This window comes from Mesoplodon densirostris, chromosome 16 (genome assembly GCF_025265405.1).
Source record: "Mesoplodon densirostris isolate mMesDen1 chromosome 16, mMesDen1 primary haplotype, whole genome shotgun sequence".
Taxonomy (NCBI): domain Eukaryota; kingdom Metazoa; phylum Chordata; class Mammalia; order Artiodactyla; family Ziphiidae; genus Mesoplodon; species Mesoplodon densirostris.
This window is the reverse complement of record NC_082676.1, coordinates 25,733,650-25,838,796: the sequence shown is the minus strand read 5'-3', so window position 1 is coordinate 25,838,796 and position 105,147 is coordinate 25,733,650. Positions and strand designations below refer to the sequence as shown.

Sequence of the window (105,147 nt, the reverse complement as noted above, 5' to 3'; positions counted from 1 at the left end):
AGTTGTGGCTCATGGGCTCTAGAGTGCACGCTCAGTAGTTGTGGGGCACGGGCTTAGTTGCTCCGTGGCATGTGGGATCTTCCCGGTCCAGGGCTCGAACCCGTGTCCCCTGCATTGGCAGGCAGATTCTTAACCACTGCACCACCAGGGAACTCCCTCCTTTCATTTTTATTGAAATATAGTCAACATACAGCTCTGTATAAGTTTAAGGTGTACCGCATAATGTAATGACTTGATATAGTGCTGCTCGTTTTCAGTCTCCTTTTTAGTTTCTTCTTATCTTGTGTGATCCCCCAAATTAGAGTACTTAAAGATCAGTCCTTGAACCTCTACTCTATACTCACTTCCTCTAATATATCCAGTTTCAAGCTTTAAATAGCATCTATGTATCATTAGTTGACAACTTTCCTACCACAGGCCTCATCTTCAGACTTTTATATCCAGCTGCCTATGCAGCATCCCCATTTTGAATATCTACTAGGCATTTCAAACTAGTCCTGCTCAAACTATACCCCCCACCCCCCATCTTTCTTTCACATTTTCCCCCATCTCAGTAAATAGCAACGCCATCCTTCCAGTTGCTCAGGCTAAAAACCTCAGAATGATTCCTTGAGCTCTATCCTCAGCAGTAGGATACCTTGTAGATATTCAACTATTTTCAAATGAATGAATGAGAGAATACTAAAATTTGGTTCAGGAAAAGCTGCTCAACCTCCTTAAGCTAAGTATTTTTTTTTCATCCCTTCCCACCTTCACTATTATAGGGCTGAATTATGTCCCCTAAAAATGTATATGTTGAAGTCCTACCCCTCAGTACTTCAGAATGTGAATGAATTTGGAGGCAGGGTCTTTAAGGATGTAATCAAGTTCAAATGAGGTCAGTAGGGTTGGCCCTAATCCAATATGACTGATGTTCTTATACAAAGAGAATGTGAAGACCATGTGAAGACACAGGGAGAAGAAAGCTACTTACAATTCAACAAGAAAGGCTCCAGAAGAAACCAACCCTGACAACACCTCGGACTTCTAGCTTCCAGAATTGTGAGAAAATAAATCTCTGTTATTTAAGCCACCTAGTGTATGATACTTCGTTAGGACAGCCAAACTAGTATACGAAAAAGAACAGTTCCATAAAAATCAGCTATACTCCTTTTCATATTCCAATGTAGGAAAGTAACACCTTTTCTTGCCATGTTCTTTTTTCTGTCCTCCTTTGTTATCTTACTCACATTTTCCCTGTGAATGGTATTGTCCTAAAAAGGCTTTGATAGATAGAAGGTGGACATGGGTAACTGAGCCTGGCTCTCCAGAACTGGGAGCTGAAAACATCAGCAGAGAAATGCAGCGCAGAATGTTCTGTGAAAACAGTATGGACAAATTGCAGAGCATGGGAAATAGTGAGGGTGAGGAGCTTGTAAATATGTTATAAATCTTTGACTTTATGACTAATCCAAAGAAACCGATTAGTAGCTTGAAGAAGAGGATCTGAATAAACTATCAAAGTATGAACAAATATTTAGTGTATAAATAGTCACTATCCTTTTTTTTAAAAGAAATATATATTGAGCTCAGTTGTTAGGTTTTGTTTGTTTAAATATTTATTTATTTATTTGGCTGCCTCAGGTCTTAGTAGCGGCATGCTGGCTCTTCACTGCAGCACGCAGGCTTCTCTCTAGTTGTGGCATGTGGGCGCAGGCTCAGTAGTTGCGGCATGTGGGCTTAGTTGCCCCACAGAGTGTGGGATCGTAGTTCCCCGACCAGGGATCGAACCCGTGTCCCCTGCATTGGAAGGCGGATTCCTAACCAGTGGACCACCAGGGAAGTCCTGTCACTATCCTTTTTTAAATTTATTTTTTATTGAAGTATAGTTGAATTACAATGTGTTAGTTTCTGGTGTACAGCAAAGTGATTCAGTTATACATATATATTTTTTCATATTCTTTTCCATTATGGTTTATTACAGGATACTGAATATAGTTCCCTGTGCTGTACAGTAGGACCTTGTTGTTTATCTGTTCTCTGTATAATAGTTTGCACCTGCTAATCCCAAACTCCCAATCCATCCCTCCCCCTCATCCCTTCCCCCTTGGCAACCACAAATCTGTTCTCTATATCTGTGAGTCTGTTTCTGTTTTGTAAATAAGTTCATTTGTGTCATAGTTTAGATTCCACATATAAGTGCTATCATATGATATTTGTCTAATCAATCAACAAGTCCTATTTATTGTAACTCTAATTATTTTTGAAATTTATCCCTATTTCTCCATTCCTATTGCTACTCCTATCCCAGGCCACAATCATCTCCCACTATAATAACCTTGTAAGTAGTCTCTTACTGCATTATGATCTCACCATTTTCCCCATCGCAGCTAGTGATCTTTCTTTTCTTAGGAACTATTTCAAGTTTACAAAGTAAGAAAAAAGCACAATATAACAAACACTCATATACCCACCATTAGCTTTGTCAAATTTTAATGTTTTGTCTTATAATTTGCTTCATATCTCTTAATGAAGTGAAATGTTAGAACTACACTTTGTGACCCTGCCTGATTCCATTCCTTTCCTTCCCTTTGCATTAGTCAGTATCCTGAATTTGATGTTTATTATTCCCTTGCTTTTGAAAAGTATTTTACTACATATATGTATGTAAATGTATCATGTAAATCAATCCCTGGTCATATATAAATTTTAAAATGGTTTTTATGGAAGTATCATACTATGCATATTTTTCCTGCAACATACTCTTTTTACCAACTATTTTTACATTGTTTTGGGATTTATCTTTTCGATACATAGAGCTCTGGTTCTCTTATTTTAACAGTATTGACTGTTTCATTTCTGAATTAGCCGCAGTCGTCTATTCTCTCTTGCTGGACATTTAACATGTTTCTCTTATATGTACATTTTAGTAATTGCTCATCAGGTTACACCAAAAGTCTTGCTGGCATGTAATAAGAATTGCATTGAATTTATACATTAAAATGAAGAGAAAATATTAGTGACAGTAAGTCTTCCCATCCATGTGCACAATAGATCTTTCCAACTATTTGTCTCCTTTTATGTCTTTCAGTCTACTTATGTTCTTTATAAAGGTTTTATATATCTTGTGTTAGGTTTATTCCTAGGTGGTTTATACTTTTTGCTGTATATTCATATCTTTTTGAAATGACTGTTTATTTTCTGGTGTATAGGAATGTAATTAATTTTTAAAATATTGGACTTTTTATCTAGCAACCTTGCTGAACCTGCATGTGAATTCTAATATTGGGTGGTAGAGTCTCTTGGTTCTATAAAGAAAGTCATCTTGTGTGTACAAAAGGATAATTTTCTTTCTTTCTTTCAAATCCTTATACCCATTACGGTTGGTTAACTGTCCTGCTGCTATGGCTTGACTCTTGAGTAAATATTGAATAGAAGCATTGATACGAGACATCTTTATCTTTTGGAGTTGAAAGGCATTGCTTACAATATTTCACCAATAAGTATATGGGCTTTTAGAGGAGACCCTTTATCAAGTTAAGGAATTGATCTTCTATTTCTAGTTTTATTCATGCTCATGAGTGGAATTGGGTTTTAGTGAATGCTTTTCTGTAATTATAGAGGTGATTTTAAGGTGGGTTTTTGGGGGGAGGATTTTTCAAAATTAATTTTTATTGGAGTATAGTTGATTTACAATATTATGTTAGTTTCTGATGTACAGCAAAGTAAATCTGTTATACATATATATCCACTCTTTTTTAGCTTCTTTTCTCGTACAGGTAATTACAGAGTATTAAGTAGAGTCCCCTGTGCTATACAGTAGGTTCTTATTAGTTATCTGCTTTATATATAGTAGTGTGTATACATCCATCCCAGTCTCCCAATTTATCCCTCCCCCCACCCCATAACCTTAAGTTTGTTTTCTACATCTGTGACTGTATTTCTGTTTTGTAAATAAGATCATTTGTACCATTTTTTTAGATTCCACATATAAACAATATCATATGATATTTCTCTTTCTTTGTCTAGCTTACTTCACTTAGTATGACAATCTCCATTTCCATCCATGTCGCTGTAAATGACATTATTTCATTCTTTTCAAGGTGTTTTTAAAAATCTGTTAATGTGATGACTAATTAGATTTTCTAATATTATATTATCCTTACATTCTTAAATAAACTCAGCTTGATTGTGATTTAAAAAAATACACTGATGGATTTGGTTTGCTAATTTTCTCAGCTTTATTGTGATATAATTTATATATAATAAAATTCACGCATGTAATACATACAGTTTAAGTTTTAGCTATTGCATGTAGTTGTGTTAGCACCATTATAATCAAGATATGGAATATTTCCATCACCATAAAAAGATTTATCATGCCCCCTAATATGCCCCTTTGTAGTCAGTTTCTTCCCATCAGTACCAGGGACTGATCTGCTTTTTGTCACTAATTTTGTCTTGTCTAAAGTTTCAAGTAAATAGGATAATACAGTATGTAGTTTTGTTGTGTGCCTGGCATCTTTCACTTAGCCTAATGCTTCTGGTATTCACCCATGGTGTTGGATGGTAGTGTGTTCTTTTTTTGTTGTCGTTAAAGATTTACTTATTTTGGTGGTACTGGGTCTTATTTGCGGCATGCGGGATCTTTTAGTTGCGGCATGCAAACTCTTAATTGTGGCATGCATGTGGGTTGTAGTTCTGATCCGGAATAGATTCCGGGCCCCCTGCATTGGGAGCGCAGAATCTTAGTCACTGGACCGCCAGGGAAGTCCTGGTATTGTGTTCCTTTTTGTTGATGTGTTACAATTTGTGTTTCTTTGATGACTAGCATGTTGAGCATCTTTTTATGTCCTTACCAATCATTTGTATATCTTTTGGGAATTGTCCCTTTAAATCTTTCTGTGCATTCTTAAAATTGGGTTGTTTGTTATTATCAAGTTGTTAGAGTTACTTATATATTCTGGGTTATCTCTGTGTCTGGTGTCAGATGGCACTGGTAGAAGATACAGAAAAGAGAGATGAATAAGGAGGAGATAAGCATAATCATGAAGCCAGTGATCCTTCACAGGTATGCTGGTCATCTTTGAGGTTCTCCTTTTAGGTCTGTCTGATTTTTGGAAGAACATCAGGTAACTAGCCTCCTATTTGCAACTCCATAGCTCTGACTTCATGTTGTTAGTGTTCTGTCTTTAAATAATTTTTTCTGTTTTGAAGTGATTTTCATATGTTATCTTCTTTCAAGGTCAATAAGTAGAAGTCTCTTTATATCCAGTCTTAAGAAAACAAAAACATTATTCAGATAAACCACTTCAGTGGATGTGGGTTAAAAAAAAAAGAAGTTTTATAGGCATAGAAAAAAAGGAAACTAAGAATTAGATGCTTGAATTTTTACAGTTTTTTAATCAACGATGGCAGAGGTTGGTAAACTATGGCCCACTGCCTGTTTTTGCATATAAAGTTTTATTGGAACACAGCCCAGTTCTTTGTGTATTGTCTACTGTACCACCACAGCAGAGTGGAATAGTTGTGACAGGGACTATATGGCCCAAAATGCCAAAAATATTTACTATCTTGCCCTTTGCAGAAAAAGTTTGCTGGTCCCTGAGCTGTAGGAATGTATTAGATAAATTAATTTTCCAATGTAGCTGCCTGAACCAAGATGGCAGAGTAGAAGCACGTGCTCTCACTCCCTCTTGCGAGAACACCAGAATCACAACTAGCTGCTGGACAGTCATCAAGAGGAAGACACTGGAACTCACCAAAAAAGATACCCCACATCCAAAGACAAAGGAGAAGCCACAATGAGATGGTAGGAGGGCGCAACCACAGTAAACTCAAATCCCATAACTGCTGGGTGGGTGACTCACAGACTGGAGAACACTTACACCACAAAGTCCACCCACTGGAGTGAAGGTTCTGAGCCCCACGTCAGGCTTCCCAACCTGGGGGTCTGGCAACAGGAGGAGGAATTCCTAGAGAATCAGACTTTGAAGGTTAGTGGGATTTGATTGCAGGACTTCGACAGGACTGGGGGAAACAGAGACTCCACTCTTGGAGGGCACACACAAAGTAGTGTGCACATCGGGACCCAGGGGAAGGAGCAGTGACCCCGGGGGAGACTGAACCAGACCTACCTGCTAGTGCTGGAGGGTCTCCAGCAGAGGCGGAGGGTGGCTGTGGCTCACCGTGGGGACAAGGACATTGGCAGCAGAAGTTCTGGCAAGTACTCCTTGGTGTGAGCCCTCCCAGAGTCTGCCATTAGCCTCACGAAAGAGCCCAGGTAGGGCTTCCCTGGTGGCGCAGTAGTTGAGGTTCTGCCTGCCAATGCAGGGGACAAGGGTTTGAGCCCTGATCTGGGAAGATCCCACATGCCGCGGAACGGCTGGGTCTGTGGGCCACAATTACTGAGCCGGCGTGTCTGCAGCCTGTGCTCCGCAACAAGAGAGGCCGCGATAGTGAGAGGCCCGCGCACCGCGATGAACAGTGGCCCCCATTTGCCTCAAGTAGAGAAAGCCCTCGCACAAACGAAGACCCAAGATAGCCAAAATTTAAATAAATAAATAAATAAACAATGAAATTAAAAAAAAAAAAGAGACCCGAGGTAGCCTCCAGTGTTGGGTTGCCTCAGGCCAAACAACCAACAAGAAGAAAACCCAACCCCACCCAGCAGCAGTCAAGTGGATTAAAGTTTTACTGAGTCTGCCCACCAGAGCAACAGTCAGCTCTACCCACCACCAGTCCCTCCCATCAGGAAACTTGCACAAGCCTCTTAGATAGCCTCATCCACCAGAGGGCAGACAGCAGAAGCAAGAACTACAGTCCTGCACCCTGTGGAACAAAAACCACATTCACAGAAAGATAGACAAGACGAAAAGGCAGAGGGCTATGTACCAGATGAAGGAACAAGAGAAAACCCCAGAAAAACAACTAAATGAAGTGGAGATGGGCAACCTTCAAGAAAAAGAATTCAGAAAAATGATAGTGAAGATGATCCAGGACCTCAGAAAAAGAATGGAGGCAAAGATCAAGAGGATGCAAGAAATGTTTAACAAAGACCTAGAAGGATTAAAGAACAAACAAACAGAGATGAACAATACAATAACTGAAATGAAAACTACACTAGAAGGAATCAATAGCAGAATAACTGAGGCAGAAGAACGGATAAGCGACCTAGAAGACAGAATGGTGGAATTCACTGCCATGGAACAGAATAAAGAATAAAGAATAAAAAGGGGGCTTCCCTGGTGGCGCAGTGGTTGAGAGTCCGCCTGCTGATGCAGGGGACACAGGTTCGTGCCCTGGTCCGGGAAGATCCCACATGCCGCGGAGCGGCTGGGCCCGTGAGCCATGGCCGCCGAGCCTGCGCGTCCGGAGCCTGTGCTCCGCGACGGGAGAGGCCACAACAGTGAGAGGCCCGCGTACCGCAAAAAAAAAAAAAAAAAAAAAGAATAAAAAGAAATGAAGACAGCCTAAGAGACCTCTGGGACAACATTAAAGGCAACAACATTTGCATTATACAGGTCCCAGAAGGAGAAGAGTGAGAGAAAGGACCAGAGAAAATATTTGAAGAGATTATAGTTGAAAACTTCCCTAACATGGGAAAGGAAATAGCCACCCAAGTCCAGGAAGCGCAGAGAGTACCATACAGGATAAACCCAAGGAGAAACACACCAAGACACATAGTAATCAAATTGACAAAAATTAAAGACAAAGAAAAAGCAGCAAGGGAAAAAGAACAAATAACATACAAGGGAACTCCCATAAGGGTAACAGCTGATTTCTCATCAGAAACTCTACAAGCCAGAAGGGAGTGGCATGATATACTTAAAGTGATGAAAGGGAAGAACCTACAACCAAGAGTACTCTACCCGGCAAGGATCTCATTCAGATTCGATGGAGAAACCAAAAGCTTTACAGACAAGCAAAAGCTAAGAGAATTCAGCACCACCAAACCAGCTCTACAACAAATGCTAAAGGAACTTCTCTAAGTGGGAAACACAAGAGAAGAAAAGGACCTACCAAAACAAACCCAAAACAATTAAGAAAATGGTCATAGAAACATACATATCGATAATTACCTTAAAGGTGAATGCATTAAATGCTCCAACCAAAAGACACAGGCTTGCTGAATGGACACAAACACAAGACCCATATATATGCTATCTACAAGAGACCCACTTCAGACCTAGGGACACATACAGACTGAAAGTGAGGGGATGGAAAAAGATATTCCATGCAAATGGAAATCAAAAGAAATCTGGAGTAGCTATACTCGTATCAGATAAAATAGACTTTAAAATAAAGAATGTTACAAGAGACAAGGAAGGACACTACATAATGATCAAGGGATCAATCCAAGAAGAAGATATAACAATTATAAATATATATGCACCCACATAGGAGCACCTCAATCCATAAGGCAACTGCTAACACCTATAAAAGAGGAAATTGACAGTAACACAGTAATAGTGGGGACTTTAATACTTCCCTTACACCAATAGACAGATCATCCAAAGTGAAAATAAATAAGGAAACAGAAGCTTTAAATGAACAGTAGACCAGATAGATTTAATTGATGTTTATAGGACATTCCATCCAAAAACAGCAGATTACACTTTCTTCTCAAGTGCACACGGAACGTTCTCCAGGATAGATCACATCTTGGCTCACAAATCAAACCTCAGTAAATTTAAGAAAATTGAAATCATATCAAGCATCTTTTCTGACCACAACGCTATGAGATTAGAAATGAATTACAGGGAAAAAAAAAGTAAAAAACACCAACACGCGGAGGCTAAACAATACATTACTAAATACCCAAGAGATCACTGAAGAAATCAAAGAGGAAATCACAAAATAACTAGAGACAAATGACAATGAAAACACGACGATCCAAAACCTATGGGATGCAGCAAAAGCAGTTCTAAGAGGGAAGTTTATAGCTATACAAGCCTACCTCAAGAAACAAGAAAAATCTCAAATAAACCATCTAAGCTTACACCTAAAGAAACTAGAGAAAGAAGAACAAACAAAACCCAAAGTTAGCAGAAGGAAAGAAATCATAAAGATCAGAGCAGAAATAAATGAAGTAGAAACAAAGAAAACAATAGCAAAGATCAATAAAACTAAAAGCTGGTTCTTTGAGAAGATAAACAAAATTGATAAACCATTAGCCTGATGCATCAAGAAAAAGAGGGAGAGGACTAATCAATAAAATTAGAAATGAAAACGGAGCAGTTACTACAGACACCGCAGAAATACGAAGCATCCTAACAGACTACTACAAGCAATTCTATGCCAATAAAATGGACAACCTGGAAGAAATGGACAAATTCTTAGAAAGGTATAACCTTCCAAGGCTGAACCAGGAAGAAACAGAATATATGAACAGACCAATCACAAGTGATGAAATTGAAACTGTGATTAAAAATCTTCCAGCAAACAAAAGTCCAGGACCAGATGGCTTCACAGGTGAATTGTATCAAACATTTAGAGAAGAGCTAACACCCATCCTTCTCAAACTCTTCCAAAAAATTGCAGAGGAAGGAACACTCCCAAACTCATTGTATGAGGCCACCATCACCCTGATACCAAAAGCAGACAAAGATACTACGAAAAAAGAAAATTACAGACCAATATCACTGATGAATATAGATGCAAAAATTCTCAACAAAATACTAGCACACAGAATCCAACAACACATTAAAAGGATCATACACCATGATCAAGTGGGATTTTTCCCAGGTATGCAAGGATTCTTCAATATACGCAAATCAATCAATGTGACACACCATATTAACAAATTGAAGAATAAAACCCATATGATCGGGCTTCCCTGGTGGCGCAGTGGTTGAGAGTCCGCCTGCCGATGCAGGGGACACGGTTTCGTGCCCCGGTCTGGGAAGATCCCACATGGTGCTGAGCAGCTGGGCCCGTGAGCCATGACCGCTGAGCCTGCGCGTCCGGAGCCTGTGCTCCGCAATGGGAGAGGCCACAACAGTGAGAGCCCCGCATACTGCAAAAAAAAAAAAAAAACATATGATCATCTCAATAGATGCAGAAGAAGCTTTTGACAAAATTCAACACCCACTTATGATAAAAACTCTCCAGAAAGTGGGCATAGAGGGAACCTACCTCAACCTAATAAAGGCCATATACAAGAAACACACAGCAAATATCATTCTCAATGGTGAAAAACTGAAAGCATTTCCTCTAAGATCAGGAACCAGAAAGCGATGTCCACTCACCACTATTATTCAACATAGTATTGGAAGTCCTAGCCTCGGCAATCAGAGAAGGAAAAGAAAGGAAAGGAATACAAATTGGAAAAGAAGAAGTAAAACTCTCACTCTTTGCAGATGACATGATACTATACATAGAGAATCCTAAAAATGCCACCAGAAAACTACTAGAGCTAATCAATGAATTTGGTGAAGTTGCAGGATACAAAATTAATGCACAGAAATCTCTTGCATTCCTATACACTGACGAAAAATCTGAAAGAGAAATTATGGAAACACTCCCATTTACCACTGCAACAAAAAGAATAAAATACCTAGGGAGATAAAAGACCTGTATGCAGAAAACTATAAGACACTGATGAAAGAAATTAAAGATGATACCAACAGATGGAGAGATACACCATGTTTTTGGATTAGAAGTATCAATACTGTGAAAATGACTATACTACCCAAAGCAATCTACAGATTCAGTGTAATCCCTATCAAACTACCAATGGCTTTTTTTATGGATCTAGAACAAAAAATCTTAAAATGTGTATGGAGACACAAAAGTCCCCGAATAGCCAAAGCAGTCTTGAGGGAAAAAAACGGAGGTGGAGGAATCAGACTCCCTGGCTTCAGACTATACTACAAAGATACAGTAGTCAAGACAATTTGGTACTGGCACAGAAACATAGATCAATGGAACAAGGTAGAAAGCCCAGAGATAAACCCACGCACCTATGGTCAACTAATCTATAACAAAGGAGGTAAGGATATACAATGGAGAGAAGACAGTCTCTTCAATAAGTGGTGCTGGGAAAACTGGACTGCTACATGTTAAAGAATGAAATTAGAAGACTCCCTAACACCATACACAAAAATAAACTCAAAATGGATTAGAGACCTAAATGTAAGACTAGACACTATAAAACTCTTAGAGGAAAACATAGCAAGAACACTCTGACATAAATCACAGCAAGATCTTTTTTGATCCACCTACTAGAGTAATGGAAATAAAAACAAAAATAAACAAATGGGACCTAATGAAACTTCAAAGCTTTTGCACAGCAAAGGAAACCATAAACAAGACAAAAAGACAATCCTCAGAAGTGGAGAAAATATTTGCAAACGAATCAACAGACAAAGGATTAATCTCCAAAATATATAAACAGCTCATGCAGCTCACTATTAAAAAAACAAACAACCCAATCCAAAAATGGGCAGAAGACCTCAACGTCAATAGATATTTCTCCAAAGAACACATACAGATGGCCAAGAAGCACATGAAAAGCTGCTCAACATCACTAATTATTAGAGAAATGCAAATGTAAACTACAGTGAAGTATCACCTCACACCAGTTACAATGGGCATCATCAGAAAATCTACAAACAGCAAATTCTGGAGAGGGTGTGGAGAAAAGGGAACCCTCTTGCACTGTTGGTGGGAATGTAAATTGATACAGCCACTATGGAGAACAGTATGGACGTTCCTTAGAAAACTAAACATAGAATTACCATATGATCCAGCAATCCCACTACTGGGCATATACCCAGAGAAAACCATAATTCAAAAAGACACATGCACCCCAATGTTCATTGCAGCACTATTTACAATAGCCAGGTCATGGAAGCAACCTAAATGCCCATCGACAGATGAATGGATAAAGAAGTTGTGGTACATATATACAATGGAATATTCCTCAGCCATAAAAAGGAACGAAATTGAGTCATTTGTTGAGACGTGGATGGATCTAGAGGCTGTCATACAGAGTGAAGTAAGTCAGAAAGAGAAAAACAAATATCGTATATTAATGCATATATGTGGAACCTAGAAAAATGGTACAGATGAACCGGTTTGCAGGACAGAAATTGAGACACAGATCTAGAGAAGAAACATACGGACACCAAAGGGGGAAAGCCACGGATGGTGGTGATGGTGTTGTGATGAATTGGGCGATTGGGATTGACATGTACACACTGGTGTGTATAAAATTGATGACAAATAAGAACCTGCTGTATAAAAAAATTTTTTTCCAATGTATTTATGAATGTGGAATGGAAAAGTTTGTTTTTTCAATCCCTATTGTAGTATATGGTAAAGCATTATTTTTGTTTTAGTTGGGCTCTGTCTTCAAGGTCCCTTGTAAAATATTTTCTGTTAATTTCTTTTCTTGAGTCCTTATCCCTCAGTTTTTGTTGAATAATAAATTATCTGTCATTGTAAACAATGATTCCTGGCCATCTCTGCATAGGAAGCCTGGGTGTTGTTAGAAACTTCGATGCGTTGTCAGGTTTGTGGCAGAGGTACAAGGATGGGAAATGCTCATCCTTAAGCATGTCCTATGTCCATAGTCAGTTTAACCAGCCTTATAAGCCTGTAAGTGCAAAACTAATTTTGAGGTTCTTTCCACTATGTTTAACAGATTAAAATAGTCAATTTTGGAAATGCTTCTTATATGACAGTTACACGTTTAGAACATTTACCTATTCTTGGCAGTGTTTAAAGAGAAATTGTGGTCAAGAAAATCTTTTTCCTGATTTTTCCCTTGGTTCTGATCCCAACTTTAGGGGCACCATTCAAACTATACCCTTCATGCTTTTTGTCCTTATGTGCTGCCTGGAAAGCCCATGTAGCCTTCCCAGTAAACTACTTAATGGTCTGTAGAGACATCCCTGGCCTTCATGAGTAAGTCATGCTTCTACTTCTTTATTTTCTTAGTATTTTGTACACATTTAAATGTATCTGTCTTTCCTGTAACTCAGGGCCCTATCTTCTTTATCTCTTTGCCAAAGTCTGGCACAGGTCAGTCAGTAGCATGGGATCTAGAGCACCTCAAAATTCAGGTACAAATGATTGGAAACAATCCAATTCACCAGTAGAGAATTATTTAAATAAACTGTGGTACATCCCCACAATGGACTATCATGCATTTGTTGGGTTTTTTTATTAGTTTTTATTGGAGTATAGTTGATTTACAAGTTGTGTTAGTTTCTGCTGTTCGGCAAAGTGAATCAGTTATACATATACATATATCCACTCTCTTTTAGATTCTTTTCCCATATAGGTCATAACAGAGTACTGAGTAGAGTTCCCTGTGCTATACAGTAAGTTCTTTTTAGTTCTCTATTTTATATATCATTGTGTGTATATGTCAATCCTAATTTCCCAATTTATCCCTTACCTCCATCATGCATTTGTTAAAAAGAAAAAAAAAAAGGTTGTGGAATTAAGAATTTCAGGACATAGTGTAAAATTAGAAAACAAAAGAAACAAAAAACCAAGGAGTAGTATAGTTTGTATGTGGTATGGATCAGTTGCCTGTTGGTCTGTTGCTGTAAGAAACCATGCTAAAACTTAGTGGCCTAAAACAATAATTTTGGGGGTTTTTTGGGTTAATGAATCTATGAGACGGGAATTTCTCCTGCTCTTGCTTTTGCTTATTGATTCATATGTCTGAAAGCAGTTAACTACAGATCAGACTCATTAGGTTAGGATCTTACATGTTTGGGGATCAGCTGGCCTTAGCTGGTATAACTCATCTCTGCTCCATGTGGTCTCATCCTCCAACAGACTAGTCTGGATTTGCTTTCATGGCAGGGTTAGCGTTGCGAGACAGATGTAGAACCAGCACTGTTACACTTCCATCACATTATATTGGCCAGAGCAAGTCAGGGGTCCTGGCCAGATTCAGGGGAGTAAGGGAATAGATCCCATTTCCTGAGGCATTGCAGAAGGCATGGTGCCATTCTTAGGGATGCTCAGTTTAATGTAATTATGCTGTCTTTGTATAAATGGGGGTGGGATAAGAATTTATTTTTGCATTTGCTCATTTGTACAGAGAAAGAGTGGATGGATACACAAGAAACAGATTTAAATGGTTACGTATGAGGTGGAGAATGTAGGTATAGAAGCAGGGAGTATTTCTTTTGATATAATATATTGATTTTTGAACCATATAAATGTATACTTATAATACATACAAAAAGAGAATTATCTACCTAGCCTCTGCCCCCCAAAATAGTTCTCTTTAAACCATCACGATGATTTCTAAGTTAGGAATATGATTTGTTTTAAAGAAATGGTAATGGCTTTCTTGGACACCCTGTTTGGAATGATCAGCATTTCTGTACTGTGCATCTGAAAGATCTATACTAAGCTTATTTTCCTCAGAGATGATAATCAGGAGCACTTGACCATATCTTCTTCTACCCAGAGTTTAGCATAGATAAATATCTCAATGGCCAAATAAAATGATTCCTTCTAGTAGATTGTTCATCTGATTCAGGTAAACATGTAAGAGTGTCTACTGCGTTGCACCAGCCATTATTACGTATATTACATACATATCCCTTCCCAATAACCCTGTGTCGTAAGTATTACCCTCAGAGACAGGTGAAGAAAACCATAGTCACACAGGTAAGTGATAGAGCATCCTTCACATCAAGCTCACCTTCTTTCACCTAAACATCCTTCACACTTGCAGCCCTGGGAGTTCCCCTTCTTTCCAGTTGTTTGTGGGTAGCCCTTCCCCTCAAAAACTGCATTTTTCTTCTCTCCTATTTATACCTCTTCTATTTATTGTTCCTTTGTCAACCTCAAAGTAATTTTTTAAAAACTGTAATGGAAAAGCAGTTCATAATGATTTGTAAATGCCCTCATTTGTGGGCAATTTATCCTACAAGATTCTTCTCAAGTAGTACTTACCTAGGATGTTTCTGTTTGTGTTTAGTATTACTTTCTTTTAAAGCTACAGAAGAATTCTGCTCTTTTTTTTTTTTTTTTCTTTTTGCGGTATATGGGCCTCTCACTGTTGTGGCCTCTCCCGTTGCGGAGCACAGGCTCCGGACGCGCAGGCCCAGCGGCCATGGCTCACGGGCCCAGCCGCTCCGCGGCATATGGGATCCTCCCAGACCGGGGCACGAACCCATATCCCCTGCATCGGCAGGCGGACTCTTAACCACTGCGCCACCAGGGAGGCCCGAATTCTGCTCTTTTGCTTCATGTTTGATTCTTCAAATTCCTGTGTGGGAAGAAAAATCACACTGCCCTCACACAGAACACTGTTTATTATTTTGTTCTCTCTTTCATCAGTTTTCTATTGTTATGACATCCATAGCATCTTGCACACTGAAGGGGTAAAATAATTAACCAGACGTATTTTTCCATGTTTGTCCCTCTTCTTTAGCTCAAGTTGTTTGGCTTTACATTGTTAGCTGTTGAAGCATCAGTGATCCTGCAAATTCATGTGGTTATATTTCTGTATATTTCCAAATATTTAAAATAACCAAAGCACAGTTATAGAGTGACTAAATTATCAGTTACGTTGAAACTTCGAGTCTATGTTTAGGATCAAGTTGAACCTTTCTGATAAAACTAAGGATTAATTTAATTTTCTAAGACTGAATACTTTGTGCCTTTTTTGTTTGTTTGTTTGTTTTGTTTTTGCGGTACGCGGGCTTCTCACTGTTGTGACCTCTCCCGTTGCGGAGCATGGGCTCCGGACGCGCAGGCTCAGCGGCCATGGCTTATGGGCCCAGCCACTCCGCGGCATGTGGGATCTTCCCAGACCGGGGCAGGAACCCGTGTCCCCTGCATCGGCAGGCGAATTCTCAACCACTGCGCCACCAGGGAAGCCCTACTTTGTCTCTTTGATTCAAGCAGTGGTGTTTACGGGCTGAAGTCACACTTAAGAAAAAAAAATTTCTTCTCTTTGAACTTTGTTTCTCTGGAATTGAAAAGAGCTCAAAATTTCGTTGGTTCTTTCAAGGGATCCAGGTAGATGTTTTTATAAAACCTAAGTTGTATAAAAATTCAGAAATGAACTCACTTTAAACGTGATAGCATAAAGGAATGTATTGGCCACCAAGCAGAGGGTTAAAATGCCTGCTTTGGAGTGTACTCCTTATTTACCATCTGAGCAACTGCTGGATTTGTCAGTTTATAAACCAGGATAGAGCTCTCACATCATGAAGTGAATTCTTGCCACCCAGCTTCCAACAAAAATATCATCTTACATTTTCTTGGTACTTTTGTAACTGTTGATTCTTGGATCATTCCATAAGGTATCTCTGAGGACCCATGGATTTTTGAATAGTATACACATTTTCTTTGGGGAACAAATGTTCATGTTAACTTGGACATAGTCATAAAGCTAGTTAAGTGATAAAATCAGGACTTGACACTAGTCTTCATGTTTTCTAATCATCATTCTTCTTTATTGAGTACCTTCTTTATAAACTAGCACTAGCCTAGGCATTATCTCTAATACTTACATCAAAATGAGGCCTGGAAAGGTGAAGTGATTTGATAAAATTCATACAGATTTTATTATTCAGTGATAAAATCGTCATTAGAATGACGCTTCACACCAAACCTCTCAGTCTCTGTACCCATACTTTTCCTACTAGACAACGGTTGTTGCTTGAAACGTGAGGCATGATACTAGTGTTGCAGGTGTGTGAGTAGTGACGTGAATAAGAGATAAGTAGTTTTAACCTAATGTGAGCCGTACTCTGGAGTCTGGGTTTTCCCCAGTTTCTAAGCTTTCAGTTGGTATATAATTCAGTGTTCTGCAGTTGGGCTGCTCTTGAGGTTTTCATTCTGCCAAGTGCTGACTGCTAAAACACATCTCACTGATAAGCCCTCCTCGGGCCTTTGGCACCCTTGCTGTAAAGGCAGGTGGTCTGAAGAAAGACTCCCCCTAGGTTGTTGCACACTATACACAACACATAACAGGGTGAGACAACTGTTAGTTCCTTCCTTCTTTTCTCGCCCCACCCTCCAGAAAGCTGGGCCCCAGATGGAAGAGCTGGAAACGTGTCAACTGTTCTCTGAAGGGCATTGAGAAAACACTGTCAAGAAGAAAAAGGCAAACACAATAGCTAATTAGTTCACTAATCAGATGGGATGACCGTCCATTTTACAAAGAAAGTGTCCTGGACAGAGACGGGAAGGGCTGGCAGAGTGTGCTCACATGGCTCTCAAAGCACTACACATTTTTGTCAGGGGATTTGTAACTTGGGGGCATCGCTGCCCTGATTGACTTTATATATTCATTATATCTCTCCCCAAAATGTGACCACTGCAAACGAAGGCCTAAAAATAATATTTGGGGATGTTTTCCTCTTGAGAAAGTGCCCTTGAAGGTGCCAAGATGCGCCTTGTTGCCAGTGTCATGAATCCTTTTTTATGTATTGTGTTTATCACTATGATCTCAGTGAAGGCAAACTTTGATTGAACATTCTCATTTGAACCTTTGGTCTCCATTTCTTGTACTTTACATTGAATTCAGCAGTTATTGGAGAATAAACACAGGGCACTTAAGGAAAAGCTTGGAATTACTGAGAGGAACATAGCTCAATTTAAAGGTGATTATGGTAGCCCTGGCCCTATTATTAACAAAGTAGGTAACAAGTTCCCTTTAATGGGAAAAAATAACTTTTTGAAGATATTAGAACATTACTCTTCATTATCAAGTCTTCTTCATATTAGCTCAGACCTAGTTCTAACATCACGTTTAATCTACCTAATCTGACTTTCTGGGATTTGTTGCCGTCGAGTGTTACCAAACCGCTGCTTAGTATGAATTGCTCTCGTAGATGAAGTAGCCTAAGTAGCCTGTGCTTAGCTTAGGGTCAACTCTACTTTTCTTTTTTTTGGACAATATACATCATAAATGACATGCCTGGTATCAGAGATGTTGACTCCACTTCATTTTTCTTACTTAGAAGAGTTGATATGTATAAACATGTATTTCATCATTCATAGTAATTTATAATCAACTGACTGATTGTATTTCCATGGCATGCAGTGGATGCTTACTTGTCTGGACAGTCCCACATTAGCTTTTTTTCCCCCCTACTACTTCAGTTAATTTGTAAGAAGTCAAAAAGAATGCGGTTGAGATAAGCTGAATTTATAACCTGGTTTCTTCCTTTCTCAGCCACTATCCTCACTGTTAACTCTCATGTCACGTCATCCCTTGACCTTACTGCCTTGTCTTAGATTCCTAGGGTTGCCATAACAAAGTACTATATACTGTGTGGCTTAAAACAACACTATTCTCTCCCAGTTCAAGAGGCCAGAAATCCAAAATCAAGGTATCAGCGGGGTTGATTCCTTCTTGGCCTCAGAGGAAGAATCTATTCTATACCTGTCGCCTAGCGACAGGTGTTTGCCTTGGCTTGTAGATGGCAACATTCCAATCTCTGCCTCCACTGTCACGTGCGTTCTTTCTGTGGGACTATGTGTGTCTTCACATAGTAGACTTCCCTCTGTGTGAGTGTCTGTCTTTTCTCCTCTTCTTATAAGGACGTCATTCATACTGGATTTAGGAACTACCCAGGTAATCCAGGGTGATCTCCTCCCCTCAGGATCCTTAACTTAATTATATCTTCAAGGACATTTTTTCCAAATAAGGAAACATTCACAGTTCAAGGAATTAAGAGGTAGACATATTTTGGGGGGCCTAATTCAGCCTATTATACTAAGTAAGCATCTTCTTCACTTCTCAGTCCTCTAGGTAAATATGTTGGTATTTCAGATTGTTGTGACTATTTTTCTTTTATAGAAAATTCTGATTTCCATTCCTTTTATTCTCTACAGTTGGTGCTGACAAAAGGGTGCCAGCAATGCCTGGATCGCCTGTGGAAGTGAAGATACAGTCAAGATCCTCACCTCCCACCATGCCACCCCTCCCACCAATAAATCCTGGAGGACCTAGGCCAGTGTCATTCACTCCTACAGCATGTGAGACCTCTGAATTACTTGGGTTTGTGGTTCACATGACATTTGGATCTAAATGAATGCCATTAAGCCTTCTATATTTACTACTCAACATTTTCAAAATGGCCGTTAACACACACACATGTATCTTGGTTGTTTCTTTTCTAAGTGGCTTTTTCCTTCTGAGAATAGTACATAGCTGATTTAGGTATTTGGAAATGTAGTAGTCTAAATATTTTGTTTTCATACTTTTTGGCTTGTATCTATTTTAATTTCTTTGGCTCTAAAATAATGAATTTAAATTATTATATTGATGAATAGGATTCAAAGTAAGTTTCATAAAATGATTGAACTACTCCAAGACTGTCTTAGTAAGGCTTTTTACAAAAAAAATTGCTTATTTTATTAGTTTACTAGGGCTGCTGTAACAAAATACCAAAGACTAGGTGGCTTAAATAACAGAAATTAACTTTTTCACAGTTCTGGAGGTTAGAAGTCCAAGATCCAGATGTCAGCAGGTTTGGTCTCTTCGGAAGCCTCTTTCCTTGTCTTGCAGATAGCTGCCTTCTTGCTGTGTCCTCTCATAGCCTTTCCTTGTGCATGTGCATCCTTGGTGCTTCCTCCTTTTCTTAGAAGTACAACAGTCATATTGGACTAGGACCTAGGCAGATGATCTCATTTAACCTTTAAGGGCCCTATCTCCAAATATAGTCATATTCTGGGGTACTGGGGGTCAGAACTTCAACATAGGAGTCTGGGAGGGGGATACAATTTAGTCCATAACAATTATATTAGACAATAAATAAAAGTTGTTCAGCCTAACGAGTCACCAAGGAAATGCAAACTAAAACCCAATGTAGTACCACATACACCCACAAGAATGTTCAGAATGAAAATGAATATCAAGTTTTGGAGAGTATGTGTGGAGCAACTTGAACAATCATACATTGTTTATGAGAAAAATTTTTGGTAGTATCTACTAAATCTGAATTTCCCCAAACCCTGTAACTCTGCAAATTTAGTCCTAAAACCTCAATTTAAAAAAGAAGGTTTAATTATTTATTGTCCCCAAACATTTGAAATTGAGTAACTGGCAGCTGTGACGATTTCAGCCAAAGTTTATGAAATGAAGTTTGATACCCTTTTTTCTTAAATTGTATTTTTTATCTCAAAGTTAAACAGCCTTAGATAAAGATACTATCTTGAAGTGAAACAAATTTAAACCCAGGCTGTCATTCAAATTTCAAGATATAGACAGTAGGGGGGTGTGTGTGTGTGGTGTCAACCCTTTTGACCCCCATAGTTGCCTATTTAGGGATGAATATGTTTTATTTCAGAAAATGTGATCATACAGTTTTACTGAAGAAATTGTAAAACAGCCCGTGTAAGTGTCAGGGTGGCAAAAAGCATAGTAATGTATTATTTTTATAGGTTGCTTCAAAAGAGGGCAGCTCTCCAATGGCAATGGACCTTTCTGTGAACACTAAGAAATGGTACACCATTGCAGCTGATTTTCTGTATTGCTGAGGTTGAGTGTTGAGCCTTCCTTTCCAGTAGCTCTAGCGTCCTTTATTGGAAGACACAGTAGAGACACCCTCTTTTTCTCAGCCTGTTAACCTTTTATGCAGTGAGCCATACACATACAGCATACACAGTTCATAACAGCTTAGCTAATTATGATATACACAGATGTGTGTTTAATCAAGAAGTAGACAGTCTTTCAAGGCAGTATAAATACAGAAAGAAATAAGTATAATCTGGTAAGTAAAATATTGGAAGCATGTACATGGGCAGCACAGAGCAAAGTTATTAAATCTAGTAGGAGCAGCGGAGTCTGTCAGATAATGCTTCTTCATACAGGTGATATGTTTTTAGACTTAGTTTTACTTTCTTAAATTTTCAAGCCTGGATATGATTAAATGAAAAATCTGTTGACACTTAGGCACTAGGTAATTTTATTTCATTCATCAGGGAAGAAGGAGCTTTGCCTCCAAGAACATAGCTCTAGAGCTGTGTTCCAAATTAAAACTACAAGAAATGACTGTTAAGAACAATGGGCAGGGACTTCCCTGGTGCTGTAGTGGTTAACAATCCACCTGCCAATGCAGGGGACACAGGTTCAATCCCTGGTCCTGGAAGATCCCACATGCCACGGAGCAACTAAGCCCGTTCGCCACAACTACTGAGCCTGCGCACTTAGAGCCCGTGCTCTGCAACAAGAGAAGCCACCTCAATGAGAAGCCTGCACACCACAACAAAGTGTAGCCCCAGCTTGCCGCAACTAGAGAAAGCCCACATGCAGCAACAAAGACCCAACGCAGAGAAAAATCAAAATAAATACATAAATTTTTTAAAAAAGAAAAAAGAACAACAGGCAAATAGGAAAACCGTAATTAATCACATGTATTATAATTTGATCAGAAATATAGAATGGAAGTGTCCCATATGGTATCTAGAGAATGCTATATTGAATGACCAAGAATTTGGCACTGTCAAGGCAGAGAAAAACTGATTTTGATGGACATGAATATTCTGAGTGGTCAAAGAGATACATATCTCATTGCAGGAATAGGTCACTAAACCTATAGCCTAGAAAAAAAACATTTCTCACATTAACACAACTCTCTGCTTTCTGATTATCTTGTTCAAATGCTATATATTTTTAATATAAATTTATTGATTTAATTTATTTTTGGCTGCATTGGGTCTTTGTTGCTGCATGCGGGCTTTCTCTAGTTGTGGTGGGCAGGGGCTACTCTTCATTGCACTGCGCGGGCTTCTCATTGCAGTGGCTTCTCTTATTGTGGAGCATAGGCTCTAGGTGCTCGGGCTTCAGTAGTTGTGGCATGCGGGCTCAGTAGTTGTGGCTCGCGGGCTCTAGAGCACAGGCTCAGTAGTTGTGGCGCACAGGCTTAGTTGCTCTGTGGCATGTGGGATCTTGCCAGACCAGGGCTTAAACTCGTGTCCCCTGCATTGGCAGGCGGATTCTTAACCACTGTGCCACCAGGGAAGCCCCCAGATGCTACATTTAAATTGACTGCTTAGATTCTTTGGGAACCTGAGGTTGAGAAGGAGTTGTCACATAAGAGACGGGCATTAGTGTCCAGTCATTGGAAATCCATATTCTACCAGACTCCTCTCATGCAGCCCATTGCAAGAAGTCCTAAAATCTACCCATCCCTCCCCTTGGCACCTGTAGAATTTAGATGTCCCTTCTCTTTGCTCTTGTAGCACTCATACTCTTCTAACACTTTATGTTATTCTGTTACCATTTTTTACCTGGCAACCTGTCTCACTATAAAGCAACATTGTTGAGGGCTGAAAACGTGTCTTGTGTACTCTTTTAACATGTGATTTACAAAATTCAAATGAATAAATGAAGGCAAATGCAAACAAAGAAGAAATGAACAGAGATCCTTATGTTTTGCACTTAAACCAAGTCTTTCTTTTAGTGAGCAACGGCATCAACCATTCTCCTCCCACCCTGAATGGTGCCCCATCACCACCACAGAGATTCAGCAATGGTCCTGCCTCTTCCACATCATCTGCACTAACAAATCAACAGTTGCCAGCCACTTGTGGTGCCCGGCAGCTCAGCAAGTTGAAACGTTTCCTCACCACTCTGCAACAGTTTGGCAATGACATCTCACCTGAGATTGGGGAGAAGGTGCGGACTCTCGTTCTAGCACTGGTGGTAAGTACATCACTGTCGACCGCTGCTTGAGTATATGGCTCAGAACTGAAGCCAGCAGAGAGGTTGTACATACTTCTCCTCATTCCCTAACTTGTAGCAGTGTGGCCGATTCTACAGTCTAGATTAGTTTAACTTGTATAATAATGTTGAATCATGGATTTCAGTTGTGGATAATGCTTATCAAAGAAACAGAAGCAAAATCTATAACGTTTACCGTATTGTTTCTTATGGTATCAATTGAATTCCGATAAACAACTTGAATTTCTCTTAAAAGTGAGTTTCAACAGGCCCACTGAGGTACAACTAAGTTTTGTTCCTTAATATATTCAGTGCCTGGTGCATTGTTTCCAAACCAGAGAAAAAAGACAAATGGTTTAATTTTCAAGATAATAATTTGTGAAATTACAAGTTTTGTGGTCTAAATAAATAGTATCAAAGGGATTACATTCTTCAGCTCCTCATGCAAATACAATTTCTTGAGGATTTTCAAGGAACAAAGTTTTTTTTCCATACTGAGTGGCGTGATATAAGGTAGTGATCTTACATTGACAGCTGGGAGGGGTTTGACTCTTAGTGTATATAAGGGATGAGCTTCCAGTTCTTAATGTTTGTAAATTGAATTCCTCAAGATGTACCTCAACTAAAAGCACACTGTGCTCCTGCATGTTACTCTCTGTATGTGATAAAGATGAATCACAGTTCTAAACTTTTACCAGGCAGTTGTCAAAGTGTAATTCGGGACCCCTAGGATTTCTCGAGACCCTTTTTGGAAGTCCAGGAGGTCAAAAACATTTTCATAATAATACTAAAATGTTACTTGCCTTTTGACTCTTATTCTCTCATGACTGTATTGTGGAATTTTCTAGAGGCTGCATGACATAGGATGTTGAAACAGGTTAAATGCAGAAGCAGATTAGGAGAATCCAGCTCTCTTTTCTTAAGCTAGATAGCAGAGAGATTTGCAAAACTGTACAAACAGTGCCGTTCTCCTTACTACAATTTTTAACCATTTTTTAAAATTGAAGGATAGTTAATTTACAATGTTGTGTTAGTTTCAGGTGTACCGCAAAGTGATTCAGTTATATTCTTTTTCAGATTCTTTTCCATTATAGGTTATTACAAGGTACTGAATCTAGTTCCCTGTGCTATAGAGCAGGCAGGTCCTTGTTGTGTATCTATTTTATACATAGTAGTGTGTACCTGTTAATCCCAAATTCCTAATTTATTCCTTCCCCACTTTCCCTTTTGGTAACCATAGTTTGTTTTCTATGCCCGTGAGTTATTTCTGTTTTGTAAACCAATTCATTTATATCATTTTTTTAGGGTCAACATTTAAGTGATAATTGGAATTCCCTGGCAGTCCAGTGGTTAGGACTCTGTGCTTTCACTGCTGTGGGCCATGGTTCAATCCCTGGTTGGGGAACTAAGATTCTGCAAGCTGCGCCACACAGCCAAAAAAAGAAAAAAATTTCAGTGATATCATATGCTATTTGTCTTTCTCTGCCTGACTTACTTCACTTAGTATGATAATCTCTTTCTAGATGCATCTATGTTGTTGCAAATGGCATTATTTCATTCTTTTTTATGACTTAGTAATATTCCATTGTGTATATGCTGCATCTTCTTTATCCATTCATCTGTCAATGGACATTTAGGTTGTTTCCATGTCTTGGCTCTTGTAAATACTGCTGCTGTGAACATAGGTGTGCATGTATCTTTTCAAATTATAGCTTTGTCCAGATATATGCTCAGGAGCATATGACAACTCTATTTTTAGCTTTTTGAGCAAACTCCATACTTTTCTCCATAGTGGCTGCACCAATTTACATTCCCACCAACAGTGGGAATGTCAAAGAAAAAGCAGGTTTCCTTTTTCTCCATACCCTCTCCAGCATTTATTATTTGGAGACTTCTTAATGATGGCCATTCTGACCAGCGTGAGATGGTACCTCATTGTAATTTTGATTTGCATTTCTCTAGTAATTATCAGTGTTGAGCATCTTTTCATGTGCCTGTTGGCCATCTTCTTTGGAGAAATGTCTATTTTGTTCTTCTGCCTACTTTTTTTTAATTGGGTTATTTGTTTTTTGATATTCAGCTATATGAGCTGTTTGTATATTTTGGAGATTAATCTCTTGTCAGTTGCATTGTTTGCAAGTGTTTTCTCCCAGCCTGTAGATTGTCTTTTCATTTTGTATATGGATTCCTTTGCTGGGCAAAAGCTTTTAAGTTTAATTAGATCCCATTTGTTGATTTATTTTTTTATTTCCTTACTCTAAGAGATGGATCCAAAAAAATATTGCTGTGATTTACGTCAAAGAGTGTTCTGCCTATGTTTTCCTCTAGGAGTTTTACAGTATCCAGTCTTATATTTAGGTCTTTAATCCATTTTGGGTTTATTTTTCTGTATGGTGTTAGAGAATGTTCTAATTTCATTCTTTTACATATAGCTGTCCAGTTTTCCCAGCACCACTTATTGAAGAGACTGTCTTTTCTGCGTTGTATATTCTTGCCTCCTTTGTTGTAGATTAATTGAGCATAAGTGCATGGGTTTATTTCTGGGCTTTCTATCCTTTTCCATTGATCTGTGTGTCTGTTTCTGTGCGAGTACCATACTTTTTTGATTACTGTAGCTTTGTAGTAGAGTCAAGTTAGGGAGTGTGATTCCTCTAGCAGTGTTTTTTCTCAAGATTCTTTTGGCTATTCGGGATCTTCTGTGTTTCCACACACATTAAAAAGTTTTTTGTTCCACTTCTGTGAAAAATGCCATTGGTGATTTGATAGGGATTGCATTGAATCTGTAGATTTCCTTGGGTAGTATGGTCATTTCAACAATATTCATTCTTCTAATCCAAAACAAGGTATATCTTTGCATCAGTTTGTGTCATCTTCAGTTTCTATCATCAGTGTCTTATAGTTTTGGGGTACAGGTATTTTCCCTCCTTAGGTACATTTATTCCTAGGTATTTTATTCTTTTTGATGCAGTGTTAACTGGGATTGTTTCCTTAATTTCTCTTTCTGATATTTTGTTGTTAGTGTATAGAAATGCAACAGATTTCTGTATATTAATTTTGTATCCTGCAACTTTATTGACTTCATTGATGAGCTCTAGTATTTTTCTGGTAGCATCCTTAGGATTTTCTGTATGTAGCAAAATGTCGTCTGCAAACAGTGATGGTGTTGCTTTTAATTTTCCAGATTGGATTCCTTTCTTTTTTTTTTCTTCTCTGATTGCTGTGGCTGGGACTTCCAAAACTATGTTGAATAAAAATGACAAGAGTGGGAATCCTTGTCTTGTTCCTGATCTTAGAGGAAATGCTTTCAGCTTTTCACCCTTGAGTATGCTGTTAGGTGTCGGTTTGTCATATATGGCCTTTATTATGCTAAGTAGGTTCTCTCTTTGCCCACTTTCTGAAGAGTTTTTTATCATAAATCGGTGTTGAATTTTATCAGAAGCTTTTTCTGCGTCTGTTGAGATGATCATATAGTTTTCATTCTTCAGTTTGTTAATGGGTGTATAACATTGATTAATTTGTGGTGATCATGGTGTATAATCCTTTTAATGTATTGTTGGATTCTGTTTGCTAGTATTTTGTTGAGGATTTTTGCATCTGTGTTCATCAGTGGTATTGGCCTGTAATTTTCTCTTTTTTTTGTAATATCTTTATCAGGGTGATTGTGACCTCATAGAATGAGTTCGGAAGTGTTCCTCCCTCTGCCATTTATTGGAATAGTTTCAGAAGGATAGGTATTAACTCTTCTTTAAATGTTTGGTATAATTCACCTGTGAAGCCATCTGGTCTTGGACTTTTGTTTGTTGGGAGTTTTTAAGTTGCTTATTTAATTTCTTTTTTTTTAATTTTATTTATTTTTGGCTGTGTTGGGTCTTTGTTGCTGCGTGCGGGCTTTCGCTAGTTGTGGCAAGTGGGGGCTACTCTTTGTTGCGGTGTACAGGTTTCTCATCGTGGTGGCTTCCCTTGTTGCAGAGCACGGTCCCTAGAGCATGCGGGCTTCAGTAGTTGTGGCTCACAGGCTCTAGAGCACAAACTCTGTAGTTGTGGCTCACTGGCTTAGTTGCTCTGCGGCATGTGGGATCTTACTGGACCAGGGATCGAGCCCATGTCCCCTGCATTGGCAGGCAGATTTTTAACCACTGCGCCACTGGGGAGATCCCAGGTTGCTTATTTAATTTCATTACTGGTAATTGGCCTGTTCATATTTTCTGTTTCTTCCTGGTTCAGTCTTGGCAGATTGTACATTTCTAAGAATTTGTCCATTTCTTCTAGGTTGTCCATTTTATTGGTATATAGCTGCTCCTAGTAGTCTCTTAACATCCTTTGTGTTTCAGTGGTGCCAGTTGTAACTTCTCCTTTTCTGATTTTATTGATTTGGGCCCTCTCCCTTTTTTTACTTGATGAGGTTTATCAATTCTGGTTATCTTTTCAGAGAACCAGTTTTTAGTTTCATTGATGTTTTCTTTTCTTTTTTTTTTTTTTTTTAGTCTCTACTTCATTTATTTCTGCTGTGATCTTTATGATTTCTTTCCTTCTACTAACTTTGGGTTTTGTTTGTTCTTCTCTAGTTGCTTTAGGTATAAGTTTAGGTGGTTCATTTGAGATTTTTCATGTTTCCTGAGGTAAACTAGTATCACTATAAACTTCCCTCTTAGAACTGCTTTTGCTGTGTCCCATGGGTTTTGGATTGTTGTGTTTTCATTTTCATTTGTCTCTAGGTATTTTTTATTTCCTCTTTGATTCCTTCAGTGATCCATTGGTTGTTCAGTAGCATGTTGTTTAGCCTCCAAGTGTTTGTGTTTTAAAAGATGCTTGATATGATTTCAGTTTTCTTAAATTTACCAATTTCTTGCCCATCATGTGATCTGTCCTGGAGAATGTGCCATTTACATGTGAAAAGAATTTGTATCCTGCTGCTTTCAGATGGAATGCCCTATAAATATCACTTAAGTCCATCTGGTCTAATGTGTCATTTAAGGCCTGTGTTTCCTTACTGATTTTCTGTCTGGATGATCTGTCCATTGATGTAAATGGGGTATTAAAGTTCCCCACTATTATTGTGTTACCATCAGTTTCTCCTTTTATGTCTGTTAACATTTGCCTTATAAATTGAGGTGCTCCTATGTTGTGTGCATATGTATTTACAATTGTTCTATCTTCTTCTTGGATTGATCCTTTGATCATTATGTTTGTTTGTTTGGGTTTTTTTGGCCACGCTCCTTAGCTTGTGGGATTTTAGTTCCTCGACCAAAGATTGAACCCAGGCCCTCGGCAGTGAGAGCACAGAGTCCTAATTACTGGACCACTAGGGAATTCCCAGTCATAGCCTTTTTCGTTCTTTTAAAGAAATTTTTATATATTTATTTGTTTATTTATTTGGTTGCACCAGTTCTTAGTTGCAGCAGGTATGTTCCTTAGTTGCGGCTTGGTGGCTTCTTAGTTGTGGCATGCAAACTCTTCATTGCGGCATGCATGTGGGATCTAGTTCCCTGACGAGGGATCGAACCCAGGCCTCCTGCATTGTGAGCGCGGAGTCTTCCACTGCAACACCAGGGAAGTCCCCACAGTCTTTATTTTAAAGTCTCTCTTGTCTGATATGACTATTGCTACTCCAACTTTCTTTTGATTTCCATTTGCATGGAATACCTCTTCCTATCTCCTCACTTTCAGTCTGTATTTGTCTCGAAATCTGAAGTGAGCCTCTTGTAGGCAGCATGTATATATGGGTCCTGTTTTTGTATCCATTCAGCAGTCTGTCTTTTGGTTGGAGCATTTAGTCCATTTACATTTAGAGTAATTACTGTTATGCATGTACGTATTGCCATTTTGTTAATTGTTTTGGATTTGGTTTTGTAGGTCTATTTTTCACCTTTCTTCTTTTGTTCTCTTCTGTGATTTGATGACTATCTTTAGTGTTGTGTTTGCATTCCTATTTCTTTTTTGTATGTATACTTCTTATAGATTTTGTAGAGCAGCCTGTATATATAGGTTTTTGTAGAGCAGGTTTTTGTATAGCAGCCTATATATATATATACATGCTTGTGTTAAGTTGCTGATCTCTTACTTTCAAATGGGTTTTAGATACCCTGCATTTGTACTCTGTTCCCCTTAAGATTATTGTTTTTGATATTATATTTTACATCTAATTGTTCTGTGTGTTCCTTTTCTTTTTAAAAATTTATTTTATTTATTTATTTTTGGCTGCATTGGCTCTTTGTTACTGCGCGTGGGCTTTCTCCAGTTGTGGTGAGCAGGGCTTACTCGTAGTTACAGTGCACGGTCTCCTCATTGTGGTGGCTTCTCTTGTTGCGGAGCACAGGCTCTAGGCGTGCGGCTTCAGTAGTTGTGGCACACGGCTCAGTAGTTGTCGCTTGCGGGCTCTAGAGCGCAGGCTCAGTAGTTGTGGCGCATGGGTTTAGTTGCTCTGTGGCCTGTGGGATCATCCGGACCAGGGCTTGAACCCATGTTCCCTGCTTTGACAGGCAGATTCTTAACTACTGTGTCACCAGGGAAGTCCATTTTGTATGTTTCTTAACTGCTTATTGTGGATACAGAAATTTTACTACTTTTATCTTTTAACTACCTCCCCAGTAGCTTTGTATATGGATGAGTTCCTACCTTTATTATATATTTGCCTTTACCAGTAAGCTTTTCCATTTCATAATTTTCTTGTTTCTAATTGTGGCCTTTTCTTTTCTGCCTAGAGAAGTTCCCTTAGCATTTGTCATAAAGCTGGTTTAGAGTGCTGAATCCTTTCAGCTTTTGCTTGTCTGTTAAGCTTTTGATTTCTCCACCAAATCTGAATGAGAGCCTTGCTGGGTAGAGTATTCTTGGTTGTAGATTTTTCTCTTTCATCACTTTAATTGTATTGTGCCACTCCCTTCTGGTCTGGAGAGTTTCTGCTGAAACAAATCAGCTGATAGCCTTATTAGGAGTTCCTTTGTGTGTTATTTGTTGCTTTTCCCTTATTGCTTTTAATATTCTCTCCTTATCTTTCATTTTTGTCATTTCGATTACAGTGTGTCTTGGTGTGTTTCTCTGCAGGTTAGTCTTGTATGGCAGGGATCCCCAACCCCTGGGCCATGGACCAGTAGCAGTCCGTGGCCTGTTAGGAGCTGGGCCGCACAGCAGGAGGTGAGTGGCGGGAGAGTGAGCTAAGCTTCATCTGCCACTCCCCATCGCTCGCATTAATGCCTGAACCATCCCATCCTCCACCCCACCCCCTGTGGAAAAATTATCTTCCATGAAACCAGTCCATGGTGCCCAAAAGGTTGGGGACTGCTGCTGTATGGGACTCTGTACCTCCTGGACTTGGGTGACTATTTCCTTTCCCAGGAGAGGGAAGTTAACAGCTATTATCTCTTCACATATTTTCTCGGGCCCTTTCTCTCTTTCTCTACTCCTTCTGGGTCCCCTATAATGCAAACATTAGTGTGCTTGATGTTGTTCCAGAGGTCTCTTACACTGTCTTCATTTCTTTTCATTCTTTTTTCTCTTTGATGGCAGTGATTTCCACTATTCTGTGTTTCAGCTCACTGATCCATAATTCTGCCTCGTTTAGTCTACTGTTGATTCCTTCTAGTGTATTTTTCATTTCCGTCATTATATTCTTCACTTCTGTTTGGTTGTTCTTTATATTTTCTAATTCTTTGTTAAAACTGCTAGTTTATTGCTCTCCATCCATTTTCCTCCCACGTCCTGTGATCATCTTTATGATCATTACTCAACTCTTTCTCGGGTAGATTGCCTATCTCCACATCACTGGTTCTTCTTCTGGGGTTTTATCTTGTTCCTTTGTCTGAAACATTCCTCTGTCACCCCCTTTTTTTTTTTTTTTTTTTTTTTTTTTTTTTGCGGTATGCGGGCCTCTCACTGTTGTGGCCTCCCCCGTTGCGGAGCACAGGCTCCGGACGCGCAGGCTCCGGACGCGCAGGCTCAGCGGCCATGGCTCACGGGCCCAGCCGCTCCGCGGCATATGGGATCCTCCCAGACCGGGGCACGAACCCGTATCCCCTGCATCGGCAGGCGGACTCTCAACCACTTGCGCCACCAGGGAGGCCCACCCCCTTTTTTAAAAATATTTATTTATTTGGCTGCACCAGGTCTTAGTTGCAGCACATGGGATCTTCATTGCCATGTGCGGGATCTTTTACTTGCAGCAAGCATGCAGGATCTTTTTTTTTTTAGTTGCGACATGCGAGGTCTTTAGTTGCGGCATGCGGGGTCTTTAGTTGTGGCATGCAAACTCTCAGTTGCAGCATGTGGGATCTAGTTCTGTGACGAGGGATCGAACACTGGCCCCCTGCATCCAGAGCACCGAGTCTTAGCCACTGGACCACCAGGGAAGTCCCCGCCTCATTTTGTCTAAATTGCTATTTGTATTTTTATGTATGTGATAGGTTACTTATGTTTCTCAGCCTTAGAGAAGTGGTCCTCTGTAGGAAATGTCCTATGTGTCCCAGCAATGCACTCCCCTCTCATCACCCAAGGGCCACAGGCCAGCTGGTCCCAGGGTAGTGTCTCGCCTGCATTTGCAGAGTTGCAGCAAAAATCTGTATCCACCACAAGTGCTTGAAGTTATTGCCTTTTTGAAGAAAAACACACTTCTGGCAGCAAATTGCATCTCTTGTGGAATGTTGCTTAACTTCAGTACTGCAGCCAACACCATGCTGCACCAAGTGTGTATACTACATTTTTGAGATAAGTACAGTTATTTTGAAATGAGTTAATAACAAATATTGTTTAAATTCTCAGCTTTAATTTCAGATATAGTGATTATCAATAGATGTAACCCATATTAATTAGAGGGATTATGAGACTAAAATGCTTATGAACTGCTGCTTTAAAAGATGACTCAGTATTGTACAGAGGAAACCACTTTCATACAAGGCAAAATGCAATAAATGACTTTTTCATCCTTTGAGATTCTATCCCTGTTGTTTTGTATAACTGTAGGTGAGTCATTGTCGTTGCTGTATAATGTTTCATTGTAGGAATATACCACAGTGTGTACTTTCTGATGGACATTTGAGTTGTTTATATGTTGAGGCAGCACCAGGGTTCCCCCAGTACCAGCCCCATGTCTTGAGATTTGCTAGAATTGTCCGGATTTGGCGTATACTTGTGTGCTCACAGCTAAGATTTTTTTTTTTTTTTTGGCTGCATCAGGTCTTAGTTGCGGCCCATAGGATCTTTGTTGAGGCATGCGGGATCTTTCGTTACAGCATGCAGGCTCTTCATTGTGGTGCACAGGCTTCTCTTTAGTTGTGGCACGCAGGTTTTCTCTTCTCTAGTTGTGGTGCGCAGCTTCCAGAGCGCGTGAGCTCTGTAGTTTGTGGCACATGGGCTTTAGATGAGGCGCACGGTCTCAGTAGTGGTGGCACATGCGCTTAGTTGTCCTGCAGCATGTGGGATCTTAGTTCCCTGACAAGAGATCAAACCTGCGTCCCCTGCATTGCAAGGCGGATTCTCTACCACTGGACACCAGGGAAGTCCCTAAGATTTAATACAGAGGCATAATAAGCATACACAGCTGGATCAGAAAGGTGAGAAACACAGTTGGGATCTGGAGGAATCCATATATAGGCTTCCTTTTTCTCCTGTGTGAATGGTCACACAGAGTTCACTCTTCCCCCAGCAGTGAAAATACAGCAACTTATGTGTGATGTTTCTGCCCAGGGAACCACATTAAACCCTCAATGCCCAAGGTTTTTCCTGGGGTCTGGGCACATAAGCACTCTTGGCGTAGCACGTAGGAAACTCCAGACTCATGGAAGGAAGTGTTTAGCATCAATCAGAGTTTGTAAAAACAGTACCCCCATCTGTTAGGGAAACTTTTTGTTTGTTTGTTTAGGGTGGGAGTGGGGTCCCTTTATTGGTCAAATTTGAGAGCATTATGGAAAAGTCTTTCTGGCTCTAGACTAATAAAAGTGGCCTTAAATGTCAAAATGAGTTTGAACATAATTGGAAGCAAAGTAGCCATCAGAATGTTATGCCAATTGCAGCAGCAAATTACTTTAAGTAGAGTCTGCTTAATTTCAAGAGTAAAAGAAAAAAATGACAGTTCAATTGCATGCGTGCATGCGTGCACACACACACACACACACGCAGAGAAAGTGAATTTTTTTCTAGCTATGTAGGAATATGTAGCTGTAGCCAATCATCTCTGTTAAATGGCTGTGCTTGGGGTAATGTTGCTTTTTTTTTCCAAATTTTTGAAATTGTGTCGTCATGACGAGGTGGTAAAATACATATAGCACAAAATTTACCATCTTAACCATTTTTAAGTGTACAATTCAGTGGTATTAAGTATATTCATTGTTGTGCAACTATCACCACCGTCCACCTTCAGAAAACTTTTCATCTTTCAAAACTGTAACTCTGTGCCATTAAACAGTAATTTCCCATTTCCTTCTTTCCCCGGCTTCTGTCAGCCACCATTCTACTTGACTACTCCAGGTACCTCCTATTAGTGAAATCACATAGTATTTGTCTTTTTGTAGCTGACTCATTTCACTTAGCGTAATGTTGGCAAGGTTTATCCATGCTGTAGCATGTGTTACAATTTTTTACCTTGCAAGCAGGCTTTCCTAAGGTTAGCAGTTGTAGACCAGCTGTGTTAACTCTTTTCTGTACAGGGGCCATTACAAATAATGAGCATTTTTATTTATGGTACATGTGTGCAAGCACTGCACTGAACAATGGAATTGTGATTTCATAGGGTATACATGTATATAAATTTAGTAAATAAGGTCAAATGGTTTTCCCAAGTTTTATACCAACTTATAATCTCACATACTGAGATTTTCATTCAGATCAGCGTCTTAGTCCTTTTAGGCTCTTAAAATAGAATACCGGGCTTCCCTGGTGGTACAGTGGTTGAGAGTCCGCCTGCCGATGCAGGGGACGCGGGTTTGTGCCCGGGTCCGGAATGATCCCACATGCCGCGGAGCGGCTAGGCCCGTGAGCCATGGCCGCTGAGCCTGCGTGTCCGGAGCCTGTGCTCCACAACGGGAGAGGCCACAACAGTGAGAAGCCCGCGTACAAAAAAAAAAAAAAAAAAAAAAGAATACCATAGACTAGGTGGTTTATAATATTCATCTCTCATAGTTCTGAAGGTTGGTAAGTCCAAGATCAAGGTGTCAGCAGATTTGGTGTCTCATGAGAGCCCACTTCCTGGTTCATAGATGGCCATCTTCTTACTGTTTCCTCACAGGGCGGAATGCGCAAGAGAGCTCCTTGGTGTCTTTTTTTTAAGGGCACTAATACCGTTCACTAGGGCTCTGTCCTCATGACCTAGCCACCTCCCAAAGGCCTCACTTCCAAATATCAACACATTGGAAATGAGGTTTCAGCATAGGTATTTTGAGGGCTTACAAAAACATATAGTCTAGGACTTCCCTTGTGGCTTAGTGGTTGAGGGTCCGCCTGCCGATGCAGGGGACACGGGTTCGTGACCCGGTCCGGCAGGATCCCACGTGCTGCGGAGCAGCTGGGCCCGTGAGCCATGGCCACTGAGCCTGCGCGTCCGGAGCCTGTTCTCCGCAACAGGAGAGGCCACAGCAGTGAGAGGCCCGTGTACCGCAAAACAAAACAAAAATAAACATATAATCTATAGCAATTGATATTGAAACTGTAAATATTTTCAGAGACACTACAAGGTGAGGAATGTTTGTTAAATTTAATATCGATTCATTCTTCAAAAACAAACAGCAAACCACTTATAGCAGGAACTTCCTTAATCTGATGACAGTTGTATGTATAAACACACTTTAGCAAGCCTATGATAAGTGGTGAAATTTCAAAAGCTTTCCCTCTGCTATTAGGAACCAGATAGGATCTCTTTTCTCTTCACTGTAATCCTGAATATTATAGCCTAGCAAATAAGATATAAGGATTAGAGGTACTTCCCTGGTGGTCCAGTGGATAAGACTCCATGCTTCCAATGCAGGGGGTCCAGGTTCAATCCCTGGTCAGGGAACTAGATTCTGCGTGCATGCAGCAACTAAGAGTTCACATTCTGCAACTAAGAGTCCACATGCCACAACTAAAAAGTCGAATGCCCAACTAAGAAGCCTGCGTGCCTCAGCAAAGATCCCACGTGCCCCAACTAAGACCCAGCACAGCCAAAATAAATAAACAATACATAAATAAATAAAATATTTTTTAAAATATATAAGGATTGGAGAAACATTAATAAAACTGCCATTATTCATAGATAAAATGATTGCCTTATGTGTATTGCATTTGAGCTTACCAATCCGTTATTTTTCCTTTTCTTTCCTTCCTTTTTCTTTTTTCTTAACTTTCCTTTTTCCTTTTTCTTTTTCTCTTTTTTTCTACCATCTTGTTGAAAACATTGTCCAATTTGGAGGAGAATTAACACCTTTAGATTATTATATTTCTGTATCCGTGAAAGCCTTATTTGGTCTTTTTTGTTTTATAGATTTGTTTTTATTTCTTTATTTATTCTGGCTGCTCTGAGTCTTCTTTGCTGTGCACGGACTTTCTCTAGTTGTGGCTAGTGGGGGCTACTCTTCGTTGTGGTGCAAGGGCTTCTCATTGCGATGGCTTCTCTTGTTCGGAGCACAGGCAGTAAGTGCGCAGGCTTCAGTAGTAGTGGCACGCAGGCTTTAGTAGTTGTGGCTCACGGGCTCTAGAGTGCAGGCTCAGTAGTCATGGTGCACAGGCTTAGTTGCTCCGTAGCATGTGGGATCTTCCCGGACCAGGGCTCGAACCCGTGTCCCCTGCATTGGCAGGTGGATTCTTAACCACTGTGCCACCAGGGAAGCCCTTATTTTGTCTTGTATTTATGAAAGGAATCATTAAGATTTTGGCAGGCATATGTAAATGGAACAGTCATTCCATGTGAAGGAGACTTCGTTAGCAAAGTCAGAAAAGGCCACACAGTTAGGTAGCAAGAGTTTTGTTCACCTGTTTGCATTTGGTGTTTCTGGTGTGTAAGAGAAGAGGTAAAGTGCTGGTGGTCCTTAACTGTACCAGGAAGCAAGCGTGACAATTTCCACTTCAAGGTAAAGGTAAATGTTTTGTACTCTGGCTACTTATTTGGAGAATACACATTCTGGAAGGTAGTTTTATACCTTAAACTAGACAGTTCCTTTGACCTACCAGTATCTCTCCTTGACATTCATCCTAAGAAAATAATAAACAATGTGCACTAACATTATTTATAATGTCAAAAAATTTGAACCACCTAAATGTTCTATAAATGCCTGAGTAAATGACAGTACCTCAGTTTAATGGAATATGATGTAGTATATCAAGACTGGTTCAGAGGTATAACAGAAAGGTATACTTCTTCCTATTCCTCCTGACAAATACAGCAAAAAACCAATGGACGTTATGTATAAAACAAAAGTAAGAAGACCCTGAAAGATGGAGAGAAGAAGGCAGATTGGCTAGTGACCTTGAGACTCAAGTACACAGCAGTGAGTTCCCTTGGCTTTGTGCTGTCATCATATATCCTGGACTGTGGTCTGGAGAAGCCAGTATTATGGAAATACTAATGAGCACAGACAAAAAGCAAACAAACCAAAACCCACAAAAAAAAACCCCACCTCATTCTAGCCAAAGGACTAGGAAAGGAGCAACCAAGCAAGATACAAAACTTTTGGACAAAAATCACTCTGTGGCAGTCAAACACCTCAGGAAAAAAACCACAATAATGTACACCCTTCCCCCTCCCGTACAAGGCCTATTGGGGAGCCTGAGCTCCCACCCTTGCCCAGCAGTAGGGAACCCCTCTTTCCTTCTACAAATCAACAGAAGTTGAGTGGGGAGCTTGGGATTATACCCCACCTGACAGCATCAGAGATTCTTCTCTTCCCAATGGCACACTATCAGAGGATGCCTCGAAAATAGAAGATGTAGATAAGATCTGGAGTCTTACAACATAGAACCCAAAACATCCAGGATACAGCAGAAAATCACTTGTCATACCAAGAACTGACCATCTCAAGTGGAATGAGAAAAGGTAACCAACAAACATCAGTTAAGATGACCCAGATGTTTGAAATATGTGACGGGTTTTGAAGCAGCCATCATAAAAATGCTTCAGTGAGCAGTTATCAACACAAATGAAGAAATACAAAGCCTCAGCCAGGAAATAGAAGATATAAAGAAGAACTAAATGGAAAGTTGAGAACTGACAAATATAATAATGAAATTAAAAACTCAGTGATGGGGACTTCCCTGGTGGCACAGTGGATAAGAATCTGTCTGTGGGGCCTCCCTGGTGGCGCAGTGGTTGAGAGTCCGCCTGCCGATGCAGGGGATACGGGTTCGTGCCCCGGTCTGGGAGGATCCCATATGCCGCGGAGCGGCTGGGCCCGTGAGCCATGGCCGCTGGGCCTGCGCGTCCGGAGCCTGTGCTCCGCAACGGGAGAGGCCACAACAGTGAGAGGCCCACATACCGCAAAAAGAAAAAAAAAAAAAAAAAAAAAAAAGAATCTGTCTGTGAATGCAGGAGACACAGGTTCGAGCGCTGGTCCTGGAAGATCCCACATGCCGCGGAGCAACGAAGCCCGTGAGCCACACCTACTGAGCCTGTGCTCTAGAGACAGTGTGCCACAACCACTGAGCTCGCATGCCACAACTGCTGAGCCTGCGTGCCTGAAGCCCATGCTCTCCAACAAGAGAAGCCACCACAAGGAGAAGCCCGCGCACCGCAACGAGGAGCGACCCCCACTCACAATGACTACAGAAAGCCCACACAGCAACAAAGACCCAATGCAGCCAAATAAATAAATAAATTAATAAAAAAAAAAAAAAAAAAAAAAAAACCTCAGTGATGGACTCAACAGTAGACTGTAGAGAACAGAGGAAAGAATCAGTGAACTTGAAGCTGGAATGATAGAAAACTACCCAGTCTATTTATTGGGAAGTCCACTACCCAATCTAAACAACATACAGCAAATAAGTAAAAAAAACATGGACAGAACCTCAGGGATTTAAAAGCGTCTAACAAAAGATCTGAGTCACAGTAGGAGGAGAGAAAGAATGTGGGGCTGAAATAATGCCTGAAAAGTTCCCAAATTTAACAAAAGATCCAAGCCTACAGATTCAAAAAGGCTGAGCAGACCTCAAAGAAGACATCCCATCCCAGGAATTCCCTTGTCGTCCAGTGGTTAGGACTCCGAGTTCTCACTGCTGAGGGCCCAGGTTCAATTCTTGGTCAGGGAACTGGAATCCCACAAGCCCTGTGGTGTGGCCAAAAAAAAAAAAGACAACAAAAAGACATCTCATGCCATCCCCCCAAATCTTGAAAGCAACAGAGAAAGCATCAGTAACCATGGATGCCAGAAGGAAGTGGCATATTTGTCAAGTGCTGGGAGAAAATATTGTCAACCCAGAATCTTGTATCTATCAAAAATATCCTTCTTGAATGAAGGGTAGAAGGATCAAAGTATTTTCACATGAAGTGAAGCTGAGAGAATTTGTCTTCAGCAGACCTACACTAAAATAATGGCTAGAGAATTCCCTGGCGGTCCAGTGCCAGGCTGTCACTGCCGAGAGCCCAGGTTCAATCCCCGGTCAGGAAACTAAGATCCCAGAAGCCGCAGGGCGCGGCCAGAAAAAAAAAAAGGCTAAAAGAGCTTCTTGAAACAGAAAGGAACGATAAAAGAAGGAATCTTGAAATATCAGGATAGGTGAAGGAAAAACGGAAAGAGTAAAAATATAGGTAAATACAACAGACTTTACTTCTCTTGGGTTGTCTAAATTATGTTTGATGGTTGAAGCAAAAATTATAACCTTGTCTGTTATGGTTGTCAGTATATATAAAGGAAATATTTAAGACAATTATTATTATAAACCGGGGAGGCTAAAGGTAGATAAGGTTTCTATACTTCTTGGTCTTGATTTCAGTGGTGATAACGTGAATGTACACATGCCATAAAATGGCATAGAACTATACACACATATTACCATAGTAGTTTCCTACTTTTGATATTGCACTCTAATTATATAAAATATAAACATTGGGGGACCCTTGGTGCAGGATACAGAGGAACCTATCTGCTATTTTTTACAACTTCCTATGATTATCATTATTTCAAAATTTTAAAAGATAAAAAAAAGTTGTCTGGTGGCCTATGTACACCCATTGTCTTGTAAGATCACTATAAATCTTGCCCTAGGATCCAGTGGACTAGATTCCCCTAATACTTTGCATTCTTACATTCTGTCTTCCTCAGAAGCATCTTTCTCAAGGCGGCACTTTCACTTCTTCAGATGCATTATTTGTAGTAGGGAGTGAATAGCATTCTCTTACACTTCATTTTTATTCCCAATTGCAGGTAGAGTTGTTTGCATTGTATACCTGTCATTTACTTAAAACAAGCACTCAGCTAAGGTTTAAAAGAACATTTTTGGTATGAAATGGGGGTAAACTGTACAAACATTTTCATTTAACATGGTTAAATTTGATACACTCTTTTTTCCCAAAGGGAAATATTTTAGTTTTTTCTCAATATTGTATGATACATTTGGAAAATCCAACATAATTTCACATCCAGAAATAACTACTGTTGTAATTGTCCTTCCAGACACTTAAAATACTATATAAATGTATGTGTGTTATTTTCAAAAATAGATTGTTGGAATATACTGATATGTTTTCTGGTTTTTCACTTAGTATATTATAGACACCTTTCTTCAATGCATACAAATCTGCCCCCCACCTTAAGCATTCTGATGTATGATGGTATTACAATTTTTAATGCAGTTTTGTGTTGAGGACCTATATGTTTTCCATTTCTTCTTGTTAAGAAACAATATTTTGCTGATGAATAATTTGTGTAGTACATGTTACATCTTTGAACACCTGATGATTTTATAAAAATAAATCCTAGAAGTCATCATTGTTCTTTCAGGCAAGCAAGAATCCAGATTGATGTTTTATTTTGCTGTGTTTTAGGGAATTGAAGTAAAAGTAAAAGTATTTTGTGAACTTTGAAGAAAATATTTGTATTGGTACATTCCTCTTAGCAAAGAAGCTGAGAATCTTAGTTTAAAGAAAGACCTGAAAAAATACAGGGGAAGTGCTAGTAACTTTCATGGGAATACTAAAATCTAACCAATGGAAATCTGCGCATTTGGAGGTGCTCTGATTTGCAGACAGACCACTGGAAGGTAGAAGCCATCTTTTTTTGTTGTTAACTTCCGATTTAGAAGATTTAGGGAACTGATGGTAGGAGGTAGGCAGAACCAATGAAGAAATGAACTTCTGAAGACGTGAGGCTCTGAGTCATTAAGTTGATATCCTGGACTGATTTGGGAACTGTTCAGCTGAAAACACTGTAAGCTTGGTTACCTGTACCTGAGGTGACTTGTGATGAACGCCTCAATACAAGGAACCTGAGTGCCTCTCTTCACAAGGGGAAGGCAATGCCCTATTCTGCCCACGCTGCTGAGCATAGAGGGGAATTTGTTAGATTTGGGGTAGTAGAGAAGAAAATCAAGGAGGCTGAATTTCTTTCATAAAGGAAACAGAATTTGGTTAACATTTGAGAGGGATTTGAGTTCATAATAGTGCTCTTGGAGTTATTATTTTCCTTATTATTTCAAAGGGTTCAGCACTATCAGATTTATGTTAGAACACTGTCCAGTTTTAGAAGTTGAACAGTGCTATTTATCTTTTCAGAACTCAACAGTAACAACTGAAGAATTCCATTGCAAGCTCCAAGAGGCTACAAACTTTCCTCTTCGTCCTTTTGTTATTCCATTCCTCAAGGTAATTTTTATGAGATAACACTGGAATGTAATTTATCTTCAACATTTCCTCAAGATCTGTTACTGATCCCTGTTCTATGATCTACATCAGGGCAGCTTGCCACATTTTATATCTTTATTTTATTTGGGGCTGCTACAGAAGTGTGAGTGGTTTGCGAATAAGCTTTATGCTTGATGAGATGAGAGTTGCAAAAGCCTTGAGTCGTGCTCTGTATGCAGACACTGTTGGTGACACACAGAGGAGCAGGTGGGGAGGCAGGGAACAGGAGTAGAGTGGGATGGAGGTGCACAAGGCATGAAGGTTGGGCTCTTAGCAGAGGAAGTAACTGGACACAGTCTTTTGGTTGTGGCCAGCGGGTGAAGAGTGTGTGTTATGGGAGGAGGCTCTCAAAACAGAGGCCTTTGTAAGTTAGGACTAACCCTTAGGACAGGAGCATGTGGGAAGGCAGTGTTTACTTCTCTCCTTCCCCCAGTTAGTCTAGTTTCTAATTACATCCTCTGGAATTAATGTCCCCTGGAACATAACTTTGGGGACACTGTTTAAAATTATTATGCATACCTGATAGATGAGCCAGTGTTATATTTATATATAATATGATCCTTTTAAAAAAAAACTTTTTATTTTGAAATAATTTCATGCTCACAAAAAAGTTTCAAGATGGTACAATAAAATTCAGATTCTCCAAATGTTGATATTTTATCACATCTGCATTATTATTCTCTTTTCTTTCCATTTATTTTTTCCTCAGAAATGTTTCAGGGTAAGCTGCAGACATGATACATCTAAATACTGATACTTTAGTATAATTACCAAATCAAGAAATTAACATTGATATTTATAACACTATTATCTATAGACCTTATTCATATTTCACCAGATGTCCCACAAATGTCTTTTTTAACAAAATGTCATTTTTTTGGGGTCCTGTATCTAATTCAGGATCACATGTTGGATTACATTGTCATATCTCTTCAGTCCATTTTAATCTAGAACAGCTTCTCAGTCTTTTATGATTTGGACAGTTTTGAAGAGTACAGGATAGTTATTTTATATCATATGTTTCAATTTGGATTTTTCTGATACTTCTTATGATGAGAATGAGGTTATGCATTTTAGACAGAAATAGCAGGTAGGTGGTATTACTGCATGCTATCAGGAGACATAGATGTTAATTTGTCTCATAATTGGTGATGTGGACTTTGATCAGTTGGTAAAGGTGGTGTCCACCATGCTTTCCCACTGTAAAGTTACTATTTTTCCCATGAAACAATTTTTAAAAACAGGTAACATTATAACTCATACAGATTTTACAAAATGAACCTGTGTCATAGATTTTATTTAATTCATTATTAATGAGGGAATCTGTAAGGTGTTATAACGTGTTCAGGGGAGAAGCCAAAGAACAGACATTATAGGTCAGGATTATTGATAAGAACATGCAAACAAAAGTCAAAATGGCTTCTTCCACAGTGGGCAAGGGAAGTCTCTAGAACCTCTATGCATGTAATTTTATGCATGTTCCTAGACAACAAGTTTTTTGCTTTGCAACCAGTTATGTGTAAGTTGCAGTCCTATAAAATAGGTCAAAGGCAATGAATGACTAGAGTCAGATAACAGTGTATTGTAGACCAGGCATAGTCTGGAAACTTGTGACCCGTATCCAGCCCACCACATTGTTTTGCAAAGCCCTGGAGATGAACATTTGTAATCGATTTGGTAATTTGGAACACTAACTTTGAACCCCAAATAAGCTAAAAATGTTATCCTTAATCCCTCCCTATCCAATGAATTCTATTCTTTTCATTAGTAGTAGACTATACAAAAAAAACTGAGCTCAGTTTTTTTGTATTTTGACTTTTTAAAAAAAATTATTAATTTATTAATTTTTGGCTGCGTTGGGTCTTCGTTGCCACTCACGGGCTTTCTCTGGTTTCAGCGAGTGGGGCCTACTCTTCGTTGCGGTGTGGGGGCTTCTCATTGCGGTGGCTTCTCTTGTTGCGGGGCGCAGGCTTCAATAGTTGTGGCGTGCGTGCTCAGTAGTTGTAGTTTGCGGGCTCAGTAGTTGTAGTTTGCAGGCTCTAGAGCACAGGCTCAGTAGTTGTGGCATTCAGGCTTAGTTGATCCACGGCATGTGGGATCTTCCCGGCCCAGGGCTTGAACCTGTGTCCCCTGTGTTGGCAGGTGGATTCTTAACCACTGTGCCACCAGGGAAGGCCCGGTATTTTGACTTTTGTCAGTACAGTATTTGTAGAAATTTGTTTTCTCTCTTTTATATGAGTACTCACATAATATCTTCAGTTTTGTCCTGACAAAATAAATATGCCCCTTTTACCTTCTTTTACTTTACCTTTATTTCCTAAGAAAATGTAATGCATCACAAAGGTGGGTCATCTTAGCTGAAGTACTGATTCTGGTTTTTTAAAACTTTTAAAATTAGAGCGTTATAGACATGCAGGAAAATGCATAGGTCTCAGTGCCCAGCCTGTGTTGGGCTCTGTTCTGATGGCATTGACACCTTGGCCTCTCAGAGCAGTCTGTGGTGCCTTTTTCAGCCTTGAAACAGCTGTGTGTTCTATCTTGGTCTCTTTTCTGTGTATCAGATCCAGTAGATAATTATTTCCCCCAAGACTCCAGAATCAGAGAGATTTGGGAAATTTGTGTTAATAGGAAATGATTAGCATATTTAAAAATTCATCAGAGGGCACATGTCACAAATGTAAAGATCTGACATGATTTTTTTCTCAATTAGGTTTTTTTTTTTTTTTTCTTTTTTGCGGTACGCAGGCCTCTCACTGTTGTGGCCTCTCCCGGTGCGGAGCACAGGCTCCGGACGCGCAGGCTCAGCGGCCATGGCTCACGGGCCCAGCCGCTCCGTGGCATGTGGGATCTTCCCGGACTGGGGCACGAACCCGTGTCCCCTGCATCGGCAGGCGGACTCTCAACAACTGCGCCACCAGGGAAGCCCCTTCAATTAAGTTTTTACAGTTGATACAAGATTGAGGTTATAGAACAGACTTAAAAGTGTTTTATATCATCAAATTCTCTATTCTTAACTCTTGTTATTTCGGAAAACAGCATGAGGTAGGTTGTTCTGGCAGCTTTTTGGCTAGCATTTGGGTTTTTGTCAATTTATTTCTGCTTTAAAACAGTCACTAATTATGGTGCCTGCTAAATTAACTGTTGGTAAAGGGATGACTACTTGCGTGTATTAAACTCTCCTTTTGCTTTCTCATCTGTTTCCCTTGGGATAAAGACTTATTATGGGCTCAGTCTGAGTAGTTTTTAAATTTGGGGGGAAATGTAATAATTTTTTTAATAAAATAAATATGGGGAAAGTATATTTTAAATATGAAGGACTTAACAGTTAAGTTTAAAGATGCACAGGGTTTTTTGTATGATTTATCCTGTTAGAGGTTTAAGTTTGAGGAGAAAGAAAAATAATCAGTACGTAAATAATTATCCTGTTACAAAATAAGGAAACATGCTTAATGGAGCACCACAATAAGAAATATTAGATTCTGCCCGCGGGTTACCTGTGTACATGCAGATCCTAGACTAGTCTAAGGTTTGTTGCCTTCATTTCCATCACTCCTGTTACTTTCTTCAAAACCCCATGTTCCAACTAAGCCAGAATAGTCACTGTTTCCGGAATTCCATGGCAGCTGTAATAGAGAACAGGAAGGCAAGTTGAGTAGTGCTATCAGAAATGGCTTAGATTCACAAGAGAGAAACCTGGACTTAAAATGATAAAGGAAAGACTGAATTCCTCCTACTCCCACTAATTCGCTAACTAACTGAAGTCTTCAAAAATGTTTAAGTTTTTAAATAATTATGTTCAACAAAGCGTTATTGAGCTTTGACTCTGTACTAGGCCACAAAGGTAATAAAGCACAGTTTCTTTCTTAAGGGGATTTACATCTTGTGGGGACAAGAGACAAGTTAACACAGTAATTCAAGTTCAGTGTAATGGATGTCACTTTATTCAGAAGGGGGCATATGAAAATTAGAATGACAGAGAGTGAAGGGCTTTTGTTTTGTGTCACCTTGTTTGTGAAAGCCTTTTGAGGTGCTGAGCCCTGTGTATAGGGCCCAACACTGGGAAAACTGCCTTCCAGCCCCTGCCTCTTCTTTTCAAGGCGAACCTGCCTCTGCTGCAGCTAGAACTGCTGCACTGTGTTCGAGCCGCCAAGCAGACACCATCCCGATACCTGGCTCAGCATGAGCACCTTCTGCTCAACACAAGTATTGCATCCCCTGCTGACTCTTCTGAACTGCTCATGGAGGTGCATGGAAATGGAAAGAGGCCCAGTCCAGAGAGGTGAGCAGAGAAGAGCTTTGTCGTCCTTGCTTTTCTGGAACCACTCTGAACTTTCCCTTTACTTGTGAAAGAAAAAGAACTTGATTACTGTGGTGATATGTAGGGATGGACTCTTAGTTTTGCTTTGTCCCAACATCAGGCAGCAATATGCTTCTCAACTCTTTAGATGACTCTGTATACCCCTGCTGATAAATTCTGCTTTTGAGCATTCTGTGGGTCCACTGCTCCAGAACCATGAGAAATATAATCTGTTCAAGGCATTTTTTTCTGATACGTGAAGTCTTGTAAAAGTATAACAGTTAACGAATCAGCTTTACTTTGAAGATTGAAATTATATTAATATAATTTATCCTCGAAATTTATGTATGAGTATCTACCTCTATTTTCTATGGTTTGTCAAGGAAGCAACATTTTAATAACAGTGGAAAATGTGTTACAATTGAAGCAAATGACTAAAAACCCTACCAATTCACAAGCATATTAATTATGTGAGCGTTTTTTTCTCCCGTGTAGAGAATTGACTCTTTCCAATACTGACTTCCACAGTAGCAAATTTGACCTTGAAACATTTCTAAATATAGTTGAACCCATAATCCTCCATAGTCCTATCACATAAGAAAATGCTGTCATCTTAGTTTCTCCTTTGCTTCATGAGGTTGAGATGTTTCTGCTTGGTTATGGATAGATTTGACCTCTCTTTTCATGCTGGGATAAATCAGTAATTTCCATTATCTGCCTGGCCCCTGAAGACATTTCAGTTCATGCCTCATCTCAAACCTTTTCTTATCATCTTCCTGTTTGTGAAAGTGCATAGCACAGTACATAGCACAAAGTAGGTGCTCGGGCAATGTTTGCATGAACACTTGTTGACAGGCTCAGACATGTACTTCCCATTCTTCTACAGGTGGGAAGAGAGCAGTTTTGAAAGAGATACAATTCCTCCTGAGCCTGCTGCCAAGAGAGTGTGTACCATTAGCCCTGCTCCCCGGCACAGTCCTGCCCTTACTGTGCCCCTCATGAATCCTGGGGGCCAGTTCTATCCTAGTCCTCCACCTCTTCAGCGCTATACCTTAGAAGATATTGCAACTTCCCACCTATATCGTGAACCCAACAAGATGGTAGAACTTCGAGAAGTTCGTGATAGACACCACAATCTTAGTAAGTGGCATAAGCAGCCTGGTAATGATTTAAATTCAGATTGAATCCATGGGTTTCTTTCCTACTCAGTGATAAAGCAAATTACTATCGCCATTGCTTTTTTCCACTAAGCTAAAACAATATTAGACATAAAAAAGAATGTTAGAGTTATAGTATTCTCATTTGAAATGGATCTCAATTCATACCTTGTTGCTATTATCATTATATGATAGAAGTAGGCTAAACATATTTTCGGAAATACACAATGAAGCATTTAAGAATAAAGGGATATTACTTATTCTGATATGGCTCAGAAGAAAAATAGAAAATGACAAAGCGAAAGAGGTAAAAATATTCACGTTTAGGAAATCTGCGTGAAGGTTGTGTGAGAATTCTTTATTCTTGCAACATTTCTGTAAGTCTGAGTTTATTTCAGAATAAAAAGTTTTTAAAATTAAGCAAGAGAGATGTAAAACATGTGGTCTTAAGAGGTGAAAGTACAGAGACGTTTAGGTCAGAGGTAAGGCATACCTAAATTTAAATCTTGGCTCTGCATTCTAACTAGCTGTGTGATCTTATGCAAGTTGCTTAGGCTCTCTGTGCCTCAGATTACACATATCTAAAATGGAGAAGGACTTCCCTGTTGGCACAGTGGTTGAGAATCCATCTGCCAATGCAGGGGACATGGGTTCAATCCCTGGGCCGGGAGGACCCCACATGCCGCGGAGCACCTAAGCCGTGTGCCACAACTACTGAGCCTGCGCTTTAGAGCCCGCGAGCCACAACTACTGAGCGTGCGTGCCACAGCTACTGAGCCCATGCACCACAACTACTGAAGCCTGTGCACCTAGAGCCCATGCTCCACAACAAGAGAAGCCACCGCGATGAGAAGTGTGTGCGCCACAACAAAGAGTAGCCTCTGCTCACCACTACTAGAGAAAGCCAGCACACAGAAAGGAAGACCCAGTGCAGCCAAAAAAGAACCCCAAAAATTCTTAAAAAATAAAATAAAATGGAGAGAACACCACCTCCTGTGCTGGGTAATTGTCACATTTGGACTGCCTGGCATATGCATCCTCAGCAACCATTAAATTGAAGAAAAAAACAAAAAGGCCCCTAGCAGACCTCACCCGAGATCAATTTTGAACAAGCTCCTTGTCAAAACTCAAAGAAGTTTACTGTAGAAGGTTCTTTGTAGTTTAACTGCTGAGATATGTCAGAGCAGAGAACCAAAGGGCTGCTAGTTTCCAGAATTGGCCCTGCATTTCCATTTGTGGGTTGCCCTGTGGAATAGAAAGTTGCAAAACATTTGCCTGTCCCTGCTTCTGACTTAGACTCACTAGCATCTTTCAGAGGCTCAGACCACAGTAGGGCCCTGGCTTCACGCAGTAGTAGCTGAATGGTGTGGGCCCCAACAGCAGTGGTGCTCTCAGCTGCCAACATTTACTGAGTCTTAAGTACTTAGATTGTGGTATATGTACATTATCTCTTTTAATCCTCACACATAGGATTCCATGGAGTTTATGTCTTTTTATACATGATGACAGAAATATGGCCAGAATCACATAGCTAGAAAGTGGCAGAGACAAGATTCAGACCACAGTTTTCTGATGCCGAGAGCTTGGGTACATTCCCAGTATGCTATGATGGCTCCCTTAGCAGCGGTTCTGTATGGTTCTTATGTTAAAAATTCACCTTCCTATTGATTTCTTCTATATTCATACACATTTTTTGCCAGTTGAATTCATTACCTTCTAAGAGAGAAGTATGCTAAAAACTAGCTAGAACTGCATTTTGGTCAGATTTTCCTTGTATTTCTAACAATTTTAGAAAAAGGTTTTTTTCATCTTGAAGTGTTCTACTTGAAAGACCTTTAATCCTCTACCTTGAAGGTTTATTTTACACTCAATCATTTGTTTTCCAGGCTGGTTATAGATTCCTTAATTTTCCCCAGTCCTCTTTTGAAAATGTATGCCCTAGTACAGTAGTTCTTACCAAATCATTTCCCACCCCCAGCTTTGAAACAAATAAACTGTAACACTCCCCCAGTTTACTCTCCTAAAATGAAATTTATGGATACTATAGCCTACCTTAGTCCCATAATTTTAGGATCAATATTCTAAAGTATAATACATAAGAAAGGATTTTACAATATATTAGTGCTCAGGCATGACTACACAAGAAGATATGATGAAAGAAGCAGATGGTTGCACAAATACAGAATCACTATGAATACAACAGCTATAAATTCAGACTGATAACAGGTGTGTTACCTTGAAAGTTCAGATACTATGAGCAGTGTTGCCACGTGTGACGAGATTTTCAAGGTAGTGGATAATTCAGTGTATCCTTGATTCACACAGTCATTGCATTCATGCAAATTTCAGTAACGTATATCAAAAACCATGCAAAAAATTATACTTTGGTTAATACTAAGTTGTTTCCAAGTGCTTGTACAGCACCAGCTCTGTTTGTGGTGGTTAAGCACTTGCATTGTGCCACAACCTTGCCAACATTTAGTATGATTGACAATTTAATATTTTCCAATATATAGATGTGGAACCATCTTAGTGAGGATTTTATTTACCCTGTGTGACTATGTATAAGTTTGAATGTCTTTTTATATGTTTATGGATCACCTGTACTTTTTTGTCTGGGGCATACCTCTTTATTTATTTCTCTGACCTGTTTTTCTTTTGGGCTATTTGTCTTTCATAATTGATTTGTAGGAGTTTTTAAATACATTCTGAGTAGTGATTTCTTGTTGGTTTTATGTCATTTTGTGGTTTTAGATCATTGTGAGTCATTGGCCTTAAGAGTGTGCTCATAGTTGGTATGAATGTATGTGTATTTACTTGGTAGAATTCTGTTTACTGTATTCTTCCCTCTATCTTCAAATTTAATCTAATTTCTAATAGGTCTAAATGGAGGCTATCAAGATGGGTTGGTAGACCACCGTTTGACAGAAAGGGAATGGGCTGATGAATGGAAACATCTTGATCATGTAAGAATCTTACAGTATATAGTTTTCCTAACTACTTGTTACTTTTAATTCTTACTGTGACTGAGAGTAAGAGTGTGTATGCTTGAAGTGAACTAAGCAGAGCTACAATGTCTTTGCAATAAAAGCTGATTTATCTACTACTGCCCCAGCTAGAGAGCTAAGAGTAACTCCCAAATCTTTGTAGTGGGGTGATCACTTGAGGTCCTAACCAAGTGAAGCCATGTAGTATAATGGTTAAAAACATAGGCTTATGAGTTTTAGGTCCCAGCTTTGCCACTTCTACCTCTGTGATGGGCAGGTTCTTTCACCATTTTTAGCCTTAACTTTTATATCTTAAAAAAGAAATAATGCTATATTATTTGAATTCATGGGGGGTTGTAATGATATGCAAGGTGCTTATCACAGGGCCTGGTATAATAAATGGAGTGTTAAAAAAATGGAGCTTCTCCAAATACAAATGAGAATTACACACTGGCACAGAATGTAAACTCTGCCCCATTGGAAAAGAGAGTTTCCCCTCTCACTAAAAAGGGAAGAGAAGATGTAATACCTGCTTGAAATATACATAGAGTAGCTTTTCCCTCCTGAGTGATGTTGTCTCTGAACGTAATTCTCTGATTGCATTCTTATGTAAATCTCCTGCTTTAGGCAGAGATATAATGTGTTTTCACCATACTCTTTAAAGAACCATATTGTGATGAAACTGGCTGCTTCAACCATGAAGAGTCCAACAAGTATTATTTTGAAATCTTAAAAATTGTGTGTATATATTTAAAGAGAAATAATTAGAAAGGTTTTCAAATATAAACTTGACATTGCTAAATCTGTAAGCTTCTTAAACCTTTATTCTTTATATTTTGTTTACCTGTCCTTGATTTTCAATGTTGATTGTATGAATGTCCTTATCCCATGGCTCTGCCTGACTTCTTGCCTGGCTCAGGCCCTGAACTGCATTATGGAAATGGTAGAGAACACAAGGCGCTCCATGGCAGTCCTGAGGCGCTGTCAGGAATCAGATCGTGAAGAACTCAACTACTGGAAAAGACGATACAATGAAAACACAGAGATGAGGAAAACAGGGAGTGAGTTGGTCTCCAGGCAGCACAGTCCCGGGAACGCAGATTCTCTCAGCAATGGTAAGGGGAGAATCACTTCAGTTGACAAGGGAGGCTTTTGATATATCTTTTTTGTTGTTGTTGTTATTTTTTATTTTTGAGACTTTTTATACTTTACTTTAAAAGGAAGATGGCACTATATTATGGAATTAGAAAAACCTTGGTAATTATAAAAAATATGTCAAGGACTCAGTATTTGACATGTTCAATAAATACTGTCTTCCCCACATAGAATGAGAATGTTTGTCATTTTGTTCTGTTTTCAACTCTATACTGTATATAAGTGCTGAGTGATGATCAAAGAATGTTTGGATGTTAAATTCAGCCTGGCTGAATGTACTTGGGACTCTCATGTACATCACATTCATTCCTCACAGTAGCCCTAAAAAGCTTCACCTCAGCTTCCATGCCCTTTCCCCCATTCCCTATCTAGAAAATGACCATTTATTAACCTCTGCCTGGACAAAAAACTGAAAAGTTTTACTGTAGCAAGCTGGATTGTGCCTTCCTGCCTTGTCCCACCCTGAAGCAGCAGAGATATGAACAATTGTTGAGCTCTCAATCCAGGATACATCCAGGACACCACAGCTATTCCTCCAAAAATGTTCCCTCACATTGACCTAGTAACTGAAAAGGCTCCCTATCCAAAGGCATGGCTAAATGAGGGGCCACCTGTGATCGGACTCTTTCCCCACCCACCCACTTCAAGCTCCCAGTTTTCCCCAGGGAGAATGACTCCTCTTATGGCAAACCTAGCTTGTTCCACAGAAGACAGCCATTAGTCTCAAAAAGAATACCAAAAAAATGGAGGCAAAGACATTGGTAGCTAAGGGATTCCTCTCCCCCACCCTACCCACAGAGGTGACTCTTGAGCCAACCATAGATTAGCAACATTGTGTGGAATATCCAGCACAGCAGGACGTCAAATACTTCTAGTACAATTCTTTTAAAAGGAACCTCAAGCTAATTCTCAGGTATCTCTCACAGTCTGAACCTTCACAAATACTCCCTGTCACAGCTCACAGACACTTACCCTAAGTTCATCCCCCAAATCACACACCTTCCATGGAAGCTCTGCCAGTGAGAGGGTGCAGAGTGCAGAGCGGGGTCCTGAGTCGGCTCTTCTCCAGCCGGGACCACAGGTCTCGCTGCTGTTGTGTAGAAACAGTGCTGTGCATTGAGGGTTTAGCTCGGGTGACTATGGCTATCGTCCTGTCATAACTATTACCAGCACCTCTCTCACTCTCGAAGATGAGGACAATTGGGATGATAAATTATATTGTCACGACAGGTCAAGGATCCTAGGGTTTCCTCCTCTCAGGTTTCTCAGGGCACTATCAATCTGTCTGACTTAAACAGTATCTTTCAGTATCTTTATTTATGCATATTATACATATTTAGTATTGTTATTTCATTGTTTATTTCTCTTTTAGTACGTTTGTTGCATGCATTGTAGAAGGAAATCATAATATCCTAAACAAGTGAGCTACTTAATGTGGACCAAAACCACTCCAAAAACTGCTTGTCGGGCTTCCCTGGTGGCGCAGTGGTTGAGAGTCCGCCTGCCGATGCAGGGGACACAGGTTCATGCCCCGGTCCGGGAAGATCTCACATGCCGTGGAGCGGCTGGGCCCGTGAGCCATGGCCACTGCGCCTGCGTGTCTGGAGCCTGTGCTCTGCACTGGGAGAGGCCACAACAGTGAGAGGCTCACGTACTGCCAAAAAATAAATAAATAAATAAATAAATAATAATAAATAAAACTTAAAACAAAACAAAAACTACTTGTTACTGGTCTGTGATGATACGAGGAGCTTGCACAGGATGGATCAGGCACCGTTTGCTTCACTCTAGGAAGAGACTGCTACACTAAGCAGCTCACTTAGAGACGTAGTTGTTTTGCTTGTATTCTGCATAAGCTCCTTATCTCTCCATGGACTAATAACAGTTTGCAGACCAGCACTTTGAGTAAGCACTGTCTATACTGGGCAGCATTTTGGGGCATAGCACACAAACATACTCACCAGTGACTTTTAAATCGTTAGATAAGTAGTGTTTTAAATGTTTGACGTTATATAGAAACCTCTGGTGGATTGTTATTTAAGTATTTAATATTTGTGTGTTCTGGTGATTTAGAGAGAAGTTGAATTTTCCCCATTTAAAATAATGGTATGTAGGTTTCCTCTGTCTGAAAATTTGTGGTTCACAATATTTTCAGGAACAGATTTTGTTCAGGGATGCATGAAAGGAATGTATTTTGGTATTTTATTTAAGGACACATAAATAAGTATGAAAATGATAAGGAAAAACAAGAAAATGATTATCACAGAATTCCAGAGAATAGTTGCCTCTGGGTGTGTGGCATGGAGGACGTTGATGATGTAGAGTGCACAGTGAGCTCTCATCATCTTTATCAACTATTAGGACAGGATTACAAGTCTGGCTGGCATTATTTAAACATTACTATGGCTTACACTACTCACTTCTTGGGGATTTGGGGTTGCCAAAGGGGTTTTCTTTCTTAATCTGGAGTTTTATGTGTTTTCACTTTATAATTTTTCATTAAATTGTACATTAGTATTTTTATGAACTTGTTAGCATCTAATATTTTGCAATTAAAGTTTTGTTTTTGTTTGTTTTTTACATCTTTATTGGAGTATAATTGCTTTACAATGGTGTGTTAGTTTCTTTTTATTTATTTTTTATTAGTTTCTGCTTTATAACAAAGTGAATCAGTCATACATATACATCTGTTCCCACATACCTTCCGTCATGCATCTCCCTCCCTCCCACCCTCCCCATCCCACCCCTCCAGGTGGTCACAAAGCACCGAGCTGATCTCCCTGTGCTCTGCGGCTGCTTCCCACTATCTACCTTACATTTGGTAGTGTATATATGTCCATGCCTCTCTTTCGCTTTGTCACAGCTTACCCTTCCCCCTCCCCATATCCTCAAGTCCATTTTCAAGTAGGTCTGTGTCTTTATTCCCGTTTTACCCCTAGGTTCTTCATGACATTTTTTTTTAATTCCATATATATGTTTTAGCATACGGTATTTGTCTTTCTCTTTCTGACTTACTTCACTCTGTATGACAGACTCTAGGTCTATCCACCTCATTACAAATAGCTCAGTTTCGTTTCTTTTTATGGCTGAGTAATATTCCATTGTATATATGTGCCACATCTTCTTTATCCATTCATCTGATGATGGACACTTAGGTTGTTTCCAGCTCCGGGCTATTGTGAATAGAGCTGCAATGAACATTTTGGTACATGTCTCTTTTTGAATTATGGTTTTCTCAGGGTATATGCCTAGTAGTGGGATTGCTGGATCATATGGTAGTTCTATTTTTAGTTTTCTAAGGAACCTCCATACTGTTCTCCATAGTGGCTGTACCAATTCACATTCCCACCAGCAATGCAAGAGTGTTCCCTTTTCTCCACACCCTCTCCAGCATTTATTGTTGCTAGATTTCTTGATGATGGCCATTCTGACTGGTGTGAGATGATATCTCATTGTAGTTTTGATTTGCATTTCTCTAATGATTAATGATGTTGAGCATTCTTTCATGTGTTTGTTGGCAGTCTGTATATCTTCTTTGGAGAAATGCCTATTTAAGTCTTCTGCCCATTTTTGGATTGGGTTGTTTGTTTTTTTGCTATTGAGCTGCATGAGCTGTTTATAAATTTTGGAGATTAATCCTTTGTCAGTTGCTTCATTTGCAAATATTTTCTCCCATTCTGAGGGTTGTCTTTTGGTCTTGTTTATGGTTTCCTTTGCTGTGCAAAAGCTTTGAAGTTTCATTAGGTCCCATTTGTTTATCTTTGTTTTTATTTCCATTTCTCTAGGAGGTGGGTCCAAAAGGATCTTGCTGTGATTTATGTCATAGAGTGTTCTGCCTATGTTTTCCTCTAAGAGTTTGATAGTTTCTGGCCTTACATTTAGGTCTTTAATCCATTTTGAGCTTATTTTTGTGTATGGTGTTAGGGAATGATCTAATCTCATACTTTTACATGTCCCTGTCCAGGTTTCCCAGCACCACTTATTGAAGCGGCTGTCCTTTTTCCACTGTACATTCCTGCCTCCTTTATCAAAGATAAGTTGACCATATGTGCGTGGGTTTATCTCTGGGCTTTCTATCCTGTTCCATTGATCTATCTTTCTGTTTTTGTGCCAGTACCACACTGTCTTGATTACTGTAGCTTTGTAGTATAGTCTGAAGTCAGGGAGCCTGATTCCTCCAGCCCCATTTTTCGTTCTCAAGATTGCTTTGGCTATTCGGGGTCTTTTGTTTTTCCAAACAAATTTTGAAATTTTTTGTTCTAGTTCTGTGAAAAATGCCAGTGGTAGTTTGATAGGGATTGCATTGAATCTATAGATTGCTTTGGGTAGTAGAGTCATTTTCACAATATTGATTCTTCCAATCCAGGAACATGGTATATCTCTCCATCTATTTGTATCATCTTTAATTTCTTTCATCAGTGTCTTATAATTTTCCGCATACAGGTCTTTTGTCCCCTTAGGTAGGTTTATTCCTAGATATTTTATTCTTTTTGTTGCAATGGTAAATGGGAGTGTTTTCTTGATTTCACTTTCAGATTTTTCATCATTAGTGTACAGGAATGCCAGAGATTTCTGTGCATTAATTTTGTATTCTGCTACTTTACCTAATTCATTGATTAGCTCTAGTAGTTTTCTGGTACCATCTTTAGGATTCTCTGTATATATGTCTGTATATATGTCCATGCCTCTCTCTCGCTTTCTCACAGCTTACCCTTCCCCCTCCCCATATCCTCAAGTCCATTCTCAAGTAGGTCTGTGTCTTTATTCCTGTTTTACCCCTAGGTTCTTCATGACATTTTTTTAAATTCCATATATATGTGTTAGCATACGGTATTTGTCTTTCTCTTTCTGACTTACTTCACTCTGTATGACAGACTCTAGGTCTATCCACCTCATTACAAATAGCTCAGTTTCGTTTCTTTTTATGGCTGAGTAATATTCCATTGTATATATGTAAAAACAGTGACAGCTTTACTTATTCTTTTCCAATTTGGATTCCTTTTATTTCCTTTTCTTCTCTGATTGCTTTGGCTAAAACTTCCAAAACTAAGTTGAATAAGAGTGGTGAGAGTGGGCAGCCTTGTCTTGTTCCTGATCTTAGTGGAAATGGTTTCATTTTTTCACCATTGAGCACGATGTTGGCTGTGGGTTTGTCATATATGGCCTTTATTATGTTGAGGAAAGTTCCCTCTATGCCTACTTTCTGCAGGGTTTTTATCATAAATGAGTATTGAATTTTGTCAAAAGCTTTCTCTGCATCTATTGAGATGATCGTATGGTTTTGCTCCTTCATTTGTTTATATGGTGTATCACATTGATTGATTTGCATATATTGAAGAATCCTTGCATTCCTGGAATAAACCCCACTTGATCATGGTGTATGATCCTTTTAATGTGCTGTTGGATTCTGTTTGCTAGTGTTTTGTTGAGGATTTTTGCATCTATGTTCATCAGTGATATTGGCCTGTAGTTTTCTTTCTTTGTGACATCCTTGCCTGGTTTTGCTATCAGGGTGATGGTGGCCTCGTAGAATGAGTTTGGGAGTGTTCCTCCCTCTGCTCTATTTTGGAAGAGTTTGAGAAGGATAGGTGTTAGCTCTTCTCTAAATGTTTGATAGAATTCGCCTGTGAAGCCATCTGGTCCTGGGCTTTTGTTTGTTGGAAGATTTTTAATCACAGTTTCAATTTCAGTGCTTGTGATTGGTCTATTCATATTTTCTATTTCTTCCTGAGTCAGTCTTGGCAGGTTGTGCTTTTCTAAGAATTTGTCCATTTCTTCCAGGTTGTCCATTTTATTGGCATAGAGTTGCTTGTAGTAATCTCTCATGATCTTTTGTGTTTCTCCAGTGTCAGTTGTTACTTCTCCTTTTTCATTTTTAATTCTATTGATTTGAGTCTTCTCCCTTTGTTTCTTCATGAGTCTGGCTAATGGTCTATCAATTTTGTTTATCTTCTCAAAGAACCAGCTTTTAGTTTTATTGATCTTTGCTATCATTCCCTTGATTTCTTTTTCATTTATTTCTGATCTGATCTTTATGATTTCTTTCCTTCTGCTAACCTTGGGGTATTTTTGTTCTTCATTCTCTAATTGCTTTAGGTGCAGGGTCAGGTTGTTTACTCGAGATGTTTCCTGTTTCTTAAGGTGGGATTGTATTGCTATAAACTTCCCCCTTAGAACTGCTTTTGCTGTGTCCCATAGGTTATGGGTCCTCGTGTCTCCATTGTCATTTGTTTCTAGGTATATTTTTATTTCCTCTTTGATTTCTTCAGTGATCACTTCGTTATTGAGTAGTGTATTGTTTAACCTCCATGTGGTTTTTTTTTTTTTTTTTTTTTTTTTTTTTTGCGGTACGCGGGCCTCTCACTGCTGTGGCCTCTCCAGCTGTGGAGCACAGGCTCTGGACGTGCAGGCTCAGCGGCCATGGCTCACGGGCCCAGCTGCTCCGTGGCATGTGGGATCCCCCCGGACCGGGGCACGAACCCGTGTCCCCTGCATCAGCAGGCGGACTCTCAACCACTGCGCCACCAGGGAAGCCCCATGTGTTTGTATTTTTTACAGATCTTTTCCTGTAATTGATCCAAGCGTGGTTTTTGAAGGGGGATGATGAATGTGAAACCACCCACGGGATGCGGTAGAGTCGGTTTTTCTGTGCTTTGTCATTCTACTCTGATAGGAACTTTTGTTACTTAACTCTGTGCATAACTTATTTAATGTACTGCATAAATGAACCAAAACTGTTCAATATGTATTTAGTTTGTTCTACTTAAAGTAGTCAATCAAAAGGCTATATTCCTTTTCTGACTCAAGCTGGAATGGGACTAGGAGGGAAGGTGGTGCGTGTAGTTCTGTAAGACGTCCTGCCGTCAGGCTTCTACGTCCCCTCTGCCTTGTTCCTCGATCTTCAGAGATGGGCTGGGGCTCCACTGGTTCTTGCTATGGCTTGAGAGCACCCGGGGAATGAACGCAGGAGGCACTGCTAAGAAGGCGGTTCCAGCTTCTGGACCTCTGGGAAGCCAGATGCCAACAACAGCTACAGATAACTCCCAACTCCTTGTTAGCTCTTCACCATTAAGCGATCTTTTAATGAGGAAAATACAACCACAGAAAGTCTGAAAAATAGGGTAGTGGATCCGTAGGTACTTTTTTCTAATAACTCTTATTTCCTTAAACGTTTTTAACATAGCTGGACTTGGGAATATTCATTCATTTCCTTTTTATACTGAGGCTAAATCATAAGTTCACTGTTGCCTTCGCATTTATTTGCTTAATGGTTGTATGATTTAATCAAGGCCATAATTTTCTGTTGTTTGTTTGTTTTGCTGTGCCATGCGGCTTGTGGGATCTTAGTTCCCCAACCAGGGATTGAACCCGGGCCCTCGGCAGTGAAAGCCCGGAGTCCTAAGCACTGGACGGCCAGGGAATTCCCTCAAGGCCATAATTTAACTCTTCACCTCCTGTTGGGCAGTTGGATTGCTTTCAAATTTTCCCTAACATACTGAAGTGAACATCTTCCTTAGCATGATTGATTTCTTTGGGATAATTTTCCAGAGTGGGATTTCTAGTACTGAACTTTTTTTGGGTGCTTGAAGCCTGTGTTCAAACTGCTTTCCCTGAAAGCCCACCAGCTTGCTGTTCCTCCGACAGGACCCAAGTAGTACTTGCATGGCTCTGAGGTGGTCTGACCAGCTGTGACATGACACAGGTTGCTGCAGGCACACCTGTGTGTACCTGTACATATGAAGTCTTGGGCTGTCAGTCCAGTTTCCTAACCAGTGACCTGAGGCCTTACTTCCCAAGGACCTGGCCCCAGCCTCAATCCTGTCACCCGCATACCCATCTCTGGCCTCGGCCCTAGAACTACTTCTGAGCAGCCTTGCGCAAGAGGCTTGTTGGCACCATCCACTTCACAGGCCCCCACAATGCAAGGGGAAGGGTTGGTTACTAGATCTCATGGTAGGGAGGAGGATGACCTTGGCCTTGCCGCTAGAAGGCAAGATGTGGGTTTAGCTGTTTCGTGGAGATGGTGCCAACTGCCAGTTTTTCTCAACAGCCGCCCGGCGCTGCAGTCCACCACTCAGCAATTACAGGATCTCAAGCCTCGTGACTGTCAGTCTAGCACAAAAGCATATTTGGTAGACAAGTCAACCATCCACAGTCTGCCTTAGCCCTGGAAAAATGATCCCAGGGACTTGGGATAATATAGTAAAATACCATGTTAAATTTGCTATCTAAATAGGCTGAAAATGTTGCCATTATCATAAAACACCTGGATGCCAGATAAATTCTAATGAATTGACTTTTTTTGCTGAGGTCACAGATGAGAAAGTTTAGGAAATCCCCAAGGGACAGAAAAAAAGAGTAAGCTGAAACCACAAAGGTAGTTGGGTACAGTAGAGGAAAACTGCTGCTTGGGGGCAAAAGAAATTCCAAGAAGTCAAGAATTGGAGGGATTACCTCTAGGGGGACTGTGGCACTAAGCTTTGAGCCTGTACAAACTAGAGAAACAAAACGGGGACCTCTCCCTAAAGCCAGGGCGCTGGCTTTGGCCTCATTGAAAAGGCAAGCAGGGAAAATTGACCTGTCTGCAAAGGGAACTGAGCAGAGAACATCTCTCTGGTTCTGCTGGAAGAAAGAGAAAAACTGACCAGAGACTACTCTTATGTCTGCTCTCTCCTGGAGCTGAGGTTCAGATTCTCATTACTCCAGAGGTCAAAGAATCCCTGGACTGAGAAATGAAGATGATTCCAGGCTTGTATCTCCTGGTATCTGGCAGAAGCAAAAATGCAAATCCTCCAGAGAAAAATCATATGATTACATATCAACCAAGTATAAATTGTCCAAGATAGTTACTAACGTTCATGTCCAAGCAAATGAGCCACTATGAGCAACAGTCAGCAGGAACAAAAAATTAACTCAGCTCTCATCAACTCAGGTTTGACCCACAGCTGCCCAGGAGAAGAGGCTGCCCCAGCAGTGCCCAGGCTCTCCCGGCAGGTGCGATGCTTCAGTACATCTGTGCTCAGGCCATTCATCAAGCCTGTGAGGCCACCATCAAGCCTGTGTTCAGATACATGGTATCAAAGGTCGCTATGCCACTGCTCTTTATTCTGCTGCATCTAAACAGAATAACTGGAGCAAGTAGGAAAAGAATCGTTGAGTAGCACAAATCTTGAAGGAACCTGAAATGGCTGCTCCTATTATGAATCCCTATGTAAAGTGTTACATTGAGATGAAAAGCCTAAATGACATGATAGCAAAAGAGAGGTTTTCTCAGGACTTCCCTGGCGGTTCAGTGGTTAAAACTCCACGCTTTCGCTGCCAGGGGACTGGGTTCGATCCCTGGTCGGGAACTAAGATCTCCCAAGCCATGCGCCAAAAAAAAAAAAAGGTTCTCTCCCCTCACATCCGGTTGGATCAATTTGCTTGCTGAAAATGGTCGCTTGAACAATACCCCTGGAGCCATAGTTCTGACTTTTCTACTATGATGAGTGTCCAGAGTGGAGAAGTACCTTGCAGTTACCACTTTACCTCCTTTAGATGAAGCCACTCTTGCTGCATTAAAAACGGTCCTGAAGAGCTTTCTAAGTAAAGGCCAAGTGTTGAAACTGGAAGTTAATATTGAGCCATCAATCACGGGTGGAATGATTGTCCGTACTGGAGAGAAATATGTCTTCAAAAACCAAGATTCAGAAGCTGAGCAAAGCAATGCAGATTTTCTAAGTGTTGGTTTTCTGTCAGTGAAAATTCTTAAACCTGGAACAACAATAAAATGCTTCCTGAACAGGAAAAAAAAAATTGCTTTAGAACCCTGGGACTTCAGTACTGTTATTATCAGACACAGAATATAAAATAACTATGAAACCTCTAAAGACAGTGCTGGAAAAAAATTAGCAAAAAGTAAGAGACTAAGGCAGATTTGAAGATAGAATTCTGAAAATTACAATCATTGAAATAAATAGTGCACTACTGAATGGCAGATTAGATGAATGAAAATGAGTGAAGCATTACTGTATGAGAAGGAGATGGAAAAAAAGGAACGAGTTGTTCCTTTTGGAAGGCAGGTTTCGAGGGAAGAGCCCTTTCAAATTTTACGAAGGAGGCAGTCAAGAAACTTACTCAGTATAAAGGGAAAAAATTGGCCTGAGATGATACACTCTCAGAATGAGCAAACATGCATCGACCTGAACTCACCCTGCCCGTCTGTGCTTGTTTCTGGTGCTGGAATTTCAAGGCAGTGAGTTGGATGTATCCCGTCCTCCACATCCTCTCTCCCAAGACCATCGGGGAACCAGCAACAAACCACCCCCCATTCTCCAGGGCGGCTTCATTGCCTGGTGCCAGGCGCCCTCTTGTGGACAGAATCAGACCTGCTACCTCTGCTGCCTCCATGCACAAGCCAGATTCCCATCCGGAGTGCACACTCCAGCACCTTTTGCCTTCCCCTTTGCACCAACCTTTTCTGAGGCTGCCTATCTGCCCCATGAACTCAACTGACTTCCTCTGGGTGCCTCCTAGGGAGCTGCAGAAATGATGAGTAGGGCTTCCCTGGTGGCGCAGTGGTTGAGAGTCCGCCTGCCGATGCAGGGGACACGGGTTCGTGCCCCGATCCCGGAAGATCCCACATGCCGCGGATCGGCTGGGCCGGCGAGCCATGGCCGCGGAGCCTGTGTGTCCGGAGCCTGTGCTCCGCAACGGGAGAGGCCACAGCAGTGAGAGGCCCGCGTACAGCAAAAAAAAAAAAAAAAAAAAGAAATGATGAGTACTCAGCACCCACACCACCTACCTTCCAAGGGCTAAGCTCTGAAAAGCCCACATCAGATCCACCCTCCACCTCGTGCTGTGCTTCCATGGCTCTTCTTGCTGCCCCGTCTGCCATCCTGCAGCCCCAGGGCTTGGCCTCACTCCCTCCTTTGTTAAAGCTGCCACCGTCCTCCAGCGTTTCCATTACCAGAGGATGCCTGAAATTTTGCTCAGCGATGTTCACGTTTGACGGCAAGTAGCTCTTGGTACCAGAGAGTAGATCCAGTTGTGTGATTCAGAGCAAGCACTTGCTTGCTGAGCTTCTGGTTCTTCATGTGTAAATTGGGGATGCTAATGGTGCCTACACCACTGGGCTGTTCTGAGGTGAAATGTGATTATATGGGAGTCACCCTTAGCATAGGGCTTAGCACCCAGGAAGCCCCTGTAAACAGAGGCTGCCATCACAACCTGCTTTTCTTTCTCTCTGCCAGTATGTGATGTCCTTGAGGAGTCACCTTTGTCCCAGCATCCCGCTGGGAACCTGATGTCTTCCTCAAGTCGTATTTGTTTTGAGAATAACTTTTTTTTTTGGCCGCACCTTGTGGTATGAGGGATCTTAGCTCCTCGACCAGGGACCGAACCCATGCTCCCTGCAGTGGGAGTGCAGAGTCTTAACCACCAGACCGCCAGGGAATCCCTGAGAATTCCTTTCTTCTCGAAAGCCTTTTGTTTCGACCCATCAGGGTCTGTGTCAAGGGGATTTGGTGCATTTTTCTCTCTGACAGCAGGAGGGCAGTGGCAGCCACCTAGACTGTTGCTGTCTCTCCAGCACCTGGCCTGGCACTGACCCAGCGCCTAGGACAGGTTTTGATGTATGCAGGTGAGTCACCAGCACAGGTGGGAGGAAGGTGAGGAGGCAGGTGCAGGGAGTGGGTGACCTCCCAGCTCCGGTACTCTGCCTGGCCTTGACCTGGGTGCTGTCACCAGCCCTGGACATTTTGCCATCCCCAGCACCTGCCACAAAGCAGGTGCCCAGTGGTGGGGGTTTTTTTATTTTTTATTTATTATTTATTTATTTTTGGCTGCGTCAGATCTTCGTTGCTGCATGTGGGCTTCCTCTAGTTGCGGTGAGCGGGGGCTACTCTTCGTTGCAGTGCGCAGGATTCTCATTGCGGTGGCTTCTCTTGTTGCGGAGCATGGGCTCTAGGGGCATGGTCAGTAGTTGTGGCTCACAGGTTCTAGAGCGCAGGCTCAGTAGTTATGGCGCACGGGCTTAGTTGCCCCGCGGCACGTGGGATCTTCCCTGACCAGGGCTCGAACCCGTGTCCCCAGCATTGGCAGGCAGACTCTTAACCACTGCGCCACCAGGGAAGTCCTAAGGAGGCAATTCTAGAGTGGATGGGGTAGAGGATGCGAGGGAACACAGTTCTAAAGGGGAGTTGCAAACCTAGGGACTGAGGTTGCAAATAGCCCAGCTCAGCTGGAGAGTTTTAGGGGGATGAGGCTGCACATAATGCGAGTGGGTATTGATTGCTAAGGGCCTTGAATGCCAAGTCAAGAAATCAAACTTGATCTTGGTGCTAAAGGTAGGGGGGTGCCATTGAAGGGTCTTAGCCAGAGGAGTATGGTCACCACGGTGATGTTTTGAAAACCCCTTCTTTCTGTTCCTGTATGGGGAGTGGACTGTTGCGGGGTGGAGTAGAGAAGGGAAGCCCAGTGAAGAAGCTGCCATAGTCTTTCAGGCCACAGATGATGGTGGCCAAGACCTGGGGCCCTGGGGGGATGGCAGCATGGAAATGAATGTGGGCTTGCGAGAGATAGATACACACACCTAAATGCCTGGGTCCCTCAGTACCCCCATAGCCCCAGCTCAGAACTTTGTTCTCCCTGTAGCTGTAACTCCAGGCTCCTGTCTGCAGTCCAGCTCCACACCCGCCCACAGCACTCCCCTGTCTGGCAACCCCCCGCCTCCCCGTTACCTGCAAGACATCATTCAAACTCCCTCTGGCCTGGCCTCCCCACTCACCTCCAATCCCTTACACTCTGCAGTTCCTCCTTCTGCTCCCTTTGTCGGCAACATTCTCCCTGCTTGTCTGCCCCTCACATCTGTCTGGAGACTGCTACACTATTCTTTCACAGCTCAAACCCAACATCACCATCTCCAAGAGGCCTTCCCCAACCCTGTAGGACTGACACTCTCCCCTGCACGTGCAGGACCCTTCCTGGCACTTCCAAGCCTTCAGCAAGGAAGGGAAGATGCAGCCCATCTTTAAAAAAAAAAAAGTGTTAACTTTCAGAACTCCATTGCAGGGTGAGATGAGACAGGCAAAGGGTGGCACCCACTTAAGAGGTGTCAGCTTGGGCTTCCCTGGTGGCACAGTGGTTGAGAGTCCGCCTGCCGATGCAGGGGACACGGGTTCGTGCCCCGGTCCGGGAAGATCCCACATGCTGCGGAGCAGCTGGGCCCGTGAGCCATGGCCGCTAAGCCTGCACGTCCGGAGCCTGTGCTCCACAACGGGAGAGGCCACAACAGTGAGAGGCCCGTGTACCGCAGAAAAAGAACAAAAAAGATGTGTCAGCTTGAGCTTAAGAATTTCAGCATCTTTGTTCAAAGAAGGCAATGGGAAGTTTTTTAGTTTTGAGGGTTTGCTGTTGGTACTGTGTTCGTAAAGGAAACGGAATGGAAGGAATTAGAACACAGGACAGAAAGCAGGATTATGTCCCCCTGGATGGCCTTCTTCTCTAGCAAAGACATACTGACGCCTCCTCCAGCCACCCAGACCTGAGAGACTCAGGTGCTGGCAGCACTTTCTAGGAACTGCCAAGAGTCTAGGAAGTGGGGTGGCATGGTGCAGCCTGGTGTAGTGCTGGCCAAGGAGCCCCCAGGGACGCCCGTGCTGGTTCTCTGGCCTGGGTGGCCAGGCCAGTGGGAGCAGCTCTGTCTGTCCCTGCCAAGTCTGAACTCCTACAGGGGTCACTGGGGAGAAACCTCCCAAACTAGGACATCGACCCTGAGGTGCCTTCCTGGCCATGCCTCAGGGCCCAGCCCCGACCTGGCACCACCAGGGCAGCCAAGCGCATTGGTGACATGTCCCTCAGCCCACTGGCCGGTCACCCCTTCACACCGACCACAGCTTCCTCAGGACGAAGGGCCTGTGCGGCCCTGCCGCCTCCCCGCCGTGGCCTCAGCCCGCCTCTGGGCTTCCTTCAGGTCTGAGGCGAGCTTTCCTCCCCCTCAGAGCCTGAACCTATGCATTTCTTCTGCCTAAAATCTCCTGACCCCAACACCCTCCAGACGAGGTCAGAGGCCAGCCTCTGCTCTTGTGGTGCCATGTGCCTCCCCTTTAGAGCCCGCATCCTGTGCAGCCACCTCTCACCTCCCTCCGTGTTGGTCACCTCCCTCCACGGCCCAAGTCCCTTCCCCCAGGATGGCTCCCAGGAGGCTCCACCAGTAGCTGGCAGGACGACTCAGCCGTTGTTCTCCTGGAACTGCCCTATGGCTCTGTCAGGTGGTAGGGGTGGTGACAAATCCAGCCTGGAAGGGCGGGGGAGGTTCTGTCTGGGGACAGGGCTTCTCACAGGGATCGGCCATGCTATTTGGGACCCTGAGAGGGCTCTGTGGCCTGTCCCCAGCTCCATGCCACACCCTGTTGGCAAAGGAAGCGGGGGTGAAGCTAGAACCCCCAGGATTTGGGGCGGATTAAGGCAGAGCCCATGTCCATTCTCCTTTCCCAGGAACGACCCTAGAACCAGGGTTTGTGGGGTGAGAGGGTCCTGAATTGATGAAACCTGGATTGGCTGTGATTAAGTTCCCACTATCAGCAGGAATGGGGGCCTGGCCTTCTTGCCAAGGGAGAGAGAGGACACGATGCCAGAGGTGACTATTGCCTTTATTGCCTCTGTGCTGGGGTCCTGGGCTGGGGTTCAGAGGTATCTGGGGGCAGCAGGTGACTCTGGAGCCAAATTATTGCTACTTAGCAAGGTCACCTTGGGGCTTCCCATAGTGCCCTTAGTATGGGTGGGCATGAGCATGCAAATGATATGCAAATGACATGCAAACCAACCCAGGATCCTGCAGAGGGCTCTGGTGCAGCCGCAGGTGCTGAAAGAGTCAGGAGCCTGCCAGCCCAGGAGGGTGATGGGGACACCCAGGTCCTTGCAGACTGCAGACTGATCCAGCCCAGCCTCGGGGGTCAAGTTCGGGGGTATGGACAGTCCCTGAGCATCAGCCCTGGTTCTGCTGCTGGTTGGGGAAAAGCAGAAGGCTGGCCCCAAGATAGCAAGAAGAAAGCAGGCACCCACTAGGTAGCCAGACAGCCCAAGGCCCACTCAGAGAAGGAAGGGACCTGCCCTGGGTCACACAGCAAGGCAGGGGCAGAGGGGACCAGGATCCAGGCCTCCTGAGCTAGACAGATGCCAGAGTGCCTCAGAGGCCAAAGCTGTGAGCAATAAAATACACTGTTAAAGAAAGAAATACAAAGCAAGCAGCCCAGTCTCTGATCCCTGGGCTGAGAGATTCTCCGCCAGCTGGCTCTGGGAGGGGAGGCCTCTGAGAGCCAGGCCCCAGGTATAGGAGGTGGCAGCGTTCTTGGTCTTGAGCTGAGCTGACCAGTCCAGAAGCTCCAGAAGGACGCAGGCAGGGCTCCAGGGTCCTTGGCTTATGCAGGTGAGGCTCAGTTATTATTCATAATCCACCAGGATGCTGAGGGTCAGAGGTGGGGAGTCAGAGGCCATCAGGTGCCCACCACCCTCCCCCCCAGTTCCCAGGGCTGTGGAGAGGGTTGGGAGCTGAAGCCCACCTGGGAAGAACACAGTGGTGAGGGTGTCTGGAGCCTGCAGGTGGTCAATGAGGATGCGCTGGAAGGCCTTACTGCAGGCGGACTGCTGGTGCCTGGGGAGGGCCGCAGAGTGGACCAAGGCTGGAGCTGGTCCCCAACGATCGGGACCACATGGTTAAAATCTCCCCACTCCCACCCAGTCCTGCTGCCTGGTTTCAGATCTGAGTCCTTCCTCATAGTGGCTCTGAGCCTCAGTTTTCTCCTCTGTGAAATGGGGACAATAGTGTCCACTTCACTGGGATACTGGGAGGATTACATGAAATAACACACAAGGCATGTGGCATAGGCCCTGTGCCATAGGGTGTGGCACAGTGGTAAAGGTGTGTATTCATTGTGCACCTACCTTGTACCTGGCACTGTGTTCAGTTCTTTACATGTCATCTCATTTGGGTGATAAGAGGATGGAACTATGATCACTCCCATTTTGAAAAGGAGGCCACTGGGGCTCAGAGGAGTAACTCTCCTGAGGTCACACAGCCAGTGAATAGGAGAGGATGATTTGAACCCAGGCTTGACTCACTCCAGGGCACATACTCAATAAACATTAGCTGTTAGACCACCACTCATACCTTCTCCAGGAGGCCTCATCCTGCCAGAACTCGTACAGGGTGAAGGAGGCATTGTCCAGCATCTTCTGGGCAGACACACTGCAGGGCCAAAGAGACGGCCAGGCCAGGCCTGGGCTGCCACCACCTCTGCCCACCTAGCCAGGGGTGTCTAACGAGAGCCCTGGCCCAGGACGCTCAGTCCCAGCATTCCTCGTGCTCACCCCCCACCCCGACCTTGGCCGGCCCACCACCCGGCTGAGGACTCACTGCAGGCAATGGCTCTGGGCCCCTGTGAAGTCCACGTAGCAGCACAGGGCATGGTGGAAGTCCTGCAGGGCTTCCTCTGCCACCTGCACCTGCCTTTGGGCCACGAGGATGTGCTGGCAAGAGAGGCAGCCTGGTCAGCTGGGATGGGGTAGGGCAGGGCATGGGGTGAGGGACTGCTGTGGCCTCCAGGACGACCCCGCCCTTCTTGTCCTGCACCACACCCAGCCAACCCTGAGGTCGGGCTCCTGCCCCAGCCTGGCCCCCAGCTTCCCTGACTCCATCCTCCTCTTCCCATCACCAAGGTTGCTGCCTTGATCCAGCCACTGTCCCACTCTCCTGCAGCATGGCACCACTTCCTCCTGCCCCCTTTAGCCTCTGTCCACACTGCTCCAGACCCAGCTTTCAGAACTGTAGACAAGGGACACTGATGCCCATGGAAGAACAGAGTTCTGCAGGGTCACAGAGCAAGGGCCAGAACCCAGCACCTGCCTGCCAGGCCCAGGGGACAAGGGCTGGGTCAAGCCTGGAGAAGGGGGCATATGTACAAGACAGAGGCTGAGGGCAGCTGGCCCCATGAACCTCCTCACTTCATCATCTCCTCCCGGACTCCCACACCCAGCCGCCTGCCCCTCTCACACACTCACCGAGTTGGGCCCCTTGGTAAACTCCTCTTCGTGCAGGGGTTCCAGCCGGGGGGCCTGTGAGGGATGCAGAGCGTGGGCCAGGTCCCTGGCGTGTGCCTGGCTTGGGTGGATTCCCAAAAGGTCCACAGACACGGGGTACTGGCCACACGGCCACTCACCTTGCACTCCAGCTGGTCGATGAGCTCCTGGAGACGGTTGATCTGGAGTCGCCAGTGCATCTCAGCCTCTGAGCTCTGCCCTGGGGGTCAGGCACGGGCCCCCTCAGGCTGGGGGCTTCTTGGGATGAATTGAGGGAAAGTGGAGGAGCAAACACTGGGGCCCTGGGGGATGCCGTGCCCGCCCATCCCACCGCAGGCACACCCACCTGTGTCAGAGGAGCCAGGAGACCAGGTGAGTGACCGACTGACACTCCGCAGGGCCCTGCGCCCTGCCCGCCGGCTGCCTCGGGGCCTGCTCTGCACCTCCACCCTCTCTTCATCTGACCTGAGGGGAGTGGAGGGTCAGCCCACTGCTCCCAGACTCACGGGGCCAAGCACTGGGGCCCCAGCACGGGCCTGGGTGGGTAAGACAGGCTTCCTGGGACACTGAGGCCCAGCCTCAAAGCCAGCCACCCCTGCTCACCCCTCTTGGCCTCCCTGCCTAAGAACAAGAATGTGGGCTCCAGGATGCTAGAACATGGAACATGGTAAAAGCTGAGGGCCTTGACACATGGAGATAAGGGGCATTCATGAACCGGACCCGCAGGTGGGCAGAGCTCCTCACACACCGTGGGCCATGGGCCTGGGCCTCCAGGGTATCTGACGCCCCCTCCAGCGAGCTCTGCAGGGCTTGGAGCTGGCTCACCGTCTCCCGCAATAGGAAGCGTGTCACAAACTGGTCCACCTTGGAGGCCCGCTCATACTCCTGGGGGCAGAGGGGGCATGGTCAGCATCTCCTGGCTCCAAGCATACATTTCTGAATGGGGAGCTGCCCCCTGCACCCCACCCCCTGCTCATCAGAGCAACAGTGGCAGCCTAAAGAGCAGAGGACATGCAGACCTGGCATAAGCAGAAAGGCACTGGGACTCAGTGGGGAGCACACCCCGGACCCCCTCCTTGTCTGGGCCTGGCCTCTCTTACTGGGAGGTATGAGGCCAGCTCACAGAGAAGCATCTGCCATTCTCTGGCCCTCAAGGCCCTTTCCCTGTTGGGGCTCCCACCTTCAGCCAGTGAGGCCGCCGGCACAGCTAGACTGGGCTGGGTGGGGTGGGGCAGGGCAATTTTGACCCACGAGGCAAAATGACAGTGTGATATGGCGCCATACTCACCAGCTGGCCCCAAACTCACAGGCTTAGGATTCATTCATTCATCCATTCATTCATTCACTCATCCATGCAACACACATTGACTGAGCACCTCTTTTTTTTTTTTTTTTTTTTTTTTTGCAGTACGCGGGCCTCTCACTGTTGTGGCCTCTCCCATTGCGGAGCACAGGCTCCGGACGCACAGGCTCAGCGGCCATGGCTCAAGGGCCCAGCCGCTCCGCGGCATGTGGGATCTTCCCAGACGGACCAGGGCACGAACCCGTGTCCCCTGCATCGACAGGCAGACTCTAACCACTGCACCACGAGGGAAGCCCTACTGAGCACCTCTTACTAGGAGCTGCAGATACAAGACAGCAGGTCGCTGGCCTCACACACACATCCCAGCACTGATCCCCATCTACACCGCCATTTTCCCCCAGCCCTTGCCAAGGCAGGCAGAGACAGGGAGGACCACCATGTGCCAGGCCCTGTGCTGCCCACCTGGAACGCTCAGAGACTCCCCAGCTACCTTCATCTCCTTGGGCCTCAGTTTCCTCACCTATAAAACAGGGATGGTAATAGCCATCTCGCTGAGCTGTTGAGAGGCTCCAGTGAGTTATCTCCTACATAGGGCTCAGCCTAGTACCTGGCACATAAGTTCTCAATAAAGAACTGCCATTGTTTTCATGGTCAAACAGAATTCTAACAAGAAACCTGCCCACTCCACCTACACACACAGTACAGGGTGGGAGTCCTGGGGAGCTGCGGTGCCCCCCTCCACAAGGGGCTCCAGAGGCACCTACATCAAGGGCTTCATCTTCTCCCCATAACCTGCCTCAATTCAGCCATCATGGGCCGGGACAGAAGGGGGTTGGGGACCTCTCATTCCCAGACAGGCCAGTGGCTTCTCCAGGCCTCATCTCTAGACTTCCTGGCCGTCCTCTGAGCTTCCTGAAATCCTCCCAATCAATTCCCTTGCTGGTGCTTAAGATGACTGATCAGTTTCTGTTGTTTACAACCAAAGAACCTGGCTGACACAAGCACCCATTCTGCATCAGGCCCTGTTTCGAAGCAGAGTTTAATCCTCCTAATCATTTACAGGAAACATAATTGACCCCGTTTTGCATATGAAAAGGCTGAGGCCTATAGAAGTTGATTACCTTGGCCAAGGTCACACAACTAGTTAGCGGCAGAGTCAGAATTCAAACCCAGGTCCCAGAAACTCCTCTCCTCACCACTAAGCACCTTACAAGCATCGCCTCACTTATCATCATTAGCCCAGTTTTACAGCTGAGAAACCAAGGCCAGAAGTCACAGACAGAGTAAATGGAGCCGAGATTGGCCCGTGTGTACTGGGAGGAGCAGCTCGGAGCCTGGAGCTGGTAAGGTCGACCCATGAGGTCACAATGTGGCCTCCCTGGGACAAAGCCGGGGCAGGGCAGAGGCAGCGTGGGCCAGGCCCCCCAGTGCTGACCAGCCCTGCCATGGGAAACAACAGTTCCCACAAGAGGACCAAAGTGCCCAAGCAGGCCCGCAAGGAGAGGCCACCTGACATGGACAAGGCCTGGCGGAAACAGCAGTTCTTCAACCACCTCAAGTGGAACAAGCCGAGTGTGAGTCCCAGGGGGGAAAGGGGCAGATGGAGTTCAGGGGACCTGGACAGGTGGACAGGAGGGGATGCTGGGACGAGGAGGGGGAGCACGAGGGGATTCTCCCAACGGTGGACAGATGGGTGGAGGGCCTGGCATGGCGAATCAGCCCTAGCTGGTGCCACTGGGGCTCTGGGCACAGGGAGTTCCCTTATGCCCCCTTTCCATTCCCCCTCCTCAAGTGGGCAGAGGCCCTGGACCGGGGCCGGGGTGGGTGAGGGTCTCAGCATCGAGGCTGGGAGGGCAGGCAGCGGATTTCATAAACATAACCGGAGTGAGGTCTCAGGAGGTCAGCCTGGTGGGGGCGGGGGTGAGGGTTTCCAGAGGGGAGGCAGGATCCTGGGCGAGGAGGACAGGGTGCCTGCCTCCCCCAGCTCCCCCTGCCCAGGCTGGGAGGATGGCAGGAGTCCCGGAAACGTAGAGGGGGCAGGGTCCTGGGAGATAGAACCCGGGTGGGTGAGAGTCCCCGATAGGAAGGTGGGGCGCGCTCTTTCCCCTCACGCCCCTGCCCCACCCCCACCCCCAGACCAAGATCGTGCTGCTTTTCCTCCTGGACGAGCGGCAGCAGCTAGCCGAGGCGACGGCGGGCCCGGGCGCGCGGCCCGGGCGGCCCGGTGAGGACGCGGCGAGCGCCCCCGTGGGCTGCCAGGTGGCGGCGCCCACGTTGCAAGGTGCGGGCGACGGCGCTGAGAGGCGCGAGGACGCGCGTGGGCACGTAATGAAGACGATCCTAGTCAAGCTGCTGCTGCTGGACGCAAGGCTGCAGGAGGAGGGGCGCCGCGTGGCGGGTGGGCCCGGGGGCGGGCCCGGCGCGGGGGGCGGGGCCAAGGACGCGCTTGGCTGGCAGTGGCTCAACGCCCGTCTGCTGACCGAGAGCAAGGCGGGCGGCTATGCCGAACCTGCCTAGGAGCAGCCGAGCAAGCGGCGCCGCTGCCCTCGCCCACGGCACTAAGTGCGTGGCCCAGACCTCCGGACCCCAACCCATACCAATAAAGAGCGCATAGCAACCCTGGCTTCTGTAGCCCTCCCTGTCTGAGGTATCGGGGCGTAGAGCTGGGGTGGGGAAACTGAGACCCTGAGCGAGACAGGGGAGAACAGGCGTATTGAAGGCAGAGCCACAGCTATGGCCTGGAGCCAAGGCTGTTTTTGCTTCCTCCTTGTGACCCAAGAGTCAGAACCCCTCTTCCGGGCTGGCGGGGGGTGGGGGGCACCCTGCCACAGTGGAGGGAGGCCGCTCCTCTCCCCTCCAGCTCCAGGCCCGGGTCAGATCCTGACGGCTCTGCAGGCCCAATGGAAGAGAGCTTGGGTAAACGCAGGCTTGGCCACGCTAGGAGGAGGGGCCTGCTTCCAGCAGAGGCCAGGCAGCTCCAAGAGTCTCCAGCACTCACAGGTCCTTCTTAAGCTGAGGGAAGGTCCCAGGCAAAAAGCCACCACCTTGGGGAAGAAGTGTGAAGGTGTCATGGTCAGCATAGTTTGAGGCTTAGACTCACGTTCTGCCTGTGAGAGCACCCAGGAGGAGAGGCTGGGGTCCCTGGTCTTCTGACCCCTCACTCCTAACCCACTCTGCTTGGTAACCCTCAAGGCACCTCAGTCACTTGTCTCCCATATGACCCTGTCCCATCCTCTTGCCCACATTGCAACCAAAGGCTTCTTCCAAACCACTGATCTGTAGGGCAGTTCACGCTCCCGCTCATAAGCTCACACTGGTTCTCCGCTGCGCACAGGGAAACGCCCAAACTTATTACTGGGATGTACAGGTCCAGACCCCCAGCCTCAGTCTTCGCCTCTAGGGCTTCTTAGTGACTTCCACCCTCACCCCTGCTCTGGCCATATTGCCACTTGTGGTCTTCAATTCGAGGTTCACCTCCCTAATTCACCCACAAGAGGCCCTGCACGCTTTCTGTGGGCAGGACCCAGCTGCTTCTCTCTCTCCTGGGTCCCAAAGCCAGCTCCGGACCCTACCCCCTCCAGCCCTGCCAAAGCTGCAGCCTGCATTCCACTGGAGACCAACATCAGAATGCCCCCTTTGGGGGCAGATGCATCAGGGGTGAAGGTCCCAGTTCACTAAAACCACAGGCACAGCTTCTGCTGAAGATATACTTTTGTCAGTGTCAACACCACATCACCTGCATGAGGCTGGAGGCTGTACTACCCATAGCATCTCCCCTGCTGCTTTGTGAGAACTGACCCTTTCCTACCATCCACATGGTTACAATCAGGGTAACCACGTTCCTCAATGTGGCCACACCTCCTGGCATAAGCAATTGGCCCAAGCTGGTCCTATCAGCCCCTTCCCTGGGTCTGTCATTTAGGAGCTGTAGGAGACTATGTTTCCTATAGGAATGTGCACAGGCTGAAGCCAGTCTAGAGAAGAATATAACCAGAACGCAGAGCCAGTGAACATCTTGGATCCCCCACAGGCCGGCAGTCAGGCCCTGATTCCAGTCTTTTCCTGAAACCTGATTTCACCCTTGCCTTGGTATCCATAAGACATACAAGATCCTTGTGATAAAAGTCCGTATTTTAGCTTAAGCTCACCGGAATGGGTCTTCAACTTGCAAGCAGAATGGTCCTAAAGAGAATAAAGAGACCCTGCAGAGACAAGACGTGGACTATTTCCTTTGTGTGAGGACGACCGCCTTTCGGAGGAAGTAACTGAGCCCAGAGAGAGATTAGGACTTGCTCAGTGCACAGTGAGTCAGCCTCAGAACTGAGTCACCAACTCAGGTCCACGTTTGTAAGCCCCTGAAGGTAGGATCCCTTTGTGGGCTACCTGGGCCCTTGAAGGCTAAGCACACAGAGGTCTTCAGGGTGTCTGGAGATCCATGATTAAGAGCTTTCTCTTCAGCGTTGAGAGGGAAGGGGCCGCACATTTGGCCAGAGCACATGAGATAATCCGAAGTGGTTTGGGGAAGGAATCAAACTGGTTGGGCTAAGTGGCTGAGGCCAGACCCCTGGATGTCAAAATCACTGCCCTTGACCCTGTCCCAGGAGAGAGGATGGGTCTGGGGCGCTTTCATCAGGGTAGAGGCTGCGAAAGCACAGCAGGTGTTGAGAACTGAGGTCACAATGAGTCCAAGTGCTTTTCCTTCCTTCTCTGACCACCCCCTCCCAACTACACGACCAGGAACTACAATACTTCGGTCAAGCCCAGTTGAGAAGTGCCGGGAGAAAGCCAGGGTCTCAAGGGCCGGGCTGGACTCCTGGGTCCCCAAGGGGGTTATATGTCTAGAAAACATTGCCACAAGGCCCCTTCATTCTCAGAGCTGCTCCTGGAGGCTTCTCAATCTCTTAAAGCGGCCCTCTCATCATCCACCTCAGCAAGGGCTTACTTACGGGGCGGAGCCACACCACCCAGGCGAGTCTTCAGAGAGGGGGTGGGGCCTTGAGCCAGAGGAGGACCAAGAGGGACTGAGCCAGAGCCCAGTTAGGGCGGAGACTGACACTTGAACCAAAGGTCGGGCCTCAGGCCCAGGGGCGGAGCCCAGAGCTGAAAAGAGACCTCCACTCCGGCCAGAAGAGTGGGACTTCAGGACCAGAGGGCAGAGCCCAAGGAATGAGAGTGATAGTTCTCTAGCTCAGAAACGCGGGGACGTAGGCCCGTGAAGCAGAGCCAAGAGCTGAAAGGCGGGCCACCATCAAATCCAGCTGAGGCGGGGTTCTCACGCCGGGGGCGGAGCTTTGGGCTGAAGGGCGTGGCCGGCCCGAAGGTGGCGTCGCTGTCCGGGAGTCGCCGGGTCCGCCGGCTGCCCTCGCTGGGCCGCGTCGCGGTGGTGGTGGACCAGGGCTCGGGCTTCACCAAGGCGGACTTCGCGGGCGAGGAGCAGCCGCGCCTGGTACTGAAGAGCTCCAGCCTGATGCCCAGCTGGGACCGGCCCGTGCTGCCCGGGGCGCCCGGCTGCGAGCTGGCGGGCGGCGTGGTGCGGGCTCACCCCATCAAGCACGGCGTGGTGGTGGACTGGGAGGCGCTGGAGGGGCTGTGGGAGCGCCTGCTGGTTGGCGGCCTGCGGGTGTGCCCAGAGCAGTGGCCGGTGCTGGTGAGCAATTCGCCGTCGGCTCCGCCCGCGGGCCGCGAAGAGGGTGGCCCAAATGCTGTTCGAGGCCCTGGCAGTGCCCGCGTGCCACATGGCCAGCACCGCGTTGCTGGCGCTCTGCTCTGTCGGCGCGTTCAGCGGGCTGGCCTTGGAGGCGGGCGCGGCTGTGTGCCACGCCACACGCATCTATGCGGGCCACTCGTGGCACGAGGCCACCTTCCGGCTGGACGTGGCAGGCAGTACTCTGTCACGCTACCTGCGGGACCTGCTGGTGGCAGCCTGCCCCGATCAACGACTGCATGCCCTGCCCCGCAAGGTCATCACACAGCTCAAGAAGCGCTGCTGCTATGTGTCGCTGGACTTCGAGGGTGACCTCCGTAACCCTGCCCGCCACCATCCTGTCAGTTTCTACTTAGGCAATGGGTGCTCTGTCTGCCTCAGCAGCGAGCGCTTCCGCTGCCCGGAACCTATCTTCCAGCCGGGTCTGCTAGGCCACGCTGGGACTGCCCACCCTGGCCTTCCAGGCACTGCAGAGGATGCCCGCAACACTACGGACACGGCTGGCCAACACCGTGGTGCTGGCCGGTGGCTCCACGCTTTTCCCTGGCTTCACTGAGCGCCTGGAGATGTAGCTGGAAGCTCAGTGCTGGTGGCATGGTTATGGGGCACTGCAGCCTCGCCTGGTGGCCAAGCCCGGGCGTGGCACAGCAGTGTGGACAGGTGGCTCCATGATGGCCTCACTGCATTCCTTCCAATGCTACTGGATGACCTGGGCCATGTACCAGGAATGTGGCTCCAGGCTGGTGCATGAAGTGTTCAACTGACTCATGTTGGACTGGAGGGGGTGGTGCCACGATGGGGGGGGTGCAGAGGCAGACACCTGGCAGGCTGAGCTGCAGCTCTATCAGAGGCATTGAGTGCCGGATAAAAGGCTCAGTGATTGGAGCTGGCAGAGTCATGTGGTGATGGGTCACCCTCTACCCCTTTCTGGGCCAGGAGGAGGTGGTCAGGACCCCTGGGGCCCTTACTTTGACCTGCAGTTTGAATCCCCACTAACCAGTGCCAGTTCAGAGAATGCCAGTCTAGGGGCCCACCCCCAGGGCCCTGTTTCCATGGCAACAAGGAAGGCAATGCCCCCACCTGTGTCCAGGCCACAGATATGGAAGTCATCATAACATACCAACCCCTCATCATATACCATTTGGATTCCCATCCCATGCCAGGCCCCAAGGGATGACCCTTTGAAAAACTACTAAATCCCATGTGAAAGCAACCAGAAGGGGAAGCCCTGTCCTCAGATGATCATCAACTTGCTGAGAGCCTCAAAGTGAGGTCAGGCACGATCCCAGGCCTGCTCACTGTTCCCTCCTCACCCCCTCAGGCGGAGACATTGCTTAAAAAGAACACAAAGGGAGGGGTGCCTTTCGGTGTTTTTAAAATACCATCCAAGGGCCTGGAGCCCGGGCCGTGAGCACTGTTTATGCTTGTGCACACATGTCCATACACAGACACAAACACATGGATGCACACATGCCTGCCTACTCACGCATGTCCTTAGGCTGCCCCCCAACCAAGCTCCACACACCAGTACGAGCCTCTGGATGTGTGTGAGCGTGCCCTCCCCCACAGCCCATCCCTGCTGGGAGCTGGCCTTCATACCCCACAACAGTTAGGTCTGGTCGATAATAAAAGCAGTAGCAGCAGCAGCTCCAGGTGTGACGTGGCTACTGCGTGCCAGGCAGAGGTCTCGGTGCTGGGAATAGAGTAGAGAACGAGACGGACAAAAATCCCTGCCTTCATTCTCGTTTAATTGTCACAACAAATGTCTGGAGGTAGGTTCTATTATAATGCCCAGTTTACAGATGAAGAAACTGAGGCCCAGAGAGGTAAGATGCACAGCCAGAAAGTGGGAGCTGGGATTAGAACCCAGGCGTCTAGCTCCACAGCCCTGAGCCCAGTGGTGGAGGCTGCCACAGCACAGCAGACACCCCCTGCCCTCATTTTGGGCCCCCCACCATCAGCCCCTCCACTCACCAGCTTGGTGGTGTCCATGGCAGTGAGCACTGCACAGTTCAGCGACTCCAGTGCAGCCAGCACAGGCCGATAGACGCCCAGGTGTTCAGAGAAGTAGTCTGAGGGCAGAGGAGGTGCTCAAAGGTTCCCGGACCCCCACCCCCCCTTTTACAAGCTGGAATTCCCCAGCAGCCAACCAGGCCTCATACCCTGAGCCCAGCCGATCCTGTTCCATGGGACACCAGCAACAGCCTCTCATCACACCCACCTGCCCAGGAGTCCCGGGAGACAAGAGCTCCCATGGGCCTACTCACCACACAGTTTCTCCGTTTCCAAATTGCTACAGGGAAAAGAGAAGGCACCCTTCAGACCCGCTGACTTGGGCCTGGTAAACTGGGACTTTGAAGCCAATGTTCCTCTCCTCTTCCTGCCCAGCTCAGGCTGACAAGGAGGCAACTTCTGACTCCACCCCAGGTTAAGTTGCTCAGTGGACAGACAGGGGGAGCACGGGTACTATCAGCCCACCAAACACTCTCTGAGGGCAGAACTTCAGTCCCACTCTCTGCCTCCAAGGGGGTTTCAGCCCGGGGAGGCAGATATGAACACAGGCCAGAGAGGAGTGGTTAGAGCTGGGAAGGGGGAGCCAGGTCCCAGGTCTGCGGAAATGCAGAGAAGGCATGGAGTATTACTTGGTAGGTCAGGGAGGGCTTCCTGGAGGAGGGGCTGCCTAAGTTAGGCCTTGAAGGAGAAGAAATCTGACTGCAGTATCTGGTGGTGGTTAGGTGGTAGCACTGCAGACAAAGGGTCCAGCCCAAGCCTGAGAACATGGGAGGACACGGGAGCCTAGGATTTATTCTAAGGAGATGGGGGAAAGGGAAGTGAGAGGGAGGGATAGCTGTGCATGTGTGTGCACCCATATGAGGAAGCAGGAGAGAAGGCAAGCAAACTCGCACTAAGGCCTGTAGATGTGGAAGCACCTGCATCCATGGGTGGAAGCAGGCGGGGGCCAGCTGTCCCCAGGCATCCTCTGGTCCCTGCAGGAAGCGGGAGTTGGAAGAGGGGGCACCTGTGGGCTGAACCATAGGTGGTGACTCAGGCCTGGCTATTTTGGGGTCCCAGCTGGAAGCAGTGTGATGAGCAAGGCTGGAGCCAGGGAGGGGGTAGGTGGGTGGGTAAAGTTGGCACCGAGCCCTGGCACCCCTCTCCCTCTGCCCCCCTCATCCTCCATAAGGAACCAAAGCAGCAGGAGACACAGTGGGGTTGGGACAGCCTGGCCTCACATCTACATGCGGCGCACACATCCCCCTTGAGTACTCACTCAGAGGGATGCCCGTCAATACTGCTGAACAGCTCTCGCAGCTCCCCGGGGCTGAGAACCCCATCGGCAAAGTAATTCTGGAATTCTTCAAATGAGAGCTTACCATCATCTGGGCGGGGTGGGTGGACAAAGAGCAGAGTCAGTATCCCTGACCCTGGCTGTACCCCTGCCACAAGATCCAGGCCCACTGAAGGCTTTGCAGCATCTCACAACCACCCAGCCAAGTGGAATGGGATTCTGAGCTTGATGGGAGGCCTGGCCATTGGGGACAAAAGGGCTGGGGCCCCCAGAGGTGCCCACTTAAGGCAACAGGGCCCACTTTGCAGGCACCCAAGGGACAGGGCAGTACACAAGTAGCACTGGGTACGGACTCAATGTTTGCCAAGTGAAGAAACAAATGAACAACAGCCTGGGTCACAGTCAGATCATGGCAGGGCCAGATGTCACTTGGAGGACTCGGGGCTGGGTCTCTGCCCCACATGCTGGCCAGTGTGGCTCCAGGGTGGAGGGGACCTCCGTGCTCTGGACCCAGGCCCTTCACAGAGAAGCCACAGGGAGTCAGATAAGATCTTCCTAAGAGTGGAGCCCCTGTAAGTAGCAGGAGGCTGGCTCAGGAGGGAAAGACCTCCCCATCACAGGGGGCATGTAGCAGAGGCCAAGAGCATTACCCGTGAGGTCTCTAAGCAGATGGGGTGGGGAGAGTGGAGCTGGGGGAGGGTCTGAACTTCCCCAGACAAGATGCTGTGATCCAAATGAGACCATGTGCCCTGATCAACCGGTTGGAACAAATGGTCTCCACCAATTTGAAGAGACCCAGGGAGAAGGGGCAAGGGGTGGGGACACAATCCTCTCTCAAGGAGGCCGAAACATAAACAGGTCTGAAGCCCCCAGCTGAAAGTGAGGTCAAGGCTGACGGGCTGTCTCAGCTCAGACCCTCCACTGGCCAATCAAGGCACCGTGGGCTGCTCTGAGTCATCTATGCGCAGCAACCTGCCTGCAGGGTCCCCTAATGGCTCCTGCTTTAGCTTTCAAGGTTTTGCCAGACCAGAGTCCGAGACTGCCCAGCACCCAGGGCAGGAGGAGCTGATTCCCTGGACCTAGCTTCATCCTGCCCAAGCCCTCCCTGTGTCCAGGTGGTTGGTAATGTGGAAAGTGACTGAGCACTCTAAAAATCTAAGATAAAATCCCCCAAAGGGCCTCATCTCCATGACCGCACCCTTCCAAGCCCCTCACACAGGGAGCCTGGGACCAAGCATCACATTAGACCTGGGTTCAAGGCCCACCACCTCAGGCAGCCTGCTTTACCTCTCTGGGCCCCTGCTCCTTTGTCTGTGAAATGGGGTAAAGAATTCTCATCTAGCTTGCAGTGTGAGGACAACATAAGGTCATATACGAGAAGTACCCCCCAGTGTGCCAGGGCACTGCATGAAAATAAGCCCCCACCTCCAGCCTCTGGCTAAGTTACATTTCCTCCACTCTCCATCCTGCCAAACTTGATTCAAAACAACACTTCCTCCAAGAAGGACACCTGGGTTCATTCTCCTGATTTGGGTCCTCTCAAGATTTTTCTCCATTCTAGACTGTGTCCCCAAACCCCCAACCCTCCCCTGGGCCTCCCTGATGTCCGTCACCCATGCCCCCACTGTGGGACCCAGGGGAAACCACACTCACCATTCTTGTCTGCTCTGCGGAAAACCTAAAGGACAAAAGGGCATGGATGGGAGCTGTGAGCTGGGAGGCAAGAGGCTCCCACCCAACTCAACAGAGCCCCAGCTGGCTGGCCTGCCCCCTGCGTCTCCCTTCCTCCTGCCCAGCATGGTCCCAGCTCCCTGCCCAGCTCGGCCCTGCAGGAGCTTTTCCAGCAAGGTGAACCCAGGAAGAGCACACAGCGGGCCCCACTGCTTGCTCACTTCTCCTGCGGGCCTGGCCTGTGGGGGTGCTCCAAGCCAGCTCTCTGCACCCTCACCTCCCACACCCAGAGTCAGTCCCAAGTTCTGTCTGATGCATCAGCCCTCGAACGGTCCCAGCTTGAGGAAGGTAGGGAAATGGGCCAAGATGCGGCCTGAGTATCCTGGGCACCCATCCCAGACCTGAACCCCAACTCTGCTGTGTGGCTATGGTCTGTCCCAGACTCTGCCCACTCCGGGTTGTGTCTCTGTGAGCTTGTTGAAGACCCTGACATGCAGGTAGTGGCTAGTCCTTTCTTTGTGGGTACCTGTTTTCCCACTAGCACACAGGGGAGCAGCCCAGGGTTAACCCTTCCAGGGCTGGGGCTTCCTATGAGGCCGACTCAGTATGAGGGTCTTGGGCAGGCCTGTGTGCGTGTGTGTGCGTGTGTGTGTGTGTACGTGCAAGGGTGGACAGACTGTATTCATGGAGAAGCAGACAGGAAGGGCAACAGAAGCAGCAAGAGCGGAGTAGAGTCAAGACTTGGTCCCTGTCTCCCCTAGGGACCAGAGACTCCCAGGTCACCCAAAGCAGCCCAGCAAATAGGAGACCAGCAGGCCTGGCAAGGAGGGGCAGGCCAAAGCCTGGACAGAGAGCCCCTATCAGCTCCAGGTCCTGAATACCTCTTCCCTCTGGCTGTTTTCTTGGGTCAGTGAGGCTCAGGGATGAATATAATCCCTAGCCAGAAGCCTGACTCAGAGAAGGTCTGCCACTGGCTCGGGGTCCACACAGCAACCCAGCAGCCTGGAGATACAGGGGGGGTGAGAGTGGGGGAGGGGTACTAAGCTGAGAATGAGGACACCTAGGGCCACACCCTAGTGTGCCCCTGCCTCCATGTGTGATCTCGGACATATCCCTAACCCTTCAGGCCTTGGTTTTTCGATCTGGGAAGTGGGAGGGTCAGGTCCCTTCCAGCCGGGAGGACTGTGGCCAAGTGCTGAGTCACTAGGAACAGTGGGGAGGGGGCAGGAGTACAGCCTTTCCCACTGGCAGGGACCTCTGGGAGTGGGGGCATGAGAGGCACAGGACGGGCTGAGGGCTGGGGTGAAAGGTGGGGAAAGGGTTCAGGGCAGTGACCGAGGTCGGGCCAGGCTGCTCCACGCTGGTGTCCATAGGGGCTGCAGGGCCACCTGCCAGTCAGGAGAGGGTGTACAGACCACAGAGAATGACTGTGGGCAGCCCCGACCAACTGTGGGATCCTTGGGTTGGATCTAAGGGACTCTGGGGTCAGCACCAGGTCAGGAGTCAGAGGACTGCTTCCTCTTCCAGGCCCCCCTGCCTGGGTCAACCCGGACACTTGACTGCTCCTGTGATCAAGGGTCGACAGCCCCCCCCTCCGGCCAGACACATACATGGGGTGGTTCCGGGTTGGGGGGCAGGAGGGACAGTGACACTGAACCAGAGACAAGAAGAGAGAAAGAGAGAAAGAATGAGAGACAGAATGGGACACAAAGGTTGCGAGATAAAGATAAGGGAGACACACGGAAACAGAGAGAGCAGGGTCAGAGAGAGATCGTGAGAGAGGCAGAGACCCAGAGGCAGCGTCAGGGCCCCCAACAGACCTGGAGGAAGAGAGACGGACATGGAGACAGGGAAAAGCAGAGTGAGAGAGCCACAGAGACGGGGGCAGGGAGAGACAGTGAGAGACAGTGTCCAGGGAGTTACAGGGAGAGATACGACAGAGACCTGGAGAGACACCGCGAGAGACACCACCCCCAGGGCCACAGCGCCGGCGCCCCCGGCCCGCTCCCCACTCACGTCTTGGAAGAGCGCGTGTCCTGCGGGCCCGGCGGCCGGCGCGGGCGCGGGGGGTCGCGGGGGCTCCGGCGCAGGCGGCCGGATCAGGCACACGGTGAGCAGCCCCGCGCACGCCATGGCGCCGCCACCCGTTCGGCTCCGGCTCTATGCAGCTGCAGGCTCCGGACGCCACCGCCGCGGACTTCGGGGCACAGGAAGGGGGGACGCCCGCCGATCGGCGCCGGCGCGGAGGCTGAGGGCCCCGCCCCCCGCGGCTCCGCCCCCGCCCCCGCCCGGAGGGCCGCCGAGGCCCCCTCCCAGCCCGGCCCCCGCGCTGGCCAGTCCGAGAGCTCGGCCCTCCGCATCCCCTCTCCAGGCCCTCAGCCTCCCCGTCTGGAAAAGGGGGGCAAACTCCAGCCTTTAGGGCGGCAAGAGCCACGCAATGCAGAATTCCAACAACACTGTTCACCTCCGCGACTCCCCACCTCCCGGAGAGGCGGCCGCTGCAGAGTAAGGAGCCACTCAAGGGGTCATTTGCACCCGGTAAGGGCTGAGCGAATGACGGTCAGCGTGGAGTACTACACAGCCAGGAACAGAACGGGAGGGGCTGCGCGCACCCACCAAGGGCAGGTCCCGCACCGTTATAGGGTCAACAGAGCAAACGGCAGAAGCACAAGCGCGCCACCTGGTGGGCAAAACCCGCAAGTGGCTTCGCCTGTGCGCCTCTGTATCTTCTGCAAAATGGGGGTAAGGGTAGACACATCGTACGATTGTTGTGAGGGCCGACTGACAGTGAAGGGCTTAAAATAGGGGCTGGCTCAGGGAAAGCCCACCTAAGGGTTTGCTAAATAGGTCCGTGTGGACCGTCTCCCAGTCACCCTCCCTTCCACTCTGAAGCTCTACTCGGGCTTCTCTTCCCCCTCGCTCTTCCATTCTGGCCCCCTCTTCAATCCATCCGCCACACAGCAGCCAGAGGGAGCTTTTAAATTATAAAACAGGGTGTGTCACTCCTCTCTCAGACTCACCGGGGTCCTTGTCCCCTGAATAAAGCCCAAGACTGAACGTCTCTCCGCCTTGGCCCTCACCTCAGGATTCCAGCCACACTGGTTTCTCTCAGGTCCTCAGGGCCCTGGGGGCCTTTGCCCATGTGGCCCTCTCCTGCTTGGTGTGGTTCTTCCTCTTCCTCCTCAGTTAATTTCTTCTATCCTACAGCTTTAGGTCAAGCACCACCTTTTCCAGGAAGCCCTCCCTGATCCTCTCATTTGTTTGAGTCTCCTCCAGCAGGTCCTGAGAGCTCCATGAGGGGAGGGAACGTGTGTCCCCAGAACCTGACACGGAATCAGCCTGTTGTAATTATCTGTTGCATGTTTACAAATGTCCAGAAACATCTGGAAGGAGCATAGCAAACTGATCAGAGTGGCTCCTCTGGGGCCGGAAAAAGGAAGGGAGTTCATTTATTACTTTATTGGACCAGTTTTTAAATTAGGGTAAAAAAGGTGATGAAGCCTACCTTTCTTGGGGTGGTGAGGCTCAAATAAAATGAAGCCAGGCAGGGACAGGGAGAGGGAAGTAGAGAATGGGCATTTCCCCAGCAACCTTGACCTCTCCCACCCTCACATTTGCTCCCAGTACATAGTCCCCGAACTGGGCCCAGACATCATCAAAATATTTATTAAAACCAAAGCAGAGGGAACAGAGCTGTTAGGAAGGCAAATCAAAGTGCAGATTGGAGGGTGGGGCAGAGCAAGAAGTGGGGTGGAAGGGGCGCTTCAAATGCCACAGGAGGGGCCCCTGTGGTCTGGGCTGGGGGGGAGGCCCTTCACCCCACCCCTCCCGCCCACCCTGTCAGTGAAGGTCCCCCACTCACCTCTCCCATCTCACATCCATCCTGGGGGCAGCTGGGGCCCTGCAGTGACCCCGTGGGGAGAGACCACCCCCCTCGATCCACCCATGGCTGTCAGTCAGTCAGTCTGTCTCCCTCCCTCACTTTCCCAATAAATAAACCATTCAGGCCTCAGCTCCTTCAGAGTGGGGCAAAGAACAGCTCAGGGACCCCTGCCCTCGCTCAGGGGTAAGAGAGTTGCGGCATCAGCCCCGCATCCCTCCTACCCTTTGCTGATGCCCCAAGCTTGCCAAAAAGGCCTTGATAAATAAATAACGCTCCATTAAAGCTTCGATCAGAAAAACCTTTAAGACGACAGAAGTGCTCTCGCGGTCCTGCAAACGAGCAGGCCAAGGCCTCGCCACCCGGCCCGGTCAGCACGCAGGATTCTGGGGGCAGGTGGCCACCCTGGGCCTCGTGGGGCCCCTGGAGCAAGGAGACCAAAAGTGCAGTTAGAGCCCCCGCCATGCGCACACATGGGCTCATGCACACACACGTGGACACACTGGGGCGTGTTTTCAGTGCACACACAGATGTGTTCACCTTCATTCCCCGGTACATGCACACACACATGCTCACACACCACTCACCCCGTGTACACACGTGTCGGGTGTTGGGTGCATGCACATACACACCACAAACAGAATCCTTCCCTTCCTGGCTTGCTCAGCCTCCTGGCAGTAGCCAGACTCCAGAGCTAGAAGCTTCTGGAGGTAGGGGAGAGGGGTATAAATTAAATGTTTCCAATTGGACTAGGAGGACGGCCAGGGGCAGGGGGCTCCAGGGCTGCAGAGACAGGGTGGGTATCCCAGGAGGCCCTGGTCCCCCTAAGCCCCGTCAGAAATCCAGGGGAGTGAGGTCCCCAAAGTCACAGTCGAAGAGGTCTCTGATGCCCTCGCCCTCCTCAAGGCCGAAGTGGTAGTCGAGGGCCTCGTGCGGGGGGGACAGGCTGATGAACTCCTCGGGGAGGAGGCCGGCGAAGTCCTCCCGCACGTGCTCCAGGAGCGAGTCAGCCGCCACCAGTGGGGACAGGCGGTCCTCGTCCATGGGGGCCCGCAGGCTGCCCATCCGGGAAAGCAGAGGTTCTGGGGAGACGGGGGAGCATCACAGGCCGGGGACGCCCCGGCGGGGAGGGCAGAGGGGCTGTCACGCCTGCCCACCCACCCGGGAGAGGGGGCCCCACCCCGCCCTGCCCACCCACCCTTCACCCACCTTGCTCCAGGCTTAGCAGGGACTGACTGGGATCCGTGGCAGGGGATGAGGGGGGAGATGATGGTGGTGGTGGCACTGTGGTGGCCGGGTCAGCTGCCCTGTCCTCCTCCCCAGAAGCTGCACCCTGGGACGGGGTCTTCCCGGGGCTGATCCCGCCCGCACTCTCCTCAGGGCACAGGAAAACATCGATGGGGCCTTGTTTGCTCTTAAGGGAGATCTGAAAGGTCTGGGTGAAGGTAGCAGGCAGAGTAAACTGAGGCTCAGCTACCTACCAGCCCAGCCCAGCCTGTCCTGGTCCAGTCTAGACCCCCAGGTCTCACCTCTGAGGAGTCCACGGCTTGAAGCTGGGTCTCGGGAGGGGCCTTGATCACCATAACCATCTGTTCTGCAGGGTCCGCAATGCTACGAAGGTCCTGGCAGGTCACATAGGCCAGGGTTGGTGGAGTCAAGGACCACATGACCTTTGGCCTTTGGGGGCCACCCACCCAGACAGCTCATAAGGCAGAGCCCATACCCGCTGAGTCACTCCTGTCCTCTGCATCTCCCACTCCAGGGCCTGGCACATAGCTGGCACTCAATCCTATCTCATGCCCTTGAGCCTCAGTTCCCACATCTGTACAGTGAGACCACTCTCTACCCATCAGATCTCAAGGTAATAATGGCTGCCTGCAATAATTTCATATAAATTACATAAATACAGGTTTGGTACTGAGAATTTACTCTGACCCATGACCTTGGTGTCAATTAGTAGTTATCTCCAAAATGTATAAACATAATTTGGGTATTCACTTAAAAAAAAAAAGCTTATTTTAAAATAAAGTTTCTATTTTTGTAAATAAAAGACAAATAAAAACTTATATCTCTAACCTTGAAGCTACAACCAGGTACCGAATCATTGTATTAAATAAATGTTTGTTATTGGTATCCTAGCTTTTCTTGTTTTAATCTGTGCAACTTTGGAATAGGATTATTTTCCCCTTTTACAGATGAAGCTGAGACTCAGAGAGTAACTTGTCCAGTGTCACACAGTGACTAAATGCTGGGCCAGGACTGGTATCCAAAGCCAGAACCCTCTCCTGAATCCAGGGCCCAGGGTAGCCTCTCTATTCCCACTTGGATGGGGCCACGGTCACCCTCCAGGCAATTCAAGGATATCGCTGGCTGTCAGCATCCTCGGAAAGCAGACGCAGCTGCGTGGTGCAGATGTGGATCAGGTGGTCCAGCTGCCGCTCGCTTTCCTGCAGTTGCTGGAGGTCCTGGGTCAATCCTTCAAGCCGCCCACCGATCCCCACTGCTGCATGGCTGCCTCTGCCGGGAGGCAAAGGGAGGGTTAGCAGCTCCCGGCCCCTCTTCCCGGGAGGCGTGACCCTCAGCAGAACAGTCTGCTGCTGCCTCTGTTCTGTAAGACCCAGGCGAGCCCTGGCTCCTCTTGGCCTGGCTCCTCAGCTGGGAAACAGCAGAGGGCTGAAGCTGGGCTCCAAGGCAGACTGGCTGGGTTCAGCGTCGGGCCTGAATGTCTGTGAACACCCGTGTGTCCCTCATAGGGGGCTGGATACGTAAATGAGGGCAGACATGCCGTGGAATACCATGCAGTCGTGTAAAAGGACAAGAATGCATTAGATGCAGACATGGAAGCATTTCTAAGACATATTAAGTGAAAAGAAAAAAAATGATGTAGAATGGAATATCTACCGAAAACCGAGAACACAAATGTGTCAGAGAGGGGAGTAGGATGACCAGGGAAAGAGGCAAAAAGGGAAAAATAAAATAAGAATTAACAAGAATAAAACAGCTGTGTTAAACAATCTCATCAATGGCAACAGAAGCCAGAACAATGGTCACCTGGTGGTATGAGGCGTGGACTGTGGGGAGGGGCACCAGGGAACTTTCTGGGGTGCTGGAAATGTTCCTTATTCTTATTGAGATGGTGGTTACCCAGGTGAAGAAATATGTAAAGTTGCATTGAGCTACATGTAGGTAAGATTTGTGTTCTTTCCTGCATCTATCACCTCAGGGAAGCCAACTTTCCTCTCTAAACCTCGGTTTTCCCAGCAGTAAGATGGTGATCCGGGCAGCCACAGTGGGTATCGCTATCAGCTCCTCCGGGCTGGCCTGGCCCTGGGCCTCCACCCACCCTCCTGTTTGGCTGGTACCTACAGCCACTGGATGTGGTTCTTGGACTTCTTGGCGATGAGCTGGATGCCCTCAAGGACGTTGGTGATGTCATAGATGCGCCGTTTCTGCACCTTCAGCACCTCAGCTGCCCAGTTCAGGTCGACGACACCATCGGCCGAGCGGCTCAGCAACTCCAGGAAGCGCTTGGTGGTCAGATTCAGCGATGTTTCATAGCGTGACTTCTCCCCTGGGGATTTCACACCTGGGGGCCAGGTAGGGTAGGGTCCCTCAGCACCACGCCCACCCCCCAGCCCCAGCCAGGCTCTGGGGGATGGGGCTGGGGGGGCAGATGGCTCCTTCCCCTTGGTGAGGCCAAGCAGGGAGGCCCTGTGGCAGCCTGCCAACCACAGTATTCCTCTTCCGGCCGGGGAACTCCCCACCCCCCAGGGCTTGGGGAAGCCATGCCAGGCGGCCACTCCAGCTGCCCCTTGGCGCCCCCAGAGGCCTGGCTCAGGCCCAGGCCTAACAGACCAGAGCTTAGTCTGCAAGCATGTTTGTCTGTCCACAACCACCCCCCAACCTGGGTCCAACCAGGAGGTCTGCCCTAGCCCAAGCTCGGGGGGTACCTTTTCCTGGGTGGCGGCCTCTGCCCCGAGCTGGCCCACTGCTCTCAGCCAGGTACTGATGGTCAGTTTCCAAGTCCAGCCTCCGCTTCACCTACGGCAAAAACAACGGGAGGATGCCCAGTAACCAGGAGAGTGGGGCCACAAGAGACCTGGCTGAGGGCCTGGTGCTCCCGGGCCGCCCCCTGCCTCAGTCTCTCTCCCAGGATGCCCAAGTGTGTGAGTGAGGGGGAGGTCCCAGGGGACACAATCCTACCCCATAGGACAGAACATTCAACTGGAAGGCAGAAGCTCCAGCCCCAGTTCCACCACTACCTTCTCGGGGGCATGCGGTAGTTTGCAAATTTTTTTTTTTTTTTTTTTTTTTTGGTACGCGGGCTTCTCACTGTTGTGGACTCTCCCGTTGCGGAGCACAGGCTCCGGACGCACAGGCTCAGCGGCCACGGCTCACAGGCCCAGATGCTCCGCGGCATGTGGGATCTTCCCGGACCGGGGCACGAACCCGTGTCCCCTGCATCGGCAGGCGGACTCTCAACCACTGCGCCACCAGGGAGGCCCTCTCCTTGCTCTCTTTACTGGATCATTCACTCTTGGTGGAAGCCAGCTGCCATGTCACGCAGGCACTCAAGCACCGTAAGGACAGGCCCAAGTGGCAAGGAACTGAAGTCTCCCCCCAACAGCAACACAGGTAAGCTCAGAAGCAAATCCTCCAAACCTAGTCATGCCTTCCAACGACTGCAGCCGGGCCAACATTTTGGCAGCAACCTCAGAAGAGGCCCTGAGCCAGAAGCACCCAGCTAAGTAACCCCTGAATGCCTCACCCCCAGAAACTGTATGATAATAAATGTTTGTTGTTTTAAGCCACTAGGAAACAGGTCCTCTGAGTAAGTCACTGCCTCTCTCTGGTTTCTGACTGTCTGTGAATATGGCAGCACAGTAATGGCCCCATTTTACAGATGAAACAACTGAAACCCAGAGAAGCGCACGGTCATATGGGCAGGAAATGGCAGAACCAGGAGTCCTGCCCAGGTGCCCCCTGATTTAGTTACACCACTCAAGGATGGAGATTGCCCTGGAGGTCTCACAGGCATCTCCAGTGCATCCTGATGTACCCTCCCCTCCCCCACCCACAGGGTTTCCTGAGCTAGAACCTGGTTCAGCCCCACCTGCTGCCCTCATCACATCTAGCTACCAAGAAATCCTGTCACCGCAGCCACCAGCACCTCCCACCTGGACCAGCTGTCTTCCCATTGGTCTCCCTGCCTCCATCTGACCCCCTCCACCTTAGTATCCTCATCTGCCACCAATTCTCCACAAGAACTTCTGCTGAGACATCTTTCTTCACAAACCTGTGTCTCCAAGCCTTAGCTCATGCTGGTCCCCTCCCTGGCTTGCCCTTGCCTCCCTCCCTCCTAATTCACACCAACGCTTCCCCCTCTGTGGGCAGGCACCTTACCCATAAGCTAAGCCTTTCCGATCCCACAAGAGAAACTGAGCCTCTCCTCCCTCAGAACTGCCTCAAACCCAACCTTTCCCGACAAGGTCTCTCGCTACAAATTTCTGCGATGCGTTTGTCTCACTCAGAAGACAGGGAGCCCCTCAGAGGCGGGCACTGGGTCTGAACAGTCTCTGTACACAGGGTCTGGGCATCAACAAACGTTTGCTGAATGAGCCACCCCACATGCTGACGGACCCCGACACTCCCTCTCACGCACACACTCATGGATTCCCTCAGGGATCCGCGGATAGAAGAGCTAACACGCGCTGAGTGCCTCCTGCGTACCGAGCACCACTAGGTAACTGCTTTACCTGCGTGCGGTCATCAAACCCTCCAACCATCTTGCAGCAGGTGCTCTGAGGACTTCCACTTCCTGAGGAGCCTGCACCTCGGAGAGGTCACATAGTGAGAGGTGGAGTCAGGATCTAAACCTTAGTGGGCTGGGCAGAGGCTAGTCCGGAAGCCAGGCCCCCTAAAGCCGAACCAGAACATACCCCCTCTCCAGCCTTGCCCCTAGGGCCTGAACCCTAGTATGCTCCAGCCAACCGCACCCCTTGCCTCCTTCCTGCTCCCCATAGGGGTGCCCACCCTGAAGGCAGATCAATGCCACACTCTAAAACAAGGGCTCAAGCAGATGGATGCCCATTTCTGCTGCTGCTCTCTAGAGATGCAGGCACAGGGACCCAAAAGGCAGGGGTGAAGACAAACAAAACATTGGTGAAAAAATCTGGATGACTCAAACACCCATCCATGGGAGGGGACACAAAAACTGGTTCATCCAGCCTCTGGAATACCACGCTGCTGTCAAGACGGAGTGAGGCAGGCTGATACAGAAGCCTCCCAAGGACACATTGACAAGAAACACATAACGCAGTGCATTTATGTGATCCCTTTTGAGGACAAAGAGCTCATGAAACCATTTTCTCTGGTTCAGTTTCTATTACTATAGAATCCATTTCAGGGGTGACCCCTGTATGGGAGGGAGGACCATGAGGACCATGCTGCCTTATCTCTAAAGTGTGGATGATGTGCTGTTGGAACACAGACATAAAGGAAAAACTTCAATTTCTAAAACTTTAGAAAAATAAAGTTGTCATAACCACCTTAAAAACAAAAGCAGGCTCAGGAGGAAAAAAAAAGGAAAAATGGATGGGGCTGGGATCTTGTCCCCCTCAACTTTCTAGCCTTTTAACTCTTTTTCTGTAGTAAATGTGTATTATATTTAGTTTGTTTTTTAACAGCCATGACAACAGGGTAGAGGTGGACAGGAAGGGCCAGGAGGAATGGCTGAATTGCACAGAGACTTGTATGCAGGAGGAACTCAATGAATGCTCACTCGTGCAGAAGCTGAGCCTGTCACTTGTTTCAAGGACTGCCCCAAACAAATGCTAGAGCAGAGGGTCAGTGGAGGCCACAGCTCAGATGGCCAGTGGCTACCCACAGGTACAATGTTAGGGGGTGTTGGGTGGCAAAAGCTGGGCCTATGTTTCTGGACTTCAGCTCCAAGACCGCACCAGCCCTCACCCCTGCCCACGGCAGAAAACGCCTACTGGCCCTTAAGTACTGTGATGGCAGAGGCCCCTTACTTGCCTGTGCCTAGAACCTCATAGGTGCTCACTAACTGTTGAATGAACAGAATGCTCAGGCCCAATGAGGCTGCCCCTGACACCACTGGGGGTGGAGAGCAGAGGGCAAACGTCCTCAGCCCAGTCCCTGGCTGTCCCTCTGAGCCTGAAGCTCAGTTCCCCAAGGGCAGGACCCACAGCCCTGGGCCTGCTAGGTACCTGTCAATCAGCTAAACTGGAGGCTACTTGTCCAGGCTCCAAGCTGGGACCCACAGGGACAGGTTGCTGGGGTACAGGAGACGAGCCAGGTGGCCCACCCCTGGTACAGCTTCCATCCCTCTCACTCATTTAGGAGGAAGGGACCTTGGGCTTCCTTCAACCTCTATTAGCATCTCCAGTATGCAAGGCATCCCAGCAGTTAACCACTCAGGAAATCTGGATTGGTCCCAGCACTCACTAGCTGACTTACTAGGGAATGTTCTAACATCTCTACGCCTCAGCTTCCCTATCTGTAAAAGGGGAAGGTTGTTGAAAGGGTTAAATGAGTTAATTGGGTAAAGTGCTTGGCACAGGGTCTAATACACAATACAGTCTCAAAACAATGGTGCCTGCTATTGTTATTATTAGCATCTCGGTGATTCCGGAAGGAAGGCCACACTGGGCGAGGGGCCAAGGGGGTTGGGGGAACCTTGCCGGGATGCCTCAGGGACCAGCTGCCACCCAGGCCATGAGCAGTTGGGCGGCTTCCACCTCCTTGCCCTGGGCCCTGCCTCCTCCCACAACCTGCTCCAAGCCCTATGCAGAGACCCCATCCTGCCCATCTGTGCCTCACCTTCACCCACAGGTTGTGCCAGTCAAACTGGTCTCCACGCCCTGTCCTGGAGCACACAGGACCAAGCTCCAGGGCTCCACTCCCTTCTCCCCCTGTAATTCAGCTGCTTCTTTTGGGCCCCCCAGTCTGAACTGTCTTGAGCCTCTTGCTGCTCAGGGAGCACTTTATCAAGGCATCTCCCTGGGGCATTTACTCTCTCCTGGCACCGGGGGCCTCCTCTGCAGCTCCCAGAGGCCCAACCCACCCAGTACTTCCACTGGGGCCCAGGGGTCTGCCTGCCTGATTAATGAGGTTCCATGGCAACCAGGGTCTGGGAGGGTGGAGGATGGCAGATGGAAGGACAGGCAGAGGGAGGGGATCAGCAGCTGGCCCAGCCACCCCGCCCCTGCAGAGAAGGCCTCCCAGCCAGGCGGCCTGTCCCCAGAGGCCCGGAGGGCCAGGCCTGCACCTGGCAGTCCCAGCATCGAGGCAGGAAGGAGGGTCTCCTCAGTGGCTCTTCCAGTCTGGACCCAGGACGCCCCCCTTGACCTCCCTAAGCAGCCATGCGCACCACCCAGCCACACGTTCTGGTCTGAAGCCAGCAGGCCTCAGTTCAAATCTCACTTGCAGCCTTGTGACCAGGGGGCAAGTCACTTCCCCTCTCTGGACACAGTTCAGATGGGCACAGTGACAACACCGAGCTCACAGCATGGATGTGAGTTTTAGCTGCCTTGAAGTCTGCCAGAGACCTGGCATGCAGTCAGCGATAGCTGAATACACGTGGGGCCATTATTATCACTGAGTCTGACCCTCGAGCGTCTCTGGCGAGGAAGCTGAGGCCCAGAGCACAGAGCAGCAAACAAGGACTGGCCCGAGGTCACCCTGCACCCCGGGGCGGGGCCCGGAGGACGAACCCAGGCTCGGCACCGCCCAGCCCGGGCGCGTCAGCCCACCCTCCTCCGCCCCAGCTGCCGCCGGGCCAAACACCGCGCCCCGCCAGGGTCTGCGCGGGGGTCCAGGTAGCGCAATTGGCCCAGTGTCCCTGGTGTCCGTACCGGCGGGCGGCCGAGCGCGGGGCGCGGCGCGCTGGGTGTGGGTCGGGGCGCCTGCGGCGTGGCGAAGAGCAGCAGGTCGGGGTCGCGGGGCCCGGCGGCGGGTGCGGCGGGGCCGGCGGGGGCCGGCGGGGCGCTGGCGTCCTGCGCCGTGGAGATGATGACGATCTGCGAGGAATCGAGCAGCCGCAGCGCGCCGGCCCCAAGGAGGGCCTCCAGCGCCGGCGCGCAAGGGCCGCCCGTGGGGGCCCCGGCCACGGCCATGGCGCTCACGGCCCGCGCGGCCCGGGTGGCAGTCGGCGGCGGCGGCGCGGGCCCATGGCGGCAGGCCGAGGCGAGGACTCGATCCCGCTCCGGATCCCGCTCCGCCCCCGGCAGCCGCTGCCTGCAAAGTCCCGGCCACTTTTACGCGCCAAATCCTTTTTGCCGCGAAAGAGCCACGAGCCGCCGAGCGCTGCCACCATTGGCTATCCGGACTGTGACGCAGGCGACGGCGACAGCGCCTATTGGCTGAAGTGCGCCGGACCTGCGGCGGAGGGCGGGACGGGGCGGCGGCGCGAGGCGGTCTGGCCAATCGCAGGACGGGGCGCGCGCAGGCTTTGTCGGGGCGGTGCCAGGCGCGTTCGCACTCCCCGCCCCGAGAGGGGATGACCCCTGTCCGAGGAGGGGGGCAGCCAACCACTCCCCGACGTACCCCATCCTGCTGATGCCTCTAAGTGGAGCTAGAATGTCCGTTCTGCATATCTCACCGTCAGCTGACCTCACGTGACCCCCAGAACCCCCACCTGTGGCCCCAACACACTCAGGTCAGATCTCTAGAAACTGCCCCTCCTCTTTTCTGGGTTCTCACCTCCAAAACCCCAGCCACATCTCCCTTCCTCAACTTGCCCCACCAATGCCATTCACTTTCAAATTCTGCACCCACCCTATCCCTCTCACCCAGAGTCCAAGCAGAAGATGGGGAGGGATGTCTGACTCAGTGCAGCTTGGGCTTTTCTACAAGCCCTCCTGTAGCTGGAATCTCTTCAACACCCCATGCACAGCTTCTGCTTAAACTGATTCATTCACTCATTCATTCAACAAACGTTTTGAGAGCCTGCTCTGTGCCCCATTCTTGACTCCTGGCCCTAAGGAACTCACAGTTTAGTGAAAAGGGAAGGAGGGAAATAGGTAAAAAATGTTTACAATATGATGTGGAATTTCCACTATTGAAGTAATTCCAGGGGGCTTCCCAGGTGGCGCAGTGTTAAGAATCCGCCTGCCAATGCAGGGCACACAGGTTCGAGCCCTGGTCCGGGAAGATCCCACATGCCGCGGAACAGCTAAGCCTGTGGGCCACAACAACTGAGTCTGTGCTCTAGAGCCCACGAGCCACAACTACTGAGCCCTCCAGCCACAACTACTGAGCCTGCGCACCTAGAGCCCGTGCTCCACAACAGGAGAAGCCACCGCCATGAGAAGCCCGTGCACCGCAATGAAGAGTAGCTCCCGCTCGGGCAACTAGAGAAAGCATGCGTGCAGCAATGAAGACCCAATGCAGCCAAAAATAAAATTAATTAATTAATTAATTTTAAAAAATAATAAATAAATAAATTCCATGTTAGATCTAACAAAGGGAGAAGGTGAGTGTGCTGAGCATGAAAATGCATTTAATCCAGAGGCCCTGGGACCTCTCCATCAGCCGTTTCTCATTGCTCAGTTCACCTGATTTGACCAATATTGTCCTCTCCTCTGTGCCAGGCTTTGTGCCAGCACTGAGGGCAGAGATGTGAAAGGTTTGATGATTTCTATGAACTTGCCTGCCATCTGGTGGGGATGACCCATTAAAAGAAAAAAAAAAAGTAGCTAAGATGCAGTCAAGAATGAGATCCCTAGGCCCGGCATAAAGATCACTTCTTCCAGGGAGCCCTCCACTGTTGGAGCTAGCTCACTTCCTCCATTGCCCAGCCTAGCCTCTGTTCTAGCAATGAGTGTGCAATGGATTTCTCTATCTGCCTCTATCAGACTGGGAGCTGCATTAGGGCCTCTTCCCAGCACTGGCCTGGTCCAGAGCAGGTGCTGAGAAGGGTTATTAAAGAAATAGAGGCTGATGCTAGAGGCTACCTGGAATGCAATGAGAAGGCCCTGGTTCTCCAAGAGTAGCCCTTAGGCCCCCGGTTTCAGAATCACCTGGGTGCTTGTTAACTATGTGCCCACCCCAGCCCTGCCAACTTAGAATCTAAGTGCCTAGGAATCCTCATTTTCACATGCAACCCCCCACCCTCATTCCAGGTAATTTTTATGCACGTTCATATTTGAGAACAAATTGGTATTCCTGTATAACCAAAATGTATGGGGCAGCCTCGAATTACAGCCCCTTGTGGACACTTCTTAGCCTCAGTTTCCTCATCTGTAAAATGGGCTTATTGGGCTTCCCTGGTGGCGCAGTGGTTAAGAATCTGCCTGCCAATGCAGGGGACACGGGTTCGAGCCCTGGTCTGGGAAGATCCTACATGCTGCGGAGCAACGAAGCCCGTGTGCCACAACTACTGATCCTGTGCTCTAGAGCTCGTGAGCCACAACTATTGAACCCACGTGCCACAACTACTGAAGCCCGCGCACCTAGAGCCTGTGCTCCGCAACAAGGGAAGCCACCACAATGAGAAGCCCACGCACGGCAACAAAGAGTAGCCCCCACTGGCCGCAACTAGAGAAAGCCTGCGCACAGCAACGAAGACCCAACACAGCCAAAAATAGATAAATAAATTTATTTTTAAAAAAGGGGGGGGCTTATTGCCCTGGCGCCTTCCAGGGTTGCCATGTGGATGAAAAGTATAGAGTTTCATAAACTATGAGATGGTTTAGGAACGCAGCAGGAGTTTCCTAAGCATTTTGTGAAATTACTCATCGCAAATCCCGGACTATGTCAGCACTAGAGGGGACCAGAGAGACTAAATAAGCCTCTCACTTATGGTACAGAAGGGAAAACTGAGGCCCATTCAGAAGTGAAGCCAGCCAGTGATAGAATCTGGCCAACATGGATTCCCAGCCCTGGGCTTGGCCTGTCCCCCTCCTTTCTCCCTAGTTAGAGAAGCTCCCATAAGAATGGTAGGTCTCATTCTACATAGCCAAGCCAGATCCTGACAAGAGGGTGAGAGAAGCCAGCAACATTCCCACTCCAAAGGGAATTTCCTTCCTTCACACATTCCCAAAGGGTCTCAACAACAGTAACATTCACTCTATAAAGCCCTCTCGTGCCCAACAGTCATTCAACAAACATTTCTTGGGCACCTGTTATGTACCAAGCACTGTACTGGTTGCTGGAGAAGGAAGACAGATACTACTGCCCCATTTTATGATGAGGAAACTTGAGACCTAAAAGGCATGAGCTTACCTAGCGGATGAGAAAGCTATTATTCAGGCTCCGTAAGGCCAAAGCCAGGGGTTTTTCAAAGCCCTGCCCTGCCCAAAGTATTCAAGTACACAACCTCCCAGGTAGAAGCAGGTGCCCTCCTTCCCACAATCCCTCCTGTCCTGCTGCAGCAGAAAGGAGTGAAGAGCAGAATTCCCAATGTGAAATCCAGGAAGAGATACGGGCCTTCTGTATCTATTAATACCCACTTGAAAACAGCAAAGGCCTGATAGATAGAGCCTCTTGGCCCCAAGCCCGACAGATCCTGATAAGGCTGTTCTCAACAGTTCTCAGGCTGGTAGCCTTCCAAAAAATCCATAATTACTGGGCAGCCACTTCCACTGATGATCTCCTTTCAACCTGACACTCTCATAAGTGAAGCCTGTTTATCCACATGGTGTGGGATGGAGGCTCAGAGAGGGGCACTTGCAACTCAAGGTCACACAGCAGAACTGAACAGTCCCCCACTGTAAAACCCAGGGCCTGCCCTTCATACACACCACCCTCTGTAAATACCCCAGAACCAGGCTCAGGGCTGTCAAGATTATAATGTGTGGTTTCCAAAACATATTATGGTGGATAGTGGCTTAATTAATAGGTGCTCACCTCCATCACCACCATCACCAACTCCTTACTCCAGAGGAGTCCAAAGGAGTGGAAGCTCCTGGACCCACAATCCTCCACCTGAACACATCTTTCCAAGAGGCAGGATGGTAGAGGAGTGATAGCATGGGCTTCTAAATCAGGTGGATGTAAACCGGAATCCGAGTCTGTGTGACCTTGGGCAAGTCAATTACTTCCTCTGAGCCTCACTCATTCAATCCACAGATATTTACTGAGCACTTACTATGTGTCAGATATTGTGCCAGGTGCCAGGGAGACAGTTGGAAGCAAAACACTCATCTCTGACACCTGGAGCTCACAGTCCAGTGGGAGAGTCAGAATTATTTCTATGTATCTGCACAATATGCTCATTAAGAAGTTTGACAAGCGACATGAATAGTTCAAAGCTATTTATTCCACATACACCATCTCCCCTAAACGTACATTCATAGCTTAAAAAAAAATCTCCAAACATGAATATCCCATTATGATAAGGAGAAATGATTCTGTCGTGACTTAATTTTATTAAGGGGCACAGAGGCATCCATTGTTGAGTTCTGGCAGAAGGAGGTGGGGAGTTTTATGTCTGCAACGTTACATTCATCTTGAATGATCCCTTGTCACTACACTGAATTGTTTGACTGACGGTTTACTGTCACTGGAGTAAACCGTCACTGTGCCAGTTCTGGCTGTGTCTGTCACTGTGCCAGTTCTGGCTGTGTCTGAACACAGGCCTCTTACCCATTCGGGAAGCCGCCTAACATGGGAGCAAGCCTTGGGAGTCAGGCAGACCCCAACCATGTGGCTTGGCCAGATGGGTAAGTGATTTACCCCACTGAAGACCTTTGCTTGCCTCATCCATAGAACAAGGGGCAAAGGCTCCTTGACAGAATGGGTGCCAGGGTTAAATGAGAAAACAAGACAAGCAGAGTTTTCAAATTTTCAAACTGCAGGTATGATTTAATTTACCCAGATTATTTTTTTCCTGAATTATGAATTAGTCTTAAAATTTTTTTAATTGGGAAATGCTATATAAAAATTAAAATATCTGGCTTTAACAAAAACCCAGTAATATCTGGCAATACCAGGCAGGCCATCAGGGTGCTGAGCAGTTGCTGTCCCCCATTTAGCCAGAGCCTTGACCCTCCAGGCCACGAGCGTCCCTGCCTGGATTGCCTCACTCGGTGACCTTATTTGCCCTGCCATTCTGGGTACCTGGGTTTGCAATCCCTGATGCCTGTGCCTGGAACAGAGTAAGCAGCCAATAAATGTTAACTCTATTAGTGACATCATTACAGCAGCAGCACAGCTCCTCTGCTTTGTGGGTAGCTAAAGAGAAGATATGGACGTGGCAGAGTAGGGAAAGTGGGTGTTCACAGGGCTTAGTGCCAGCCAGCAGCTGCCTGGCTGTGTGGCCTTGGCCAAGTCCTCGGCCATTAGCTGGTCCATATGTTCAGTGGGGTTGGGCCAGAAGGTCCAAGGTCAACGGAAGTGGATAGGCCTCTAGTTGATAGGCGAGCCTCCTTTCCCTCGAGCCCCCGTTATTCCATGAGCTCACGCTCTGGGGAACCCTCTCCTCTCCAAGGCTGGCCCAGTGCCTCTTCCCTTCTCTCCATCACTCCAGCCTCTGCGGAGAGATTATGCTTTTCCAAGGAGAGGGGAGAAAACCAGACACAGTGGCTATGCCTGCCCTGACCAGTGTGGAAGTGAGGAGGTGGGGAGCCCTTAGAGCACAGGGGCTCTGTTTATTCATCTGTAAAATGGGGATGGTAATAATAATGATAACAGTGTTTACCTGATAGGGTTGTTGGGACATTAACTGAGTTATTACAGTGCTTAGGGCAGTAGCTGGCACATAGAGAGCCCTCAATAAATGTCAGCTGTTACTAAGAATGAAAGATGAATCACTGGAGCAGCTTGCCTACATCTCCTCCTGATTTTTCCAAAAGAGAAAAGAAAAAAATTCTTGTTAGGCTGCAGAACAGGAGAGTTTTCAAGCAGCAATCCCTGCACTGCCTCCCAAACTCTATTAGGTTCAAAGATAAGAAGAAAAATACATTTGGAGGGCAATGAAGTGGGTAGATGAGACAATCCCATATTCCACTGATCCTCAGACTTTTTTTTTTAATTAGTTAATTTTTAAATTTTTTTGGCTGCACCATGCAGCATTCAGGAATCTTAGTTCCCTGACCAGGGATCGAACCCGTGCCCCCTGCAATGGAAGCACAGAGTCTTAACCACTGGACCGCCCGGGAAGTCCTCTCTCAGACTTTTTTTTTTCATATTTAACATCTCTGAAGTTGAAGGGCATCACACAATCAGTGGCATGTCCATTTTTAGTTGGCAGCTCTTTTCTTTCTTAGGGGCTCAAGATAACTCTGTGCCTCATCTTGGATGGCGTCTTAGAAGTCAGGAGATAAGGTGAATGAAGAGCGCAGGGCCGGGGCCCCGTCAGAGGCCCTCATTGTTCTCATCACCTCCAGCCTCACCAGCACATTTGAGGCTGGCCATGGTGGAGCGAGCCTCTTTTCTTTCTTTTTCTCATTTTCTCTCTGACACCTGCTGACCTGCATTTGGCCTCTGGGTTGACAGGCACATGGCAAATGCGGTCAGGGAGGGGAGTAGGGAGAGCTCAGGATGAGAAGAGAAAGGCTCTTTATCATATATTAAGATATTCAGAGAGCAGGAGCCAGAGATATTCTCTCTCCCTTTTTTTTTTTTTTTTTTTTTAAACAACAACAAAAAAAATCCCTGCTGGAAGCCGGAGTTATGTATGTGCCAAACAGGCCAGGAAACCCAGCAGGCCTCCTGGAGCTGGCAATGAACCGAAACAGGGGCATTGTGTCCAGGCCACTGGCTGGCTGAGGGGCATTGTTAGGGCCTGGCCCTGTCTGGGAAGAGGGGGGCGGAGGGGGCAGGGGGAGTGTGTTCCCATGACTCCCTGGGGAGTAGCAACAATCGGGACCAGCTGGGAAGCTCGCATGCCAGGGGCCCGGTGGGCGGGTGGCCGCCCCCAGAGGGGCAGTGGAGGGCCGCAGGGGGCTGCAGAGGCGAGGGGGGGCAAGGTCAGGGCCTGTTTCTCAGCTGGGGGGGTGTCATTTGCTACACCCCTCTCTCTCACCTCCCCCCTCCCAAAAGCCCTGGGCCACTGAGGTGCTCTCCAAATGACACCCCAGATATGCCCACTTCTCTCCACCCCGCGGCCCCCACCCCCGGTCCAGGCTGCCATGGTCTCTCACCAGGACCACTGCCTGGCTTCCTCACTGGATCCTTGCTGGCAGCCTGGCCCCTTACATTCTGTTCTCCGCACACAGCTCGAAGGATCTTTCCAAAATGTAAATCATATCACATCACTCTCCTGCTTAAACCTGCCAAAGGCTGCCTGTCACACTTAGAAGAAAACCCAAAGCCCTCACTCTGACCCACGAAGCCTGCCTGATGGGCCCAACCAGCCTCCAGGACTCCATCTCCAACACTCCAGTGAGCCCCCGCCTGGCACTCTGTCCCAGCGACGCAGACCTCCTGCCAGGCCCTGGGATGCTGTCAGCTGTTCCCCCCTCAGGGCCTGTGCACTTGGCAGATCCCCTGCGGGGTACACCTTTCCTCTACATGTTTGCATGACTCGCTCATCATTTGGGTCTCAGAGCAAACAGCACCTCCTCAGAGAAGAGGAGGGAAAAACAGACCCCGCCGTTCTCCCTGGAAAACAGACCCTGCCATTCTCCTCCCAAGTCACTCTATTACAGTGCCTGTACTACTGGCTTCCTGGCATCTACCACTCTGAAGTGACCACATCTGTATATTCATTTGTCAGTTTTCCCTCCCTGGACGGTAAGCCCCAGGTGAGCAGGAACTGGCTTCTTTCATTGCTAAATCCTAGCCTCCCTGGACTTCCCTGGTGGTGCAGTGGTTAAGAATCCACCTGCCAATACAGGAGACACGGGCTTGATCCCTGGTCCAGGAAAATCCCACATGCTGCGGAGTAACTAAGGCTGTGCACCGCAACTACTGAGCCCACGTGCTGCAACTACTGAAGTTCGTGTACCTAGAGCCCGTGCTCCGCAACGAGAAGCCACCGTAATGAGAAGCTTGTGCACCATAACAAAGAGTAGCCCCCACTCGCCACAACTAGAGAAAGCCCACGTGCAGCCAAAAGTCAATCAATCCATCCTAGCCTCCAATATCACCAGGTACCTAGTACCTAGCAAGAACTCAGTCAATATTAGCCATTATTTTTACTATTCCTGTGCTCAGGGCTTGGTAAACAATGTCAGCTGCCACAGGGGCAGGCTGGGAGGGTCACTTTCAAGGAGGAGTTCTGAATCTGTGATCCATGAACCCAAGTTCCATAAACTTGGGACAGGAAAAAAAATTACATCTATATTTTCACTAGTCTCTAACTGAAATGTAACATTTCCTTCGATCTTAAATGTAGGCAACAAACCAGAGGCCAATTAGTAGCAACCTGGGACTTTATCTCCAAGAGAAATCACAGCTATTTCCATACCACAGCTGCCGCAGGGATCTTGAGATACTATTTATGCTTATTGCACCTGTGAAATCATGGTAGCTTTGGACCTGCCACTAGATCTTGTTATCTAATGTGTTAAAAAAGAACACATGTTACAAGAGACTTCCCTGGTGGTCCAGTAGGTAAGGCTCCATGCTCCCAATTCTGGGGGTCCGGGTTTGATCCCTGGTCTGGGAACTAGACCCCACATGCCGCAACTAAGAGTCTGCATGGCACAACTAAAGACCCTGCATGCTTCAACTAAGACCTGGTGCACCCAAAATAAGTAATAAATAAATATTTTAAGATTTTTAGAAAAAGAACATACATTATTAAATCACAAATTTAAAAAATATTTTGATAATTATTTCAATATTCAATATAATTGTTGTCTTTTGTAATCCTATTTCATTTTATGGGTTTTAAAAACACCATTCTTGAGAAGGATCCATAGGCTTCACCAGATGCCAAAAGCGTCCATGACCCACATAAAAAAGACACCCTAGGGCTTCCCTGGTGGCGCAGTGGTTGAGAGTCCGCCTGCCGATGCAGGGGACACGGGTTCGTGCCCTGGTCCGGGAAGATCCCACATGCCGCGGAGCGGCTGGGCCCGTGAGCCATGGCCGCTGGGCCTGCGCGTCCGGAGCGGGGGAGGCCACAGCAGAGAGGTCCACGTACCACAAAAAAAAAAAAAAAAAAAAAAATACACCCTAAAAAGGAGTGTCTTAAAAGAGATGGGCTTCCCTGGTGGCGCAGTGGTTGAGAGTCTGCCTGCCGATGCAGGGGACATGGGTTCATGTCCCGGTCTGGGAGGATCCCACATGCCGCGGAGCGGCTGGGCCCGTGAGCCACGGCTGCTGAGCGGGCGCGTCCGGAGCCTGTGCTCCGCAGCGAGAGAGGCCACAACAGTGAGAGGCCCGCATACCACAAAAAAAAAAAAAAAAAAAAAGAGTTGATGTGGGGAATTTCCTGGTGGTCCAGTGGTTAGGACTCCTCGCTTCCACTGCCAGGGGCCCAAGTTTGATCCCTGGTCAGGGAACTAAGATCCTGCAAGCTGCACAGCGTGGCCAAAAAAAAAGAGCTGACGTGGTCTGAACTTGATCCCTCTCTTAGCTGATGTCCAGCCCACGAGGAGAGGCTGAAGGGGGAGCCCAGAAAAGCAGGGGGAGCAAGGTTTCTGACAGAGACCCCACGACCTGCATTTCAGTGCTGCCTGGTCCCGTCTTATTTATGAAATCATGAGCACACAGGCCTGTAACAGAAAGCAGGGAGCCCTCTCTAAAAGCAGTAGTCAGAAGACAGCCCAGCTTTCCCTCTGTCCTCTAGCTGGACTCCTGCGGCCTCCAGCTCCCAAGAGTGAGTCCTGTAGGAGGCCTCTGGTTAAAATTAACACCCTCTCACCCAAAATGCTTTTCAAGGCTGAAACAAGACACCCCCCATCCCTATGAATCTGGAACAAGGGGAGGAAAAAACATAAATTTCTTTTTATAAATGCCCTCTAACTTGTCGCAGAAAGCAACCCATCTGCAGTCACAGACTGTTGGCTCCAGGAGGTGGGGCACTGGTTTAGGAGGGTGTCAGGTTTAAAGCCTGATTCTCATAAACACAAAACACACTCACGGGAGTGGGAGAAGCGAACAACGTGGACAGAAACGCCATCTCCAGGATCCTTTCTGGAGCCTGCGAAGTGGAAGGCGGGAGCCGCGAGCATCACAGGAGGCGGCTTCTTGGCGCCTCGGCCTGTGAATCATCGCTCTCACATGGGTTCCCTGAATGACCTCTGATTTGGGAGTGGAGCAGCAGAAGGGCCCCAAATTCACTTCGATTTTGTGCTTCCCCTTTCACTTGGAGTTCTGTGGACCTGAGTGTTGGGCGTCATCTACAACAAGGCTCGGGACACCTAGGGTGGTTCAGGTTGATCTGCCCAAGATATTTGGGGACTGGAGGGTGGAGCTGTGGGGGGCGGGAATTGGCTCAAAGAAAGGACTCACTTTTTTTTTTTTTATGATACTCACATTGATTTTTTTTTTTTTTTTGGCCGCAAGGCTTGCAGGAAAGCACAGAGTCCTAACCACTGGACCGCCAGGGAAGTCCAGGACTCACTTTCATGTCAGATTATTGATCAAAGGAAAACCAAACATGCAGAGGACAAGGAAGAAATGTCAAAGAGTTCTTGAGATGACAGGGCAATGTACAAGTTTCTTAGAAGACAGAGATGGGTGGTTGTGCAGAGTGTCTCAGGAAGGCTGTACTAGAAAGTGCTGACAGGTGGCACCCCTGGCTGGGGTGGAGGCAGGTAGGTGGAGCTGGGGTGCAGGGGGAACTTGATTCTTCCCTGTTACACACTTTTTGTACCACTTAAGTTTTGCACTATGTGTATGCATTATTGAATAAAAAATTTTGTTTATAGTTTTGCATCGTCAAGAGACCTCATAGGAATGTAGCAGGTGCTTAATACATACACGTTAAAACACTGTGCTGTTTCAGGAACTAGCATTTATGGAGCACCTACTGTGTGCCAAAAGCTCTCCGGCAATCCCCATTTTCCAGGTCTTGCAGAAATGGAGGCTTGGCTAGGATGGAGCTGAGTGGGACTCCTCCTAGGAGCCAGGGCTCTGCGCCTGCACAAGGACCACACCGCCTTCCCCCTGGAGTGAGCAGTTGGAGGCACCAGATGCTTTGGCAGGATCCAGAGAGATGCCATCTGTGAGGGGAACCTATTCTTACAGAGCAGAGACAGTGGGTAGTGGAGCTGGCCAACCCCCAGCGGCAGTGGGGGGACGTCAGGAGGGCAGGCAGCCAAGGCTTTTACCTTCAGCTGAGGGTGGGGTAGGACAGGCTAAAAAAGCAGGGTGTCTGCAGTCCTCAGGGCCATGCTTTCTTTTACATTTGGTTGATATGTTGGAAATTAAAGCAAACCTTTATCGAGTGCTTACTTCATATGCTATCACATCATTTACTCCTCCAGACCACCCTATGAGGTGTGCGCTATTAGAATGCCTATTTTACAGATGACAAAACGGAGGCCCAGAATGGTTAAGTCACTTGCAAGGGACCAGCGAGGCTGGAACTGAGCCCAGACACTCTGGCTCCAAAGCTTAGGTCCTTAACCACCACTTGTGCTGCCTCTCAACTCGCTGCACCAGAGGCCAGTTTTAGTTTGGGTTCCCTTAATTGCAGACCCCAAGACAAGGATTTGAGTGCAAGTGGTTTCTGTGGGAAGTGGTTCAAAGCGCTGGTAGGGGCGTGAGGAAGGGAGACAAGGAGGAGGTGTCATCACACAAGTGACCAGTGTGGGCAGCCCAGAGCTCAGTCTTGCTGGGGTATTCTGGGAGCCGGTGTGGAGCAGGCACCTCAGAGTTATCCCACCCAGTGACAACTGGGTGAGGGGTGCAGGAGTGGGGGTAGTCATCAGTCACTGGTTGAGGGCTGCTCCCAGGATGTGTTAATCCTCTAGCACTGCAGGTCTGCTGCAGGCTGGCAAAGCAGGTGCCAACAGCAAGTGAGGAGCCCTCAGGCAGAAAGACTCAGGGTGGCAGTTGGGTGGCTGGTGTGCACTGAAGTGGTAAGTTAGACAGGATATGGGTGGGGCACTGCAGCATCTGCGACAAAGCCCACTTGCTGATGGCCACCCTTTCCCCTGCCCATAACCTTGGGATCTCATTCAGCCTCCACGGAGTGAACTAGGGAAACTTCAAGATCCCCTCCTCCAGGCTTGCAGTACAACACTGTGCCTGAGAACACGCAGTTAGAATCAGACCAAATCCCACCTTGATGACCTAACAGCTCTGTGACTTAGTTTCTTCCTTTGTCACATGGGCTACTGGTTGGCCCCATATCATTCCCTACCACCTTGTTACTCAAGGTGTAGCTCAGAACAGCAGCAGCAGCAATCATCCAGGAGCCTGTGAGAAATACAGACATCTCAGGCCCCACCCCGACCCCACTGAATCAGAATCTGCATTTTAATAAGGTCAGTGACTCATGTGGATATTTCTACTAGTAATTTTCTTTTTTTTAATTAATTAACTAATTAATTTTTGGCTACGTTGGGTCTTCATTGCTGCACGAGGGCTTTCTCCAGTTGTGGTGCACGGGCTTCTCTTGTTGCGGAGCACGAGGCATGCGGGCTTCAGTAGTTGTGGCGCCCGGTCTCGGTAGCTGTGGCTCACGGGCTCTAGAGCACAGGCTCAGTAGTTGTGGCACACGGGCTTAGCTGCTCTGCTGCATGTGGGATCTTCCCGGACCAGGGCTCGAACCCGTGTCCCCTGCATTGGCAGGCGGATTCTTAACCACTGCACCACCAGGGAAGTCCGTAATTTTCAAAATATAAAAAGAGATTGAAGTATGCCTATTCAAATTGGGGGTCCATGGACCAAATCTCCTGGAGACCTGTTTGATCTGTCCAGCTTGGTGGTTTTCAAAAATCAGTCTGGCACACGAGTCTCCAGTTCCCCACATCCCTGTCACTCCCAACTGCATAGCACCCAGAACATTATCATTTATACCACTTGCCAGGCCCCTATAGGCATTTGAGTTTGCACCCCTATAACTAGCTAACATTTGCATAGCATAGTTTAGGTTTCTAAATTTAAAGTAAGGCACTGAAAAAAACATGAGCTTTGAAATCACATAGATCTGGGTTCAAACCCTGGTTTGGCTGTCATACTATTAGTTGTATTACCTTGGGCAAGTTACTTCTCTTCTCTGATCCTCAGTTTCCACATCTGTGAAATGGAGATCAAAATACATACCTGCAAGGTCTTTGAATGGGTTAAAAATAGTTAGTGCAAAGCACCCAAGAGGAAGTAGGAGCTCACTACATGGATGTAATTAGTAGAA

General features: G+C 46.7%; 4 protein-coding genes, 1 non-coding gene and 1 pseudogene across 15 annotated transcripts; 4 read left to right on the top strand and 2 right to left on the bottom strand.

Annotated features, from left to right (window-relative positions):
- Positions 1 to 18,816: 18,816 nt before the first annotated feature.
- Positions 18,817 to 57,681, top strand: LOC132476912 (protein CBFA2T2-like). Its single transcript, XM_060079177.1, has 8 exons — positions 18,817 to 18,954; positions 22,383 to 22,624; positions 40,302 to 40,391; positions 44,528 to 44,709; positions 45,614 to 45,867; positions 48,765 to 48,850; positions 49,791 to 49,986; positions 57,671 to 57,681. The coding sequence occupies exons 1-8, from the start codon at positions 18,837 to 18,839 to the stop codon at positions 57,679 to 57,681; spliced, it is 1,179 nt and encodes a 392-aa protein (XP_059935160.1). The 5' UTR covers positions 18,817 to 18,836.
- On the top strand, positions 34,547 to 34,619 carry TRNAW-CCA (transfer RNA tryptophan (anticodon CCA)). Its single transcript has one exon. It is a non-coding gene; the product is annotated as a tRNA-Trp (tRNA).
- A 1,225-nt stretch (positions 57,682 to 58,906) lies between the features above and the next one.
- Positions 58,907 to 59,746, top strand: LOC132476911 (ATP synthase subunit O, mitochondrial-like; annotated as a pseudogene).
- A 4,902-nt stretch (positions 59,747 to 64,648) lies between these two features.
- NECAB3 (N-terminal EF-hand calcium binding protein 3) lies at positions 64,649 to 81,214 on the bottom strand. 9 transcript variants are annotated; one of them, XM_060077849.1, is made up of 14 exons: positions 81,065 to 81,214; positions 79,031 to 79,055; positions 77,360 to 77,468; positions 77,019 to 77,114; positions 76,356 to 76,381; positions 76,063 to 76,160; positions 67,830 to 67,966; positions 67,428 to 67,546; positions 67,222 to 67,336; positions 67,064 to 67,117; positions 66,420 to 66,532; positions 66,174 to 66,251; positions 65,566 to 65,657; positions 64,649 to 65,468 (listed from the first exon to the last, which is right to left on the bottom strand). In XM_060077849.1, exons 1-14 carry the CDS (start codon positions 81,179 to 81,181, stop codon positions 65,451 to 65,453), a joined length of 1,197 nt encoding a protein of 398 aa, XP_059933832.1. In that variant the 5' UTR covers positions 81,182 to 81,214; the 3' UTR covers positions 64,649 to 65,450. The 9 variants fall into 9 exon arrangements, 8 of the variants coding, with proteins under 8 accessions (XP_059933832.1, XP_059933833.1, XP_059933834.1 ...); XM_060077850.1 differs by having other exon boundaries at positions 67,222 to 67,301; XR_009530112.1 differs by lacking the exon at positions 66,174 to 66,251 and having other exon boundaries at positions 66,420 to 66,557; positions 67,222 to 67,301.
- ACTL10 (actin like 10) lies at positions 71,285 to 74,852 on the top strand. Its single transcript, XM_060077720.1, is given in 4 exon segments — positions 71,285 to 71,300; positions 73,643 to 74,070; positions 74,072 to 74,526; positions 74,528 to 74,852. Coding segments are annotated over 4 exon segments (1,224 nt in total).
- Positions 81,215 to 82,680: 1,466 nt separating the features above from the next.
- E2F1 (E2F transcription factor 1) lies at positions 82,681 to 102,031 on the bottom strand. 3 transcript variants are annotated; one of them, XM_060078602.1, is made up of 8 exons: positions 101,926 to 102,031; positions 88,685 to 88,755; positions 86,879 to 86,969; positions 86,295 to 86,514; positions 85,293 to 85,445; positions 84,458 to 84,572; positions 84,138 to 84,363; positions 82,681 to 84,010 (listed from the first exon to the last, which is right to left on the bottom strand). In XM_060078602.1, exons 1-8 carry the CDS (start codon positions 102,014 to 102,016, stop codon positions 83,763 to 83,765), a joined length of 1,215 nt encoding a protein of 404 aa, XP_059934585.1. In that variant the 5' UTR covers positions 102,017 to 102,031; the 3' UTR covers positions 82,681 to 83,762. The 3 variants fall into 3 exon arrangements, with proteins under 3 accessions (XP_059934585.1, XP_059934587.1, XP_059934586.1); XM_060078604.1 differs by lacking the exons at positions 88,685 to 88,755; positions 101,926 to 102,031 and adding an exon at positions 91,805 to 92,199; XM_060078603.1 differs by lacking the exon at positions 88,685 to 88,755 and having other exon boundaries at positions 82,682 to 84,010; positions 101,926 to 102,018.
- Between the last annotated feature and the right edge of the window lie 3,116 nt (positions 102,032 to 105,147).

Excerpts from the sequence above, each read along its gene's own strand:
- LOC132476912 (XM_060079177.1), top strand. The coding sequence starts at position 18,837 with ATGCCTGGATCGCCTGTGGAAGTGAAGATACAGTCAAGATCCTCACCT. Across the intron at positions 40,392-44,527 it reads TTGTTATTCCATTCCTCAAG|GCGAACCTGCCTCTGCTGCA; the intron begins GTAATTTTTATG and ends CTTCTTTTCAAG. Across the intron at positions 45,868-48,764 it reads TGATAGACACCACAATCTTA|GTCTAAATGGAGGCTATCAA; the intron begins GTAAGTGGCATA and ends AATTTCTAATAG.
- NECAB3 (XM_060077849.1), bottom strand. The coding sequence starts at position 81,181 with ATGGCGTGCGCGGGGCTGCTCACCGTGTGCCTGATCCGGCCGCCTGCG. Across the intron at positions 76,382-77,018 it reads GCTTCCACCCATGGATGCAG|CAATTTGGAAACGGAGAAAC; the intron begins GTGCTTCCACAT and ends TTTTCCCTGTAG. Across the intron at positions 67,118-67,221 it reads TCGACCAGCTGGAGTGCAAG|GCCCCCCGGCTGGAACCCCT; the intron begins GTGAGTGGCCGT and ends CATCCCTCACAG.
- E2F1 (XM_060078604.1), bottom strand. The coding sequence starts at position 92,065 with ATGGCCGTGGCCGGGGCCCCCACGGGCGGCCCTTGCGCGCCGGCGCTG. Across the intron at positions 86,970-91,804 it reads CCGCGCTCGGCCGCCCGCCG|GTGAAGCGGAGGCTGGACTT; the intron begins GTACGGACACCA and ends TTTTTGCCGTAG. Across the intron at positions 84,011-84,137 it reads CCTGCTAAGCCTGGAGCAAG|AACCTCTGCTTTCCCGGATG; the intron begins GTGGGTGAAGGG and ends CCGTCTCCCCAG.